The sequence below is a fragment of the Giraffa tippelskirchi genome, chromosome 2 (genome assembly GCF_054371585.1).
Source record: "Giraffa tippelskirchi isolate mGirTip1 chromosome 2, T2T-mGirTip1v1.2.pri, whole genome shotgun sequence".
Taxonomy (NCBI): domain Eukaryota; kingdom Metazoa; phylum Chordata; class Mammalia; order Artiodactyla; family Giraffidae; genus Giraffa; species Giraffa tippelskirchi.
The window spans coordinates 47,477,872-47,622,018 of record NC_137276.1 but is presented as its reverse complement, the minus strand read 5'-3'; the positions used below and the strand labels follow the sequence as shown (position 1 = coordinate 47,622,018).

Below are 144,147 nucleotides of genomic sequence, written 5' to 3'. Positions count from 1 at the left end.
GGAAATCCAGTGGTGTCCAACTCTGAAGCTCTAAAAATCAAAGAAGCCTATAATGTAACTTTCAACCTTAGGCCAAAGGCCTGAGACAGAGGAATGAGAGAGAGGGGTACTGGTGTAAATTCTGGAGTCTAAAGGTCCCACATCAGGGACTCTTGTGTCCTTCTATGTCCAAGGGCAAGAGAAAATGGATGTCTGAATTCAAGAAGAGAGGGAGGGAATTTGCCCTTTCTCAGCCTTTTTGTTCTATTCGGCCCTCAAAGGATTGGATGACACCTGCCCACATTGGTGAGGGTGGATCTTCTATATTTTTATTTTATTGGAGTATAATTGTTTTACAATGCTGTGTTAGTTTCTTCTGTACAACAAAATGAATCAGCTTTACATATACATATATCCCCTCTTTTTTGGATTTGCTTTCCACTTAGGTCACCACAGAGCACTGGGTAGAGTTCCTTGTGCTATACAGTCAGTTCTCATTAAGTGAAAAGTGAAAGTGGAACTCTCTCAGTTGTGTCCGACTGACTCTTTGTGATCCCATGGACTATACAGTCCATGGAATTCTCCAGGCCAGAATATTGGAGTGGAGAGCCGTTCCTTCTCTAGGGGATCTTCCCAACCCAGGGACTGAACCCAGGTCTCCCACATTGCCCGTGGATTCTTGACCCCCTGAGCCACAAGGTAAGCCCAAGAATACTGGAGTGGGTAGCCTATCCCTTCTCCAGGGGATCTTCTCAACCCAGGAATCGAACCGGGATCTCCTGCTTTGCAGGTGGCTTCTTTACCAACTGTGCTATCAGGGAAGCCCCACCTCCCCCCCACCCCAGTTCTCATTAGTTATCTGTTTTATACATAGTAGTGTATATATACAGGGCTTCCCAGGTGGCACAGTGGTAAAGAACCCCCCTGCTAATGCAGGAGATGCAAGAGATATGGGTTTGATCCCTGGGTCAGGAAGATCCTCCAGAGAAAGAAACAGCAACCCACTCCAGTATTCTGCCTGGAAAATCCCATGGACAGAGGAGCCTGGCGGGCTATAGTCTGTGGGGTCGTAAAGAGTCAGACACGACTGAGTAACTGAGCATACCCACACACACAGTGTATGTATGTGAGGGTGGCTCTTCTTTACTCAGTCTAGTGATCACTGTCACACACTCACCCAGCTGTCTGGGCATCCATTAGTTCAGTCAAGTGGACACATAAAGTTAAGCACATCTGGGTAGCTAGAACTCTTCTTAAACAGAGCAGCTGAGTCACCTCATTCTTTAGCACAGTGTCCAGCAAACAGGCTCCAGACTGTTCTCTCTGAGGCAGAGGAGTGTCTCACTGAAGTCCCGGAAGCTAGGACTAGGATTGTGGAAGGCAGGACAAAACAGGGGTGAGGGCAGATGGGTAGATGAGGCTCTAGGCCTGGCTCCTCTCAACCTCAAAAGGAACTGGAGCAGTTCAATATGTACCTGTTTTTCTAAACTATCTTGGTGGACGTGGGTAAGTTTCCTCATATAAACATGGGTTTAATAGCACCTACCTCATATAATAAAATGAGGTAATGCATGTGATGCGCTTAGCACAGTGAGGGGATCATGGCACTTGTCAGAAAAATGTTAACTGCTATTGTGTTTGGATTCTACTTTAGACTTGGTTAGAAGATTGGCTTCTATGTACTTGAAAAACGGGTTTGGGACTCCTCGATGTTGTCCTCATTAAAAAAGTGTTTTGATAAATCATACAAATAGTACGTGAATTCATTTGTGTAAAATTTTTTAAAGAAGTAACAGTGACCATACAGCAGTCTCCCCTCATATTTTATTCTCTAAAATGAGAAAAAAAAAATCTCTGTAAGAAAATGTCATGAATTAACTCAGTTCAAATTTTTAATGTAAAACAGATTAAGGCAGTGATAGTCCTAGAGCGGAAAACTATCTGTAGAGAGAATTTTATTTCCTGGTTAGATGTGCTCTACTCTTTTGCAGAATTCTTCCTTCTCAGATCTCTTCTCTTTTTTTGCAATTCCATTTACCAATTCTCTCCCTATGCCAGGACATCTTTTCCCTCTCCACAAGTATTTTCATTAACTTAGTTTTTTCATTCTTTGATACAACATGTTATATCAGGCTATGATATAAATATTATGGATGGAGTCTTTCAACTTCACCCCACATTTCATTGCTCTGAGAATTTTCATTCTATTTTACAACAGTTGTTCCTTTTCCATTTTGTATTAACATATAGTGGTAAAGATTATTCTTTAGAGGCAATATATGACTACCCCACTCTAAATTCTCCAAGTAATCCAGGACAATTAATGACAATTTACTGAGAAAGGGATATTAGTAACTTTCCTCCCCAGTTTAAACAATATTAAGCATGTTAATGCTATAAAAGTTGTTTAACATGGACTTCCTTGGTGGTCCAGTGGTTCAGAATCCATCTGCCATTGCAGGGGACACCAGTTTGATCCCTGGTCCAGGAAGATTTCACATGCCACGGGGCAACTAAGCCCACGTGCCACAACTACTGAGCCCAAGTGCTGCAACTATTGAAGCCCGTGCTCCTAGAGCTGCAACTGTTGTAAAACTTAAAAGTAAAAAGAAGTCAGCTGCTTGGCAAACAGTGAAGAGAAAACATATTTGTCCAGGAGGAAAAGCCCAAGACTTTTATTTGTGAGAGAACTCCATCCATTGCTGGAGTTCTGCAACAAGAGAAGCTGCTGCAATGAGAAGCCCATATGCCGCATCTAGAGAATTGCCCCCGCTCACCACAACTAGAGAAAGCTGGCATGCAGCAGTGAAGACCCAGCACAGCCAAAATTAACTAAATGAATAAATAAAAAAATTTTAAATAGTTGTTAAACAAGTCTACCTGATACTACCCTTTAACAAACAAACTCATTTTCAGGTGCCCTGAATCATGGCAGGATGTGCTTTTCTGCAAAGTCTAACAGGATCTAATTATGAGCAGTAAATGCAAACCCAACTGCATAATCAATTTAAAACTGCAAGGACTCCAAAAATCAGCCTGGCCTGGAAGACCTTTATGTATATAAATATATATTTCTGCCTTCTGAAAGGCAGAAAGGGGGTTAACTTCTGACTTCCCAGGGGAGTTTGGTGGTTGGGCTTACCTTGGGCAAAATGGGATAAAGTGTGTATTCCTAATTCCTTTCTGTACTTCTTTCTCCTTTTCAGAAACTTTCCTCCAGAACATCCTTCTCTTATCTTCCTTCCTCTTTTCCTTCTTTTTCCCCTTCCCTCCCCTGCACTTAAGACTGCACAAGAGACTTTGCTTAACCCTCAGGATGATAAATACTCCTTAGCCTTTAAAAACCCATGCCTTCAACCTAAAAAAAGAAGGAATAAATCTTGAGGACATTATGCTAGGTGAAATAAGCCAGTCACTAGAAGACAAGTATTATGTGATTCCACTTATATGAGGTATCAAATTCATAGAAAGTAGAATAGTGGTTTCCAGGGTATAGGGAGCAAAAAATAATAAAAGAAAAGAAAATATAAAGTAAAATAGATTGTCAGAAATCCTAAACGACATCCCAATTGTAAATATTTAAATCCAAAAAAAAGTCCACATTTCAATTAAGGAAATAACTTTTAGGCCCTTTTTACATATATAGAAACTAAGATTTAAAGAGAAAAAGTTATTTTGTGAGGTCACATAACCTGTAAGTAACAGAGCAAATATTCCATGTTGTTAGCCATGGCACTTTAGTCCCTTCCACTGCACTAGAATACACTTTTTCTAAATGTATAATATATGCTCTCTCAACAAATAATGCCCCTCTCTTGAGAACAGTTGATCTTTCAGTGTGGGATGTGGTATTCACTCTGCCAACCCTTCTATTAGAGAGACAGCAGATGGGTGACTCAACTTGGAGCCAGTCCCTTTTGCACACTGTCTCTGGCTTTTATTTGTGAGAGAACTCTATCCATTGCTGTCCTAAAAAAAAAGAGACGTACTCTATCATTAGATGATCAGGAAATGCTAGAGATGAGAAGAGATTGAAAATGAGAGAGCAATCTACCTTGTAAAACTTAAAATAAAAAGAAGTCATCTGCTTGGCGAACAGTGAAGAGAAAACATATTTGTCCAGGAGAAAATGTGCAAGACTTTGGGCAGAGGCCCTCTGTTTGCTAGGAGACAACTGTGCTGTTTTGATGCTTGCCTGTTGGGAAATCAGTTCAGTTCAGTTCAGACGCTCAGTCGTGTCAGACTCTTTGCGACCCCATGGACTGTAACACTCCAGGCCTCCTTGTCCATCACCAACTCCCAGAGTTTACTCAAACTTATGTCCATTGAGTTGGTGATGCCATTCAACCATCTCATCCTCTGTCGTCCCCTTCTCCTCCTGCCTTCAATATTTCCCAGCATCAGGGTCTTTTCCAATGAGTCAGTTCTTCGGCTCAGGTGGCCAAAGTATTGGAGTTTCAATATCCAATGAATATTCAGGACTGATTTCCTTTAGGATGGACTGGTTGGATCTCCTTGCAGTCCAAGGGACTCTCAAGAGTCTTCTCCAACAACACAGTTCAGAAGCATCAATTCTTCGGTGCTCAGCTTTCTTTTGGAGAAGGCAATGGCAACCCACCACAGTACTCTTGCCTGGAAACTCCCATGGACGGAGGAGCCTGGTAGGCTGCAGTCCATGGGGTCGCTAAGAGTCGGACACGACTGAGCGACTTCACTTTCACTTTTCACTTTCATGCATTGGAGAAGGAAATGGCAACCCACTCCAGTGTTCTTGCCTGGAGAATCCCAGGGACGGGGGAGCCTGGTGGGCTGCCGTCTATGGGGTCACACAGAGTCGGACACAACTGAAGTGACTTAGCAGCAGCAGCAGCAGCTTTCTTTATGGTCCAACTATCACATCCATACATGACTACTAGAAAACCGTAGGGAAATGGGAGAGGGCAGTTGTATAGAAATGGGAAAATGTCTGGCTTTTGACAAAAACATCCCATAAAGGTGCACTTACATAAGCGCCTGCTATTTGGTTAATTTCTTAAGTCTCCCCATCCCACCACTCTAGTAGGGGATGGGAAAAAACTGAGTCACCTCTGAACATTAACATCCCACCCACCCCCCAAAAAAATAAATGTTTGGCATCTGGATTGAAGTTTCTTTTGCCTTTGCAGGAAAAAGGAGGTGGAATTAGTGAGGATGTAGGTGTTGTAGTTACATAGCTGCTGCAGCCTTCATACCTTAAAAAAAAAATCACCTTATTCTGCTGGTGTTAAAAAGTCTCAGAAAACTGACAGATTTAAGAACATTAAGCCTCTTGGAATAGTTTTCAGATATTTCTAACATAGAATGCTGGGGAAGGGAGAGGGAAAGAGAGAGAGTGTGGGAGAGAGAGACAGAGGAACCACAAGACAGAAAATTCATTATCAGAGGCAGGGAAACTGCAAAGTCATCCCTGAATGTCATTTAATACTAGATTCCACAATCCCCTGGATTACTGTGTGGTTTAGCATTTGGGCAGCCATAACACAGCTGCCCTGAGTTTAGAGTCTAAAGGAGTAAAATTTAATGACAATTACATTACATAGAATTATGAACACATGAATTTACCCAGTGGCATGCTAAGTGAGCTGTTCACCCTGGGTATGACTATATGGGGCTCACTGTAGAGAATTTAAGAATAATATAAAACTGCCAGTAGTAAAATTCTCCTACCCACAAAAATCTTTTATTGATATAAATTCTAGACTATTGCTGCAGCTCCTTTTGAGTTTTTAAAAGTGTCTTTACTGTGATATAATCCACCTACTATAAAATTCACCTCTTTATACAATTCGATAATTTTTAGTATATTCACAGAATTGTGCAGCCATCCCCACAATCTGAGTTAGGAACGTTTTCATCACCTGTTGGGTTTCAGTAATACATATATAAGCTTCTAATTAGCACATCGTTATTACTAATCCTTAATAGCTGCGCATTCTACATAGAGGTTAATCTGGAGAATTTCCAAATGTACTGTTGATTTCTGATCCAGTAGAATTTAGCTCCATCCATTCACTTGGAAAATAAGTTCATAACAATCAAGAATTTTTAGGTCTCTGGGCAGTTTTTGCCTCCAATCCTTGTAATTTATATATTCTTAACATTTGAACTGCAGATTCAAAATAAGCAACGATAGATGTAAGTATTTTTGTTGTTGTTGTCTTTTTTTCCGGTATGAAAATTTTAGATAAGGTTAATCAGATATGAAAATACTTGCAAACAGTGAGAGCCAGACTTGAATATCTGATGAAATGCTACGCCTTGAAATTGCTCCGTGAAGAGCTGTGCATAGAAATTGAGGGGTAGGCTATACAACAACAAAATGTAAGGAAATGGTACATTCACATTAAAAAAAATAAAAAGAATAAAAGCTCAAAGATGCCAAAAGGAACAATGAAACATTCTGGTCTTACATTGCTAAAAGAAATCAAAAGTCAATGTTTGAATTCCAAGCCCTGGACACGCATTTTAAAGCAACGAATAAAAATAAATGCCAATATTTACTATTATTCGTTCATTTTTTCAGATTGTTTTATGAGATACAAAACGTTGGAAGTGTTTACTAAATTACCGAGAAAGTAATCTCTGATAAAGAAAACATTTTAATAGAAAATTTTTGATTGTGGGGACATTTGAAAGCCTCTAGAATCATTCGTGAAGACAAAGACATGAAGCATATTGCAACTTCTGGAATTTCTTGTTAAATCTCATTTTTATAACTCTGCCAAATTTATCCTCATGTTTACAGCTTTCCCTAACTCTTTGTATGTCTGTTTTTTTGTGTGAAAGAAACTTATCCAAGTGAAAATTATTAAAACATGTTGTTTGCTCTAAAGATAGATCAACAAATCTATTGAATGTGAAGATATGAAGAACGTCTGCTTTGATGAAGTCACTGACAAATTTCTCTAAGTCAACACCCCCAAAACAGAAAATGTAATGTTATTTATTTCCATCACAGACAAATATGTACATGTTTTTCTTTTCTTTCAAGAAATACATGAATGTAATTTTAAAACAATGCTTATTTTTCCTTTATTTTACTGAACTATTTTAATTTTAGTTTTTACCAGCATGCTTTTATAAAACAAAAATTTCTCCATCTCTATTTCTTTTCTGGCCACTATTATTACTTATTCCCTTTTATAATCTTACTAGGGCTTCCCAGGTAACACTAGTGGTAAAGAACCCACCTGCCAAAGCAGGAGATGTAAGAGACTCAGGAGGGTTCGATCTCTGGGTTGGTAAGATCCCCTGGAATAGAACATTGCAACCCACTTCAGTATTCTTGCCTGAAATCCCATGGACAGAGAAGCCTGGCAGGTTACTGTCCATGGGGCCACAAAGAGTGTGACATGACTAAGGGACTGAACACACACACAACATAATATTGCTGAAGCTAATTTTTTCTTGTAGACTAGAACGTGTTTAAAAGCAACAACAATAAAATAATCTGCTCTGTCAGGTAAGCAAGCTATTTGATCACTATGTTGATCATCGTTGAAAATTACTTTTACGTTTGGTTTTTTTCAAACCTATGTTATCATAAATAAAGATAAACTAAGCTGGGAAATTCCTGGCAGTCCAGTGGTTTGGACTCTGTATTTTCACTGCCCTGGTGGGGTGGGCATGGGAGTGGTGTGGAGATAACACTAATGACTTCCTGAAAGGACATCTGGTACTCACATGTGTGAGAGGCTAAGACAGTTTCTCCTGTGCTTGAATCAATCATTCCAACTCAGTGGGGTAGGTCTTACTGTTTTCAATTTACAGATGAGGTTTAGAGAGGTTTAGCAAAGTAAACAAGGTTACATAGTAACATGTGCTTTCTAGGGGATTTGAATCCAGGTCTACTTGGATGAGAGGCCTTGTATTGTTGGTGTTTACAGCCTACCTGGGAATTCAGAACCCATAATTGAAGATTAAAAAGATAAAATAATATAAATAATACATGCCAAGTGCCTGACCAACAACTTTACTGAGTCAAAAAATGGAGCCATTAAAAAAAAAAAGGAACCATCACTAGGAGCTCTCGCAGTTGAGAAGGTTTTGTGGGGAGAAGATGGAGCAGGGCCTGGAGGGAGTATTTATAAACAGAACTATAAAAGAAAGATGAATCTTCCCAAATATACACATACAAAATATACATTTTCACGGAAAAGATAGCTATGGATAAACACATGCATATTCTTCTGCACCTTTTTAAAAATTTAATGTCAGCACATAAAGGTCTGCCTTAATTTTCTTTAATATTTATTCATTTATTTTTGGCTATGTCCAGTCTTAGTTGCAGCACATGGGATCTTGCCTTGTGGCACATGGGCTTAGTGGCCCCTTGACATGTAGAATCTTAGTTTCCCAACCAGCGGTCGAACCTGTGTCTCCTGCAGTGGAAGGTGGATTCTTAACCCCTGGACCACCAGGGAAGTCCTGAATTTTTTATTTTTAAAAATAGTGACAAAAATTTCCTTCATAGAGGTTGGCATTAATAGTTTTTAACTTACCTAGAACCAAATTATTTTCTTGTAGAAACAAAAGATTGATCCAGACTTTCCTGTGGTTCAGTGACAAAGAATCCACCTGTCAATGCAGAAGACACGGGTTCGATCCCTGGTCCTGGTACATCCCACATGCCACAGAGCAACTAAGCCTGTGTGCCACAACTGTTGAGCCTGCACTCTAGAGCATGGGAGCCACAAGTACTGAAGTCCACGCACCCTAAAGCCTGTGCTGGGAAACAAGAGAAGCCACCAGAGTTAGAAGCCCGAGCACCCCCTCTCCACTTCCAGAGAAAAGCTCTCACACGCAGAAACGAAGACTCAGAATAGTTGGGGGCCGGGGGGGGAGGGGCAGGGGTGTGGAGGTGGGGGTGGGAAAGATTGATCCATTAATGTTTGTACTGTCTTCTGGGTCCGCTAAAGCAGCCTACCATGAAAGTGCAGTCAATTCATTTCAGTCCATATTTCTGGAGCCTGTGCTACATGCAAAGCATAACTTAAAATAATGAGCAAAAAAAAAAGACTGAGGGGGAGAAATGGGAACATATTGTAAATACTAAGAGAAGGAAAAAAAATCCTTCTTCACCAAAACACCCACTTTCACACAGGTGGAAAGTACAGAGAAATCTTGAAAGAAGAGCCCTTTTGTGTTTTTTTCTAAGGCCCTGCTCACAGCCTTGAGAAGTCTAGGACAGGCAAGGTGGGGGGCTTGGCTGTCCCAGTCTTCAGACAGGCAGGAAACTCTGGCAACAGAGGTCAGGCTTGAGTAAGTACACTGAGAAAGTGGATATCATCAAGGCGATCAGCTAAGGAAAAGTCTGGGTGGTGGTAGTGGAGAGAAGGGAGAAGCTTTAGAAGGGGATTCAGTGGGGAGGAGGGATTGGGCCTCTTGGGAGGCAGAGAGGACAGAGAGGACAGAGGTTATAAAAGAAAAGGTAAGGGAAAGCGTTTGTTGAAAATAGGTTTATCATAATCCCTTTCCTGCCATTATCTCTTGAGTTTTTTCTATTTAAAGCCGCTTCAATACCAGCCTAGACTCAAGACCACTGTTTTCCTTCCATTGAGACACAAGCCAAAGCATCTGGTGGCCTCGTCTTCCTCTTCTTGCTTCTTTCCTTCTTTGTACCAAATGGTTGGTGTAAACCCAGGCAGATGGTTACCTCCTTTGTAAATGGGATCTTATCCTTGAACTCCTTACTCACTGCAACAGACAGGATACGTAATGTAGGGTGAATCAATTATCTGAATGCAGGCAGGAGTTGCTTTGCTGAAAAAGCTCTGAGCTCTTTCTACTTCCAATTCCTTCACCAGGTCCTCCAGAAAAGATCCCCTCATATATCAACCTCAGGAAGAAAATACAGAGATGCTGCTGCTGCTGCTAAGTCGCTTCAGTCATGTCCGACTCTGTGTGACCCCATAGACGGCAGCCCACCAGGCTCCGCTGTCCCTGGGATTCTCCAGGCAAGAACACTGGAGTGGGTTGCCATTTCCTTCTCCAATGCATGAAAGTGAAAAGTGAAAGTGAAGTCGCTCAGTCGTGTCCGACTCTTAGCGACCCCATGGACTGCAGTCTACCAGGCTCCTCCGTCCATGGGATTTTCCAGGCAAGAGTACTGGAGTGGGGTGCCATTGCCTTCTCCGATAGAGATGTTAGTGGGAACTAAAAATCCAATAACTTTATAAAGTCATAGACTGGAAGTTCGGCAAGAATGTTAAAGGGTCACTTGGTCCCATCATTCAAAAAATATGGGAATTCCCAGACCAGTGCTCTCTAATGACAAGAAACTCTAGTAAGTTTGGGAACAGACAGCTCCTGGGATAGTTTCATCATTAACACTTCTCTTTACAGTAAGTCTAAACTTGATTTCCTTGTACTATTCACCTTGTAATATCTATTGTCATGAAATAAATTTAACTTCTCACTCCTTTGAATGCTTATAGTACTTATTGTCTATGTCATTTCTGTAGCACTTATTATAATTTATATTGAGATATTTAATATGACAATTTATCAGGGAACACCTATTGCCGCTCTATAATGTAGCAGGCATTTGCATACATCCTGTTATTATTTCAATGACTAAAACAGGTTCATATCCTTGAATCTGGAAGTATGTAAGACCATAAACAGATAATAATAATTGTTAAGTGCTATCTCTACTAGAGGTTTGAAGAAAATACTATGGAACAACAAAGAGGGAATAATAGAATAGATGGATGGGGTACCATGAAAAAACACCTACTTCATCATTAAATAAATATTTGATCTAGGTTTTGAAGGTTGAATTTGGCAGGTGAAGGAATGGGGAAATGATTTTAGGAGATGTTGGTTCCAGAGATTTCTTTTGGGCTTATAGAAAGGCAAATGAGAGTTTGGAGACCTGCAATTCCTTGGTCCTTGTGGTGGACAGACTTTAAAGATGGCCTGCACTGATCCTTGTCTTCTGGTATTGATACAATTGTGTAATCCCTTCCATTTGGGTGGGGCCTGTATTTTGCTTCTAACCAACAGAACATTGCAAAGGTGACAGCCTGTCACTTCTGCAATTTTACTACACAAGGAATAATGCCCATCTCAATAGCACTGATGAAACAAAAGCCATGTTGGGGAGGCCTACATGGTAAAGAACTACGGGAGGCCTTTGGCCAGCAACTAGCCAAAACTGAAGATGGCATCTTCTCATAGCAAGAAACTGAAGATCTCAGTCCAACTGGCCACACAGAACTGATCTCTGCTAACAATTACCTGAGTTTGAAACAGGTCCTGGCCCAGTCAGACCCTAAGGTGAGATGAACGACTGGCCAACACTTTGATCTTGGCCTTGTGGGGCCCTCAAATAAGGAGTCATGACCCACAAAAGCTGTGAGATAATAAATGTGTGTTATTTTAAGTTGCTAAATTTCTCATAATACTGTTATGTGCTGCATAACAGTATTGCTATAGATAAGTGATACCCCGATGCATTTTCTCTTCCTGTTCCTTTTCTTCTTCTTCATTATCTTTCTTTGTTTTAAAGCATCTCCTTCTTCCCTCTTTCTTTCTTTCAAAGAGAGGAACTAAGCTGACTTTTCTGCCAGTCAGTCCAGAATGTTCTCTCTCCTGTTTATTTATTTGGTTACACTGGGTCTTCGTTACTGTGTGTGGGTTTTCTCAAGTTGTGATGAGTAGGGGCTACTCTTTGTTGTGGTTCACAGGCTTCTCGTACAGTGGCTTCTCTTGTTGCAGAGCACAGGTTCTAGGTGCATGGGTTTCAGTAGTTGCAGCACGTTGGTTTAGTTGCTCAGCAGCATGTGCAGTCTTTCTTTCTGGACCAGGGATCGAACTTGTGTCCTCTGCATTGGCAAGCAGATTCTTATCCATCTGGAACTCCTCTCTCTTCTTTATATATAGCAAGTAATATCTTTAGCATTCGTCTTTATCTAGGAGTGAGTGAAAAATGATTCCATTGGGTTTGTGGAGTCAGAAAGACTTGGGTTTGAATCCTGATCCATCCACATAACACCTATATGAACTGAGGCAAGTTATTCAACCTCTCTGTGCTTCACTTAAAGTAAAATGGGCATAAAATTATTGAACCAGGGTGGAAGATTTAAGTTTTAGGCATTTCCTTGTAGTCAAGCTGCTTCTTCTATGGGCATCTCTAAATACTATGCACTCAATTGAGCAGCAGAAGCACCAGTAGCTAACAGTTCTTCTTAGCAACGCCAAGTAGCATTAACTAGTGTCAAATATAAAACGGGTCCTGATTGTACAGGAGTCCTTCACTCTTATATCATCTGGGAAAAATACCATTAGATATCAAATTTAAATTCCTGGTTAGTTCTTATAAGAAAATGTACTTATTCATCTGGGGATGAGAAAGACTTTGCATATTTCATTTAATCTATTGAAATAATGGGAGATTTCAATTTTGCTTTTATTTTACCTTTACAACGATTTAAACAGAGACGACCCCATTTTAAAAGGCTCTGATGGAACGCACACCATTCACTTGAAGAGTATTCCTAGTGTCTATTTTGGGCAAAATGCATTTTACAAAATTCACCTGTCCTAGAAATGAGAAAATATTTTATAGAGGAAAGTAGTCAAGTAAATTAGGGAAAAAGAAACCATTTCTTATATTGTTTAAAAAGAGAAGAGAAGGCAGAAGAGAAGTGGCTGTATTCCTACTCCCAACAGACACAGGAAATGAAAGGACATTTTAAAAACCAGGTGTCCAGAATGTCCCGGTCTCTACCACAGGGCTTGGCAGTGTCTGTATTTATAGATTCTGCCTAGTGGAGAGAAACTGAGGAATAAAAGGAAGAAAATAAGGCAGAAATGAGAGGACAGGAAGGAAAAGAACTGGGAGGAGCACACCACTTTTTTTGAGAAACTTCACCCTCCTTTTTTAACTCAATCATTCTCAAGGGCTACAGAAAATAATCCAAGGCCTTCAAGAAACAAGACGAAGCTGGGCATTTCTCAAATAGAAGTCTTAGTCTCACCAGGGTCTTAGTTTCATCAACATTATCTTGAGAAGACAGGCTCGGTGGAAGTAAATGTAGGGAGAAACATTAAGTGCTAGCTACTTCTATATGGGAAGTAGAAAAGGAAGAGGAACAGAGAAGTTTATCCTGCAGGAGAGGCTATAACAGTGTTTGAGAAAGGACGCAAAAGCTAAAGTAGAGACAGCAGAAACTTTCTTCTGGTCATTCATTCCTTTGGACTGTAATGTTGGAACAGGACTGTGGAGACCTTTTCGTTGTTGGGTTACAGGGAAGTAGATAGAAGAGGAGTCTGGGAGAAGATACATGAAAGCTGGGGCAGTAGCCATTTGCCATCTGGTTCAGAGGAACTTCAATGATTTCACATCTTGAATGCCCATCCTGGTGCTTCCTGGCCTGAGCATCAGCCCTGCCAGGGTCCCTGCCCAGGAGCCCCTCAGGTTCTTAACTATATTTTCCTGGGATCAGTGAAGCTAATAGCTCAGCCATTGGGCCAAACGCCCCTATTCCATTTCCTTTTCTAGTTTTCAGCTCCCTGGAATGAAGTACTGAAGTGCTATCATTACTTTTCCTTCCAAACAACAATACCACCACCACATAGGTTTTAAAGGAAATTCACTCTATGATAAATCTTCATCCACAGTTTGCTTATCCCATATAAACATTTCACAAGGACCATCCCAAAGTTACAAACTCCAGAAGCAAAGATATACCATATATAAGAAAGAAAGGGACTTCCCTGGTGGTCAGGGACTAAGACATCGTGCTTTCAATTGCAGGAAGCTCAGATCCCATTCCTGGTCAGGGATCTAGATCTCACCAGCAGCAACTAAAAGATCCCGCATCCTGCAACTAAGACCCAACTTAGCCAACTAAATATATGTTTTTAAAAGTATTGCATTCAAAAAAAAAAAAAAAGGAGTGTTGGTGCACAGATACAGCATAGAACTCATCCAGCTCCATGGAATAGAATTCCTCCACCACCTCTCAAAGGTTCCCCACAGTCCTCCATTTGAAGCCCTCTGTCAGTACGTATGGGCTTCCCTGGTGGCTCAGATAGTAAAGAAACTGCCTGCAATGCGGGAGACTTGGGTTCAATTCCTGGGTCAGGAAGATCCCCTGGAGAAAGGAATGGCTCCTCACTCCAGTATTCTGGCCTGGAGAATTCCATGGACAGAGGAACCTGGTGGGATACAGTTCATAGGGTTGGTCGCAAAGAGTCGGACACGACTGAGTGACTAACACACATATCACTATGTATAATTTGCATGTCCTGATTCCAGTATTGCCACGGGACTTGGGGCCCTCCTGCAGTTACCTTTAGTGCCCAGAAGAGAGCTGCATCCAATGGGGACTTGTCACATGCAATGAGCCCTGCTACCTCTGCTTTCTCCAGACCTCCCAAAAGGAACCATCCACCTCCCGGATCTTACAGCCCTTTAGTGGCATCGTGTTCCCTGCAGCCCTCAGTGTTCTGTGTGCGGCCCCCAGAGAGCATAACATATCCCTGCCTATCTTATCCAGAGCGCTCAGATATGGTCTCAGCTCCCAGCTCTAGGAACACTCTGCAAGACCAATCTCTCCTTATTGTCCAAAACCCTCTCTCCCTTGGCATAGTCTACCTTCTTCCTTCTCTTTCTTGGTTTGGTTCTTTTAAATCCCTTTGCTCCTCCCTCATTCCTGGGGTTTAAATTGTTCTTATTGCTTGGATTATCAGAAGGGGCCAGGGATTTTCAGATCCTAAAGGTAGGACAGGTGGCGCTAGTGTTAAAGAACCTGCTTGCCAATGCAGGAGACATAAGAGACACAGGTTCCATCCCTGGGTCAGGAAGATCTCCTAGAGGAGGGCATGGCAACCCACTCCAGTATTCTTGCCCAGAGAATTTCATGGACAGAGGAGCCTGGCAGACTATAGTCCATGGGGTTGCAAAGAGTCAGACATGGCTGAAGAGACTGAGCACACAAAGGTAGGACAAGCAACAAGGAAGAGGCACTTTCTGTGCTCTGGACAACTGATGGAGTACCTAAAAAAAAAAGCCAGCCTTTCACGCTGCTAAAATTAGCCTCCTGTCAACATAGCTCCAATAGGCTGAAAGGATGCCTGTCTCCTTCTTGGTCTTGAGTTGCATTACCAAGGCTCCTGTCTGTTTTCACAGCCTTAGTACATACCACGAATCATAAAAGAAATGTGAGGAAAAAAACTTGCCCACCCATGCCCTACATCACTGTGTCTCTAGAATTTTAAAGAAACTATTTTCAGTTTTTATTTACAGAACTTCACTCCCTCTCTCCTCCTCTCCTCTCTGCCAGTTTTCCCCAGCAAACCCTGGGCATGAGCCCATGGGGAGAGTAGAGACTTGGCTCAATGAAAAAAGTGAGTAGAAACATCATGTGTTACTTTAAATCCCAACTTCCCAGTGATGACTAAGGCTTTGGTACTAGATTAAAAGCTTGTCTGCTTCTCTCTTTAAATTATGACATATTTTAAGCATACAGAAATGCCAAGTTATATAAAAGATCCCCAGTTCAATTCCCACTACTCAGATATAATGAATCTTTATGTTCTGTGGTGTTTAATATTACAGATAAAGACATTTCATTCCCCTAGTTCTTTCTAGAGAGGTAGCTCCTCTTTTGAAGTTTTGGTGATCTTGGTGTATGCTTTTATAATTTTATCACATGTTTCTGAACACATAGCTATGTATAATATTGGTTATATAATGTTAGATATACAATACATATGTATATGGATGTTAAAATATTAGCCATATTGGTTAATGATTTAATCATTATAACCACATAAACATTATTCATAGCACAGCCACACACATAGATTTTTCTCATCTTGTATCATATTTACTTGTCTTAGAATTTATCATGCATCTACTAACTCCAAAATGACTTCTCTGTTATTGGTTTGGCCTGGTGATCATTGGCTATTGGTTCATATTTAAAAGCAGGCACTGAAAGGCTAGCTTCAGTCTCTGAGTGTATCAACAGAGTTTGCTGACCCATGGGTATTACTTTAAGGTTATCTATTTAAATTACAATCGTCAGTGTTTTCTCTCAATTATTCTGAGTTGGGGTGACGCTATCAACCAGATGTTGGTGTCTACCCCACCCCTAAGTTTATACGTTGAAACCCTAATGTAGGTAGGTCCTTTGGAAGGTAATTCATTCATGGATATGGAGACCCTATAATAGGATTAATGTCCTTGTAAGAAGGGCAAGAGGGTTAGTCCTCTCTTGACTCTCTACCATGTGTAGATACAACAAGGACACATTCATCTGTAAACCAGGAAGTGGGTTCTCACTAGTCAGTCACCAGATCTTCTGAGCACCTTGATCTTGATCTTAGCCTCCAGAATTGTGGAAAATAAATGACTGCTACATAAGCTACCTAGTCTATGATTATTCATGTTACAGCATCCCAAACTGAATAAGAGTGGGAGGAGAAGTGTAAAGGAGTTATAAGCAACTCATCAGGAAAAGGAGCTGCAGGTTTTCATATTTAATAACAGACATCAACTTAACCCTCTGTTTTCAACCCAGTTTCCTGTTAAGTTTAGGGCCTGGAATCCAGTGCCCATTCATGACAACCTTTCCTCAGAATAAATTTCAAGCCATCTTTCAGAGAGTGGAGGCATGGGAGGGACAGACCAGCCCGTACGAGCCTCACAGGAAATTTGATGAGGAGTGTATACAGCTTCCTAGTCAGATGTTGAATATATCCTCTTGTTTTTAGTGCCATACCCCTTCCCCCATGTTCACAGTTACTCCAATTCCTGAATCTCTGTAGAATTATATTTTCTTATCAACATTTTTACTGTGAGATTAAAAAACAATTTTTTGATTAATACAAAAAGTTGACAAATAACGTGATACATGTCTGTTCCAATATTACCCCCCCTACTCCCAGTTTCTTGTTTGTTTTTTTAATTTTATTTATTGGGTATTTGTCATGCAAAAAAATTTTTTTGTTTTTTAAAATGAAGTAAAAAATGATGGCTTCTGTGTTTGTGTTATAAAACTCTTTCCCACTTCAGGAGTTAAGAAATACTGTCATTGGAATTCCCTGGCTGTCCAATAGTTAGGACTCTGACCTCTTATTGCTGAGAGCCAGTGGGGGAACTAAGATCCTACAAGCTGCACAGTGCAGCCATACGCATATACATATAGGGGCTTCCCAGGTGGCGCAATGGTAAAGAATCCGCAGAGATTCAGGTATGATCCTTGGGTCGGGAAGATCCCCTTGAGGAAGATACAGCCACCTGCTCCAGTATTCTTGTCTGAAAAATTCCATGGATAGAGGAGCCAAGCAGGCTTCTGTCAATGGGGTCTCAAAGGGTCAGATACGACTGAGCACACACACACAAACACACACACATACACACAACAACAGTTCTGTCTTTTCTTCCAGAACTTTATAATCTTTCACCGTCTTTAATTTTGAGAGAAGATTAGCAATTATTTTAAGATCTCAGGTAGCGGCACGTATCCCACACAATTCTTTCTTCCCAGATGGTTATTTAGTTGTTTCAGCACAATCCTGTGAATTGTTTATTCTTTTGATGATGATTAGAAATACCACTTGTCCTTTAAATCTTTAATTGACTTAATATCCTTTCTAGGAGGCTTCTATTCTTTTCATAGATTTTTTTTTTGGTGTGTAAATTCATGCTCCATTATCACACCATTTCAATTATTATTGTAGCTTATTAATAGGTTTAACTATCTGAGGTTGCTAATTTGGGGTTTAATAATAGGTTTTGCTTTCCTCCTACAGCAATCTGGAGAATGCTCAGTAAATGCTCGGGTCAAAAGCCTTGCAGTAACCCTTTCTCTTTTTCTTACAGGCTACATCCAGTCTATCAGTAAAATCCAATCTATTCTAGTTTCAAACTATATCCTGCATCTGACCAATGCACTACGATTCTTTCCCAGATGAAGCTGCCATCATTTCTCTCATTTGAGTTATTGGAGCAGACTCTGGAATGGTGTCCACTTTTCTGTGCTTGGTGTCCCTACAGTTATCTCCATACAGAAGCCTGTGTTTTAAGTAAGTCAGATGTTAGCCTCCTGCTCAAAAACCTCCAGTAGCATTTGATCTTGCTGGGATAAAGACAAATACTCACAAAGCCCTAACCTCATCACCTCCCACTCCTTCCTTCACTCAGCTGCAGCCCCAAGGGCCTCTTTGCTATTCTTGAAACACGTAAACAAAAAACACTTAGCATAATTTACTCCAGGTCTTAAAAACTGCTGATCTGCCACCCATAACTTACTTCCCTCAGACGCCTATTTCAGTAGGCAGCAAAGAGGAAAGAAAGGGACAAAGAAACGCAAATATGCTCATGTCATAATTTTTGAATAGATAGCAGTAAGACTCTACCTAAAGAAACAGAGGAGAAAGTCTATTTTATAATAAAGGTAACAACTAAAATAAAAACATGAACTTTTTTTCCCAAACTGTCAGATGAAAAACATGTACCAATACAGAACAAGCATAGAGTATATAGTGAAAACCTATTGTAAAAAAACTAAAATTAGGAAGGAAATCCTTACAAAAACTATGAAACTGAGACTCATGTAACTATTGTATCCATAGGTGGAAATATGTTAAGAACTACCTATTAAATAAAAGACTCCTACTGAATTATAAAACAAAGAACTTTATGCACTTCTCTATGTATATTCTGTACAAAGAGAAAGTACTATGTTAAAATTATTCAGTAACTTTGTGAATAAAAGGATGAGCAAAAATATCCTAGGAAAATACAAATAAAAGGAAGTGAAAATGAAAGTTGCTGAGTCGTCTCCAACTCTTTGTGACCCTATGGACTATACAGTGGTGTGAAAGTTGCCCAGTCGTGTCTGACTCTTTGCGACCCCATGGACTGTACAGTCCATGGAATTCTCCAGCCCAGAATACTAGAATGGGTAGCCTTTCCCTTCTCCAGGGGATTTTCCCAACCCAGGGACTGAACCCAGGTCTCCCACATTGCAGGCGGATTCTTTACCAGCTGAGCTACAAGGGAAGCCCAAAAGGAAGTAGGGTTTATGATATTAATATCATATGAGATTAAATTCTGGAAAACAATTACAAAGATGACACTTTATAAACTGTCCAATATACAATGAAGTTCTTACAGACAGTTATGCCCAACTCATATGTACAATTTGACCAAAATGGTTGGAAATCACAGGTGAGGATGGGGGTGTGGTAGCAGTGACAGAGAATCTGGAGGCCCCTGCATTGCTTCCTATGGCCTGTTGTTCAGTCACTAAGTCGTGTTCGACTCTGTGACCCCATGGAGTACAGCACGCCAGACTTCCCTGTCCTTCACTATCTCCCAGAGTTTGCTCAAACTCATGTTCAGTGAGTTAGGGATGTTATCTAACCATCTCCTCCTTGAATCATCATTTGAGTACCACGTTCACTTTTTAGGATGTATCCAGATACTGCCTGTAGAGTTATTTACCTTATGCTTTTCTTTGAAGTGACATATTCTTTAACTGAAATAAGTTTATGTAATATAAAAACTGGTAAATGTGAATGTCATATCTAAGAAAGGAAGCTATTTCTCAGGTCTGAGAATGTAGTTCTATGTTACCAAATTATTCAAATAAAGCCAAAAATCTACCTTATTCTATAAAATCTTCTGATTTTTTTGATATTAGCTTAAAGGGGCAAACAACGCTTGCCTGTGGCACTTTGGGCCATGCGTCTACCAGTTCTTTGTGTTCAGTAGGTGTTGGGGACACACAAAAGGTAATCTCTCTCTCCCTCTTCTCCCTTCATTCTCAGCCACTAATAACACCACCTGTGACTATAAACCCCTTATCTGAACTGTAAACACCTTAAGAACAAGGATTATGTCCTAATTGCATCCCTCTCTCCCTCTCCTGCCCCCACCAGAGTTTCTGGTACTTAACAGGGCTCCATTCATTCATTTTTTGGTTCAACAAATGTTAGGTAGCAGGGAAACAGAAAAGATTTCATAGCTTAACTGAAAAGGCTTATAAGTATAATTAGGATTCAGAAAATAAGCAGAGTTCTGTGGGCTGCAAAGATGGGACACCTAATCCTAACAGAGAGAGTAGGTATGGTTTCCAAAGGAGGCATTAACTCTCTGAATTGATTGTTTGATTCTTGGAGAAGATGTATATATATATTAAAAAAAAAAAAAGCGTGGGGAGGCATTCCAAGAAGAGAAAGCAGAGTGGTATGAGATCTAAATTAGACTGGGATTGCTGATTCCTAGAGCATGCGTTGGGAAAGATTAATGATGGTGCTGGAGGATAGTCAGCCTTGGTCACAAACAACTGTATTGAATCTGTAACTTCATACGACAACTAGCACTCTGCACAACTTGATGACTATTCACTTTTTTTCTCAATGGGTTTTTTTCGCTGCATTCTATAATTTCTTCTTATTTTCTGACTGGGAACATCTCATTTATCCTTCATGTACCAGTTCAAATACGAGTTTTTTGGAAAAATGATCTCAACCTCTCTGTAACCCCTTTTATTGTGGTTGTGGTTCAGTTACTCGGTCATGTCCCTAAGAATGGAATTTGAATTGATTGAACCACTGTACTTTGCACATACTTTTATTTTAGCTGTAATTATTTTGTTTATGTGAAAGTGAAAGTGTTAGTCACTCAGTCGTATCTGACTCTGCGACCCTATGAACCGTAGCCTGCCAGGTTTCTCTGTTCATGAAATTCTCCAGGCAAAAATACTGGAGTGGATTGCCATTTCCTTCTCCAGGGGATCTTCCCAATCCAGGGTTTGAACCAGGGTATCCCGCATTGCAGGCAGATTCTTTTCCGTCTGAACCATTGTAGTTATTAATTCTCAAACTAGGCTGGAATTGTTTTGAGGTCAAGGGCTGTTTTTTAGTACATCTTTGTCTCCAAAACATCTGTTAAGATATTTCGTATTTGTTCCTCGAATGACTATCTCCATATTAGTGTTTTGGAAGTGCAAAAGGAATGGGAGATTGTCATCAACTTTTCAGAGGAAATAACATTTGTGGACGTTGAACAGAAGCAATATACACAAAAAAGAGTGAAGGAGGGCATATATGCAAATGGAATAGCACAAGTAAAGATGTGACTTTTTAAAGAATATAATTTATTTATTTTTATTGTGTATTTTTGGCTGTGCTGGGTCTTTGTTGCTGCGAGCAGTCTCTCTCTAGTTGCAGTGCTCAGGCTTCTGTTTTCAGTGGCTTCTCTTGTGGCGGAGCATGGGGCTCTAGGGTGCTTGGGCTTCACTAGTTGTGGCTCACAGGCTTCAGAGTGGGGTCTCAGTAGTTGTGATGCATGGGCGTAGCTGCCCCTCGGCATATGGAATCTTCCCAGAGGGATAGAACCTGTGTTCCTTGCATTGGCAGGTGGATTCTCAGCTACTGGACCACCAGGGAGCCCCAAAATATGATTTCTTATTAAATCATTTGGATTAAAATGACTGCCCAAGTGATTAGTGGGGATAAAGAAAATTTGATAATATTTGCATAGGAGGAAGATTGTAATAAAATTCCATTTCACACTGAGCTCTCTTCTATTACTTTACCCTTGTTCAAACATTTTTGAGGCGGTGGAGCTATTTGTTCTTATGTGTGTGTGTGCTAGTGCAGTTGAACAGAGTACTATGACAGGTCTTCTAGTTCTGTGTTGTTGTTTAGTCACTAAGTCATGTCCCACTCTTTTGTGACCCCATGGATGGTAACCTGCCAGTCTCCTCCACCCATGGGATGTCCCAGGCAAGAATAGTGGAGAGAGCTGCCATTTCCTTCTCTATGGATCTTCCTAAACCAAGGATCAAACCCTTGTCTCCTACATCGGCAGGTGGATCCTTACCACCGAGCCACTTGAAGCCTGGCTTGGAGAATTTTGAGGATGACTTTGCTAGCATGTGAGATGAGTGCAATTGTGTGGTAGTTTGAGCATTCTTTGGCATTGCCTTTCTTTGGCATTGGAATGAAAACTGACGTTTTCCATACTAGACCATTCAGGAATGACCTAAATCAAATTCATTACAATTATACAGTGGAAGTAACAAATAGATTCAAGGTATTAGATCTGATAGAGTGTCTGAAGAGCTATAGACAGAGGTTCTGCTGGTACATCTTCCACAAAGGCAGGATTATTTCTTTTGCAATTGTATACTTTTTATTTTGATTTGTATCTGTAAAGTGACTTTTTGACTTGGAGCTGATACATGCAAAATATAAATATTTATGAGAAAGAGAAGACAAGGAAAAAATAAAAAAAGAAAGACAAAACAAAAAATATATAAATATTTACCACATATATAAATACACAGAGAGAAAGAACTGACTCTTCATTTCACCTTCCCAGAGAATTATGAGTATATTGAATCTTTCTTACCAAGAAGAAAAGGGCTTTCCTGGTGGTTCAGACAGTAAAGAATCTTCCTGAAATGCAGGAGACCCAGTTTGATCCTTGGGTCAAACCAGGAAGATCCCCTGGAGAAGGGAATGGCTACCCACTCCAGTATTCTTGCCTGGAGAATTCCATGGACAGAGGAACCTTGCAAGCTACATACAGTCCACAGGGTCGAAAAGAGTCGGATACGACTGAGTGACTAAGATGGAAAAATAAATCTTATTTCTCTTTGGAAATTAGGAGATTAAGCCTAGAGAAATGTACTTCACTTAGGAAGTATATTATTTTAAAAGTTTCCTATCATTTAAGATGTGTTTGAAGGCAATAGAAGATTAGAAATATTATTTGATATTACACATGGACTTTTACAAAGCTCTTCCCCTGCAAGTGTGCATTTTTCTGTGCTTACTGATAAAGAACAGTCTCAGATCCACTTGCTTTGATCTGCTCATTAATTTGGAGTTTGATTCTGCCCTTAGGGTTTACATTCTCTTCTTCTTAGGACAGTAATAAAAACTTAACTGGATGAAACGGCTTCTTTGAAATCCAGTGGTACTCCCCATTAGTCAACAGTACTGTAGTTCTTCTCAGTTCAGTTCACTTCAGTCGCTCAGTTGTGTCTGAATCTTTGCGACCCCATGAATCGCAGCACGCCAGGCCTCCCTTTCTATCACCAACTCCTGGAGTTTACTCAAACTCATGCTCATTGAGTCGGTAATGCCATCCAACCATCTCATCCTCTGTCGTCCCCTTCTCCTCCCGCCTACAATCTTTCCCAGCATCAGAGTCTTTTCCAATGAGTCAGTTCTTCACCTCAGGTGGCCAAAGTATTGGAATTTAAGCTTCAGCATCACTCCTTCCAATGAATATTCAGGACTGATTTTCTTTAGGATGAACTGGTTGGATCTCCCTGCTGTCCAAAGGACTCTCAAGAGTTTTCTCCAACACCACAGTTCAGAAGCATCAATTCTTCGGCGCTCAGCTTTCATTATAGTCCAACTCTCACATCCACGCATGACTACTGGAAAAACCATAGCTTTGACTAGATGGACCTTTGTTGGCAAAGTAATGTCTCTGTTTTTAATAAGCTGTCTGAGTTGGTCAGACTTCCTTGGCGGCTCAGATGTAAAGCGTCTGCCTACAATGCGGGAGACACGGGTTCAATCCCTAGGTCAGGAGGATCTCCTGAAGAAGGAAATGGCAGCCCATTCCAGTATTCTTGCCTGGAAAATCCCATGGACGGAGGAGCCTGATTGGCTACAGTCCATGGGGTCGAAAAGAGTCGGACACGACTGAGCGACTTCACTTTCACTTTCTTTCTAGGTTGGTAATAACTTTTCTTCCAAAGAGCAGGCGTCTTTTAATTTCATGGCTGCAGTCACCATCTGCAGTGATTTTGGAGCCCCCCAAAATGAAGTTTGTCATTATTTCCACTGTTTCCCCATCTATTTGCCATGAAGTGATGGGACCAGATGCCATGATCTTAGTTTTCTGAATGTTGAGTTTTAAACCAACTTTTTCACTCTCCTCTTTCACTTTCATCAAGAGGCTCTTTAGTTCTTCGTAGTTCTTCTAATCTAGATTAAATGTTAATAAACTTGCAAAATGAGAATGCTCCACTCTACCTAGTACCTTGCCATAGAAATGTGTGGCCAGGACTCCCCCTGGTGGTCATGGTAAAAAGTACATGGGAGTCTTCAGAACTTTGCATTTCTCACCAGGATTTTTCATTCTTTGGAGTAGACATTAATAGAAAAGGCTAAAGGACAAAAGACTTCCCTGTTGGCTCAGTCAGTGAAGAATCCACCTGCCAATGTAGGAGACAAGCGTTCTATCCCTGGGTCAGGAAGATCCCCTGGAGAAGGAAATGGCAACTCACTCCAGTATCTTTGCCTGGGAAATCCTATTAGTAAGAGGAGCCTGGTGGGCTACAGTCCATGGAGTTGCAAGAGTCAGGTACAGCTTAGTGACTAAACCACCAAAGGACAAAAAGGGAAGGAGAATAATGTAGCAATGTTTGGGTTACTTCTCTCAGCTTAAATTTCCAATCTCATTACTTTGTGTGATGTGTTTATTGCTTCTGTTTTTTTCCAGCTTCTTGTTCAGGATACTGACCAAATAAAGCGTGTAACAATACAAACCTCCTTACACTCAAAACTAAATATATGGTTGGTTGCCTATAGTTCTAACCAAACAATAGTTTTTTTTTTTTTTTTTATTAAGAAAAGGTTTCTTTGAATTGAAATGGTCATGGCAGATGCAATAGTAGTGATTCCTACAGCATTTTGATACACTGTTAAACAGCTGAAATTCAATAAAGGACAATAATAATTGAGTACACCTACCTGGGGCTGAGCACAGTGTGAAGTGCTTCACATGCATTTCATCTTCATGACAGCTCTGTGAGACAGCCCTATTATTGCTGTTTTACAGGGGCTCAACTAGGTTAAGTGATCTGATCAAGTTCACACAGTGGAATACACAGAATCTCTAGCTCTTAGTCACTTCAGTTGTGTCCAACTCTTTGTGACCCTGTGGACTGCAGCCCACCAGGCTCCTCTGTCCAAGGTATTCTCCAGGCAAGAATACTGGAGTGGGTCACTGTGCCCTTCTCCAGGGGATCTTCCTGACCCATGTATCCAATCCATGTCTCTTACATCTACCTGCAATGGCAGGCAGGTTCTTTACCACTAGCGCCACATGGGAAGTCCTTTCACTTCACTATCTTTTTGCTTTGTTAGGGACTCTCTAGCATGCTCATGGATGGGCAGTGAGTAACTAGGATGATTTTGGTATAAATACCCACTTAACCTTCTTCAAAATTATTTTGTAGTGTTGTAATTTCACTACACTGCCATACCCCAGTAGTTTGGGGGTACTGGGCAGATTTATGTAATGATTAAAATTTGAAACATTTTTTTCCCAGGACTGAAAAAAAAAAAAGCGAGTCATGTAGCATTACCAATGTCTTGGCAAACCAGACACCAAAAGCACAAGAGAATCACAGAACTGTAAACTGAACTTGTAAGTCACTAGAATTCTGGGGATATAAAGGTTCTTACAAACAGCTGAGAAAAGAAGAGAAACTAAAAACAAAGAAGGAAATGAAAGATATACCCATTTGAATGCAGAGTTCCAAAGAAGAGCAAGCAGAGATAAGAAAGCCTTCCTCAGTGATCAATGCAAAGAAATAGAGGAAAATAACAGAATGGGAAAGACTAGAAATCTCTTCAAGAAAATTAGAGATACCAAGGGAACAAACACTTCATGCAAAGATGGGCACAATAAAGGACAGAAATGGAATGGACCTAACAGAGGCAGCAGATATTAAGAAGAGGTGACCAGAATACACAGAAGAATTATACAAAAAAGATCTTCATGACCCAGATAACCACAATGGTGTGATCACTTGCCTAGAGCCAGACATCCTGGAGTCCAAAGTCAAGTGGGCCTTAGGAAGCATTACTACAAACAAAGCTAATGGAGATGATGGAATTCCAGTTGAGCTATTTCAAGTCCTAAAAAATGATGCTGTGAAAGTGCTGCACTCAATATGCCAGCAAATTTGGAAAACTCAGCAGTGGCCACAGGACTGGAAAAGGTCAGTTTTCATTCCAACCCCAAAGAAAGGCAATGTCAAAGAATGTTCAAACTACCACACAATTGAACTCATCTCACACGCTTGTGAAGTAATGCTCAAAATTCTCCAAGCCAGGCTTCAACAGTACATGAACCGTGAACTTCCAGATATTCAATCCGGATTTAGAAAAGGCAGAGGAACCAGAGATCAAATTGCCAACGTCCGTTGGATCATTGAAAAAGCAAGAGAGTTCCAGAAAAACATCTACTTCTTCTTTATTGACTATGCCAAAGCCTTTGACTGTGTGGATCACAATAAACTGTGGAAAATTCTGAAAGAGATGGGAATACCAGATCACCTGACCTGCCTCCTGAGAAATCTGTATGCAGGTCAAGAAGCAACAGAACTACACATGGAACAACAGACTGGTTCCAAATAGGGAAAGGAGTAATTCAAGGCTATATATTGTCACCCTGCTTATTTAACTTGCAGAGTACCATCACGCAAAATGCTGGGCTGGATGAAGTAGAAGCTGGAATCAGGATTGCCGGGAGACATATCAATAGCCGGGAGAAATATCAATAACCTCAGATATGCAGATGACACCACCCTTATGGCAGAAAGTGAAGAACTAAAGAGCCTCCTGATGAAAGTGAAAGAGGAGAGTGCAAAAGTTGGCTTAAAGCTCAACATTCAGAAAACTAAGATCAAAGCATCTGGTCCCATCACTTCATGACAAATAGATGGGGTAACAATGGAAACAGTGACAGACTTTATTTTCTTGGGCTCCAAAATCACTACAGATGGTGACTGCAGCCATGAAGTTAAAAGACACTTGTTCCTTGGAAGAAAAGCTATGACCAACCTAGATAGCATATTAAAAAGCAGAGACATTACTTTGCCAACAAAGGTCCAACTAGTCAAAAGTATGGTTTTTCCAGTATCCATGTATGGATGTGAGAGTTGGACTATAAAGAAAGCTGAGCGTGGAAGAATTGATGCTTTTGAACTGTGGTATTGGAGAAGACTCTTGAGAGTCCCTTGGATTGCAAGGAGATCCAACCAGTCAACCCTAAAGGAAATCAGTCCTGAATATTCATTGGAAGGACTGATGCTAAAGCTGAAACTCCAATACTTTGGCCACCTGATACGAAGAACTGACTCATTGGAAAAGACTGTGATGCTGGGAAAGATTGAAGGCAGGAGGAGAAGGGGATGACAGAGGATGAGATGGTTGGATGGCATCACCAAATCGATGGACATGAGGTTGAGTAAACTCCGGGAGTTAGTGATGGACAAGGGAAGCCTGGCGTGCTGCAGTCCATGGGGTCACAAAGAGTTGGACATGACTGAGCAACTGAACTGAAAGGTTCTTCAGGATCAGGGACTCACCTCAAGTGAATACGCTGGGTGGCACTGTTAAATTAAGACATGTAATTCATGATATTATATTCCCATTACAAGAGAGTCTACAGCAGGTGGCTTTCAGGGTCAGGATAGAAACAGTAACCAACAATGAAAAGTCAATATTGTTTTAGCTTCTGTGCTAGAAGCAGCTTCCCAGTGGGTCCTGAGAAATAGTATTAAATGAGAAAGGGATGAGGTTGCTTTATATGATGATCAAAATGCTCTTCACCTGAAGGATTGCAGAGGTGAAGAGATAAAGGTTCATGTGATGACTGCCAGGCAGATTTTCAGTTGGAAAGATAAAGGCTGACCAATTCTAAAGGTATAAAATCATAATATTAAAGGGAACATATAATATCTTATTGTCTAGAATGAGGAGAGGAAATAAGTATCAAGAAAGTTTATGGTAAAAGAGTGCTGTGCAGAGATGGAATACATAAGTGGAACTCTACTTTTCATAGTTGGGAGATTTTGAAATAAATTTAACACATTTAGTTAGCTAAGTTTAATGGTTGATACAGACATAAGAGACACCATCTCTCATGTCTATCTTATACATGGAGTGAGACGAGCTGCTGCCTAACCCAATAATGAAAATGTTGACAGGCAGTATTAACAGCAGAAAACCAATTTATCCTAGTAATGAACATGTAGAGGCAGTGGGCAATGTTCAAAGTTATTTTAAATTGGAAATAAAGCTGAGAATCTATAAAACTCTATATGCTTACAAATGAAAAAATATTTTGAAATAGAACTTGAAGAACCAAGTGTTGACAGAAATTGACTTTTGTTCATCTGTAAGGGACAAGTTGGAAGAACATGAAAGATATAGACTGTCCTCAAAGACACAGGTATTACTGCAAGTGAAGAACATCCAGTTTCTACACGGCCTAGCTGACAACATTCTCAGCCTGGCACTGTTCAGTCCCATGTTTGAGGTTGAACTGCCTTTAATGTTGTTCAGAGACCTTAGGACAAACATCATACCAATACTCTTAATTTATAATCTGAATGATATTTACCCATTTGCTGATTAAAATTTGATTCCTAGTCTTTGGCCTTGAGCATGATTACTGATAACTTCAGCTCATACATGCAATTCTTTTGTTTATGAAATACTGCTTAAGTTCATAAAAAAATACTTCCCTCAGAAAATGCAGATGTGCAGTTAACAATCATCCTATGCAAATCTCAGTGTTATTTAACCCTTTAAAGTCATAAGTTGTGAAGGCATTAGGATGGATTGATGTTATTCTTTTTTATTTTTTGGCGGTGCTGGGTATCCATTGCTGTGTGGGCTTTCCTCTAGTTGTGGTGAGCAAGGGCTTCTCATTGTTGCACTGTGAGGGCTTCTCATTGTGGTAGCTTGTCTTGTTGTGGAGCATGGGCTCTAGGGCATGCTGGCTTCAGTAGTTTTGGTTTATGGTCTCACTAGTCCTGGTTCCCGGGCTCTAGAGCAAAGGCTCAGTAGTTGTGGCTCCTGGGCTTAGTTGCTCTGAGGCATGTGGGATCTTCCTGAACCAGGGATCGAGCCCGTGTCTCCTGCATTGGCAGGTGGATTCTTTACCACTGAGCCAGTAGGGAAGCCTGGATTGACATTATTCTTAATCTCAATCATGATAGTAAGTTGAGTGGAAGTAAAATCCACTTTTCTTACATTAATAACTTTGCATGAAGGTTCATACATTGTCTTAAGTCACATATGAAAAATTTCAAATATACAAACTAAATATCAAGATCAATGAACCTATTGTTTTAACATCTTTATAAAATAATAACTAAGTCCCAGAACTTTGGAAAAACTCTTGGTTTAGTGGTTCCCAGATTTTTAGATTTCATGGAGCAGTTAAAGAGGGAGCTAATATGGGGCTGTCAACATTTTATTTTGCCAAGAATATTGAAACCAACTAATACTACTAACAATAGTATTTCATAAAACAATACTTCAATACCACAAAAGTAGGGATTAATCATGTAATAAAAATGAAGTTCGACTTGATCGTCTATCAACCTTATTTTTTAGCCCCTTTAGGGATGCTGAAATTTTAGTTGTGGTCTAGAATTAGGGAACACATGCCTAACATGCCATTTTTTCCAACTGTTCTAATTAAAAGGCTAAGAGGTGGCTTTGCCTGACATCAGTTGGTGTTAAAATTGGGGAGGAAAAGCACAGCTCCTGACAACTAGTAGAGTAAAATACCCTGACAGATACCCAAGCATTAAACATGTTGCCAATTAGGAGGAACCTTAACCAATTTAAAAAGTTATGTATTTATTTGGCGGCCAGGTCCTAGTTGCAGCATGCAGGTTCTTTAGTTGTGGCATGTGGGATCTTTTACTAATAGTTGCTGTGTGTGAATTCTTCGGTGAAGCATGTGGGATCTAGTTCCTTGGCCAGGGATTGAACCCAGGCCCCCTGCACTGGAAGTGTGGAGTCTTAGCCACTGGACCACCAGGGCAGTCCTACCAATGTTCATCTTAAAATCTTTGATAGCTAATATAAAATCAAATAAATCCACCTACTTGGTAGAAAGAATTGGTGTACTGACTGTACCTGTTATAATGTCAAGGAAAATAACCCCAAATCATAAATTATCATAATAATATAACCTATGTCATAGATGATATAATCCAAACTGTGAGCTTTTAATTCTCTAAAGTGTTTTGTTCTCAATTACATGGTCTATAATAAATGCTTAATAAATATCTACATGAATAGGTGTATATCACTCTAAATAGCTGCAAAACAATTTCTTTATAACATTAGAAACTTCCTAACCTGGCAGATTCTTACTGCAGAAATCCCTAAAACATACATGATATAAAGAAAAAAAGATGGTGATGGTATGGGGGAGTCCCACTTGCTTGATCTCTAATCAAAGGAAAAAGCAATTAGAAGTTTTAAGGTGTTTAAGTGAGAACAGTAACTGTACACAACACCTACTTTACTTTGTAGGTTAGTAACATGAAAAGGTTTTAAAATCCTAAAGGAATTCTAGTTCAAAAGCATGTAATAGAATTTTACACGACCCTGGAACTACATTTATCTAATTAAATGCTACAGTAGATCTGCCTTTCACAATAAGGTGATCATTTCCAATTGTACCATAAACATACTCACCCACCTATACCACTGACAAAGTTTTGAGAATTGGCACTAGTTTTTTTTTTCTCCCACTAGCTATAAAAATGCATAGCTCATAATTTATCATTTTAAATTCAAAATTAAGACTACAGAAGAATTCACTAGTGGTCCAGTGGTTAGGACTCACAACTTCCACAGCAGGGGACACGGGTTCAATCCTTTGTCGGGGAACTAAGATCCCACATGCATGGCCAAAAAAGAAAATACAGCTTAGTCTGTTTAGAGGATGTCCTTCCATCAGTAAATCTGGGAGTTCATAGATGTATTTTTCTTTAAAGCAATTCACCGTTAAAAGCATGATGCTATTGCTGACTTAGTCACACTTACTAAAAAAAGGGGAGAAGAGGCATGCAAAGATTCACCCTAAGAATTTTACAGGTAGAATCAGAGTTTGTAGTACTATCACCAAAAGCTCTGCCTCTCTGTACACTGGTGCCAATCAAACCCAAGAGACGGTTTTGGATGTAGTAGAAAGGATGGCTGGAGAAGGAAATGGCAACCCGCTCCAGTATTCTTGCCTGGAGAATCCCAGGGACGAAGGAGCCTGGTGGGCTGCCGTCTATGGGGTCGCACCGAGTCGGACACAACTGAAGCGACTTAGCAGCAGCAGCAGCAGCAGAAAGGATGGCTTTATTGCTTTACCAGGCAAAGGGAGACAAACCTGGCTTTAGCCTTGAAACACTGTCTCAACTGGAGAGCTTGATGAGGGTTTTTCTAACAGTAGATCAAAGGTGGTCTCTGATAAGATAAGGGGCTCCTAATCTTGATGACTATGCCAAAGCCTTTGTGTGGATAATATAAACTGGAAAATTCTTCAAGAGATGGGAATACCAGACCACCTGACCTGCCTCTTGAGAAATCTGTAAGCAGGTCAGGAAGCAACAGTTAGAACTGGACATGGAACAATAGACTGGTTCCAAATAGGAAAAGGAGTACATCTAGGCTGTATATTGTCACTGTGCTTATTTAACTTGCAGAGTACGTCATGCAAAATGCTGGGCTGGATGAAGTACAAGCTGGAATCAGGACTGCCAGGAGAAATATCAATAACCTCAGATAGGCAGATGACACCACCCTTATGGCAGAAAGTGAAGAACTAAAGAGCCTCCTGATGAAAGTGAAAGAGGAGAGTGCAAAAGTTGGCTTAAAGCTCAACATTCAGAAAACTAAGATCATGGCATCTGGTCCCATCACTTCATGGCAGAAAGACAGGGAAACAATGGAAACAGTGGCAGACTTTATTTTTTGGGGCTCCAAAATCACTGCAGATGGTGACTGCAGCCATGAAATAAAAAGACGCTTACTCCTTGGAAGGAAAGTTATGACCAACCTAGATAGCATATTAAAAAGCAGAGACATTACTTTGCCAACAAAGGTCCGTCTAGTCAAGGCTATGGTCTTTCCAGTTATCATGTATGAGATGTGAGAATTGGACTATAGAGAAAGCTGAGCGTGGAAGAATTGATGCTTTTGAACTGTGGTGTTGGAGAAGACTCTTGAGAGTCCCTTGGACAGGAAGAAGATCCAACCAGTTCATCCTAAAGGAAATCAGTCCTGCATGTTCATTGGAAGGACTGATGTTGAAGCTTAAACTCTAATACTTTGGCCACCTGATGTGAAGAACTGACTCATCTGAAAAGACCCTGATGCTGGGAAAGATTGAAGGCAGGAGGAGAAGGGGACGACAGAGTATGAGATGGTTGGATGGCATCACTGACTCAATGGACATGAGTTTGAGTCAACTCCGGGAGTTGGTGAAGGACAGGGAGGCCTCGTGTGCTGCAGTCCATGGGGTCGCAGAGTCGGACATGACTGAGCAACTGAACTGAACTGAACTGAATCTTGATGAGCTTCTTTGCTCCCTTCAATCTTGCTTCAGGTGATTTCCTGGCTGCTCTTCTCTTGATTTGCAACTGTTCAAATCTACCCTTTGGAACTCATGGAAGGTCATAATGGCTGGAGTCTTGCCTACAAGAAATGGTGGACAGAACGGCCTGGGAGAAAGCCCCACAGGGTCCCACTCAGTTTCAGTAACTTTAGATTTTGTGAAGATGTGACTTGAAGACAAGTTCAACTAAGTCACGTGCACTACTTAAAAAATGGTACACACAATTTTGGGATCAACTTTATCTACCGTAATATACAAACCCATATGTTAAAAAAAATACCAATGACCATATTTAATACAAGAACATTGATGTTTGGTTAAGGTAATTCTGGATTCTACCAAGTAGAAACAACTGATTACTACTGAGAATTCAAGCATCTGCAAAGAAATGAGTTTACCTGTTACCTTTGTCAATTTCCAACTATATATATATAGTCTGCCTATATATATATATATATGTAAACTATTCCTGTCTTCATTATTTTGTTGGTCCTAATTATCTTCAGTTTTCATATTCTTTTCTAAATCAGCAATGAAATGCAAAGCTACTGGTCTGTCTTTGAAGAATATTACATAAACAAAAACTTTTCTTCAAATTTTTGCTTTTAAGATTATATAATTTAAAAGAGGATATAATTCTTATTTTTCTCCCCAAAATAGTTTCTTTTGTAACCATTTGCCTGGTGATTGAGAATGCAGAAATAAAAATCTTCCCATGCCTTTGATCTACCCTCATTATCACTATTTCTGCCAAGGATGTGTGTTTAGCGTTCAAGAGACTTGGCATTATGTGCTCCAACTCCTTCAGTGTCCCAGTTCAAGTGCTTGCCACTCCTTGGTGAGAATTCTGGAACATAACATTTTAAGACATCCTTCATGACAACTTAAGATGTCTTTATTACTTTGATCTAAATTTCCACTATTGGTTTCCTTAATAGATTGATTAAATATCCAGGAAGATGAATACAAAGAAGTTACTGTCCCTTTATTACTGACCTGGCCCACTTATAATTAAGCAGAATTAACATTCAAAGTTCACTTTGATTGAAATCACAGAAACTGTCTTTTCTTAGTTATCAGTACTATGACTAAGAAGAAAACCAAGGTCATAATAGGTTTTTCCTAGATTGTTATTAGGAGATTAATGTAGCTTAATCACACCCATTTTACTTTCTAGGCTAAGTATCATTAAATGGTGATAAATTCTTCTTTGAAACTTATACGTACAATCTGCACATACATGATTTTGAGAATAATTTAATATGTTAACTTTGACATACAACTATATTCTAACATCAGTTTTAAATGTAAAGAAACAGATCCTTACAAGACCAAAATAACCCACAGGCCATGAGATTGGTTTTTTGTTTTTCCTTTTTTGTTTCAACAGATTGCACCACAATGGTTCCACATGTAAGGCAAATGCCGTGAATATGAAAGCTATAGTTTACCACACATCTAGAACCCAGGAGAGGTGAATTAGACGGGAGTGGTAGTCATTCTAATTAAACAATCAGGAAATGTCATGACAAGTTGGTTTGCAGCATCAAAAGTGTCCATTTAAGTGTCTTTTTTCTTAATGATCAGAGGTCCCACGTTGTCTCCAGTTTCTTCATTGTGTTTTGTGTGAGATCCATCACAAAGTGGGAACTAGGAAGAGAAAGAACGTGAAATGTCTAACTGCAAAATCAGTATTATGTTTGGCAGAGTAGGGTGACACTTAATTCACATATACAACACGATAACTCGGTAGATTTTTCTTGGCTACCTTAGAGATGGTTTTCTGAATGAGCATATGTAAAGTGCACACACTAAGGAGGAAGAAGAAATTGACTTGTGGATAAAACACAGATCATTAACTGCATTTCCATTTGTGATATCTGCTTATGGATGTGAAAAATCTTTTTTATGTTTATGTACTAGTCATATTTCCTTTCTAGTGAATTGTATCCCTGACCTATCTACTGGAAAGAGTCTAAGTTCATAATATGTTCAAAATCAATCTGTTCATTATCCTTTTGCTAATCAACTTTATAGCAATTTTTCACCCCAACCCTTTTTATTTTGCTTATTTGTTCATATCCTTAATTTCTGTACTTTCATACAAATAAGCCAGTATTTCCCTTGTTAACATTCGTCATGGAGACTTCTTTCTCCTGGAGATGTGATAAATTTCCATTCGTTTTCAAGATCTCACATTTTAGATAAAACAGACATTTTGGTGTCCAGTGGGAGGAAAAGGGACAAAACTAAATATCTAACATGGTGTTTCCCAAAGTGAGCTCTGTAAACTAAGAAGTCCTGCAAAATACTCTGATTTGGTTTCATTTCGTATACAAAAAACATATACAGTTCTCTTGATTCACAACATAAATTATTATTTTAAAGAGGATCTACTATTAAAAACACACACACATGGGGTGGGAGATGGGAGGGGTGGCTCAGGAGGGAAGGGACATATGTATACCTGTGGCTGATTCATGTTGACGTGTGGCAGAACCAACACAATATTGTAAAGCAATTATTCTCCAATAAAAACATACACAGATACACACACAATTTTAACCTCAAATTTCCCGGGCTGACTGGATTTACAAACACTTCTCCTTTGATGTCCATTATCATCATGTTCTGTGGAGTGCAATGCGCAAAATGCTGTTCTAAGAACAGCACTAAGAACCTGTTGCTTCAGTATTATTAGAAGTGGTTGCCTCCCAAATTGTTATACCTTTATTCAAAATTTCATCAAAATTAAGTCTACATATAAAGTGCTTGGAGAAGGCAATGGCACCCCACTCCAGTACTCTTGCCTGGAAAATCCCATGGACGGAGGAGCCTGGTAGGCTACAGTCCATGGGGTCGCTAAGAGTCGGACACGACTGAGCAACTTCACTTTCACTTTTCCCTTTCATGCACTGGAGAAAGAAATGGCAACCCACTCCAGTATTCTTGCCTGGAGAATCCTAGGGACGGCAGAGCCTGGTGAGCTGCCGTCTATGGGGTCGCACAGAGTCGGACACGACTGAAGCGACTTAGCATAGCATAGCATAAAGTGCTTATTTATAGGTCCCACATTATCATATTCATCAGCCTAACAAGAGATAATGACTGTGTTAAAAATTGCTTCAATATTAGGTAGGGCTGGTTTTTCTTCACATTTCTTCTTTGTTAAAACTTTCCGATTTATCCTTTACCTATTTATTCTTCCAAATAAACTTGAGAGTTTTCGGCCAAGCCCTATTTTATTTCTCTCCTGTTCTTCATCCTCAGGTCTCACGCATTTTTCTGAAAGAACATTTCTGCTTTATATGTTTTACAGGTATTAAGTATATATTTTCATATCTGACTATTCTTGATATATATCACATATATAAATATATATTTGTGTGTGTGTGCCTGTATATCACTTGTTTTTTGCAAGTATATCCGTTTTATCGTTAAATGATAAAAATAAGAACTCAACAATGTTTTCAGGTGTCTCCTCAGGATCTTACAATTATCAGTAAATTATTTTCTTTCCTTCTATATTTTACCTTTTATTTTTACTTCATGTCAAATGATGATACCTAGCATCTTTGTTGTATTCTTTTTGTCTGGAACATACCTTCACTCTAGAATCTAGCTTCACTGTTTGGTATAAGGTACACTCTTCCACTGAAGGAGCCTATTTAGAAGATTAAAGTACTAGAAGTCTTGGTCTGAAGAGTAAAATCACCTTATTACTCCATCAAGGAAGTATAATTTTCAGTACCTGAAACTAGACAATGATGGTATATAATCTTTAACTTTGATGAAATGTGTCTAAGACTAAAATAATATTTAGTTGATGTTAAAGAAATTCAATCTTAATTTTACTATCTGTATATAATTCTGAGAGGCAGTAAATTAGTTAAAAACTACCTTGAAAAAAACTCAAGGTATCATCATATTGTAAATTTCTAGATGTAAAGTCTATCCCGGGGTAGCAATACAAATGTGATATATAGGAAATTTACATTGTTTCTGTCAATAAGATGTGGCACAGTATATTCATATTAAAAACAAGTCCTTGCAGCAAGAACATGAACTCAAGCTTTCAGGGTTTTCTTGCATGGATGACAAAACAGGCCATACAAAAATCAAATGGTGATGTATTCCACAGCAAAGAACAGCATTTCAAAGTGACATATAGTTAATATACAAACACAGGTGATTTTACAGTGAGAAAAAAGGTTTGCATTGAGAAAACCACCTTCCATTTTTATAAATTGGGATCGACATATACACACTTCTATATATAAAATAGATTAACTACTCTGTAATGATTAATTCGGGAAAAGAAACTAGAGTGGATATATGTATATGTATAACTGATTCACTTTGCTGTACACCTGAAACTAACACTGTAAATCAATTATACTACCCCTCTCCTCCAAAGGGCTTCCCTTGTGGCTCAGCTGGTAAAGAATCCATCTGAAACGCAGGAGACCTGGGTTCAATCCCTAGGTTGGGAAGATCCCATGGAGAAGGGAATAGCTACTCACTGCAGTATTCTGGCCTGGAGAATTCCATGGACCGTATAGTCCATGGGGTCACAGAGTCAGACACGACTGAGTGACTTTCACTTACGTTTTTCCTCCAAAAGGAGTGACTAAGTAGACCCTGGCTATTTCTTAACTAACTTTTATGCTTTTTAAAGTATATAAAGCTTTGCATGCCTTTAAAATGTAAACTCAGGATTCAAAATCATTCTGTTCAGAGGCACGTATATCTTTTAATAGTACTTCCTATATTACCTAACATTAGTCAGAATAATTTCGCTAACTTCATTTGAAGATTAGGCATTTTATATTTATCCATTAGAGATTTCTTATTTTAAGATGATGAAAAGACTTGACTTTTTTTTCCAACAAACAACAAAGAGCCAAAATGAGTTATTTTAAGAAAGGATTAGCAATTTCATAAGAATATGCTATATGTATTAATGAAATATATTTATTAAAATTAACTCATATTTCTGAATACAGTATAAACTAATGAATGGTAATTATTGGTACAAAAATTCAAGTGGCAAATTATCTGACAATATTTGTGTTTTTCAGAAAGTGTCTTGCTTCATTTTTGACCTTTCTGTGCAGGAGAAAGAAAACATGTGGTGGATATATACTTTTGAGCATAATCTAGGAAGTACAGCAGTTTTTGTATTAAATAATAATATAATGAAAACATGAATTTTATTAGCCCTCTTGCATTTAAAATTTTAAATGTGTTAACAATGTCAAGCAAAGAGCTGAAATTAAAAAAAAAACACAAAGGGTATATTTAATTCAGTTCATGTAGTATCAATACTTAAAAGAATCAGAAAATTAATGAGGAGAAAACGTTTAGCTCACAGATGATTTTAAATTTGTTCTAAGATGTCACCGTCTGTTTATTAACAAATCCTAGAGAAAATTTTGAGAATTAAATTGGCTGAATTCTCTCTATGTCCAGAAAATATCCTATCATTTGTTAACCCAATTAGAAAATTACAAATCCCAAACAGCTTTATGACTAGAGAAGACAGGGTGTGGAGAAGAGATGGGAATAAATGTTTAGGGGAAAAAACCCTAGAGATCCTTGTTCTCTTCTTGGAAATCTAGCAAACTCGGCAGGATGTTCATAAGAAAACACAGAATGTGTTTCTTTTTAATGGTTGGTTCCCACATCCCAAATTAAGCTGTTTCTGTTTTTAGGGAGATTCAACATGGAGATAAATAAATATTCCTTCTTGAATTATCTATTCTACTTGCAAAAATTAAAAAAAAAATTGGATCTTCCTTCTCTAAACTTTGTAATTTTAATTAGAGTTTGGATTATAATTTCCAAGGAGGCTGCCTGGGGCCATTTGGCTCATTACCATAACTTGTTCTGAGGAATGAGCTTGCTTTGGTTGAGAAAGAAAATAAAAGCAATGAGATCTTTGAGACTACAAGAGAGAATATGACATTTTATACCATTCTTATGTACTTAACTTTAGCTAAGCATAAGATAGTAGATGTAATAGGAAAATACATAAGAAAAAATTAAGACTTTACAAGACTGTCTTCATATGGATTGGGCAAGCAATGTAACCAATGTTTAAAATATTGTGTCTGTGAAGAAAGGCAGTCAGTGCAACACACCTCTAACCATTAATGGGATGGAGACTTTCCATAATCACACCTCAGCCCCCCAAAACAAAAACAAACCCACCACTAACAAAAAACCCCAACTCAAATTCTGAAGTTGTAAAGGAAAGAAAATGATTCTCCAGTTACATTTCATTTCAATTTCAGTTGAGCTCCTGATATGAACTGGCTCATCTTTCCTCTTATTTCTTAGTCTGCTTTCTCCTTCGGTCCTTGTTCACACTTTCTCCTGCCTACCCAATGGCCAGCACACAACTCAGTAAACGATGTAACCTATTTGAGGTGCGAAGGGGGTGGAAATCTAGTGAGACTGCTGAACACTGTTCCCTCTGATATCAAGGTTCCCTTGCCTTGTTTTGAAAGACTATTTCTTGTTAAGGCCAAGTCTCAAATCATTGCTTGTACTCGTTTCCTTCCACTCTCTCAACACACCACTGTCCCAGATGGGATTTCTCCCTGTAGTTGTTTTAATCATTTCCTTCGTATTGGCTCCTTTTTCTCTCACCTTACTTAGGGATAGCCCTTTTGTGAAATACTATGAAACAGACCAGTTTCTGAAGAGCAGAGGCCACACCAGTGGGGTGGGGTGTGGGTGGGAAGAAAGGAGGAATGAGGCATGTTAAAAGCATGTAATTTCTGAACATGACTAAGATTCATTAGGTCTGAGAAAACTGCTCAAAATGTTAGAAACACACAACAGGTTACTAGTGACTGTACCTTAAGAATGAATTAGAAGGGAGATGGACAAATTAAGAGTATGGGATAAACAGATACAAACTACCACACATAAAAAATAGATAAGCAATATGGATTTACTATATAGCACAGAAAATTATATCCAATATCTTGTAATAACCTGTAACGGAATACAATCAGCAAAAAAAAAACCCCAAACTGAATCACTACACTGTACACCTGAAACTTATGCAATATTTTTTTTTTAACTTTTTATTTTGTATTGGGGTATAGCTGATTAACAAGCAATGTTGTGATAGTTTCAGGTGAACAGCAAAGGGACCCGGCCAAACATATACATTGAAACTTACGCAATACTGTAAATTGACTATACTTTGATAAAAAAAGAATGAATTAAAATTGAGTTAGTTTATATCACATGCAACTTTTTTTTTTGGATAGGTGTTTAAATTTTGTTATAAATATTATAAAAACAACTGGTTTATATGAAGAAAAACTACTGAATATAACTCAATATAGCCATCTAATCAAAGTTACTGGTTATAAGCCTTCTGTGCATAGACATGTAAATATATGACTTGGCACCTGTGTGATAACCTTAAGAACCTCAGGAATGTGTGGAGTTTCCAAAATTTTCTGGAGAACAAGCACAACCACTAATTTGAAAAGCATTCAAAGTGATCTCTGAATCCACTCATGTGGGAATAAAAAGTGTCCAAGCTTCAGTAAAAATTTAGAACTGACAAATCATAGATGCAAAGAGGATTAATGACATAAGAGACTAGCTTAAAAAGAAAGAAGAAATTAGGAAAATTGAAACATTTAAACCATTAGCTTGTGTCCATTTGTGATTCTTCCTGAAATACTTGAGATCTTAGTTTGTAAAAGTCCATATTTGAAAAAAAAGTCCATATTTGCTTTATTGACCCTTCGTTGCTGTTGTTCAGTTGCTTAGTCATGCCCGACTCTTTGTGACCCCATGGCCTGCAGCATGCCAGGCTCCTCTGTCCTTCACCATCTCCTGGAGTTTGCCCACATTCATGCCCATTGAGTTGGTAATGCTATCTAACCATCTCATCCTATGCCACACCTTTCTCCTTTTGCCTTCAGTCTTTCCCAGTGTCCTAGGGTTAATTACAATGAGTTGCGTCTTTGCATAAAGTGGCCAAAGTATTGGAGCTTCAGTTTCAGCATCTGTCTTTCAAATCAATCTTCAGGGTTGATTTCCTTTAGGATCAACTGGCTTGATCTCCTTGCAGTCCAACCAACCAACCAAAGCAAACACTCTTCACTTGGCTTCACTCAAGCAGTCATCGTATTTCTTTTTCTTTCCATTCAGTGTCATATTTACACATTCATACTGCAACCAACTTGGACACAGCTCCTATTCTAATTATTTTGTCCAAATGACGCTAAAAGGTCAATTGCTTAATTGCTTAACCCCACAGTCTTAGTATAATAGTCTGTTCACCTCCTTGTCTTTTGCACACGCTGATGTTCATAACAAAATCTTCTTTGAAATTTTTCCCTTTTTCACTCTGAAGCCATGATATTCTCAGTTTACATTTAACTCTGGTGTCCATTTCATCTCCTTTTTTTGGTTCTTTTTCCTTTTTAGAACACACAGAAAATTCTCCAAAGATTTCTTTCTTAGCCCTTCCTTGATTTTCATCTGTACCAAGGATTTGCTGCATTCCTACCCTTGACACACAGTTCTGCTGATTGCTATCTACAACCCCGATGTCTCAACTTTAGTTCCACACTTCAGACTGTCTGCTGTACATTCCCATTCAAATGTCACTCTTTGAAATTGCACTCTCCATTGGTGTCCTGAAAAATCAACCATTCACTCCGAATTCCTTATGTCCACTGATGGCACCATCTCGTCTAACCCTACAACCCTATCTTAAGCAAGACACTTCAGTGAGCTTCAGTTTTCCTCCCTCAATCTTCCATACAAATCATTAACAGCTAATCCTTCCTTCAAAATGTTTCATATATCTGTTCATTTTTCTTCATTCCCACAGTGAGCACTCTGGTTTAAGTATAACTTTATGTCTGAACTCCCTGACAGGGAGCTCCCCTATGTTGGGAGGCAAACTCCTTGCGAAGGTGAAACAGGAGGGAAGGGGGCAAGGCACAGTCTTTAAAAGAATGACGTAGCCCAAGGACATGACATAAACTGATTAGAACCAAACAGGTCCAAGATGGCGAACAAGTCGACTTCCACTAGAACTTGAGCTTCCATATAAGATCATTATAATACTGGGTTCCAGTCCCCACCACATGGGTTCAAGTCCCAGCCACGTGGGCAACAGTCCCAAGCAGGGTTCTTGTTGGGTTCGAGACCCAGCACATGGGTTCAAGTCCCAGTTTGAGGTGAACTGTTTCCTTAGTAGTTAAGATTTTTGATTCGGACTTATTCTTCCGAGGAAGCAGGTGCAAGGACCAGACTAGAGTCTTCATTGATTCATCTTCCCAGGGGCAATTGAACTCCTATGGATATCACTATGTCTTTCCAGAAAATTCGAGCCCACAGTTTAACAAGCTCTTTCTTTTATTTAAAGCACTCATAGTGCACCAACTATACACATCTATGACACCTGCTGTTTCACTATTTAAGTGTTCTCGCACATGTATCTAGTAATAGAAGCTAAATGAACTATTTAAGATAACTGACTAAAGAACCAATACAACTCTGGACTTAGAAATTCCTTAATTTCTAAAGATATTACTTTTTATATCTTGGTGAGCAACTAGAGAATGAAACCTATTATAGGTGTTAATTAAAAAAAACAAACAAACAGACCTAGTCTATAGAATATTATTGAGGATTATTTTCTAGCAACCTCAGTAGTACGTATAAACAATCCCACATTCCAAATGAACAGTGCTCTTCTGAAGGAACAATTTGTTGTAATGGGACTATTAATTTTTGGTTCATATTCCATATGTTCATCAAGCAGTTTTCAAACAGAATGACATAATCTAAGTGGTCTGTCACCACTGGATTATACATCAACTGCAGCCAGAGAAGGGGGTAAGTAGAATATGCTTTCTAGTACCTGGTATGTGACTTCTTTCTTATCTGTGACATGTAATTTGTGATAATGGCTTTCCACTGTGGGACAAGGTCCCTGATACAACATGCTTTCAGAAATAGATACATCATTTTTATTGTCTATGTTCTTAGGCCTCATAGTGTCAAATCTATTTTATTTAAATGCTAAATAGTAGCAGTACACATAGTATGTCATCGTATTTCTCTAAATATACCAGAAATTCTAAAGTCATTCAATGTATGAAGCTTTTCAAGATGACTTTGGAAGAACATTTTACCATCTTTAGATCACTAGCTGTCATCACTATCTAGAAGCTGCAGGTATCACAGAGATACTTCCAAATGGAACTTGATAAAATGCAATTCTCACAAAAGAAAAAAAGATACCAAAAAATCTTGTGTTAGATATTTAAATATAGGAGTTGCAGCTTAAAGAAAGCTTAGGATACAGGGTCAGTATATATGTACTAGGTAAGAAATCTTCAGGGGCAATTTTCTAATAGTTTCTCTTGATATTTCTTTCTTTTTTTAAACTAGCATTTAACTTTTATTTATTTAAAAATAAAACTTTTTATTTTCTATTGAGGTATAAAGTAAAGTAAAATGAGTCACTCAGTTGTGTCTGACTCTTTGCGACCCCATGGACTGTATAGTCCATGGAATTCTCCAGGCCAGAACACTGGAGTGGGTAGTAGTCTTTCCCTTCTCCAGGGGATCTTCCCAACCCAAGGATTGAACTCAGGTCTCCTGCATTGTAGGTAGATTCTTTACCAGCTGAGCCACAAGAGAAGCTCAAGAATATTGGAATGGGTAGTCTATCCCTTCTCCAGGGGATCTTCCTGACCCAGGAATCGAATCCAGGTCTTCTGCATTGCAGGAGGATTCTTTACCAACAGAGCTAATAGCTGATTAACAAACAACGTTGTGATAGTTTCAGGTGAATCTCTAGATATTTCCAAAACTTGTTCTAGAATCCAGGAGCTTGAAATCCCAAGAGGAAAAAAAAAAAGACCTCTTCTGTTTCTCTTTGTATTTATTTATTATTTTATTTAATTTTTTGTTTCTCTTTTTATTTAGGTTGCATACTCTCTCTTCCTGGGATAGTGAACACTAAGACACACTAGGGGTGGGGAGGAAATTCTAAACGTAAGCAAAGGAATTTTTCCCTCTTCTTTGGCAAAGAATATGGTTACATTCACCTAACTCAACGAGGGTGTGATGTAACTTTACTGCATGGTGGTTATACACTTTAGTAAATATATTCCTCAAGAGTATACAGAAAATAGAAAAAACAGAGATTCCATTAAAACGAGAAAGAAAAGAAGAAGGGATGGTAGTGGAGGTGGTGTAGTTGCTAAGTCATGTCTGATTCTTGCAACCCCATGAACTGCAGCCCACCAGACTCCTCCATCCATGGGACTTTCCAGGCAAGAATACTGGAATGGGTTGCCATTTCCTTCTCCAAGGGATCATCCCGATTCAAGGACTCCAGGTCTCCTGCATTGCAGGTGGATTCTTTACCAATTGAGATATCAAGGAAGCCCAAAGAACAGATATCTTAACAATTCTTAATGATGCCAGCTTGACAGAATAGTTTAAAAAGAAATGTTACATTAAAAATGACATTGACATAAAGGACTTGTTTCTCTTACCTTTTTGGACCTCCAACAACGGCAGTACACAGCTTTATCTCCCAAATCCTCCATGTCAAAAGCATGTACTACCTTGGGGTTGTCTTTCTGGATGTGAGGGTTTACCATAGATTTGTTGCGATGATCTTTAACATAAAATCTTTTGTAAGCTAGATAACCAATTGCAGCTGTTCCAGCAGCAATGGTAACAGCTGCGATCCATTCAACTAGAGTAGGGAAGGAAAACAGAAATAATTATCAAAACCAAAATGCGTACTAATAATCTAACATGAACGTTCAGGAAATCTAAGTTTTGAGTATTAAGCATCCCAACAGTTAAAGGCTTTTAATGTTAAGAAAATGATCAGAGCACATTGGTGTAGTAGTCCCTTGTTAAAACTTTCCCCAGCCCTTACTGAGGCAACTGTATATTTTCTATTGAGTGATGTTAGCTAAATTAAGATAGAAGAGAGAAACTTAAAAATTATTTCATGGTTGGAGAAGGAAAAACAAGGCTTAGCAATCATTTAAAAGTGTTCATAGATTTAAAGTAACCTGTGAGCCTGCACATACCTATTGTTTAAAAAAAAAAAAAAACCGCAAAAAAAACTCTGATACATAACGAAATTCAGATTACAAATAAGGCCATAAAAATTCAGATTACAAACAAGACCCCATTATCCCTCTTACTGCCAGGAAGTGATTATGTTAACAAAATGACTCATCACAGTTCATTTAAATAGGTCCTTTAGTCATTTAAAAATGAATAACCTCAAAGAGAAATGGTGTCCAAAGAAAAAGCAAGAAAGGACAAATAAAATTAAACCAACCCTTAATATTAAACATTCAAAGGAATATATCCAGCAGTACTCTGGTCTTCAAGTCATGTAAATTTTTTTTTGTTTGGTTTTTAATTTCATAGTGTCTCATTAAAATAAAAACCAGAATATACTAATTTCATAGAAAACATAATTAATATAATTACAGTTAGATTCTCCTTTAGTAAATTCTAAATTTCCATGATCCACTAGTGGATGATCTGAATTCTCTACAAATTCATTTTAAATTTAATGACTGTTTGTATGGCTGAGTCTCTTCACTGTTCACCCGAAACTATCGCCAACATCGTTAATAGACTAAACTCTAATACAAAATGTTTTCAGTGTTAAAAAAATTAACTAAAAAAAAATTAATGACATTTTCCTGCCCAATTATTTGCTTTACTAATAGGCCATCTATTTATTCTTTTTTAAAGTAGCTTTTCAAGGATCCCTTGGAAATCCAAGCACTTAACTACCCCAGTTCCAGAGAATTGTGGAGAGAAGAGAGTGCTGCATAGTCTGGTTAGCCTCAGAGGAGAGTTGTCTAGTCCCAGCATGGAGTGGACTGCAGGAAGAAGTTGAACAGGGGTCAGGATAAACACACTGGACTGCGTCCCAGCATTTCCTGAGTCAGATCTTCTCAGTGTTTGAAATAAGTTCCCAGACTATCAAATAAAGCCCTAGAGAGATAAGTACAAAAAACACATTCCAAAGCCAAATAAAAACATAAAATGAATAATTAACTGTACGGCTTACTTGCACTACTGAGTCAAATTTCTTCTTGTACTAATGTGAGTAATCACTGACTCTAATTGTACCTTACATAAAATTGGAGCTCATTCTTACAAAACTCTAATGGAAGGAAATAACCATTCTCACACTTAGTTCCTTTTACCTTGGTCTTCTAGCTTGTTAAATAACTTAGTTTTTACCAAGTGTTTCTAATTAGCATGTTCCTTGGCTCCTGTTTTCAACCACAGTATTTTTCTCTGCAAAAAAAATTTAGTTTGTTTTTCTGGCAATATAACCCTTCTATTCCTCCCTGCTATAATCCCCTAAAACAAACATTAACTTTATACCCTTCCCATGTGCTGCATGACTGTGAAAAGTTAATAAGTCATTTGACAGCTTCAAACCTTTGGCCTCACTGAAAGATATTTTCAGCTACACACCTTGTATAGATTTGTATTGAATGCTGTTTTATTAATCAAACATTTTAAAAAATTTTGTTTCTTTATTACAAATGTTATTTTTTTCCCTCAGTGATAAAGGATATATATTTTTTGGTTTTGGTGCCACTGTGCATCTGATGGGAACTTAGTTCCCTGACCAGGGATTGAACCCAGGCCCATGGCAATAAAGGCATGGAATCCTAACCACTGGACTGCCGGGGAGTTCCCTGCCTTGAATTTTACTGCTGCTTTATAGTATCATTCTGTGGCAACTCCAAGCAGGGCTGACACTAGCTCTGGTTTCTAGTTTGATTCAAGATCTTCCTTTCTGATGGATTTTTTCAAGCATGGAATTCCCTTGAAAAAATGTCAGGAGGTATGGGAATCCACTTCTTAGCTAAGGGAAAGCCACTCTGAATAGCTAATTACCCATCACAAAATGGGCTAAAACAGAGCTTCGAAGGTATATATTCAATTATGTCTTCTGAATGCTGAATCCTTAGGGCAAACTTAAAAGCGGGAAACAGCCAAAAGACTGAAATAAAATAACTCTCTAAATGCTGTTGATCTCAGTTACTCCTTACTTTTGAGGTGAAATTTGAAGTATTGCTAACATATTTGTTTTAATGGTGCCTACATATTATATAAAGGTCTGAGATTGAAAAACAACTACAATTGGCTAGGATTAATTTGTCTCAAAACATGTACTCTGTTACCCTAACCCAAGAAGGGTCACTTATGACAGTATATATAAATTTCATGGCACCATATGTGTGCTAGGCAAATGGCTTTGCATTTGCTCCAATGAGTTTGATAGAATCATGGAGTCAGATAAGGTCTTAAGAAAACAACTTCCATCCCTCCCTCCTTCCCAAATTCTAATTCTCTAACCTCATTAGAGGCAAATGTAAAAGTTCCCAGAATAAGAAAAATGTTGCTGTTTTATCATTTCATTACTGCAGCCTGAATCAGTCTTTCTGGCAAAAAGCTATGGATGCCACTGGCAACTCTAGGGAAAAGAGAGAAAAGGGAACTATATGGAGATAAGACAGAATAATGACAGATTCAAAAGTCAACAATTACAATGGACAAAGACAGTGAACAGATAAAAGCAATAAGTAAAACCCAAGTAACTTTTAGTTCTTGATAGTGTATATGTCCATGAAGAACAGACACAATCTCAGGGTAAACAAGGGATTTTGTCAAGGCCTAATTTCTAAAGATATTTCAGTTGGCACTTTTCAGACATTCTTTCAAAACTGGGGTCCAGAAATATCCTGAGCTTTATTTCTGCCTCTTCTAGTTATCCTTACTTCCCTGTTTTGCACGCCTCTCTCAATGTACAGTAGTCCTATAGTTAGATCAAATGCTTACTTTGCTTAACAATGCTTTCTTCTATACAATTATCACATATGCCAATATAGAAAATACAAAAAATACATTTCTAAATAATCCTTCCCTTTCTTACTCTTCCCTTGGCTTACATTCTTTGTATATAATCTTTGGTTTTCTTAGTATTAAAGAGAAAACATCAACTTGTTCCCAAATCCCACACCCTCATTTATAACTCATTTCTTAACTTTTCTTTACTGTGGGAATCATTTGCTTTAGCCCAAGACAGAAATCTCACCCTGCTTCTTTTCCTTTAGCCCCTTTTCGGCCCCAAACTGTCCTCTCCTAACCAGTGTCAACTGTCATGGAATCAGAATGTACCCTCCACCCCAGGAGAGGGGGAGGGGAGCTGTGCTTAAATATCTGCCTTTCTTGGGTCTCCCTCAGATCCGTAGGCTATGCCTGGTAATGTTTTTCTTTCCAGGCCCAGTGTACAGGCAGTGTCCAATGCTAGTTCAATAAAAAGATATAATAGACTCCTAATTTGAATTTGCTACTCCATCTGTCCATCCTACTATCACACTGCTTTCACAAAAATGACTTTTCTTTGGCCTCATCTTATCCTTCAGTATCAAAGTGTGGAATTCAAATACTTCCTGAGATTAAAAATAAAACTTCATTATGGAATGCTTCAGACCAACACAGAAAATAGTGTAATGAATTTCCACTTATCCTCACTCAGCTCCAACAAATATCAATTCTCTGCCAATCTTGTTTCATCGATAGCTCCCAAGTCCCTTCATTATTTATTGCTTATAACCTATAGGAGCTTCATTATTTATTGCTTATAACCTATAGGAGCTATCTCCTTTATTTGCAGTATGATCTGCACATTCCTTCTCAGATAAAAAACAAATCCTTGAATAGTTACTTTAAATGACTCGATAAATTTATTGAACCCAAGCCGTATTTTTATATGTTGAGATTAAATGGATTGGAAAATTATAGTTAGTTTCAATAAAAGAGACAACAATGTAAGTCAGAGAATTAGTTTTGGTTACATGCATTGTAGTGCTTGGTGGCTTCCTTGATGGTTCAGTCGGTAAAAAATCCCCCTGCAACATAGGAGACCAGGGTTGGAAAGCTCCCCTGGAGGAGGAAATGGCAACCACTCCAGTATTCTTGCCTAGAAAATCCCATGGACAGAGGAGTCTGGTGGGCTACAGTCCATGGGGTCGCAAAAAGTCAGACACTACTTGGCAACTAAACCACCACCTCCACTGTAGTGCTCAGGGTTTGGGTTACATAATAAAGCACAAGGCAGATAGCCTAACACCTATTTTATATCTTGAGAGTAAAGTAGAAGGAAAGGGATTAAGGATGAGAGCAGATTCAATGAGTTTTAGAGATACAGAGGAGCAAGAAGTTTAGTAAACTTCCTGTAAGTCATCTATTGGGTATGAGGAAGAGTCATTAGAGAATGGGCACTCTGTCTGTAGCAGTGAAAGCTGCTTAATGTTTCTTATAGTTTCTAAAACTGTAATAAATATTTGGTGTTCTATAAAAAGGGGCTTTTCAGGTGGCACTAGTGATAAAGAATCTGCCTGCTAATGCACGAGATGCCAGAGACTTGGGTTCAATCCCTGGGTCAGGAAGATCTCCTCTTGTAGGAAATGGCAACCCACCCCAGTATTCTTGCCTGGAAAATTTCATGGACCGAGGAGTCTATCAAGCTATAGTCCATGGGGTCACAAAGAATTGGACATGACCGAGCACACATACAAACACACAGACATTATATAAAAAGTAAGTTTGGTATAAGAATGTCAATTATACATCAGTAAGGAAAAAAAGTGGGTACCAAAAGCCATCCCTCTGACTGGGATTGTAGGATTACAATTCCAATTACTCATCCTCATTGCCTCTCCCAGATTCGTGTCCTGACTTGATCTGCATTCATTTTATTTCTAGCCCAACCATTATTTTTTAAACTTTATTTTATCATTCTTATTGTAATTTATTTACTTAATTTTTGGGTGAGGCGAGTGGCATATAGGATCTTAGTTCCCCGACCAAGGACGGATCCCAGGACCCCTGAATTGGAAGTGAGTGAGTGACAGTCGCTCAGTCCGACTCTTTGCAACCCCATGGACCTGGAAGAGCCTGCCAGGCTCTTCTGTCCATGGAATTCTCCAGGCAAGAATACTGGAGTGGGTTGCCATTTTCTTCTCTAGGGGATCTTCCCGACCCAGGGATCAAACACCGGTCTCCTGCATTGCAGGCAGATTCTTTAACATCTGAGCCACCCCGGAAGCTTACTATTAAGAGACACTTCTAAGTATAAAGATAGGTCAACTTAAAAAGTATCAGCAGATACATGCTTGACTTTATCTTATACCTATAGACAATACATTAGAATATGTAATGAATCCACACACCTTTTCCAAAGGAATACCTGAGATAGAAGTAGCAGTAAAGTTGTAAATGACAATCATCAATCAGATGAAATAATTGAGATGAAGCTTTTCTCTAAGAGATTTGCTACTCCATCTGTCCGGAGTCCTAACCACCAGACCCTCAAGGAAGTCTCCTACCCATTATTTTTTTCCTTGAATATAAACAAGAATTCTGCATGCATATACACACCCTTTTATTTTTTACTTAACATTTATTTATATCGTGCTTTGTTGTTATGGTGGGTTTAGTTGCTAAGTCGTGTCTGACTCTTTTATGACCCCATGGACAGTAGCCCACCAGGCTCCTCTGTCCAGTGCCAAATACCATCCTATTCCCTTTATAACAATATAATATACACACAAACTATAAAACATATATATAATTCACTTACTTAACTGAGAAAAGACATGATCATCCTCCCCCAAATCAAAAGATTTAAGCTGATTTTCAATCTATAGCAATGAACAGGTTGGTTTAAAAACAGAGTAGAAGAATTTGAGATCTAAATGGATATTCTGTCCCTTGCCACACCACAGTATTTGTGGAAGAAGGCACCCATAGAGGTGATTTACAAAGGCTTTGGACCTCTCCCCATAGTCCTCACAACAATCCTTATGCTTTTAGGTGAAATAAAAAGTTTCAAAACTTCAAAATAAGTTTTGCAAATAACCAGCTCTTATATACTGCATTAGTAACTTAAAAATGTCATGCGTTATCACTCTCAGTTAGGTAACTTTTGGCTAGAAGTGAATTCTCCAATTTATAGAATCTATTACAAAATTAGGGCACAAGTTACAGGGATCTGTTACAGAACCTGGCACTAAATGAATCAATAAGGCTATTTTAAATTACCTTCTGGACAATCTCTTTACCTAACTACTTTTAAAGGCAACCAAACCTTGAGGCGTGGCGTTTTATATCTGGGCAAAGGTCACTTCTATCACGCAGCGGGTATACATTATTATTAACAATTATACTACCACTAAGAGTTGCTGTAAAGTGAAGCTCCATATTAACTGACTTCTAGAAAGTCTCTTAATTTTAATTGGACCTTCTGTGAAGTAACATTTCAGAAAGCTAGGTACCAGCACTAGGGAAGCAAAGCTGAGAAACGTGAAGGCTCAACGAGCTGTTTTCAATTCTCTCTCCTGGACTACCGCCACCGAGCGCCAGATGCCAGAGGCATAATTAAAAAAAAAAACAAAACAAAAAAACCAAAACACCCCAAAACTGGTAAAACTGAAGACTTCGGATTGGGTTTCTTCCTTTTAAAAAAAATGTGCAAAACTAAGATGTGATTAGTCATGCCTCGCTTGAAGGCTTCAGGAAATCCACGTTTTCACTCCACGGTGATTTAAACCTTGAGAAGGGGCAAGGGTGGCTTTTTTTTTTTTTTGCTTTTGTTTTCACCTTTCCTTTTTTCCTAAGCCCTGTGACCTAACAGAGGAGTTTCAGGGGAGAACAAGAAAAGCTAGCAGCGTAGCGGGATCATTAGGATTTAGGGTTTGGCTAGCTAGGGGAAACGAGGTCTAGACCTGGGTAGACACCTGCATGGCCCCCACGCCACTTATGCCCCGCCATCGTAGCCTGATCTCGCCCCCTTGCCCCATGAGGCCCGGGGAGCCTGCAGGCCCGCGGAGCTTTTGCCCTTCTGTATCTCAAGGTTATAGGACTGGCGGGAACGCACGGCAGCAGTATCAGTCCAAGGAGGTGCAGAGTAAGCTGCAACCACTGCGCAGGCCGCCAGCCGCACCCACGCCCATGCCCCACTTCACCTCGTACGCTGGAAGTCATACTCATGGCGCCGTCGCTTGCAAGGGTGTGCACAGGACACTGAGCACAAACCAGCTCGTGCGGACAGTAGGAGTCAAGGTGCGACAGGCGTACGTCCTAAGGGCACTGACTCCAGGCAGCTACCGCGCAGGCGCCGCGCCTGGCCGTCAGCACGTGTGTATTAAGCACCCGGGCTGATACTGAGCATGCGCGGAGCTGAGTCCCGGACCTTTAGGAAGTGTTGAGTATGGATTTTGACAGCCACAAGACGAGGGAGGAGGAAGAGACCGAGAGAGGTAGCAACTGAGTTTGCGCAATCCTGAGGGGCTTGGTCCTGGAGCCCAGCCGACCCACCTTTGGAATAGAGAGTCCGGGCCGGGTTTTATGTCTCTCCCAGGTGTGCGGATTTATGGGGGCAGATTGTACGTGCTGATATAACACTTGCCATAGTCGGATATCTAAGATTTCACTCCCAAATTTCTTGCTTAGTCTGGTACCTGTAAGGCCAGGTCCAGTTTTCATTTGAAATGCCAAACACAGGAACCAACTGTGGCGTCCCATCCCAGAATCTCCCCCTCGCTCCCAGTGTGCAACCCCCCCTCCCCTTTTTTCCCCTGATTTCGACACAATTCTCCATCTATTGAGCATCTTGGAACTTGCGCTAAGGGTCCAGTGGGAGAGAGAAAAAAATCTGGCTCATTTCTTTTAAAAAACGTGCTCACTTAAAAAAAAAATTAAGATTATTTCCTATCTTCTACAGTCTGAAATTAGTGTCGGTTTCAAAATTTTTTGAATAAGTTGTTTATAACTTGTTATAAGTTGTTTAGAAGCACTAATTTGGTGAGGAGGATAGGATTAGGGTGTTTCGAAGGCTGCCTGGTTTTACTCCTATTGTATCTTTCCGGAGCGGGAGTTGGAGGGAGGTGATTGCGGTAAAAGGTGGTCTCCCAAGCCACCCAGGGCAACGCTTCTGCCTCCCAACTCTTAACGAGTGACTGACTGCCGCTTACAACTGCGAGAATCAGACGTCTTTAAGCCGGGGACGCGCTGAAGCGCGTACTGAATGAATGAAGGAATAGCCCGGGCTGCACCAAGAGGCCCATCGCGCAGGGTGAGAAGAGCTCCGCTCGTGCTCGCCCCTTCCAGGTCCTTCCGCTCGCCGGGGCAGCGCCGAGCGCGCGCCCCGCCGCGGGGGTCCCGTCGGGCGGCCTCTGGGCATGCTCAGTAGCGGCGGCTGCCGCGGGTCGCGCAGTAGGAAGCTCGCGGCGGAGGCGGCCGTGCAGGCGGCGCTGACGCGCGCGCGGCAGCTAAGGGGACTGGAGGACGGCGGGAGGGGGCGGGGGCGCGGGAGGTGGGGCTGTCGTCGCCGTCAAGGCCCCGGGGAGCGCGGGGCGCCGTCGCCGCCGCTGCTCTTGTGCTTGGATCTGTCTCCAGGGCTGCGCCGGGAACGGCAGCCGCGGCGGCAGAGCAGCGGGAGCCGAGAACCGCCCCTCGCGGAGAGTTGGGCAGGGGAGCGCCCGCGCCTCCGCGGCGTCATGGGCCCCCTCCCCGGGCCACAGCGGGCACCAGCCGCAGGAACCCCCGGGCCTCCTCGCGGCCGAGCCTGAGCGACCCTCGGGTTCTCCAGCGCCCTCTCCCTCCGCCCTATTTTTTTCCCTGCTCTCGTCGCCGCTGCCGCCTCAGCTCTCCGTTATGGCAACGGAGCCGCCATCCCCTCTCCGGCTTGAGGCGCCCGGCCCCCCAGAAATGCGGACCCCACCGGCGAGCGAGACCGCCCCCGAGGGCACCCCGAAGCCGGCGGGCGGCAGGCTCCGCTTCCTCAACGGCTGCGTGCCCCTCTCGCATCAGGTGGCCGGGCACATGTACGGGAAGGACAAAGTGGGTAAGTGGGGGTGGCGCGGGGCTCGCCGCTCCCCTTCCGCCTTCGCGAGACCCCGGCCGGCGGAGGCACCGAGGGGCTCACTAACCGGGCTGGACGCTTGTGCTGGTGTGCACGCCGCACCCTGGGTCTCTTTCGCTTTCCCCCAGAGCCTCGCGACGCGTGCAGCAGGGGCTCGAAAAGTGGGGCGATTTCTGGGATGTGGGGTGTCAGGCCCGCAGTGGGAGGTGGCGAGAGAGGAGTGTCTGGTCTCCCCAGGGAGGGTGGATATTGATTGGAGACGGCGTTCGTTGTTAGTGAAAATAAGGAACTTCGTTTTTACTGGATGGGGAAGTAAATTCTCCCCTGAGCACAAGGTCTGTTTATTATAGGCGGGTAGCTAGTATTGCAAAAGAAAAGGAATGAAACGCAGATGATGCTAATCTAAGTGCTTCTCTTTTCGGTGCAGCTGTATAGCTGGAGGGGAAGAAAAAACAGTTTTGTTTTTTAATGTTTGTTTGTTTGGATTCTGTTTTGTTTTTGGAAAGCTTGTCCTGGTTTATCTCTCTCCCCCGCCCTTTGGAGAGGTTTTTCTGATAGCTCCTGGATTTCTATGGGAGGCGTGGTTTCAGTAATGCTGAAACTCGGATTCACAGTCGAAAATACACCCTGCTGTTGTACTAGGATGGTACACAGATAAAGATTCTTGATCATCTTTTTTAAGACTATATCTTTAGCCTGTGTAATACATTTTTTGAGTCACAGCGTTTAAAGCACACTCCAGTGCCTTTTTATTCTCTTGGTGATGTAAAAGTTCAGTTCAGGAACTGGAATTCACCTAGCTTACTCACACTGGTTCCTAGGCCATGATTACTTGGGAAATCAGATGAGTATGTGAGTAATGCGGATCTTTGACCTGGAAACCATTGAGGACGATTTGGTTTGTGCTGGTAAGATGATTCTGGTTTAGGCTAGTAAGATAATACATTTTAAGGTGAGATAACAGGCCAAGGCTGGTTAAGTGACAAACCTAAGGTCATACAGCTACTGTGTGGAGAATCTGGAAGCCTCGTGGCACTTTTTCCCCACCATGTTCTCAGGTGGCCCAGTGATAAAGAATCCGCCTGCCACTGCAGGAGACTGTGGAGATGGGTTCCATCCCTGGGTGGGGAAGATCCCCTTGAGGAGGAAATGACAACTCACTCCAGTATTGCCTGGGAAATTCCATGGACAGAGGAGCCTGGCAGGCTGGCTACAGGCCATGGGGTCTCAAAGAGTTGAACAAGACTGAGTGAACACATTGTGCTTGCAAAACCACTCACACAAGGATTTTTGAGAATGGATGAGACAATGTATGTATGTCAATTGTCAGAGAAAAACATTTCCGAATACTTTTATCTACTTTTCTCTTTTTCAAAGTTAGGGGTTAATGATGTGTCAGTTGTATTCCTTTCTTCCCTTTAAATTGTTAAATTATTACTTCCTTAGAGACTGAATCTTTTTATCCCAGTAGCCTCCTGCGTGGCCTGAGGCTCAGGTTAACTCCGGAAATGTGGAAATGTTGAAAGAGTGAAAATTATCAGTTCTTTTGATACACCCAGGTTAGGAAACAAATAATTGTTCTCAAGTGCTTAGCTTAGATGTAAGGAAACATTATCAACGTGCTTAGAATAGAGATGTTCTCCTGTTATGTCCCCTCTGTTAACGGAAGTTTGAGAGTAATTATGGAATACTTTTTAATAGATTTATACTGCATACCTATTGATTTATATTAATGAATTGTAAGGATGATATTCCTAATAATATTCTAGAGGCATGAAAAAAATAATTGTTTCCCTAAGGGCCCCTAAGATGGACTTATATACAAAGGAGAATGAACAAAATACCTGAAATTAAGCCACAAACACTCCTTATCAAAGTATGTAATAGTGAACCTGTTCAGAGTTATCTCTGACTAATAACAAATATACCTTAAAGCTACATTGCAAACAGTGACTGAAAGAGTTTGTCATCCAAATGAACTAATCAAAGGAGTAGTATAGATTCTAGAAGCTGGAGTCCTTAGCTTTATTTATTATTACATTTAACTTAAAATGTTATTAGTGAAAGGACACGTGAATGATGATAATCTACTTTATTCATAGCATGGATAACAAGATGGTCAGTAATTCAAAGTTCGAGTTTATTATGTCTCTGTACTATCATAAATCACTTAGAGTTGTAAAGTACATCTTGTAGTTCATACTTTACTTTGGCTATCAACTGTAATTCTCAGAATAAACTTTCCTAAAGACATTGTGGATTTTTAAAAAAAATTATTATCATTTAGTAAGCAGGGTTTTTCAATTTAGGATTAATGTCTTACCTATTTCCGAAAGGGAGTTGTTGGCTTTATTAAATTAAAATTTAAAAACATAGAACTAATAGCACCAAGTACTTGAACAGAAAAATAGATCTTGTTGCATCGTTATAACTGCTTAAGAAGGGATGCTATATTTCTGATATCAAGAGCTATATTTTTTGTTCTTCAGTGAAATCATTTCATCAAAGTATATTTATGTCTTATTTTTAAGAATACAAAATATTTACATTTTCAAGTTGTAAGTTGTACATGATCTTTCACGAAAAAAAGTTCAAATATTACATGAGTGCCTTTCCCCCTATTTTCCCTCTCCCAGGGCAATCACTGGTAACTTTCTGGTGTGTCCTTTCAGGCCTTTGTTTCTGGTCACATATGTAAACACATTGACACACTTCCAATTTTTCGTATGAATATATATGCAACTTCTTGCTTTCATTTTGTATTGTGTTATATAGTATGTCATATTTTCCTCCCTATAATATACTTCATCTAAAAAACTGTAGTATTCTATAGTGTGAATGTGTCATAACTAGTCTTCTGGTGATGAAATTTTAGATTTTCACTATTTTTTTTTTTTGCTGTTACAAATAATGTATTAAACATTCTTGTACATTATAGTATACCTTGCACATTATACAACCTTTTTTGGGCCATGCTGCAGGCCTTGCAGAATCTCAGTTCCCTTGACCAGGGATTGAACCTGGGCTTCAGCAGTGAAGGCCTGGAATCCTTACCACCAGGGAACTCCTGGGTCTTGTTTTATACAACTTTTTCTATAGTTATGTTTCACAAAAATGTAATTGCTATCAATTTGAAATCCCAAATCTTGCCAAAATGTAAAATCCTTTTTTGTTTTGATACTTAACATGTACCATTAATTTCCTTCAAACATCCTTGAGGTTTTAAACAAGCTGAACTCAGGTATTTGTATCTTAATCCAATTTAGGATATAAAAATGAGATGGTCTATAGGGAAAAGAAGGATTTAAACTGATATTGTTCTGGGGGGAAGACCCACAACTATTTTGGCTTACAGTACTATTTTTTTTAAGATATCCTCTGAAACTAATTGACTTAAAATAATTTCAAACTTACAGAAAAGTTACAAGAACAATATAGGGAATTTAACATTTTTCTGAATTTATCTCTCTGTATATACACTTCCTTTTTTGGGGGGCTTCCCTGGTGGCTCTGTGGTAAAGAATCCACCTGCCAATGTAGGAGACGTGGATTTGATCCCTGGGTTGGGAAGATCCCTTGGAGAAGGAAATGACAACACACTGCAGAATTATTGTGTCTGAAATCCCATGGACAGAGGAGCCTGGTGGGCTACAGTCCATGGGATCACGAAAGAGTCAGATATGACTTAGTGACTGAACAACAACATTTTTTCTTAACTATTTGAGAGTTGGTTGCATACATCATGCGCCTTTCTTTACACAGTAATACCTCAGTGTGTGAATCTTAAGAATGTACGTTAGTGTGTATTTCTGTAACCACAGCACGTTTATCAAATATGGAAAATTTAACAGTTTGAAATGGTGACAGAGCCGTGGAGCACAGGCCTTAGCACCTGACTGTCACTGAGCTCCATTACCGCCTCACACCAGACACCCCACCCCCAACAGTGGGCCCCTCCCACAAGCAACCAACTGTCAGTGAGCAACCGGTAGTGGTCCTGCTCTGCCATTGGTCAGTGTTGTAGTGGTCCCCTCCCATGAGCAACCAACTGTCAGTGAATTACTGTTAAGTGGGGGATTCAGCCAACAGTTGGGGGAGTGGTGGTCCTGAGGTGGAGAGTGAGGTAAGAGGCAGACCCCAGCCTTTGCCCGGGGCGGGGGAGGGCCCTCCAGCTCACCCAACCTTGGGCTGCTGGATGATCTGGGGGGCCCAGGAAACAGACTGGGGGCTGTGTTCTGCAGAGTTCCAGAGCCCTGGCCAGGGCCACCTGCTGGCCTGGCCCAGGCCTGGGGACTGCAGTGAACCTCTCCTCTACCTCTGCCAACTAATGGCAGTGGTGGTCTGCATGGGGCGCAATGGGTGGGCGCTGGCCCTTGCCATTTGGGTGGCCTGAGGAGCCTGAGGGCCAGGTGGGCCCAGAGCACTAGGCTCCCTCACTGATGACAGTTGGGCAGAGTCTGGGGACCTGGCCCTGAGGGAGCCACCAGCTGAGATCTGCCTCCTCTTAACCAGGACCTGGATCTCAAAGGGTGAAAGTTGTGCCTTGGGATCTGGTTCTTTCTTGTCAGAACAGAGAATAACACATTAACACATAATTTGTTTGGTGGAGGTTTACAGGAACATCGTTACCTGACCATGACCTGACCTCGAGAACAAAGGATCTGACGGTGCAACAACTAACCACACCCCTCGCTCACCTTTCCTTTAACAGTGCTTTGCTGATAGCTCTTGGGAAGTTGGGGGTTTTTAAGGCATGAACCACTGATCTTGCATGGCCCTGCAGTAAACCTTTCTCTGTTCCAAGCTCATTTTGGTATCATTTGGCCTCACTGTGTGTTGGGCACACTAACTTATGTTTCGGTAACAATACAGTACTTCCATCTATAGTCCATATTCTAATTTTGTCCACTGTTCCAATAATGTCTTTTATATTTGGTTTTTTCAGGCTAGGATCTAGTCTAGAATCATTTGTTTCATTTAGTTCTCTTGTCTCTTGGAATTCTATAATTTGTAACAGTTTCTCAGCTTTTTAAAAAATGATAAGACTTTGAAGAGTACAGGCTAGTTACTTAATAAAGTATTATTTAATTTGGATTTATGATGGGTTCTTACGATGAGATTCAGGTGATACTTTTTTGGCTAGAATGTTATACAAATGATATATAATATATCCTTTTTAGGGTATCACATCTAGAGGTCCACACTGTCTATCTGCCTGTTATTAGTGATGTTAACTTGATCATCTGGTCCAAGTGTGGTTTGGCTTCTCTAGTATATAGTTAATATTTTCTCCCTGTGTTATTAAGCTGTCTGTGGAGAGATACTTACAAGTTCATGCAAATATTGGGATCCTCATACTTGACTCCTAGATTACACATCTAATGATGATTCTGCCTGAAGCAGCCTTTACTCTGATAGTTGAAAAATTGTGATTTTCTTTTTTCATTCTACCACTCTATCTTAACAGTCAGCATTCTATAGTCAGTCAGGTTGCAAAGAGTCAGACACTACCGAGTGACTGAGCACTGAATCTAAGAAATAGCTCTAGCAGATTGCGGGGGATTGGCGGGGGGCCCTCCACTCACAGATATAGAGAACAAACTAATGATTCTTAGAGGGGATGGGCACTGGGGAAGAGTGAAATAGGTGAAGGGGATTAATAAAATTAGTTACAATGATGTAATATACAACATAGGGAATATAGTTGATATTTTATTTATTGGAGCATAGTTGACTTTGTAAGAAAAGAAAAAATAAGAAATAGCTGTCTGTTATTCCTATGTATGTGTGTTCTTTTTTATGATCAATTTGGAGTCATGGATTTTTATTTTATAGGGTCATAATCTATTATAGAACTTGTTTATTTTGCTGTTCAAATTGTCCCAGATTTGACCACTTCCTTCCTTTCTGTCACAAGCTATTTTTTTTTCAATAATTTTTTTGGGGGAGTGCACACCACATGACCTGTGGGGTCTTAGTTTGCCAAACCAGGGATTGAAGACCTGCACTGGAAGCATGGGGTCTTAACCAATGGACTGCCAGGGAAGTCCCCACAGCTCTGGAACATGCCATTTCTCTAAGGAGCCCTGGTTCATTTTTAGTGGGAAATGGTTTTTAGAAATCAAGATCTGGGTGCAGGTTTGCTTGTTACCACTGGGGTGTCACTGCTTCCAGGTATTTTCAATGGACATTACTAAAAAGTGTGTATAAATATTAATATTTTAGAAATCATAATTGCATATTGATACTTCTAGTTTCATTCCAACTCCGTGGAGTTCTTTTCCTTTTCCTGAATCTAAATTTGTATTTTCCATTTACCTCAGTGAGAACCTGGCTCCCAGCAATAGTAAATTTTTTTTAATCCTATGATCTTCAGAATTTCTATACTCATACTACTGTAGAAAACAAACCTAAAATAAAGAATTCAAGATTAGATTCCCTTTCATTGAGGGTATGTGGTTGGAAACTTTTCAAAAGCTATTTGGATTAGGATTTTTTGTGTGTGTGGTTATTTTTACTTCCCTCTTCTCAATGGTAATATTATTCATTTGAAATATGTTTGTTTCTGTCTAAATTCATTTTGCTTCCTTCAGTGATCAGTTTTTGAATGCTTATAAAATTAATATGCTTCCAAAAGCAAAACTTTGCAGAAAAGGTATATTAGAAGTGTCATTCTCTATCACTCTATCCCATTTCTCAGCATCCTTTGTAGGTAACCAGTTTCATTGTTTCTGATTTATTTTCTGAATTTATTGTTGCAGAATTAAGCAGATCTCTATTTTCTTCTTTTCCTTTCTTCCGACAAAAAGTAGTATACTGTATATACTCTTTTGTACTTTGTTTTTTAAACTTAGCAGTATTTCCTAGAAATTAGTATTAGCAGTTCATAGAGTGCTTCCTTATTGGCTTTTTACAGCTTATTAGTACTCCGTTGTGAATATATACCTCAGTTCTTTCATTTCATATAGGACTTGTTTTACTGGTTTGTTTATCCTAGCAGTAATACCTCACTGCCTTAATTTAAGCTGCTGTATAATAAATCTTGATGTATGGTAGAATAAACATCTCACTTTTGATTGTCTTGACTATTTCTGGCCATTTGCATTCAGTGTAAAAGTCTTACACTAGATTTTAACTAAATAATTGATGCTACTGTATATCATACTTCCTTTTTTAAGAATTTAAAAGATTTTTGTGTTGGGAAATTTCAAATTTAAAAGTTGCAAATATAGAACAACAAACTAATATATATTACCATTCATCTGGATTTGCCAATTAATATTCTGCCACGATTGCTTCATCATGTATGATAATGATTTTGTGGAACCATTGAAAACCAAGTTGCCGGCATCATGACCTCTTGTCTATCTCCTAAAAATAAGAACATTTTCTTACCTAACCATGGTAAAATTATCAAATCCAGAATATTTATCATTTGGCTTTTGCCACTGTTCCTATAATGTTTCTTTATAGCAGTTTTCCCCCATCTAAGGTTATATACATTGCATTTAGTTGTTATCACCCTCTAGTTGCCTGTCATATGGAGCAGTTCTTAAAATTTTTTCTTTATCTTTCTTAACTGTGAAATATTTGAAGACTATAGGCATATGACTTTTAGAATATTCGTCAAGATTCTCTGATTATTTCCTTATGATTAGAATAAGATGAATGCATTTTTTATAAGAATACCAAATGAATTATGTTGTTTTCTTGAAGCATCATATCGTACAGCACAGGATGTCAATTGCATTACTGGTGATATAACTTTAATCAGCTGATTAATGATGTCTGCCAGATTTTCCACAGTTAAGTTTAATTTTTCCTATTGTAGGTAAATAATTTGAGAGGAATATTTTGAGACTGTTAAACATTCTGCATATCATTGGCATTTTCACCAAATGTTACAAGCACTCATTAATGATATTTGACCAACTCAACTTATTACCATGTTAGCTGGAAAATGATGTTCTAATCTCTTATTCCTGTTATATTTGTTAGTTGGCATTCTTCTTTAAGGAATATAGATTTTCCTTCTCTCTCTCTTTAATGAGTAGGATGGACTGCTGGGTTTTTCAACTTCAATGGATGGATCTTAGCCTTTATTGTTGCTGCTTAATTTTGATGCTCAGTTGTCCCAGATTTTGGCAGTGGGAGCTTCTTCAAGCTGGCTCCTGTGTCTTTTTAACGTCCCCATACTTTAAAGCATTTTCTCACTTTGTGGCATGAAAAGATGTCCCACGTTCATCTTACACCTTTAGGGTCCCAGCGTTAGAATAAGACACTATTTTCTCAAGAACCTAGTTCATTTGGGGGGTTGTTGTTGTTCAGTTGCCCAGTCATGTCTGACTCTTTGCAACTCCATGGACTGCAGTGTGCCAGGCCTTCTTGTCCCTCACCATCTTCTGGAGTTTGCCCAGTTGGATTCATGTTTATTGCATCAGTAATGCCGTCCAGCCATCTCATCCTCTGACAGCATCTTTTCCTTTTGCCCTCGATCTTTTCCAGCATCAGGGACTTTTTCAGTGAGTCGTCTGTTCGCATCGGGTGACCAAAATACTGGAGCTTCAGCATCATGGCAGAGTAATGTCTCTGTTCTTCAACACACTGTCTTGGTTTGTCATCACCTTCCTGCCAGGAAGCAATTGTCCTCTGATTTCATGGCCTGTAGTCACTGTCCACAGTGATTTTGGAGTCCAAAAAGAGGAATCTGTCACTGCTTCCATGTTTTCCCCTTCTATTCCCATGCAGTAATGGGACCAGATGCCATGATCTTAGATTTTTTTAATATTTAGTCTTAAGCCAGCTCTCTACCCTTTTTCACCAACACAAGAGAATACTTTACACATGGGCATCACCAAATGGTCAATACCAAAATCAAATTGATTACATTCTTTGTAGCCAAAGATGGAGAAGCTGTGTATACAGTCAGCAAAAGCAAGACCTGGAGCTGACTGTGGCTAAGATGATAAGCTTCTCATAGCAAAATTCAGGCTTAAACTAAAGAAAACCGGGAAAAACACTAGGCCAGCCAGGTATAATTTAAATCAAATCCCATATGAATTCACAGTAGATGTAATGAATAGATTCAAGGGACTTGATCTAGATAGCAGTATGCCTGAAGAACTATGGACAGAGGTCTGTAATATTGTGTAGGAGGTGGTGAACAAAACCATCCCAAAGAAAAAGAAAAGCAAGAAGGTGAAGTGGTTATCTGAGGAAGCTTTATGAATAGTGGAAGAATGAAGAGAAGCAAAAAGCAAGGAAGGGAGGGAAAGGTACATCCTTTGGGGGTAAATGGTATTTAAAAACCAACATCTGGGCAACAGGTATACTCATTGCTCCTTGATTGTTACTGTTGTTGGTCCTTTCAGCAGAATAAATTAAGAAATAATTTCTTATTGGTAAAAATTAAAGTTAATATTCATATCTGTAATTAAAATCTAATATCACAGAGTTCTTCTTTCTTCTCCCTGTTCTATATTCATATCTCCCTTTTTTCTCAGAAAACTGTCTTCCCAAACATCAATATGTTTACTCATCTTGGAATATTTAAATCAACTGTGTGTTCCTGGATTAAGGTCCACATGGTTGTGATAAATTGTTGTTCAGTTGCTCAGTCATGTCTGAGTCTTTGCAACCCCTTGGACTGCAGCATGCCAGACTTCTCTGTCCTTCAAACTCATGTCCATTGAGTTGGTGATGCCATCCAAGGATTTCGTCCTCTGTCATCCCCTTCTCCTTCTGCCTTCTGTCTTTCCCAGCCTCAGGGTCTTTTCCAATGAGTTGGCTCTTTGCATCAGGTAGCCAGAGTATTGGAGCCTCACCTTCAGCATCAGTCCTTCCAAAGAATATTTAGGATTGATTTCCTTTAGGATTAACTGATTTGATCTCCTTGCAGTCCAAGGGACTCTCAGAGCCTTCTCCAACACCATAGTTCAAAAGCATCAATTCTTCAGCACTCAGGCTGCCGTCTGTGGGGTCGCACAGAGTCGGACACGACTAAAGTGACTTAGCAGCAGCAGCAGCAGCCCTCTTTTATGGTCCAACTCTGACATATGTACGTGACTACTGGAAAAACCATATCTTTAATGATAGGTACCTTTATCGGCAAAGTAATGTCTGCTTTTTAATAAGCTATCTAGGTTTGTCATAGTTTTTCTTCCAAGGAGCAAGCATCTTTTAATTTCATGGCTACAGTCACTGTCCACAGTGATTTTGGAGCCCAGGAAAATAAAGTCTGTCACTGTTTCCATTGTTTTCCCATCTATATGCCATGAAGTGATGAGAGCAGATGCCATGATCTTAGTTTTTTGAATGTTAAGTTTCAAGCCAGCTTTTTCACTCTCCTCTTTCACCTACATCAGGAGGTTCTGTAGTTGCTCTTCATTTTCTGCCATTAAAATGGTATTATCTGCATATCTGAGGTTATTGATATTTCTTCCAGCAGTCTTGATTCTAGCTTGTGATTCATCCAGCCTGACATTTCACATGATGTACTCTGCATACAAGTTAAATAAACAGTGTGACAATATACGCCTTTATGCACTCCTTTCCCAATTTTAAACCAGTGTGTTGTCCATGGTTGGTTCTAACTGTTGCTTCTTGACCTTCATACAGATTTCTCAGGAGGCAGGTAAGGTGGTCTGGTACTCTCATCTCTTTAAGAATTGTCTGCAGTTTGTTGTGACCCATACAGTCAAAGACTTTAGCATAGTCAATGAAGCAGATGTTTTTCTGGAATTCTCTTGCTCTTTCTGTGATCCAGCAGACGTTGGCAATTTGATCTCTGGTTCCTCTGCCTTTTCTAAATCCAGCTTGTACATCTGGAAGTTCTCAGTTCATTTACTGTTGAAGCCTATTTTGGAGGATTTTGAGTATAATAACCTTGCTAGCATGTGAAATGAGTACAATTGTAGGGTAGTTTGAACATTCTTTGGCATTGCCCTTCTTTGGGATTAGAATGAAAACTGACCTTTTCCAGTCCAGTGGCCACTGCTGAGTTTTCCAAGTTTGTTGGCATATTTGGATTTGGTTTCTTAGTGTTTTTATTAAAGATTTCTTTGACTGTGTTCATTTGAGATAATTGCCTATAGTTTTAAGTCTTCGTTGAGGTTTTTAAAAATGAATATGCTGGCTTCATAAAGTGAGCGGGGAAATGTTCCCTACTTTTCTTGGTAAAACTGGTATCTTTCTGTAAATGTTGGATAGAATATACTAATGAGCACATTTTGGCTTCAATTGTCTCAGTATATTTAAAAATATGAAATCAATGTTTTTGGTACACATAAAAAGTTAGTGCTAAGTTGTGTCCGACTCGTGTGATCCCATGAGCCCTAGTCCAACAGGTTCCTCTGTCCATGGGATCCTCCAGGCAAGAATACTGGAATCGGTTGCGTTTTCCCTCTCCAGGGGAGCTTCCTGACCCAGGAACTGAACCCAGGTCTCCTGCATTGCGGGCAGATGCTTTACTGACTGAGCTGCGCAGGAAGCCTTTGGTATACATCAGTTCAGTTCAGTCAGTCAGTCATGTCCGACTCTTTTCGACCCCATGGACTGCAACACACCAGGCCTCCCTGTCCATCACCAACTCCAGGAGTTTACTCAAACTCATGTCCATTGAGTCAGTGATGCCATCCAACCATCTCATCTTCTGTTGTCCAATTCTCTTCCCACCTTCAATCTTTCCCAGCATCAAGATCTTTTCTTTTTTTTTTTTTTTTCCACTTTAAAAAAAAATAAATTATTTATTTTAGTTGGGGGCTAATTACTTTACAATATTGTAGTGGTTTTTGCCATACATTGACATGAATCAGCCATGGGTTTACATGTGTTCCCCATCCTGAACCCCCCTCCCACCTCCCTCCCCTTCCTATCCCTCTGGGTCATCCCATTGCCCCAGCCCTGAGCATTTGTCTCATGCATCGAACCTGGAATGGTGTTCTGTTTCACATATGATAATATACATGTTTCAATGCTATTCTCTCAGAACGTCCCACCCTCACCTTCTCCCTCAGAGTCCATAAGACAGTTCTATGCATCTGTGTCTCTTACTGTCTCGCATATAGGGTTATTGTTACCATCTTTCAAATTCCATATGTATGCATTAGTATACTGTATTGGTGTTTTTCTTTCTGGCTTACTTCACTCTGTATAATGGGCTCCAGTTTCATCCATCTCAATAGAACTGATTCAAATGTATTCTTTTTAATGGCTGAGTAATATTCCATTGTGTATATGTACCACAGCTTCCTTATCCATTCATCTGCTGATGGACATCTAGGTTGCTTCCATGTCCTGGCTATTGTAAACAGTGCTGCAATGAACATTGGGGTACACGTGTCTCTTTCAATTCTGGTTTCCTCGGTGTGTATGCCCAGCAGTGGGATTGCTGGGTCATATGGCAGTTCTATTCCCAGTTTTTTAAGGAATCTCCACACTGTTCTCCATAGTGGCTGTACTAGTTTGCATTCCCACCAACAGTGTAAGAGGGTTCCCTTTTCTCCACACCCTCTCCAGCATTTATTGCTTGTAGACTTCTGGATAGCAGCCATTCTGACTGGTGTGAGATGGTACCTCATTGTGGTTTTGATTTGCATTTCTCTAATAATGAGTGATGTTGAGCATCTTTTCATGTGTTTGTTAGCCATCTGTATGTCTTCTTTGGAGAAATGTCTGTTTAGTTCTTTGACCCATTTTTTGATTGGGTCGTTTATTTTTCTGGAATTGAGCTGCAGGAGTTGCTTGTATATTTTTGAGATTAATTGTTTGTCTGTTGCTTCGTTTGCTATTATTTTCTCCCATTCTGGAGGCTGTCTTTTCACCTTACTTATAGTTTCCTTTGTTGTGCAAAAGCTTTTAATTTTAATTAGGTCCCGTTTGTTTATTTTTGCTTTTATTTCCAATATTCTGGGAGGTGGATCATGGAGGATCCTGCTGTGATTTATGTCGGAGAGTGTTTTGCCTATGTTTTCCTCTAGGAATTTTATAGTTTCTGGTCTTACGTTTAGATCTTTAATCCATTTTGAGTTTATTTTTGTGTATGGTGTTAGGAAGTGTTCTAGTTTCATTCTTTTACAAGTGGTTGACCAGTTTTCCCAGCACCACTTGTTAAAGAGATTGTCTTTTCTCCATTGTATATTCTTGCCTCCTTTGTCGAAGATAAGGTGTCCATAGGTGCGTGGATTTATCTCTGGGCTTTCTATTTTGTTCCATTGATCTATATTTCTATCTTTGTGCCAGTACCATACTGTCTTGATGACTGTAGCTTTGTAGTAGAGCCTGAAGTCAGGCAGGTTGATTCCTCCAGTTCCATTCTTCTTTCTCAAGATTGCTTTGGCTATTCAAGGTTTTTTATATTTCCATACAAATTGTGAAATGATTTGTCTTAGTTCTGTGAAAAATACCGTTGGTAGCTTGATAGGGATTGCATTGAATCTATAGATTGCTTTGGGTAGTATACTCATTTTCACTATATTAATTCTTCCAATCCATGAACACGGTATATTTCTCCATCTGTTTGTGTCCTCTTTGATTTCTTTCATCAGTGTTTTATAGTTTTCTATATATATAAGTCTTTTGTTTCTTTAGGTAGATATATTCCTAAGTATTTTATTCTTTTTGTTGCAATGGTGAATGGTATTGTTTCCTTAATTTCTCTTTCTGTTTTCTCATTATTGGTGTATAGGAATGCAAGGGATTTCTGTGTGTTAATTTTATATCCTGCAACTTTACTATATTCATTGATTAGCTCTAGTAATCTTCTGGTAGAATCTTTAGGGTTTTCTATGTAGAGGATCATGTCATCTGCAAACAGTGAGAGTTTTACTTCTTCTTTTCCTATCTGTATTCCTTTTATTTCTTTTTCAGCTCTGATTGCTGTGGCCAAAACTTCCAAAACTATGTTGAATAGTAGTGGTGAAAGTGGGCACCCTTGCCTTGTTCCTGACTTTAGGGGAAATGCTTTCAATTTTTCACCACCGAGGATAATGTTTGCTGTGGGTCTGTCAAATATAGCTTTTATTATGTTGAGGTATGTTCTTTCTATTCCTGCTTTCTGGAGGGTTTTTATCATAAATGGATGTTGAATTTTGTCAAAGGCTTTTTCTGCATCTATTGAGATAATCATATGGTTTTTATCTTTCAATTTGTTAATGTGGTGTATTACATTGATTGATTTGCAGATGTTGAAGAAACCTTGCATTCCTGGGATAAAGCCCACTTGGTCATGATGTGTGATCTTTTTAATATGTTGTTAGATTCTGTTTGCTAGAATTTTATTAAGGATTTTTACATCTATGTTCATCAGTGATATAAGCCTGTAGTTTTCTTTTTTTGTGGCATCTTTGTCTGGTTTTGGAATTAGGGTGATGGTGGCCTCAGAATGAGTTTGGAAGTTGACCATCTTCTACAATTTTCTGGAAGAGTTTGAGTAGGATAGGTGTTGCTGCTGCTGCTGCTAAGTCGCTTCAGTCGTGTCCGACTCTGTGCGACCCCATAGACGGCAGCCCACCAGGCTCCGCTGTCCCTGGGATTCTCCAGGCAAGAATACTGGAGTGGGTTGCCATTTCCTTCTCCAGTGCATGAAAGGGAAAAGTGAAAGTGAAGTCGCTCAGTCGTGTCCAACTCCTAGCAACCCCATGGGTCTGCAGCCTACCAGGCTCCTCCACCCATGGGATTTTCCAGGCAAGAGTACTGGAGTGGGGTGCCATTGCCTTCTCCGAGGATAGGTGTTAGCTCTTCTCTAAATTTTTGGTAGAATTCAGCTGTGAAGCCGTCTGGTCCTGGGGTTTTGTTTGCTGGAAGATTTCTGATTACAGTTTCGATTTCCGTGCTTGTGATGGGTCTGTTAAGATCTTCTATTTCTTCCTGGTTCAGTTTTGGAAAGTTATACTTTTCTAAGAATTTCTCCATTTCTTCCAAGTTGTCCATTTTATTGGCATATAGCTGTTGGTATCGAGATCTTTTCTTTTTTTTTTTTTTTTATAAATTTATTCAAGATCTTTTCAAATGAGTCAGTTCTTTGCATTAGGTGGACAAAGTACTGGTATACATAGGACAACTTAAATTTTCTATTCTCTGTCTAAAGATGTTTGTACACTTTATCTAAGTTTTTTTTTTTTTAATAAGTTTAATTTATTTTTGGCTATGCTGGGTCTTCATTGCTGCATAGGCTTTTCTCTAGTTGCAGTGAGCTGGCACTACTCTTTGTTGTGGTGTGTGGGCTTCTTACTGTGGTGGCTTCTTTTGTTGCAGAGAATGGACTCTAAGGTGCATGGGCTTCAGTGCTTGTAGCACGTTGGCCCAGTAGTTGCAATTCCTGGGCTCTAGAGTGCAGGCTCAGTAGTTGTGGCACATGGGCTTAGTTGCTCTGTGTCATGTGGGACCTTTCTGGACCAAGGATCGAACCTATGTCTCCTGCATTGACAGGTGAATTTTTTACCACTGAGCCACCGGGGAAACCCATAAGTTGTTGAATTTATTAGTGTGAAATTCATAATTCTTTTATGCTTTTAATGTTTGTAGCATTTGTAGTGACTTCTCATCTTTCATTTATTTCTAATAATGATTATTTGTTTTCCTTGATCTGTCTAGCTAGAGGTTTATCAGTTTTATTGATCTCAGACAACCATTTAGTTTCACTGATTCTTTTCTGTTGTCTATTTTTATTGCACTGATTTTTTTTTTGCTCCTGTCTTTCTTTAATCTTTTTTTTTCTGTATCTTAAGTTGGAACTTCTTTCTTTTGCAATATAAGCATTTAAAACTATGCATTTTTCTCTAAGCACTAAATGGTACTTTTAGGTGCATTTCACAATTTTGATATGTTGGTTTCATTATCACCTAGTTAAAATATTTCCTAATTTCCCTTGTGAATTTTGATCCATGGATTAGTTAGAAGTGTGTTTAAAGTGAAGTCGCTTAGTTGTGTCTGACTCTTTGTGACCCCATGGACTGTAACCCACCAGACTTCTCTGACCATGGGATTTTCCAGGCAAGAATATTGGAGTGGGTTGCCATTTCCTTCTCCAGGAGAAGTGTGTTTACTTTCTGTCTATTTGGTATTTTCCCAGATGTCTTATTATTACTTCCATTGTGGTCAGAGAATATTCTCTGTGTGATTTATTTTCTGTAGTACAGCAGATGGTCAGTTTTGATAAAAGTTCCATTTATACATGAAAAAATATATATATTCTGTTGGATGTAGTATTCTATAAGTGTCAGTGTAGTCAAGTTGTTTGATACTGTTGTTCAAGTTTTATATATCAATACTAATGTTCTGAATACTTTTTTTTATGAATGATTGAGATAGTAATTGTGAGTCTGTCTTTTCAGTTTTTGTTTCATGTATTTTGAAACTTTGCTACCATTGTGTCTTAATGAATTGACCTTATCATTATGGCATGTCGTTTACATACAATATTTCTTTTCTTGAAGTCTATATGACATTAGCATAACTTGATATATAAGAATATTAGTATATCAACTTTCTTATGAGTAGTATATCTTTTTTTAATCCCCCATCCTTTTAACCATTTTTGTTTTTGTGTTTCAATTTTGTATTAAAATGTCTTAGGAATTTTTTTTTTTCCATACTATTTATCATTCTCTGGGCTTCCTGGCTCTATAGTTTGTTTTTATTAGTTTTAGAACATTTTGGACATTGTCATTTTGGTCATTAAAAAAATCTTTTTAATAACTTGGTTACATAATTGAGATTATACAGAGTATGTAATTATTTAGTGTATATGTTTTCCTGTGTCAAGTATGTTTTCTATTAATGAAAGCAAAATATGTTTATTATTGAAATTTCTGGGAAAAGTTACCAAAAAAAAAAAAAAAGTTAAAAATTACCTACACTATTCCATCCACAGATAGAAATTTTAACATGTAGTTATTTTTTTGTGTGTTTCAATTTGGGTAATTTCTGTTGCACGCATGTGTGTGTGCTAAGTCGCTTCACTGTGGCCTGCCAGGCTCCTCTGTCCCTATGGATTCCTTGTCCCCACATTTACTGATTTCTTCCTCTGTTGTTTTATGTCTACTGGTAAACCAATAGAAAGCAGTTTTTAATCTCTCTTACCATGTTTTTTATTTCTTACATTCCATTAACTCAAAATTTATCTGTGCTGAAATTACGCATCTTTTCATGCATGTCTTACCTTTCCTGTTACAGTTTTTAATACATTAATTATGGTTATTTTAAGTTTGATAATTATAACATCAGTGTAATCTCTGAAACTGTTCTGTATGTTGTATTATCTCTTGGCAGTGTTTTTTCCCTTAGTTTTTTATATGACTTGTGCTTTTTTAATTAAAATCTGGATATCATATGTAGGACTGAAGTAACTGAGGCAAAAACAGTATTTATGCCTGAAATGAATATACCTCTTCTGCTAGGCTGTTAATGTTGGTGATTGAACCAGTCTAGTCAGGAGTAGAGCCAAGTTTGAATTCTGTTGTTGTAGTTACCTTCTGTTGTGGATTGACTGTTGTGCTCTCCAAAATTAATATATTGAATCACTAACTCCCAGTATGATTGTATTTGGAGACAGGGCCTTTAAGATTAATGAGGAGAGGCCTCAACACATCTTCAGTTAGTTCCGTTGCTCAGTCATGTCCGACTCTTTGCTACTCTATGGACTGCAGCACTCCAGGCTTCCCTGTCCATCACCAACTCCCAGAGCTTGCTCAAACTCATGTCCATTGAGTCAGTGATGCCATCCAACCATCTCATCCTCTGTCGTCCCCGTCTCCTCCTGCTTTCAATCTTTCCCAGCATCAGGATCTTTTCCAGTGAGTCAGTTTTTTGCATCAGGTGGCCAAAGTATTGGAGTTTCAACCTGTCTTGGCTGTCTCTTTTTAAGTTTTGTCTCCTCCCCCCTCCTCTCCCCTATGCAAATTAGGGCTAGCTAGGAAGGGGGCGTGTTTGTTTCACCTGAGGAATTGGTACTGGGATTTTCTTTTGTTCTATTTTTAAGGGCTTTTCCCTTTGTCTTTTCACTTCAGTTCAGTCGCTCAGTCGTGTCTGACTCTTTGCGACCCCATGAACTGCAGCACGCCAGGCCTCTCTGTCCATCACCAACTCCCAGAGTCTACCCAAACCCATGTTCATCGAGTCGGTGATGCCATCCAACCATCTCATCCTCTGTCGTCCCCTTCTCCTCCCGCCCCCAATCCTACCCAGCATTAAGGTCTTTTCCAATGAGTCAACCCTTCGCATGAGGTGGCCAAAGTATTGGAGTTTCAGCTTCAACATCAGACCTTCCAATGAACACCCAGGATTGATCTCTTTTAGGATGGATTGATTGGATCTCCTTGCAGTCCAAGGGACTCTCAAGAATCTTCTCCAACACCACAGTTCAAAAGCATCAATTCTGCGGGACTCAGCTTTCTTCACCGTCCAACTCTCACATCCATACATGACCACTGGAAAAACCATAGCCTTGACTAGACGGACTTTGTTGGCAAAGTAATGTCTCTGCTTTTAAATATGCTATCTAGGTTGGCCATAACCTTCCTTCCAAGGAGTAAGCGTCTTTTAATTTCATGGCTGCAATCACTATCAGCAGTGATTTTGGAGCCCCCAAAAATAAAGTCTGACACGGTTTCCACTGTTTCCCCATCTATTTCCCATGGAGTGATGGGACCAGATGCCATGATCTTAGTTTTCTGAACGTTGAGCTTTAAGCCAACTTTTTCACTCTCCTCCTTCACCTTCATCAAGAGGCTCTTTAGTTCTTCTTCACTCTCTGCCATAAGGGTGGTGTCATCTGCATATCTGAGGTTATTGATATTTCTTCCGGCAATCTTGATTCCAGCTTGTGTTTCTTCCAGCCCAGCATTTCTCATGATGTACTCTGCATATAAGTTAAATAAGCAGGGTGACAATATACAGCCTTGACGGACTCCTTTTCCTATTTGGAACCAGTCTGTTGTTCCATGTCCGGTTCTAACTGTTGCTTCCTGACCTGCATCCAGGTTTCTCAAGAGACAGGTCAGATGGTCTGGTATTCCCATCTCTTTCAGAATTTTCCACAGTTTATTGTGATCCACACAGTCAAAGGCTTTGGCACAGTCAATAAAGCAGAAATAGATGTTTTTCTGGAACTCTCTTGCTTCTTCGATGATCCAGCGGATATTGGCTGGATCTTTGTCTTTTAGCCATTCCTTTTTCTTATTATAGGACTTCCCTGGTGGCTTAGAGGTTAAAGCGTCTGCCTCCAATGCGGGAGACCTGGGTTCGATCCCTGGGTCGGGAAGATCCTCTGGAGAAGGAAATGGCAAACCACTCCAGTATTCTTGCCTGGAGAATCCCATGGATGGAGGAGCCTGGTAGGCTACGGTCCACGGGGTCGCAAAGAGTCGGACACGACTGAGCGACTTCCCTTCCTTCCTTCCCTTTTCTTATTATAACTAAGCAAGATCATAAGGTGGGGCTTGATCCGATAGGATTAGTGTCCTTATAAAAAATAGACATGAGAGCGTATACTCTGTTTCCCCACCATGTGAAGACACAGTGAGAAGGTGGCTGTACACAGGCCTCTTGCCAAGGTACCTGGCACCATGATCTGGGCCTTCTAGCTCTATAACTGTGAGAAAATAGACTTGCGTTGTTTAAGCATCCAGTCTTTGGTATTTCAGAAGTACAAGCAGACTAATATACCTTTAGTGTATCATGGGCTTGAAACTCCTCTGTTGTAATCTTATGTTTAGAGTGAGAGTGATTTGCTGGAGGATTTTTCTCAATATTCCTTTCCAGCCCTCTGCTTTAGGTCTTCTTTGCACCCATGCTTCAGAAGTGTTTTTTCTCTTTGTTCATGCCCCTCCTCCATATGTAGACTACTGTTGCTTATTGCTGACAGATGGTGTCAGAAACTGAGAGCTGCCCCAGGGTGTGGATTTAAGGGCTCAGTAATTTCATGTGCTAATGAGGGCGGTGAGTATTCTTGTTAGGTCTGGGAAGGGTGGGGATTTCCCAGGATTTGGGCCACTGCCCACCTTCTGACCTTTTATGATCTATCTTGTAACTGTCTCAGCTTAAGTGGGGGTGATTTTTAGTACTGGTTGTGGTTGTATGTGTTCAGTTGTGTCCGACTCTTTCAACCCCATGGCCTGTAGCACACCAGGCTCCTCTGTCCATGGAATTTTGCAGGCAAGAATATTGGAGTGGGTTACCATTCTCTTTTCCAGGGGATCTTCCCGACCCAGGGATCGAACAAACTCATGTCTCTTATGTCTCCTGCATTGACAGGCAGGTTCATTACCAACTGTACCACCTATTACAATGAAGGTATAATGAACTAAAGGTCAGTGATTGGACTGTTCTCAGAGCCACATTAGTTTTAGCTGGTTCCAGCCAGTCTGGATCCCAAGGGTTGCACCCCTTCATTTATCTAGCATGTGTGACCTACCCTTTTCCCTCCTGTCTCTTGCTCCTTTTTTGTGTGTGTGTGTGTGGGAGACAAACTCTTTAGCAAGTGAGTTTCTTTTTCTTCCCCCAGCAATAGACCACCTCTGGAGTCAGGACTCATTATGATTTTATGTTCCCTCTTTGCCTGCAGGATTAAAGGATTTTTTTCTCTTAGTATTTTGCCCATCTTTGTGCTTTGGGGGCAACATGATTTACTGCCCTTACCCTAGAAGCTTAAGAATTTTGTTCACAGGGGAAAAGGTTCTGGGAGGAACTGTTTTTTCCTGTAGTTGTGTTACCTGAAAAATTAGTTTTCTCTTGGTGGGTGTTGAGCCAAAAGACATAACCAAGTCAAAGATCAGGAGAAGAAGGATTTATTACCTGCAGTAAGTAAGGAGCTCTTTCCCATAGTGGTGTCTCCCTAAATGGTAAAATTGGGGAAACTTTAAGTTAAGGATGTATGGAATATTCATGGAGGGGCTTGAGCAGAGAATTCAGTTTAGAATTGGGGCAGAGATTGATAGAGTCCAAGTTTTAGTTGATTGAAATTATAGAGGATTCGAAGAGGAAACCTCATCATTCCATCCTTCATTTAAGTAGGGGTGTAGTTCCTGAACAACTATGATTTGTATCAGATTGTTATATATATAGCTTGAGGAAGAACTAGGCCTTTATCACTGAACTATTGTTTCTTGGGGCTTCCCTGGTGGTTGAGAAGGTAAAGAATCCATCTGCAATGCGGAAGATCTGGGTTCGATCCCAGGGTTGGGAAGAACCCTGGAGGAGGAAATGGCAACCCACTCCAGTATTCTTGCCTGGAGAATCCCCATGGACAGAGGAGCCTGGCAGGCTACTGTCCATAGGGTTGCAAAGAGTGGAACACTAGTAAGCGGCTAAGCACAGCACAGCACATTGTTTCTTGACTGCTTTTCCTTTGTTCCTGCAGTCCTTCACTTCTCGTATTGTTCAGTTGCTAAGTTGTGACTCTTTGTGACCCCATGAACTGCAGCATTCCAGGCTTCCCTGTCCTTCACTATCTCCCAGAATTTACTCAAACTCTTGTCCGTTAAGCCGGTGATGCCATCCAACTTCCCTTAAGATTAATTACTGGGTCCTGTTCAAGGGCAAGCATTGTGGCCAGGCTTAGATCCCCAAACGACTTAGACCTAAAATGGTTTCTCTTATGTCAAGAAAGCTGTGCCTAGTTCTTTTTCTCCAGGGACTCCCTGCCCTATCTGCATACAGGAATGGTATCTGCTTCCTCAAGGACTGTACTTTTGAGGATTGCTTTTTATCTTTTTATTGAGTTTTTTTTTTTTTTTTCTTTTACTCCAGTCTTTCTCTTGGACACAGAGGGGTTTCTGAAAAAGATGTTGCAAGTGTTTTGTAACTTTTCGAAGTCAGTATTCTCTCCCTAACCTGTATTTTGTTATTGTTAACTGTTTGTTAAAATATTAGCTGAATTATTCTTACTTTCTTGTAAGGTAGTCTCATCTTCCTGCCGTGTGCTACCGTAAGCGAGGGAGTGCTCCCATCAGGCATATCATAGTGGTTAGATTTTATGTTTGTAGTTTACAGTCTCAGTGCTCTAATGGTTTCAAGAAAAGTTATAATTTTGTAGATTATCTAACTTTTCCTTAATTTTAGATGGGAGTGGTGTTCTTTCAGCTTTTTGTATCCTGTGTAGAAGTGGAAGTCCAGAATTATTTTTCTGACCCATTCTCTTTTCTCCTTATGATACTCCAACTATGTATTTGTTAGAAGGCTTGATACTATCCTACAGGCTTCTAGTGCTTTATTCCATTTTTCTTTTTAGATACTTGTTCTCTCACTGCACTAATTTAGATATTTTCTATAGACCTCCCTTAAAGTTTATTATCAGTCCCTTTGATTGCCTGTTCTTAATCATCTGCTGATAATTGTATTTCAGATACTGTGTCTTTTTACTTCTAGAATTTCTTTTGGTTCTTTTTTAGACTTTGCATTTCTCCTGAAGTATCTATTCAGTGTTTATATCCATTTTTCCTATAGTTTCTATTGCATCATACTTAATAATTGTTGTAACATCCTTGTTTGCTAGTTATAAGTACTTGTTCATCTATGTGTCATCATCTGTTGACTGTGTTTTCTTTTGGTTATACTTCACACTTCCTTCTTTTGGTATGTCTCAATTTTTAAATTGAATTTTGGATATCTTATTTAAAAAACAGTGGGAAGAAAGAAAAGAACCCTGGGAAGTGAAATATACTATTTTTTGTTTTGTTTTGTTGCACATAGAGTATAAGCCCTTCCCTCTGTTTAGAGTGAGGTACTGATAAATCATATTCCCTCTAGAATTTAGTTGAACTGGTGCTGGGCTGCAGTCTTAGATTCAGTTCATGTGGTGTTGGCTCAGCCTTCCAAAATGTTTTTTTTCTTATCATGACTGTTTTTCAGCTGTGAGGGATTTGGCTGCCGTGTAAGATACTATTGGTTTACTTTTAGATCCTATAATTCATTCACTGGGAGAATGTCTGGTATTACTATCTCCTTCTCCATGGCTGCTTTCTCTGAAAACCTGGAGTGGTATTTTTCAGAGTGAATAGTGTGGGAGAATTGCTGGATCAAGCAATCTGTTTCTGTGTTAGGACTATTGTCTCTAATCCATCCTGCTACCCCACACTGTTGTCTGCAGTCTGATTTCTGCTTGCCTGCTAAAATGTTTGTCTAATGGCAGATTCACCTGTATCTAGATGAGGTGTCTGCCTCAAGGTGGGGAACCTTCATAGTTTTCTCTTCACTTATAAATGCTCCCTGACCCCTCCAAATTCAGCTCATCAATCCTTTTTTCTAAGTAAAGTATTTTTAAGGTTTATTTATTTATTAATTTTTGGCTGTCCTGGGTCTACATTGCTGCACACGCTTTTGTCTAGTTGCAGAGAGGGGGCTAATCTGTAGTTTTGGTGCATAAGCTTCTCATTATGATGGCTTCTCTTGAGGAGCACAGGCTCTAGGGCTCGTGGGCTTCAGTAGTTGTGGCATAAAGGCTCAGTATCAGCTCCTGGGCTCTAGAACACAGGCTCAGTAGTTGTGGCGCAGGGGCCTAGTTGCCCTGCGGCATGTGGGATCTTCCTGGATCAGGGATCGAACCTGTGTTTCTTACATTGGCAGGCTGATTGTTTACCACTGAGCCATCAGGAAGCTCCAAGTCTTTTTTTATGTCTACCTTTATTCGTTAGCCCATTGGAAATGTTTGTTACCATGGTCGTGAAGGCTTTCTCAGCCTTTGGGAACAGTATTTCTCTTCAGTAACTTTTAGCTATATTAGACTGTTCTTTGAAGTCCCAAAATCTTTTCATTGCTTACCAACCAATCTTACCCATATGAATTAATGTTTACCTTCCTTATATTCTATAAGTAGCACTTAAACAAACTCAATTACTGTATCTTTTAGGTTGATACTTTGTCTTTGTTGATTAAATTCTGCATTTTTGTCCTTAAAAATTCCTAACACTTGCCAAAGAAATAGAAACTTAAGTAGTGTATTTCATTAAAATTGGAAATAGATTTATTTGAGCTCTGTTGTGTTCTAACTGGCATGATTTTATGAAATCTCAATATATGAAAATTTAAGATTTTCATATATAAATGAAAAACAGTCTCCCCTTTGAGTGGGCATATCATAAGATGGTGCCCCTTCCTGTCCAGGCTTGGTGCCTGATTTCAATCCCTACATTTCGCATTGGCTCGGTGCCCTCACGCTGTAAGTACAGCTGTACACAGTGCATCTGACTCAGGAAAAAACTTTAGTTGCTTTCTTATAACAGATGAGAGAAACTTAAAAAATGGGAAATTCATATAGAACCATTGTCAACTTTTTTTTGTTTGCTTATAAAAGTGGGATCAGTTTATGTTACTGCTTTTAATTTGCTTCTTGAAAGTGAAGGTCACTCAGCCGTGTCTGACTCTTTGCAACCCCATGGACTATACAGTCCATGGAATAGTCCAGGCCAGAATACTGGGGTGGGTAGCCTTTCCCTTCTCCAGGGAATCTTCTCAACCCAGGGGTCAAACCCAGGTCTCCCGCATTGCAGGTGGATTCTTTACCAGCTGAGCCACAAGGGAAGCCCAAGAACATTGGAGTGGGTAGCCTATCCCTTTTCCAGCGGATCTTCCCGACTCAGGAATTGAACTGGGGTCTCCTGCATTGCAGGTGGATTCTTTACCCAACTGAGCTATCAGGGAGGCCCAATTTGCTTCTTATTTAACTATAAATTAACATCTCCTGGAAAGTCTATTATTGAAGAATTTCTATAAAAATTTAAATATGTTCTATTTATTAGAAAGTCTGAGGGGGCTATAAGGGGCATAACAGTTGGAGACAACAAAAGCAAGCTATTTAAAATTTGTGTTCCTGGTGCAGGCACTGAAATATGTTGTTTGAATGTTTCTGTTTCTGAAATAAGTAACAGGAAACTGTTAAATTTATGAAATTGGCTATTAAAGCATTTTAGAATATCTTATTTTTGTTCTGTAGGTATACTGCAACATCCAGATGGCACAGTTTTGAAACAATTGCAGCCACCTCCAAGGGGTCCAAGAGAGCTGGAATTTTATAATATGGTAAGTGAGGTAAGATTTGTTTTGTTGTATCCAAAATGCTTTTCATAGTTTTCTGCTGCTGACTCAGTAAGAAATACATTTGTTAGCATGTCTTATGGAGAAGCCTGGTAGGCTGCAGTCCATGGGGTTGCTAAGAGTCGGACATGACTGAGTGACTTCACTTTCATTTTTCACTTTCATGCATTGGAGAAGAAAATGGCAACCCGCTCCAGTGTTCTTGCCTAGAGAATCCCAGGGACGGCGGAGCCTGGTGGGCTGCCGTCTATGGGGTCGCACAGAGTCGGACACGACTGAAGCGACTTAGCAGCAGCAGCAGCAGCAGCAGCAGCAGCAGTATGCTGTGTATGTGACTGAAACAACAGCTCAAAAAAATACAATGTTTATCTTTATCAATATATTCTAGTATTTTGTATTCTATTTCATTTTTGAGCGATTATTTTGATATACTGAATTAATTTGGATTGATGGGTTTTGACCTACATTTTTGAAAAACACTTAGATGATAGACTGTATTTTTCAGAAATGCTGAGTTTAAATAAGTACTTTTTTTTTTTTACTACAGAATTTCTTAGAGCCTTGAACATGTTAGTGTGTACTATGAAACTCCAAAGGAGGGTAGAGGGGAAGGGTTGGGGGACAGTTAACATTTAATTAACCTTATTACTAGGAATAATTTTTAGAAGATTCACAATGTTTTATAACCATCACCTCTATCTAGTTACAAAACATTTTCACCACACACACCAAAAAAACCCTGTACCCATTAAGCCACGATGTCCTATTCCTCCCTCACCCCAATGTCTTCCACCCACCAACTTGCTTTCTATGGATTTAGCTATTCTTGTGTCTAGCTTCTTTTGTTGAGCATGTTTTTAAAGTCTGTGGCAGGCACTAGTACTTTGTTCCTTTTTGTGGCTGAGTAATACTCCCATTAAATTTACACACCACATTTTGTTTATTCATTCACTCATTGAAGGACATTTGGATTGTTTCCATCTTCTGGCTTTTGTAGATAAGGCTGTTATGAACATTTACGTATTGGTATTTGTTTGAATACCTGTTTCTAATTATTTTACATATTAGAATTGGATATGAAGTGGAATTACTGGGTCATATAGTAATTCTACATTTAATTAATTGAGAAACTGTCAAAAGTGTTTCCCAAAGTGGCTGCCCTATTTTACATTTTCACCACTAATATTTGAGGATTCCAGTTTCTCCATATCCTCATCAACACTTGTTAGTTTTGTTTTTGTTTTTAAATAGGCATTCAAGTGAGTGTGAAATGTTAATCTTATTGTAGTTTGCTTTGATTTTCTTATGTGACTTGTAAATATTTCCCCTATTCTCTGGGTTGTCTTCATTTTCTTGTTAGTGTCTTTTGAAGTGCAGACTTTTAGTGTCATATTTAATGTCATGAAGGTGTATGCTCATATTTTCTTCTAAGAATTTTATAACTTTACCTCTTAAATTTAGGTGCAAGTAAAAAGATAATGCAAAACAAAAAACAAGTACTTGATATTAATGCTTTACCAATTCATTTAACAACAACCTGTGAGTTAGGCACACTGTTCTTATCCTCATTTTATACTACAGTATGATTAGTCTAAATAATTTGACCAGGATCATTCAAATAGTTAATGATGGTCCCTGGGTTTGAACATAGGCAGTCTGGCTCTAGAATATGTCTTCAATTGCTGACACTTCCTCTTTTTCAAAGAAAATATTTTATATTTACTCTGTAAAAGTCTTGCACATACTTTGTTGGATTCATTCTAAGTTGGATTTATTCTTATTTTTTGTTTCTATCGTAAACAGTATTTTTTTGAGTTAAGTTTTCCAATGATTGCTAATACACAGGGATGAAATAGATATTTGCATGGTGTTCTTACATATAGTAATCTTGGTGAACTCTTAGTAACTTATAGTTATCTGAGACTTTCTAACAATTTTGGTTGCTTTCTGTATAGACGGTTACATCTTCTGTGACTGGAAGCTTTCTTTGTCTCTTTTGAATCTACATACTTCTGTTTGGGATTTCTATATAGTTCAGTGTGATGAACTGAAGCAATGTTGGGGGGATCGTCTCCTCATTTAGTAAAAGTGCTTCTAACATTTCCCTATTAAAGTATGACTTTCAAGCTAAGTTTTTGAGAGATACTTCTCCACAGATTAAGAAAAGTACTTTCTTTGTGAGTTAGGATTCTGTCAAGGAACAAGTGATGCACTCTGTCAGTTTAATGAAAGGACTGTTTACAATGTTGTAGTCAGAGTTTAAGTTCACCTGCAAGAGATAAGGCTATACCACCTGTAGGCTGGTCAGCATGGAGAGGGAGTGGTTGCTGGAACTCAGCAAGGTAACTTTGAGAGAAGACTTGGACTGATAAGGAGGGAACTAGAGAAGTAAATAAGTGACCTCAGGTCTTCACCAACCCCTCAGTCTCTTGTACCAGGAAGAGACAATGCAGGAGGGCAAAGATTTTCTGTATCTGTTGAAATGGTCATGAGTTTCCTCTTTTAATCTGTTAATGTGGTAAATACCCTTGTTGTTCATTTGCTAAGTTGTGTCTGACTCTTTTGACCCCATGAATTATATATAGCAAGCCAGGCTAGAGTTTGCTCAGACTCATGTCCATTGAATCAGTGATGCCATCCAACCATCTCATCCTTCGCCGCCCCCTTCTCCTCCTGCCCTCAGTCTTTCCCAGCATCAGGGTCTTTTCCAGTGAGTCAGCTCTTCATATCTAGTGGCCACAGGATTGGAGCTTTAGCTTCAGCATCAATCCTTCCAAAGAATATTCAGGGTTGATTTCCTTGCTGTCCAAGTGGACTCTCAAGGGTCTTCTCCAGCACTGCAGTTTGAAAGCATCACTTCTTTGGTGCTCAGCCTTCTTTATGGTCCAACTCTGACATTCATACATGACTACTGGAAAAACCATAGCTTTGACTTAGACGGACCTTTGTTGGCAAAGTGATGACTGTTTTTTAATACGCTGTCTAGCTTTATGATAGCTTTTCTTCCAAGGAGCAAACGTCTTGTAATTTTGTGGCTGCAGTAACTGTCCACAGTGATTTTTGAGCCCAGGAAAATAAAATCTGCCACTGTTTCCACTTTACCACTTTTTCCCCATCTATTTGCCATATAGTGATGGAAGCAAATGCCGCAATTTTAGTTTTTGAATGTTGAGTTTTAAGCCAGCTTTTTCACTCTCCTCCATGGAATTCTCCAGGCAAGAATACTGGAATGGGTAGCCATTCCCTTCTCCATGGGATCTTCCCAAGCCAGGGGTCGAACCCAGGTCTCCTGCATTGCAGGCAGATTCCTTACCATCTGAGCCACTGGGGAAGCCACTGGTAAATGCCATATTACCTTTGGTTTTTGAAATAAAATGTACTTGGACATGTCGTTTTTGTTTTTTAATAATATGCATTACTGGATTTTGTTTGCTAGTGTTATATATATAAGATTTTTTCCAGCTATGCTCATGAATGAGATTATTATTTTCTTCACATATTGTCCTTGTCTGGTTTTGATACCAAGTTTCTTTTAGCTTCATAAAATAAGTTTTGAGGGGCATTCCTTTTTCTTTTTGTGGAAGAATTTGTATCAGATAAGTATTTGATTCCTTAGACTTGATAAAACTTACCTATAAATTCATCAGAGCAGCCTGTTGACTTGTCTCTTTTTCTTCCGTAAGTCCTTTCCATCTTTCCTTTCTCTCATTTGTTCCTGGGAAGGGATATATTTTTTAACTAATGATTCGTTTCTTAAATGTTTTGATTTTCTTTGTTAATGTGGTATTAAAATATAGATTATAGTTTTATGTAATTATCCACCTGATAAAGTTCTTCATAGTATTTTTTAAAATGCTATGCTAGTTTAATTATCACTCCCTTTTTATTCCTGATATTGTTTATTTGCTGTTTTTTTCTGTGTTAGCTTGGCCCACAGCATTCTTTACTCTCCCTCTTTCACTATCTCTGTCCTCTAGGACTGGTCCTAAGTTCAGAGATCCTTTGGTTCAGGTCTTCAGAGTGGACCTCTGCGCCCAAATGTCACTGCTCAGCTTAGCACTTTGGGTTTCCTCTTTATTTTAGATCTCTGTGAATTTCCTTTTTTTAATCATGGGAGCTCAGCTATACATGTAAGAAATATTATATTTTATCCTACATTTCTAGGTACAGAGTTGTTTAGGTTATCTTGTTTGGCATATTGTAGTAAAGATCAGTCTTACTACTTTAAAAAAAAATATTTAACATAAGAGAAAGTTTACCTTTCTATTCTTCTAGTTCTTTTATCTTTTCACTTATATCGTGGACTTCTTCAGGTAAGCACATAGAGATATATTTGGCTCCTCCATCTTGTTAGGTCATCATGAACACTGTGTCTTCAATGTCTTTGTGCCAGGAACAAAGGGATAATAAGGTACACCCTGCTTTTAATTACTTTGGCCAGGAAGTGACTGATATCATTTCTGCTCACATTTCAATAGGGGAAGCTAGAAAATACAGTGTATCACGTTTGGTGAGTTTCTGCCATACTTGAGTTTATTCAATAGAATTATGTCATATATAACTACTTGATGTGAATGTGGTTTGACATATATAATTGGAATTCTGATACTGAGATTTCATAAGCGTTTTACATGAGTAAACTTAAATGGTTTTGAGTACTTAGGTAGACCATATTTGGCAAGAGTTAATGGGTAAGATGTCTTGCTAGTTATTATTATTATTAAACCTTTTACTTTGTATTGGAATATAGTCAATTAACAGTGCTGTGATAGTTTCAGGTGGACGGCAAAGGGACTCAGCATACATATACATGTATCCATTCTCCCCAAACTACCTTCCTATCCAGGCTGCCACATAACATTGAGCAGACTTCTCTGTGCTATACAGTAGGTCCTTGTTGATTTTCCATTGTAGATATAACAGTGTATACCTGTTATCCCAAACTCCCTAACTATTCCTTTCACCCACCCTTTCCCTGGCAACCACAAGTTCATTCCCTTAGTCTGTGAGTCTGAAACAAAATATTTTCTTTCTGCTTTTCTAGAAAAAAAATTAAAAATCTAGTTCCAGGATATCTGGATATTTCTGTTGTTTTCTATAATTATTACTGGTTATAAATCAAATAATTAAATGAACAATACTTAGACTTACATTGAGTTAAATGATACTTTTTTTTTTTAAGGTAAAATCACAGTTTCCTTACAGATATAAAATAAATACACGTTAAAGATTTTGAAAGTGATGTGAAAATATTGGCTCTCTGTGCGTTGATGCCGAATAGAAATATGGAAATAGTTATGGAGGAGAGAGAAAAAGTGGCTTTATTTCTTTGCCAGGCAAAGAGGGAACCCAGCAGGCTATCTCCTCAAGAACTGTGCCCCCATCCCTGGGCAATAGGGAAAGGTCTTAACAGACATGGGGTGGGGTAGGTGATAAGAATCAAAGCAGTGACTGGCTTGCATTCTTCTGATGGGTTAGTGGTGAGGTAAGTAGGAGTCAGGGTCATCAGCTTTCATGTTCAAACTTGTTTGGGGTCAAAACAGCTCAAAGATAGTATTGTGTGTATCCCTTGATAGGGAAACAGGGCCTTCCGTGAAGGGTGCTCTTGACTGTTTCTCCCTGGTCTCACTTCACCTCTCTTTCCTATTTAGTAACTGCTTGCATCTGCCCATTGGAACTCAGGGAAAGTCATGGAGGCTGAATGAAGCCTTTTTCACATAATCAAAGAAATGGGGAATCCGGAAAGGCTTTGTGCTCAGGAGCCCCGCAGGGCCCTACTTAGTATCAGAACTAAGCAGACATTAAAAACAGTTCAAAAGAAAAGTCAAAGAAGCACAAATCTATATGGCATAAAGTGAAGGTGAAATGAGTGTACATAGTTCAGTCGCTCAGTTGTGTCCGACTCTTTGCGACCCCATCAATCGCAGCACGCCAGGCCTCCCTGTCCATCACCAACTCCCAGAGTTTACCCAAACTCAAGTCCATCGAGTCAGTGATGCCACCCAGCCATCTTATCCTCTGTCGTCCCCTTCTCCTCCTGCCCCCAATCCTACCCAGCATTAGGGTCTTTTCCAATGAGTCAACTCTTCGCATGAGGTGGCCAAAGTATTGGAGTTTCAGCTTCAACATCAGTCCTTCCAGTGAACACCCAGGACTGATCTCTTTTAGGATGGACTGCTTGGATCTCCTTGCAGTCCAAGGGACTCTCAAGAGTCTTCTCCAACACCACAGTTCAAAAGCATCAATTCTTCTGCGCTCAGCTTTCTTCACAGTCCACCTCTCACATCCATACATGACTACTAAAAACCATAGCCTTGAATAGACGGACCTTTGTTGGTAAAGTAATGTCTCTGCTTTTTAATATGCTGTCTATGTTGGTCATAACTTTCCTTCCAAGGAGTAAGTAAGCGTCTTTTAATTTCATGGCTGCAATTACCATCTGCAGTGATTTTGGAGCCCAAAAAATAAAGTCTGCCACTGTTTCCACTGTTTCCCCATCTATTTCCCATGAAGTGATGGGACCAGATGCCATGATCTTAGTTTTCTGAATGCTGAGCTTTAAGCCAACTTTTTCACTCTCCTCTTTCACTTTCATCAAGAGGTTTTTTAGTTCCTCTTCACTTTCTGCCATAAGGGTGGTATCATCTGCATATCTGAGGTTATTGATATTTCTCCCGGCAATCTTGATTCCAGCTTGTGCTTCATCCAGCCCAGCGTTTCTCATGATGTACTCTGTAAATACAAATAAGCAGGGTGACAATATTCAGCCTTGCTGCTGCTGCTGCTGCTGTTAAGTCGCTTCATTTGTGTCCAACTCTTCCCAACCCCATGGACTGCAGCTTATCAGGCTCCTCCATCCATGGGACTTTGCAGGCAAGAGTACTGGAGTGGGTTGCCATTGCCTTCTCCAATACAGCCTTGACGTACTCCTTTTCCTATTTGGAACCAGTCTGTTGTTCCATGTCCGGTTCTAACTGTTGCTTCCTGACCTGCATACAGGTTTCTCAAGAGACAGGTCAGATGGTCTGGTATTCCCATCTCTTTCAGAATTTTCCACAGTTTATTGTGATCCACACAGTCAAAGGCTTTGGCATAATCAATAAAGCAGAAGTAGATGTTTTTCTGGAACTCTCTTGCTTTTTCAGTGATCCAGTGGATGTTGGCAATTTGATCTCTGGTTCCTCTGCCTTTTCTAAAACCAGCTTGAACATCTGCAAGTTCACGGTTCATGTATTGCTGAAGCCTGGCGTGGAGAATTTTGAGCATTACTTTACTAGCGTGTGAGATGAGTGCAATTGTGCGGTAATTTGAGCATTCTTTGGCATTGCCTTTCTTAGGGATTGGAATGAAAACTGACCTTTTCCAGTCCTGTGGCCACTGCTGAGTTTTCCAAATTTTCTGGGATATTGAGTGTAGCAGTTTCACAGCATCATCTTTCAGAATTTGAAATAGCTCAACTGGAATTCCATCCCCTCCACTAGCTTTGTTCGTAGTGATGCTTTTTAAGGCCGACTTGACTTCACATTCCAGGATGTCTGGCTCTAGGTGAGTGATCATACCGTCGTGATTATCTGTGTCGTGAAGATCTTTTTTGTACAGTTCTTCTGTGTATTCTTGCCACCTCTTCTTAATATCTTCTGCTTCTGTTAGGGCCATACCATTTCTGTCCTTTATCAAGCCCATCTTTGCTTGAAATGTTCCCTTGGTATCTCTAATTTTCTTGAAGAGATCTCTAGTCTTTCCCATTCTGTTGTTTTCCTTTATTTCTTTGCACTGATCACTGAGGAAGGCTTTCTTATCTTTCCTTGCTTTTCTTTGGAACTCTACATTCAAATGGGAATATCTTTCCTTTTCTCCTTTACTTTTCGCTTCTCTTCTTTTCACAGCTATTTCTAAGGCCTCCTCAGACAGCCATTTTACTCTTTTGCGTTTCTTTTCCATGGGGATGGTCTTGATCCCTTACTCCTGTACAATGTCACAAATCTCCGTCCATAGTTCGTCTGGCGCTCTTGTCTATCAGATCTAGTCCCTTAAATCTATTTCTCACTTCCACTGTATAATCATAAGGGATTTGATTTAGGTCATACCTGAATGGTCTAGTGGTTTTCCTAACCTTCTTCAATTTAAGTCTGAATTTGGCAATAAGGAGTTCATGATCTGAGCCACAGTCAGCTCCCGGTCTTGTTTTTGCTGACTGTATAGAGCTTCTCCATCTTTGGCTGCAAAGAATAGAATCAGTCTGATTTCGGCGTTGACCATCTGGTGATGTCCATATGTAGAGTCTTCTCTTGTGTTGTTGGAAGAGGGTGTTTGCTATGACCAGTGTGTTCTCTTGACAAAACTCTATTAGCCTTTTCCCTGCGTCATTCTGTACTCCAAGGCCAAATTTGCCTGTTACTCCAGGTGTTTCTTGACTTCCTACTTTTGCATTCCAGTCCCCTATAATGAAAAGGACATCTTTTTTGAATGTTAGTTCTAGAAGGTCTTGTAGGTCGTTCAACTTCAGCTTCTTCAGTGTTACTGGTTGGAGCATAGGCTTGGATTACCGTGTTATTGATGGTTTGCCTTGGAAACAGAGATCATTCTCTCGTTTTTGACATTGCATTCAAGTACTGCATTTCAGACTCTTTTGTGTACTACGTTGGCTACTCCATTTCTTCTATGGATTTCTTGCCCACAGTAGTAGACATAATGGTCATCTGAGTTAAATTTACCCATTCCAGTCCATTTTAGCTCGCTGATTCCGAGAATGTCGATGTTCACTCTTGCCATCTCCTGTTTGACCACTTCCAATTTGCCTTGATTCATGGACCTAACATTCCAGGTTCCTATGCAATATTGCTCTTTACAGCATTGGACCTTGCTTCTATCACCAGTCACACCCACAACTGGATGTTGTTTTTGCTTTGGCTCCATCCCTTCATTCTTTCTGGAGTTATTTCTCCACTGATCTCCAGTAGCATACTGGGCACCTACCGACCTGGGGAGTTCCTCTTTCAGTGTCCTATCTTTTTGCCTTTTCATACTGTTCATGGGGTTCTCAAGGCAAGAATACTGAAGTGGTTTGCCATTCCCTTCTCTAGTGGACCACAGTCTGTCAGACCTCTCCACCATGACCCATCCGTCTTAGGTGGCCCCACACAGCATGGCTTAGTTTCATTGAGTTAGACAAGGCTGTGGTCCATGTGATCAGATTGGCTAGTTTTCTATGATTATGGTTTCAGTGTGTCTGCCCTCTGATGCCCTCTCGCAACACCTACCATCTTACTTGGATTTCTCTTACCTTGGACGTGGGATATCTCTTCACGGCTGCTCCAGCAAAGCACAGCCGCTGTTCCTTACCTTGGATGAGGGGTATGTCCTCATGGCTGCCCCTTCTGGCTTGGAACGTGGAGTAGCTCCTCTCTGCCCTCCTGCACCCGCGCAGCTGCCGCTCCTTGGACGTGGGGTTGCTCCTCTTGGCTGCCGCCCCTGACCTTGGACGTGGGGTAGCTCCTCTCTGCTGCTCCTGCACCGTCGCAGCCTGGTGCTCTCAGCTGCCGCCCCTGACCTTGGGCGTGGGGTAGTTCCTCTTGGCTGTGCTTGTGCACCGTCCGTCTGTCGCAGCCTTGGACAGAGTGTACATAAGAACACTGTAAACTCTCTCTTTCCAGGGAGGTTGGAGGGCAGTCAGTAATCCTCCTCTGTTGCTGTTTAGTGGTCAGTTGTGTCCCACTCTTTGTGACCCCATGGGCTGCAAACTGCCAGGCTTCTATGTCTATGGAATTTCCCAGACATAAGTATTGGAGTGGGTTGCCGTTTCCTTCTCCATAGGATTTCCCTGACCCAGGGATTGAACCCATGTCTCCTGCAAGTCTCCTGCATTGCAGATGGATTCTTTACCATTGAGACTCCAGGGAGGCACAGATCCCCCTCTGGCCAGAATTTATTCTTTGTCTATGGACAAGAATTCTTTTACATTTGCTAAGAGTTATCTACAACTTACTTTGTTGTAAAATAGTTCAAGGACAGTGAAAGCCTAGAATTAGATAACCAAGAATATGCTCTAAATAATACAGAGTTTCTCATTGGAGACACATAGAGTTTTTGTTTTTTGGCTTATTCCAGATTTAAACTCATTAAATTCCAGTTAAAACTCATACTAGATAAATTATGATTCAGTGTATTGTGTTATTTGAGAAATGTGTGAAGCAGTTAGAAAGCATTACAAGGAACTAACTTGCAAATGTTCTGTTTCTCTTTGTTTCAGGTTTTTGCTGCTGATTGTACTGATGATGTTCTTTTAGAGCTACGAAAATATTTGCCAAAATATTATGGCATCTGGTCACCTCCTACTGCACCAAATGGTAATCTTTTCTTTAAAATCCATCTTTTAGTCTTAATTCATGAGAATTGTTTTTTAAAAGATTTAAGTAAGTTTAAGGCCTAGTATTATAAAAACAGAATATATGTGTTTTTCTTACTACTCTTTCTCTTATTCATTAAGAAAACTTATTAATACTTTTGCTTTTCATAACCAGTTTCTTAAATAGCATATATAAATTAATGACCAATTTCTTAGACAGTTGAATGAACAGATATATATATACACACACTAGTACTTAATACTCTTCATTATCAGATGTTCTTTTTCCAAACATTTTGAGCAATTTCTTTTCCCATTTTGAAAAAAGAAAAATCAAGAAATATTTTCTTTGTGTAACTTCCTTCCTATCTTATATCTTGTTCCTTCATTCCCTACTTGCACGCTTTAAAAAATATTGGTAATTTTCATATAGAGGACAAATTTTTTTATGTAAGGGTGCAGAATTTCTCTCTTAATATTAGTTAATACTTGAAGCAGTATTTGCCACATTAAGGCCTTTGACAGAACAGACAAAAGTCAGTTAAACTGGTAACATGACTGCTAACCATTGAAGAAGATTCATGAATGAGGGAAGAGTTTCAGACTTGACTGAGTTTAAGAAAAACCCATAGTCTTGCTAAAATGCGAATTAATAGGCTCAACTCCCAGACATTTTGGTAATGTGTATCTGTGTTGGAGTTCATGATATGCTTGTTAAATAAAAGTGTGTGTTGTTTTTTTTTTTAATGGAGATAGTGCTTGAACCACATTTTGAGAACAGTAAGAGATGGGGACTCCAGTTTGAGCTTGTTCTTTGCCTCACTTCTTTGTCACTACTTGTGCTAGGTTTCATTAATAAGGAATGATGGTATCTCTTGTGAGTATCCTCAGATCATAGTAAATTAATGGCTCCCCAGGGTATGTAGGATTCTTCCGCGCTTCATTTGGGGAGACAGGGGACTTGAGGTTCGCTCCGCTCTGCTTTTCCTTTCTTTCCCTCCTTCCTCTCCTCCCCCATCTCTTCTCACTTTCCTCTTCTTTCCTTTCCCTCTTCTCTTTTCCCTCCTTTTTTCTTTCCTTGCCTTTCTTCCCTATTCCCTCCCCTCCTTTTCCCTTATCTATCTAATCTATATCTAGATAGTTAAATATTAAGTTTAAAAAATTATTTAGAAGGAGTAGAGAGAATTCCCTGGTGGTCCAGTGGTTAGGACTCCACGCTTCCACTGCAAGGGACACAGTTTCAATCCCTGGTCAGAGAACTAAGATGCTGCATGTCACGAGGCACAGCCAAAAAAAAAAAAAATAGAATGGGTCAAATAACTGAGCCAACAGCATCATTATTTTGAAAAGTAGAGTTTACAGGAAGAATTTGGGTAAGCGAAGAAATGTTTTTTAATTGAAACATTTTATAGTCTAGAATACATAATTCAAAATAATTTAAAAATCAAAGACTTGCTAGCAATCAACACCTTTTTGGTTTTCAATGCCAAATAATCCTGAGGGATATCTATGCTAACGTAGAAAGATCAGTAACTTTGAAGTCAGAAGGCTTGGCACGTGGAGTTGTGAAAATGTATGTTATTTTATGTGAAAATGCTTTGTGAACTCTGAAACTCTTATTTGAGTGTAAATGGAGATGTTGGTACTACTGAGCTGAAGAGATGAGGTGAGGAAAATGAGAAAAAAGTCGAGAAAATATAAACAGAAGTACACATGTAAATAGATGTGGTCATGTAATACCAACAATTGCCTTAGGAAATTCCCTATTCCTTTGTAATCTTTTGAAAAATATTTTAATTTATTTTTTAAAATTAAAAATATATTTTTTCTTTTTAGCCACTCTGTGCAACTTCCTGGGACTTCCTTTGACCGGGGATTGAACTTGGGCCAGAGCAGTGAAAGCACTGAGTCCTAACCACTGGACAGTCAGGGAACCCCCTTCCTTTCCAGTTTTTAGCTCTGGAAGGAGAACTGCACCATAGAGATTGTTAAGCTTTGATTTTGCTAGAGAATTCAAGGAGTCCTCTTTCTGATTTTATCATTTTGATTGTAAATGAAACAAATATAAGATGGGAAACTTTTTGACATCTTTTGCCCACAGGATCATGAAAATAAATATTTTCTGAAATTTTAGCACAACACTGATTTGCATTACTATACTTTACATAGTATTAAATTGAAATAATTTACTTCTCGACTCTTTTTCCCCTCTTTCTACTTGAGCATCTTTATTTATTTATTTATTTATGGCTGTGCTAGGTCTTTGGTTATGCATGTGGGCTTTCTCTAATCGTGGTGAGTAGGGGCCACTTTTCGTTGCGGTAACTGAGCTTCTCATTGCAGTGGCTTTTCTTGTTTTGGAGCAAAAGCTCTAGGCACATGGGGCTTCAGTAGTTGCAGCATGTGTGCGTGCTTACTTGCTTAGAGGCATGTGGAATGTTCCCAGATCAGGGATCAAACCTGTGTCCCCTGCCTTGGCAGGAAGATTTCCTATCCCTTGCTCCACGGGGGAAGTCTCAGGGTAGAGTGTTATACAACTTTGTAAAATTCTTAGAATCCAAAGTTGTAAAACATAGAAAGTACTGCCAGTTTGCACAGCAAGTTTTTGTCACTTAAGGGAAGCATAAGGATGTCCTGACCAACAGTTTTTTACCTTTTAAATTTTTTATGGCAGTTTTATTGACATTTAATATATGTACCATAAATCTCACTCATTTAAAGTGTATAGTATAGTAGTTTTTAAATTATAATCATAGAGTTATACAACATCACATTAGCAAACCTTAGAATATGACTAGTTTTTTTTTTTTTAAGGTAAAGCATTTGTTACAATTATATTTGAAGATTTGGAACTAGTTATACATGTTAAATCTCATTTTACTTGTGTATAAGCACACAGATACCTAATACATATACCATCAAAATTTATTTGGAGGAATAGAAAAGTGTATCTTCAAGTAGGTTTGAGCAAATTGAGAGATCTCAAATGTAATCTCCAGTCTCATTGATTGATGGGTTTATGGATCTCACTACTAGTCAGGTTTTAAGAAGCATGGATTGAAATAAGCTGTTCCCTTTCTCTTCCTTCACCCCACAACTGGAGACTCAAGGTCTCTTCTATTTATGATTCCTTATACTTCAAGCTTCTGTTGCTCTCAGAAATAGCTGATGATTGATGTGAAAGGCAGAAGAAAGGCATCCTCTGTTTTTCCATTTGGCCTCATAAATGGGCAGGGTTTCACCACCAGGCCTTTTTTACATTTTGGGAGGTTTAGAAATGAAGATGGTAGCCAATACCTAGATAGGGTGGGAAGGAATGTGATGAAACTTGGAACCTATGTTGTAATGATATATATAATCAATATTCATTAAGAGGATCTGAATCAATCTTCAACTCTCTAAATGTCCTCACCTTTGTCTTTCCTTTAAAGGAATAGTTATCTCATCTTTACTGTTTAGTTATTTGCAGATCTTTCAGTTTCCCATAATATTTCAAATGTTTTTATTTTTTCTCCTTTGTTACTGGGGAATTTTCTGCCTTTTTTTTTTTTTTTTTTCTTAGTATCAGGACTGTATTCCAGCAGTAGAATTTTTTTATGTGTAATGTATTAGAAAACAGTGTAAGTATTTAATTTATATTTAAGATAATTATATTTAATTATATATATTTGAATAGAAAATATATTTAAAATAGAGAAGCTTTTTGTTCATAGTAACCTTGTGTAATCTTAAACATACTATTGTCAACAGCATGAAATATATAAATATTTTGAGCATGTTAACCTTGTCGTTGGTACAGCCACTGAGAAATCTTAACATAATAGACTGCTTATAAAAGCATGAAGTGGTATATTTTGGACTACCTGGTAGATATTTTTATGATTTTTACCTCAAAAAATTAAAGAACTATAGAAGTTCCATAAATTAATAGATAACAGATTTCTCTCTTGCAATTATAGAGAACTATACTTCTAGTCAGTGTGAGTTCTTATAATGAGATCCATATATTTATGAAAAGTAGATGTCCTGTTATTTATTACACAAATATTAAGACTAAGCTTAATGGAATATCTCTTAGATTTGAGGTTCACAAATGTCAGTCTTTAGACCTTTGACAGACTGACTGGCTTCATCAGAATCTGTTGTACTAAATAGAGCTTTTAAGAATTCAAAAAAGTAAATATAGTTATTTTGCTACCTATATGATTTATACACACATTAATTCATATGTATATATGAAAAAAATCAACTTTTCTTTATTTTTTAATATTTAAAAATATTAAATGTTTTTTACCTTTTACTTTCCTTACAAGTTACATCATAGTAAATAGTCATAATTATTTTCCAAACACCATATCAATATAGTTTAATTTATTTCCTTGACTTTGGTCAAAGTGAACCTAAATTATTCCAGATAGAACACTATCTTGTTCTTAGTCCATCAAATTTTTGGAACATATTCTCTATATACCTAAAAATTGAAAACTATTGTACCATTCTATATCCAGAGGGGCTTTAGCTGAGTGTCCTTTGTTATCCAGTCTGTAGCATTGCCTTATAAATGAGGCTCTCCTGTAGTTAAAATGCCTTTGATCATTTAAGTTATTGTCTTGAGATTGACTTACTTTGAATTAAGCTCTCTTGCATTTTTTTCAGAGAGAATCAGTATTCAGATTTATTTTCTAGTGATGATGATCTGAAAAAAAAATCAATTTAAATCTCAGTTCTCAGATCATGTCTCATTTCCCTATTTTATTCAGAAGCAGCTGTGGCAAACTGCTAGATATATAACAGTGTTTGTTTTTTTTAAACTATGCATCTCTAAAGCAGGTTTTGATGTTGATTTTTTTTTTTTTAAATAACTTAGAGGGAAAGAAACAAGAATCTTAAAATTTTAACTTTTCACTTAGAGAATTAAAAGAATACACTAAACCAACTCTCAGTAGGCCTTAATTTAAGGATTATGAACTTAAGGCTAATAATCAATAATTTAACCATTTATATATATATATATGTTTTATATGATTTGGTAATTCAAATCAGAGAAAGCATATCAAGAATCTGAAAGTAAGATAAAAACACATTTGCCTAGTCAAGTATTAGTCACTCAGTCATGTCCAACTCTTTGCGACCCCATGGGCTGTAGCCTGCCAGATTCCTCTGTCCATTGAATTCTCCAGGCAAGAATGTTGGAGTGGGTTGCCATTTCCTTCTCCTGGCGGTCTTCCCCACCCAGAGATTGAACCCAGGTCTCCTCCATTGCAGGCAGATTGTTTACCATCTGAACCACCAGGGAAGTCCTTGCCTAGTCAAAATAAATGTCAGATAAAACTGATGATACTTAGGCCTGTTTACTGAAGGAATGGCTCAACTTATCACAGGATGAAGAAGGCCAAATCCAAAATCCCTCTGGGCAGAAAGAGAATGAGAAGGGCAAACACTGATTCACTCAAGCAGACATTTATTATAGTCCTACTGTAAGGAGAGTTTGCATTTGAATTTTTCTCTTTCCCAAGAGAAGGATAAAATAGGGATTTGCAAAGTCTTTAGCTTCTCTTGTTTCTGTTGTATGGCAAAAAACAGTTTTTGTTTTTAATCACTACCAAATTGGCAGGTAGAAAATAATAACCCTACACTGAACTGTAGATGCTGTGATATTTAGCTACATTTGCACACTATCTTTATCTTTCTGTGTATAGCCTGACCTCACTAAGGCCTTCAGGGTTTCTTGAGTTATGGAAATTAATAATGATAAACTTGTGAATGTTAATGATTTACTGTATTAGGATCTAATTAGTCTCTTCTGATATTTGAAACATAAGCCTTGTTACTGAAATTTTTATACAATTTTAGGGAGAGGCTGGATCTCTTTCTCTTTCCTCAGACAGCTGAAAATGGGAAGAGAGAGTGTGAAAGGGACTCCTGTGCTTCTGCCTTCCCCATCTTATCATACTTTCCTGTGGTTATCTTTTAAAGTACAGAAATGGGTGGATTCCAGTTTCTTGAGCAGGATATTCTTACTTGTCTCATTATCTCTCACCATCAACAGGCTCATGTCTGTGTCCAGACCTTTTATCTTGTTGAAAATGTCCCTTTGTTAGAACCTTTCTTTTAAATGTGGCATGTTCCTTTTTGTTTCTGTGAGTGCTAGTCTCAGGCTACTGTTCATTTTTTGTCTCTTAACTTCACCTAGTTCTACACAATCCTCCCTCTCTCCATTTTCCTTTGACTAAGGGATAAGATTTTAAAAAATAAATTCATTTATTTAAAAAAATCAAGCCTTGTTACTTTGATAAAAAGTAAAATATTTTCTGTTTGTAAGGAAAGGTTTTTACAAGAAGTGCTTCTTATAACATGACTGAAATTTGTGATCTCATTCAGAATTTTGTTTGGGAAGATTTATTCACCTAGGAAAGGGGAAAGACTTCCTTACTTTCCCTCAGTTTCAACCTAAACTATAAGGTCAGCTGCAGTGTGTGATAACTGAGATGTTTATAATTTTTTACTTGAATCTCCCTTTATAATAGTTTTCTGAGGGAAGGTGTATACAGGATGCCAAAGTTATTTACAAATGAACTTTTGAGGACTTTTTGTGTTCTAAAAAGCAGGGAGTTTCTTTTTCCTTTAGGACTTAGTAAGCCTAGAATGTATATTTGGCATTAACATCATTTGGATTGATTTACCTTTCTTAACCTATACCTGTTGTATCCTCTGTGGAAAGGATTTATTCCTTTTACTATTCTTAAATGAAGAATTTAAAAAATTGTTAAGATACTAAGATGCCTGCTGAGGTACATAGGATGTAAATCATGTTCAAAAGGAGAATGTATTCAAGGACGGTTTTTAAAAATAATCGCATTGCCTTTTTAATGTTCTTAGAAGCCTTATATCTAATTCATACCTTTTATTTATGGTTGAATATTTTATTCCACTTCTTGCAAGAGTTTCTCTGTGATATTTATACCAGTTATAAATTTATTAGTCTTTTTTTTTTTTCCTCCAGGTGAAGTAATAATAATTGTTGACTCTGGATTTGTTTTAACTTTTTTCTCAGTTTTAAGATTTCCTCATTTTTGTTTTCCCTTAAGTAGTAATATGTTTTCCTATTACTAATTAGGGTTTTTCTTTAATAACAGATTTATACCTAAAACTGGAAGATGTGACCCATAAATTTAATAAGCCCTGTATAATGGATGTAAAGATAGGGCGGAAAAGCTATGATCCTTTTGCTTCATCTGAGAAGATTCAGCAACAGGTCAGCAAGTACCCATTAATGGAAGAGATTGGGTTCTTGGTGCTTGGCATGAGGGTAAGAGTGATTTTTAGTGTAATACATACATTTCTCATTACATGTTTTCTTGAAGGTTACAGATGTCACATATATTTTAGAATTAGGTTATCCATAACTCCTCAGTGCAGGCAGAGATTTTTATCTCTTTTGTTCACTGGTATATGGGCAGTGTCTAGATTTATTCTGGGATGCAGTACATGATTAATAAACAAATGAGTGGCTGAACCTCAAAGCTCTGACTCTAGTAATTTTGTTTTAAAGAAGTTTTAAGTTTACTGCAAAAGAAATAATATGATAAATGAATGTGATATTATTTGTGATTTTTTTTTTCCCATGAGAAAAGTGCCAGTAATTTTTCTGTATGTTTAAAACAAAAAAGGGAAATAAATTAGGTTACTGGTTTAAGAATGTGATTTAAAGCCATTGTTTTCTTTGCTTATTTTTCCCTGGACTGGCAGTTTGAGTTGGGCTCAGATAGTCAGTTCTGATCTCATCCAGAGTCCTTCTTGTGAGTATACTCATCTGATGGCTCCTCTGGGTCTAGTTGGTCCTAGTGACCTCACTCTTATGTCTTACAAGTTGATACTAACTGTTGGCTGGGCTTTTCCCCATAAGGTTCCTTCCAGAAGGCTGACTGGAGCTTCTTCATGTACTATATACATTTTAGGAAGGCAAGAGTGAAAGCAACAAGGTCTGTTGAAATCTAGGTTAGGAAGTCACCTTCTGTCACTTTTATGGAGTTATATATGTCAAAGTATATCACAGGGCCAGTCCATAATGATAGGGAGGAGAAGACTCCACTTCTGATTGCGGAAAAAGGGAAGTCACAACATGAATGGCAGTGTGCACAAGGATGTTGAGGCCCTCTTTGCAAACAGTATACCACAGTTAGGTAATGTGGAATAAAATTCTATAAACAAGTGATGCCTATTTAAACCTTCACTGTTTTCAAATCATTCATCCTTCCACTTTCCTTCTTTTAGGAGATAATTTTGGCTTCTGCTTCAGAAAAAAACAAGCCATTATACAGGGTTTCCTTTAATTTCCTGCTAACAGACGTACACATCTAACCTGAATATGCTTTCATTTCCTCGTTATTTCTCCCTACATTGAAGAATTTTCCATCCTCCTGTCAGAGGCAGCCCTTCCCTTTGCCCTCTGGATTGTATTTCTCTTCCGCCTCTTCTGATCCTAATATTGTTGATTCTCTCTTGTTATTTTATTTTATCTTTTTTTGTTAATCTTCAACTTTGGTCTCTCTTTAGTTGTTTTTCCTTTTTGTTTCAAATAATGTTCAAATCACTCTCAATTGAAAAAGAAAAAAATCAAAACCCACTTTTATCCTGCTCTGTTCTCCAGCAGTGAATTTAAATTGCTTTCCTTTTGTACCCAAACTTGTTATATTTGTTACTGTTACCTTACTTCCCATGCTGTATTCTGGAACCCATTTTAATCTGGCTTTAGCTTCATCATGCCACCAGACTGGTGCCTCATGAAGGTCCCTAATGACATCTCTGTGTCACTAAATTCAGATGGCATTTTTCATTTTTCATCTTACTTCACTTTTAAAAGCAGTCTTCAACATGACTGTGTCCTCCTTGAAACATTCCTTTTTGTGTCCATAACACTGCAGTCTCTCCTGTTTTTTTCCTAAGAGCACTTTGCAGTCTTTTTTTGCCAGCTCATTTCTTTGTTCTTTAAATATTGAAGTATTCCATTTAGTTCCATTTACTGCCTGCCTCTCTTTTCTGTTTCTTCTCAAGCAGTGTCCTTTATTCTCATTGATTCAGTTTCACTTACATTGATAACTCCTGAACATACATATCTAGTCTCTGGTTTTTCTTTAATCTCCTAATCTATATAACTAACAGCCTATTCAACATTTTACTTGGATAACTTAAAGACATCTAGGACTAACATGTAAAAAACTGACTTACATCCCTCTTGCAAAATAACAACCAAAGCAGTAACAGCAAATCTCTGTTATTCTCTGTCTCAGTGAATGACATTATCATATATCCAGTTTTATGAATGAGAAGAGAAACCTTTTAGTACTATCATCTCTCAAAGCCATCCATCAATTTTGTTGATCTTAATTTTCAAGCACCTGAGTCCCATTTTCAAAATTACTTCTCTCTAGACAAGTATCTTAACTCTCAGTTTTGTTCTCTTCTGGTCTGTTCTCCAAACATTTTAAAATGTATATCTAATTTTGACATTCCCCAGCTTAAAAATTCTTTGGTTGGTTTCCATTGCCTTTATATGTGTGTGTGTGTGTGTGTGTGTGTGTGTGTGTATAGAAGTTCCTCTGTTTCTATTTTTTAATAACATTTTTATTGAGATACGATTTACCCACCATTCAATTCACTCATTTAAAGTAGCAGTTCATTGGTTTAGTATACTCATAGAGTTGGACAGCCATCAATGTATTCAACTGTAGAACATTTTCATCACCTGAAAAGAAAAGCTATACATATTAGCAGTCACTTATTTCCTTCCAACTCATTAGCCATAGACAGCTCTAGTCTACTTTCTGACTGTATAGCTTTGCTGCTTTTGGACCTTTCATATAAATGGAATCATGTAATACAATAGGTAGTCTTTTGTGACTGGATTCTTTCATAATGTTTTCACAGTTCGACCATGTTGTTAGCATAAATCAGTATTTTATTTTTATTGTTTTTGTATGGATATACCACATTTTGTTTATCCATTGGTTCATTGATCAACTTTGGGTTGTTTCCACTTTGGGGCTGTTATTAGTAATGCTGTTATGAACATTCATGTACAAGTTGTTAATGTGCATATGTTTTTTAAGGTATGATGTTCCTGAATTTGAGATTAGTGGATGCTATGATTAAATTTAAATTTTAAAGAAACTGCCAAAGTGTTTTCCAAAGTTCTTGCACCATTTTACATTTCTACCAGTGATGTATAGGAGTTTCAGTTTCTCTGCATTGTTACCCAAAACCCAAACCTTGTTATTCTGTCTCTCTTCTTTTTTTATAAGGCATTCTAGTGTGTGTGAAGTGGTATCTCATTCTGGTTTTTATTTGCATTTCCCTAATGGCTCATGGAATTGAGCCTCTTTTCATGTGCTTATTAACCCATGTTCATGTCTTCTTTGGAGAAATGTCTATTCTGGTCCTTTGTCCACTTTTAATTTGGGTTATTTTTTTCTGTGGGTTGTTTTTTCACTTTTTTGATAATACCTTTGGAGTAGAAATATTTTTAATTTTGAAGTCTAATTTAATTTTGCGTTTTGTTACTTGTGCTCTTGGTTTCATGGCTAAGAAGCCATTAGCAAACCTAAAGTCGTGAAAATTTACTCCTATATTTCTTCTACAGTTTTAACTGTTACATTGAGATATATATATATTTTAAGTTAGTTTTTTGGGTGTGGTTTGAGGAAGGGGAGAAATAGAGGAAGACAACAGATTGGGGAACACTAGAGATCTCTTCAAGAAAATTAGAGATACCAAAGGAACATTTCATGCAAAGATGGGCTTGATAAAGGACAGAAATGGTATGGCCCTAACTGAAGCAGAAGATATTAAGAAGAGGTGGCAAGAATACACAGAAGAACTGTACAAAAAAGATCTTCACGACACAGATAATCACGATGGTGTGATCACTCACCTAGAGCCAGACATCCTGGAATGTGAAGTCAAGTGGGCCTTAGAAAGCATCACTACGAACAAAGCTAGTGGAGGTGATGGAATTCCAATTGAGCTATTTCAAATCCTCAAAGGTGATGCTGTGAAAGTGCTGCACTCAATATGCCAGCAAATCTGGAAAACTCAGCAGTGGCCACAGGACTGGAAAAGGTCAGTTTTCATTCCAATCCCAAAGAAAGGCAATGCCAAAGAATGCTCAAACTACCGCACAATTGCACTCATCTCACATGCTAGTAAAGTAACGCTCAAAATTCTCCAAGCCAGGCTTCAGCAATATGTGAACCATGAACTTCCAGATGTTCAAGCTGGTTTTCGAAAAGGCAGAGGAACCAGAGATCAAATTGCCAATATCTGCTGGATCATCAAAAAAGCAAGAGAGTTCCAGAAAAACATCTATTTCTGCTTTATTGACTATGCCAAAGCCTTTGACTGTGTGGATCACAATAAACTGTGGAAAATTCTGAAAGCGATGGGAATACCAGACCATCTGACCTGTCTCAGAAAGCAATAGTTAGAACTGGACATGGAACAACAGACTGGTTCCAAATAGGAAAAGGAGTACGTCAAGGCTGTATATTGTCACCCTGCTTATTTAACGTATATGCAGAGTACATCATGAGAAATGCTGGGCTGGAAGAAACACAAGCTGGAATCAAGATTGCCAGGAGAAATATCAATAACCTCAGATATGCGGATGACACCACCCTTATGGCAGAAATTGAAGACGAACTAAAGAGCCTCCTGATGAAGGTGAAAGAGGAGAGTGAAAAGTTGGCTTAAAGCTCAACGTTCAGAAAACTAAGATCATGGCATCTGGTCCCATCACTTCATGGCAAATAGATGGGGAAACAGTGTCAGACTTTGTTTTTTTGGGCTCCAAAATCACTGCTGATGGTGATTGCAGCCATGAAATTAAAAGATGCTTACTCCTTGGAAGGAAGGTTATGGCCAACCTAGATAGCATATTTAAAAGCAGAGACATTACTTTGCCAACAAAAGTCCGTCTAGTCAAGGCTATGGTTTTTCTAGTAGTCATGTATGGATGTGAGAGTTGGATGGTGAAGAAAGCTGAGCACCGCAGAATTGATGCTTTTGAACTGTGGTGTTGGAGAAGACTCTTGAGAGTCCCTTGGACTGCAAGGAGATCCAATCAATCCATCCTAAAGGAGATCAGTCCTGGGTGTTCATTGGAAGGTCTGATGTTGAAGCTGAAACTCCAATACTTTGGCCACATCATGCGAAAAGTTGACTCATTGGAAAAGACCCTAATGCTGGGAAGGATTGGGGGCAGGAGGAGAAGGGGACGACAGAGGATGAGATGGTTGGATGGCATCACTGACTCGATGAACATGGGTTTGGGTAGACTCCGGGAGTTGGTGATGGACAGAGAGGCCTGGCGTGCTGCAATTCATGGGGTCTCAAAGAGTCGGACACGACTGAGATTCTGAACTGAACTGAACTGACTGAGGACGGGGTCGACCTTTCTCTTTTGTGTATGGATGTCCAGTTGTCCCAGCACCATTTGTTGAGAAGACCATTTTTTCCCTCATTGAATGCTCCGGACATACTTGTTGAAATAAGTTGACCATAAATGAGAGTTTATTTCTGGACTCTCAATTCTCCTGTTGATTCATATTGTCTATCTTTATGCCAGAACCTGAGTCTTTTTTTTTTTTTCCTTCTTCAGCTTTATTGAGGTATCATTTATACAAGATATTTATAGTATACATTGTGGTGATTTGAAATACATACACATTGTAGAAGGATTCACTCATTTAGTTTATTAACACATCTTTCACCTCACATATCTTTTATTTGTGTTTATGAGAAAATTTAAGTTCTATCCTCTTAGCAAATATCAGTTATGTAGTAGTGTTATTGATGTGTCACCATGTTTTACATTAGATTCTCAGACTTTAATCTTATAATTGAAAGATGAATACAAACCTCTTTCTATTTCCCCTCCCAGTCCTTGGTAAACTTTACCACTTTCTACCCTCTTGTTTCTATGAGATGTGCAGTATTTGTCTTTGTCTTAGTTCACTTAGCATAATGCCTTTAAGGATCATCTATGTTACTCCAGATAGCAGATTTCCTTCTTCTTAATGACTGAATAATCTATTGTTTATGTACAGGCATACCTTGGAGATACTGTGAGTTTAGCAATAAAGCAGATATTACAAGAAAACAAGTCATAAGAATTTTTAGTTTCTCAGTGTATATGAAAATTTTGTTTACGCTGTACTGTAATCTGTTAAGTATGCAATAGCATTATGTCTAAAAAAAATGGATGTGACTTAATTTAAAAACACTTTATTGCTAAAGAAATGCCAAAACAATTATGATAGTAACATCAAAGATCACTGATCCCAGCTAACATAACAATACAGTAATAATGAAAAAGTTTGAAATATTGTAAGAATTACCAGATGTGACATAGAGATATGAACTGAGGCAAATGCTGTTGGAAAAATGGCTCTGATAGACTTGTTCAATGTAGGGTTGCCATAAACTTTCATTTCGAAGGTTTCTATACTGTGAAGGTTTACACAGTATCTATGAAGTGCAATAAAATGAGGTATGCCTGTACATACCTCATCTTTATCCTTTCATTCACTGATGTACAGTTAAATTGTTTTATATGTTGGCTATTGTGAATCATGCTGCAGTGAACAGATAGTGCATGTAGTGCCAGGATATTGTGTTTTCTTTTTCTTGGGTATATAATGGTAGTTCTTTTTTTAAGTTTTTGAGGAACTTTCATACTGTTTTTCATAGTGGCTGTACCAGTTTACATTCCTACTAGTAGTACTCAAGGTTTCCCTTTCCTTCATATTCTCAACAACACTTGTTAGTTTTTCCTATCAAATTGTCTGACTTCTTTATATGTTTTGAATATTAACCCTTTACCAGATAAATTGATTTGCAGCAGCTATTTTCTCAGAATCACACTGTCTTTTTTTGGGGGGGCTATACCACATGGCTTGCTAGATCTTAGTTCTCTGATTAGGGATTGAACTCTGGCCCATGTTAGTGAAAGCACTGAGTGCTAACCACCGAACCACCAGGGAATTCCCAAGAACCACACTGTCTTGACTAATGTAGCTTTGGAATAACTTTTGAAACAAGGAATTGTTAGACTTCCAACTTTGTTCTTCTTTTCCAAGATTCTTTGGACTACCTATGGTCCCTTCAATTTCCTTGTGAATTTTAGGATCAGTCTGTCAGTTTCTGCAAGCAAGTGTCCACCTGGGATTTTGGTAGGAATTATGTTGAATCTGTAGATTAATTTGAGTTCTCCTAATTTTATTCTCATGGCTTTCCTTTGTATAGTATTTAGCAGTTTATAGTTACATATAGTTTGCTTATCTGAGAAAGGATATGATTGCAGTGTGAAATAATGAATGAGAATGATAATGTAAATATAGACTGGATTATATAATTCTAGAATATTAAAATTGGGAGACATACCTTGAATTTTAATAGGAGTTCTATTAGGATTTTTTTTTCAGATAGGTATTTCTTTAGTGTCTGGTAAATTTATTAAACTTTTCAATCACAGTGGGTTTATAGATTAATACTAAAGATAGAGTTGGATAATTTTAGAATCAGTGTTCCAAATTGTAAAAATTTTCCTCCAAGACAGTCATGCCTAATTTAAATTAAAAAATAACACCCCCCCCCAAAACCAACCCTTACTGAGTATACTGAAGTTTACCAAATATACCAGTTTTAAATTGTTTTTCTGTTATGTTTAACCAGTAAGTAGGAAGAGGTTTGGTGGGCAGAAGAAAATGCCAGGTTATGAATTCCTTATATTTAATTAATTATATGCCAGCAAAGGTCTGTATAGTCAAAGCTATAGTTTTTCCAGTAGTCATGTATGGATGTGAAAGTTGGACCATAAAGAAAACTGAGTGCTGAAAAATTGATGCTTTTGAACAGTGGTGTTGGAGAAGACTCTTGAGAGTCCCTTGGACTGCAAGGAGATCCAACCAGTCTATCCTAAAGGAAATCAGTCCCACATGTTCATTGGAAGGAAGGTCTGATGCTGAAGCTCCAATACTTTGGCCACCTGATGCGAAGAACTGACTCACTGGAAGAGACCCTGATGCTGGGAAAGATTGAAGGCAGGAGGAGAAGGGGACGACAGAGGATGAGATAGTTGGATGGCATCACTGACTTGATGGATATGAGTTTGAGCAAGCTCTGGGAGTTGGTGATGGACAGGGAAGCCTGGTGTGCTGTAGTCCATGGGGTTGGAAACAGTCGGACACAACTTGAGTGACTGAACAGAACTGAATTATATATAATTATTTCTTATAGAAATATAAGGAATTTATACATATAAATATATTTATAGGTATTTATTATATTTAAAGGAATTTATTGCATGTAAATACATAAATTCTTTATATAAATACAAGAAATTAATTAATTAAATCTTTTGGTTGCACTGTGCAGCATGTGGGATCTTAGTTCCCTGACCAGGAATCAAACCCATGCCCTCTGCATTGGCAGCATAGAATCTTAAGCACTGGACTGCCAGGGAAGTCCCAGGAATTCCTTGTTTTTAAATGACTGTCAACAATTACACTGTTATTTCCTTGATCCCAAGATGGTATAGATTTTTTTTTTTTTTAAGATAATTGATTTTTTTTTATTTTTATTTTTTATTTATTTATTTATTTATTTATAAATTTATTTATTTTAGTTGGGGGCTAATTACTTTACAATATTGTAATAGTTTTTGCCATACATTGACATGAATCAGCCATGGGTTTACATGTGTTCCCCTTCCTGGACCCCCCACCCACCTCCCTCCCCATCCCATCCTTCTGGATCATCCCATTGCCCTGGCCCTGAGCCCTTGTCACATGCATCGAACATGGAATGGTGTTCTCTTTCACATATGATAATATACATGTTTCAATGCTATTCTCCCAGAACGTCCCACCCTCACCTTCTCCCTCAGAGTCCATAAAATTGTTCCATGCATCTGTGTCTAGATTTTAAGACTCACTTTGATTTAATAACAAAAGATTTATTAAGATAATTTGTAACCAAAGAGAAAATAGGAGCTATAAGTGCAAAGCAGTCAAGAGAGGAGGAGTATAGAGGGACTTTGGAAAAGATAGTATTTTGAACTGGCAACAGGGAAAATAGGTAGAAAACCAAGAAGCAGAGCATTTTTTGAAATAGTTCATGAAAGATGGCTGTAAGTTTATGTAAGGAGCATATTATATATAGGCAGGTGGAGTGTATTTTAGCTTAAAGTATCAGACTTGAGAGAAGTAAATATATCAGCAGCTTGCTTTGGGACTTTCTGCCTTTTTCAAGTAGCGTCCTTAGTGGTTAACTATTATGTGAATGAATGGTTGTTTAATTTTGCAGTTTTATATTGACTTTTTAAACATGTGCTGTATAATATTTATTGGCCTTCCCTGTTGGCTCAGGCAGTAAAGAATCTGCCTGCAATGCAGGAGATGTGGGTTCAGTTTCTGGGTTGGGAAGATCCCCTGAAGAAGAGAATGGCTAACCACTCAGTATTCTTGCCTGGAGAATTCTGTGGACAGAGGAACCTGTTGGGCTGCAGGTGTTGGGGTCGCAAAGAGTCAGACGTGACTGAGAGACTAACACTTAAAATATTAACCACAAGTAATTGAAATACAATTTGTAGAAATTCACCTGAAATTTCTTTAAAACATATGATTCAAGATTTTAGTTGATATACTTGTCATTTTCTCCCCCTCCTCATGTCTTCCAGGTTACCTTTCCTTTAAAAAAAAAAGTATCTTTTTTGTTATCTGTTTAGATATTTTCAAGGTGGTACTGTTAACTTTTGATTTACCAATGTCTTTGTAACTGACCAAGTCTGGGTAGTGGGTTGAGATTGGAGAAATTCTCAGATCTCTTTACGTTCTAGCTTTAACTAGTAAAGTAGAAGTAAACAGACATGCCTGAAATGAATACAACATTGTAAATCAACTATACTTCAATAAAAAATAAATGAGTAAATAAAATTAAGTAAATAGAGAAAGAGAAAATATGAATAAAGGAGGCCCACTGAAACTAGTTAGCTTTAATCTGTAGGTGAAATCTAGATTTTTCATATGTGAAATTTAATTTAGCTCAGAAAATACATCCCTGGATAGTAGAATGGTGAAGTTTTGAGAATCCTTTTTTGGGGATTCTAAAAACATCTCCTAGTTGGTAGTTTACATGACTGGGTATTTGAAAATTCTTCTCATTTATTTTTTGTATTTAATTTTATCACATTGATTTTCTCAATTTCATCTTTTTATTGCAAGATAAGTGACACATGACATTGTGTATGCTTGAGCTGTACAGCATGTTGATTTGATAAATTTATATATTGCCATCTTATTGCCATATAGTATTAGCTAACACCTCTGCCACTTTGAAAATCCTCTTTTACACGTATTTCTGGGCATAGAGAACATGAGTACTTTTTAAAAAACACATTCTGGATATGATTAACTGTCCTTATAAAAATGATTTTTCCTATAGTCAAATGTAATTTTGGTATATATAAAGTGTTTTTCTTCTATTCATAGTAACACTTTGTTCAAGATAAATTGTCTTTCTTTAAACAGACGGCTCGGCGCAGAAGCGTGGCCGAGAGGAGCTAGGCTGGGCTGGGGGCTGGGAGCCGTGGGCGGCGGCCGAGAGGGACTAGGCCGGGCCGGGGGCTGGGGGCTGGTGGCGGCGGCCGAGAGGGGCTAGGCCTGGAGAGGGGCTAGGCCAGGCCGGGGGCCGGTGGCGGCGGCCGAGAGGGGTTAGGCCGGGCCGGGGGCCGGGGGCGGCGGCCGAGAGGGGCTAGGCCGGGCTGGGGGCCGGGGGCCGGGGGCGGCGGCCGACAGGGCCTAGGCTGGGCCTGGGGGCCGGAGGTGGTGGCTGACAGGGGCTAGGCCTGGCGGGGGCCGGGGGCCGGGGGCGGCGGCCGAGAGGGGCTAGGCAGGGCTGGGGGCCGGGGGGGCGACGGCTGACAGGGCCTGGGCCGGGGGCCGGGGGTGGCTGCCAAGAGGGGCTAGGCCGGGCCCGGGGCTGGGGGCTGGCGGCCGAGAGGGGCTAGGCCGGGCTGGAGGCTGGGGGCCGGCGGCGGCGTTGAGAGGAATTACCCAAGGCCCAAGGTAAGAGAAACCCAAGTAAGACGGTAAGTGTTGCAAGAGGGCATCAGAGGGCAGACACACTGAAACTAAAATTACAGAAAACTAGCTACTATGATCACACGGACCACAGCCTTGTCTATCTCAATGAAACTAAGCCATGCCGTGTGGGGCCACCCAAGACGGATGAGTCATGGTGGAGAGGTCTGACAGAACGTGGTCCACTGGAGAAGGGCATGGCAAACCACTTCAGTATTCTTGCCTTGAGAACCCCATGAACAGTATGAAAAGGCAAAAAGATAGGACACTGAAAGATGAACGCCCCAGATCAGTAGGTGCCCAATATGCTACTGGAGATCAATGGAGAAATAACTCCCGAAAGAATGATGGGATGGAGCCAAAGCAAAAACGATACCCAACTGTGGATGTGACTGGTGATAGACGCAAAGTCCGATGCTGTAAAGAGCAATATTGCATAGGAACCTGGAATGTTAGGTCCATGAATCAAGGCAAATTGGAAGTGGTCAAACAGGAGATGGCAAGAGTGAACGTCGACATTCTAGGAATCGGCGAACTAAGATGGACTGGAATGGGTGAATTTAACTCAGATGACCATTATATCTACTACTGTGGGCAAGAATCCCTTAGAAGAAATGGAGTAGCCATCATGGTCAACAAAAGAGTCCAAAATGCAGTACTTGGATGCAATCTCAAAAACAAGAGAATGATCTCTGTTCGTTTCCAAGGCAAACCATTCAATATCACAGTAATCCAAGTCTATGCCCCGACCAGTAATGCCGAAGAAGCAGAAGTTGAGCGGTTCTATGAAGACCTACAAGACCTTCTAGAACTAACACTCAAAAAAGATGTCCTTTTCATTATAGGGGACTGGAATGCAAAAGTAGGAAGTCAAGAAAAACCTGGTGTAATAAGCAAGTTTGGCCTTGGAGTACAGAATGAAGCAGGGCAAAGGCTAATAGAGTTTTGCCACGAGAACGCACTGGCAATAGCAAACACCCTATTCCAACAACACAAGAGAAGACTCTACACGTGGACATCACCAGATGGTTAACACTGAAATCAGATTGATTATATTCTTTGTAGCCATAGATGGAGAAGCTCTATACAGTCAGCAAAAACAAGACCGGGAGCAGACTGTGGCTCAGATCATGAACTGCTTATTGGCAAATTCAGACTTAAATTGACGAAAGTAGGGAAAACCACTAGACCATTCAGGTATGACCTAGATCAAATCCCTTATGAGTATACAGTGGAAGTGACAAATAGATTTAAGGGACTAGACCTGATAGACAGAGTGCCTGATGAACTATGGACAGAGGTTTGTGACATTGTACAGGAGACAGGGATCAAGAAAATCCCCATGGAAAAGAAATGCAAAAAAGCAAAATGGCTGTCTGAGGAGGCCTTATAGATAGCTGGGAAGAGAAGAGAAGCGAAAAGCAAAGGAGAAAAGGAAAGATACTCCTATCTCAATGCAGAGTTCCAAAGAATAGCAAGGAGAGATAAGAAAGCCTTCCTCAGCAATCAGTGCAAAGAAATAGAGGAAAACAACCAATTGGGAAAGACTAGAGATCTCTTCAAGAAAATTAGAGATACCAAAGGAACATTTCATGCAAAGATAGGCTCGATAAAGGACAGAAATGGTATGGACCTAACAGAAGCAGAAGATATTAAGAAGAGGTGAACTGTACAAAAAAGATCTTCACGACCCATATAATCATGATGGTGTGATCACTCACCTAGAGCCAGACGTCCTGGAATGTGAAGTCAAGTGGGCCTTAGAAAGCATCACTACGAACAAAGCTAGTGGAGGTGATGGAATTCCAGTTGAGCTATTTCAAATCCTCAAAGGTGATGCTGTGAAAGTGCTGCACTCGATATGCCAGCAAATTTGGAAAACTCGGCAGTGGCCACAGGACTGGAAAAGGTCAGTTTTCATTCCAATCCCAAAGAAAGGCAATGCCAAAGAACGCTCAAACTACCGCACAATTGCACTCATCTCACATGCTAGTAAAGTAATGCTCAAAATTTTCCAAGCCAGGCTTCAGCAATACGTGAACCGTGAACTTCCAGATGTTCAAGCTGGTTTTCGAAAAGGCAGAGGAACCAGAGATCAAATTGCCAATATCCACTGGATCATCGAAAAAGCAAGAGAGTTCCAGAAAAACATCTATTTCTGCTTTATTGACTATGCCAAAGCCTTTGACTGTGTGGATCACAATAAACTGTGGAAAATTCTGAAAGAGATGGGAATACCAGACCATCTGACCTGTCTCTTGAGAAACCTGTATGCAGGTCAGGAAGCAACAGTTAGAACTGGACATGGAACAACAGACTGTTTCCAAATAGGAAAAGGAGTCCGTCAAGGCTGTATATTGTCACCCTGCTTATTTAACTTATATGCAGAGTACATCATGAGAAACGCTGGGCTGGAAGAAACACAAGCTGGAATCAAAATTGCCAGGAGAAATATCAATAACCTCAGGTATACGGATGACACCACCCTTATGGCAGAGAGTGAAGAAGAACTAAAGAGCCTCTTGATGAAGGTGAAGGAGGAGAGTGAAAAAGTTGGCTTAAAGCTCAACGTTCAGAAAACTAAGATCATGGCATCTGGTCCCATCACTCCATGGGAAATAGATGGGGAAACAGTGGAAACAGTGTCAGACTTTATTTTTTTGGGCTCCAGAATCACTGCTGATGGTGACTGCAGCCATGAAATTAAAAGACGCTTACTCCTTGGAAGGAAGGTTATGGCCAACCTAGATAGCATATTTAAAAGCAGAGACATTACTTTGCCAACACAAGTCCGTCTAGTCAAGGCTATGGTTTTTCCAGTGGTCATGTATGGATGTGAGAGTTGGACGGTGAAGAAAGCTGAGTCCCGCAGAATTGATGCTTTTGAACTGTGGTGTTGGAGAAGATTCTTGAGAGTCCCTTGGACTGCAAGGAGATCCAATCAATCCATCCTAAAAGAGATCAATCCTGGGTGTTCATTGGAAGGTCTGATGTTGAAGCTGAAACTTCAATACTTTGGCCACCTCATGCGAAGGGTTGACTCATTGGAAAAGACCCTGATGCTGGGAAGGATTGGGGGCAAGAGGAGTAAGGGACGACAGAGGATGAGATGGTTGGATGGCATCACTGACTCGATGGACATGGGTTTGGGTGGACTCCGGGAGTTGGTGATGGACAGGGAGGCCTGGCATGCTGCAATTCATGAGGTCACAAAGTGTCGGACACGACTGAGCGACTGAACTGAACTGAACTGAAATAGGCTGCTAAGTGTATGTATTAAAAAGAACAGAGTTCTGTTTGGATTTTTTGAATAAAATGGCACATTTGAGACAAAGAGTAATTAGCCATATCATACTGAAAGTTATACCCGTTTCTAAAGCAATGTATTCTTAATGCTTCTTAAAAATATTTAATTAAAAATTGATGAAATACATCACTGTATGGTTCAGATGCCAAAAAGTATAGAAACATATACTGGGAGAAGTCACCCTTCCCATACAGGATATTATATTAATAGTGATATGTTTTTTTTTGCATTCTTTTTTTTTAAATTTATTTATTTTAGTTGGGGGTTAGTTACTTTACAATATTGTAGTGCTTTTTGCCATATATTGACATGAATCAGCTATGGGTTTACATGTGTTCCCCATCCTGAACCCCCCTCCCACCTCCCTCCCCATCCCATCCCTCTGGGTCATCCCATTGCCCCAGCCCTGAGCACTTGTTTCATGCATCGAACCTGGAATGGTGTTGTTTCACATATGATAATATACATGTTTCAATGCTATTCTCTCAGAATGTCCCACCCTCACCTTCTCCCTCAGAGTCCATAGGACTGTTCTATGCATCTGTGTCTCTTATTGTGTCTCACATATAGGGTTATCGTTACCATCTTTCAAATTCCATATATATGCATTAGTATACTGTATTGGTGTTTTTCTTTCTGGCTTACTTCACTCTGTATAATGGGCTCCAGTTTCATCTATCTCAGTAGAACCGATTCAAATGTATTCTTTTTAATGGCTGAGTAATATTCCATTGTGTATATGTACCACAGCTTCCTTATCCATTCATCTGCTTATGGACATCTAGGTTGCTTCCATGTCCTGGCTATTATAAACAGTGCTGCGATGAACATTGGGGTACACGTGTCTCTTTCAATTCTGGTTTCCTCGGTGTGTATGCCCAGCAATGGGATTGCTGGGTCATATGGCAGTTCTATTCCCAGTTTTATAAGGAATCTCCACACTGTTCTCCATAGTGGCTGTACTAGTTTGCATTCCCACCAACAGTGTAAGAGGGTTCCCTTTTCTCCACACCCTCTGCAGCATTTATTGCTTGTAGACTTTTGGAAAGCAGCCATTCTGACTGGCGTGAGATGGTACCTCATTGTGGTTTTGATTTGCATTTCTCTAATAATGAGTGATGTTGAGCATCTTTTCATGTGTTTGTTAGCCATCTGTATGTCTTCTTTGGAGAAATGTCTGTTTAGTTCTTTGGCCCATTTTTTGATTGGGTCGTTTATTTTTCTGGAATTGAGCTGCAGGAGTTGCTTGTATATTTTTGAGATTAATTGTTTGTCTGTTGCTTCGTTTGCTATTATTTTCTCCCATTCTGGAGGCTGTCTTTTCACCTTACTTATAGTTTCCTTTGTTGTGCAAAAGCTTTTAATTTTAATTAGGTCCCGAATGTTTATTTTTGCTTTTATTTCCAATATTCTGGGAGGTGGATCATGGAGGATCCTGCTGTGATTTATGTCGGAGAGTGTTTTGCCTATGTTTTCCTCTAGGAGTTTTATAGTTTCTGGTCTTACGTTTAGATCTTTAATCCATTTTGAGTTTATTTTTGTGTATGGTGTTAGGAAGTGTTCTAGTTTCATTCTTTTACAAGTGGTTGACCTGTTTTCCCAGCACCACTTGTTAAAGAGATTGTCTTTTCTCCATTGTATATTCTTGCCTCCTTTGTCGAAGATAAGGTGTCCATAGGTGCGTGGATTTATCTCTGGGCTTTCTATTTTGTTCCATTGATCTATATTTCTTCTTTGTGCCAGTACCATACTGTCTTGATGACTGTGGCTTTGTAGTAGAGCCTGAAGTCAGGCAGGTTGATTCCTCCAGTTCCATTCTTCTTTCTCAAGATTGCTTTGGCTATTCAAGGTTTTTTATATTTCCATACAAATTGTGAAATGATTTGTTCTAGTTCTGTGAAAAATACCGTTGGTAGCTTGATAGGGATTGCATTGAATCTATAGATTGCTTTGGGTAGTATACTCATTTTCACTATATTAATTCTTCCAATCCATGAACACGGTATATTTCTCCATCTGTTTGTGTCCTCTTTGATTTCTTTCATCAGTGTTTTATAGTTTTCTATATATAAGTCTTTTGTTTCTTTAGGTAGATATATTCCTAAGTATTTTATTCTTTTTGTTGCAGTGGTGAATGGTATTGTTTCCTTAATTTCTCTTTCTATTTTCTCATTGTTAGTGTATAGGAATGCAAGGGATTTCTGTGTGTTAATTTTATATCCTGCAACTTTACTATATTCATTGATTAGCTCTAGTAATTTTCTGGTAGAATCTTCAGGGTTTTCTATGTAGAGGATCATGTCATCTGCAAACAGTGAGAGTTTTACTTCTTCTTTTCCTATCTGTATTCCTTTTATTTCTTTTTCTGCTCTGATTGCTGTCACCAAAACTTCCAAAAGTATGTTGAATAGTAGTGGTGAAAGTGGGCACCCTTACCTTGTTCCTGACTTTACGGGAAACGCTTTCAATTTTTCACCATTGAGGATAATGTTTGCTGTGGGTTTGTCATATATAGCTTTTATTATGTTGAGGTATGTTCCTTCTATTCCTGCTTTCTGGAGAGTTTTTATCATAAATGGATGTTGAATTTTGTCAAAGGCTTTTTCTGCATCTACTGAGATAATCATATGGTTTTTATCTTTCAATTTGTTAATGTGGTGTATTACATTGATTGATTTGTGGATATTAAAGAAACCTTGCATTCCTGGGATACAGCCCACTTGGTCATGATGTGTGATCTTTTTAATATGTTGTTAGATTCTGTTTGCTAGAATTTTATTAAGGATTTTTGCATCTTTGTTCATTAGTGATGATCGGCCTGTAGTTTTCTTTTTTTGTGGCATCTTTGTCTGGTTTTGGAATTAGTGTGATGGTGGCCTCATAGAATGAGTTTGGAAGTTTACCATCTTCTGCAATTTTCTGGAAGAGTTTGAGTAGGATAGGTGTTAGCTCTTCTCTAAATTTTTGGTAGAATTCAGCTGTGAAGCCATCTGGTCCTGGGCTTTTGTTTGCTGGAAGATTTCTGATTACAGTTTCAATTTCCGTGCTTGTGATGGGTCTGTTAAGATCTTCTATTTCTTCCTGGTTCTGTTTTGGAAAGTTATACTTTTCTAAGAATTTGTCCATTTCTTCCAAGTTGTCCATTTTATTGGCATATAGCTGTTGGTAGTAGTCTCTTAGGATCCTTTGTATTTCTGTGGAGTCTGTTGTGATCTCTCCATTTTCATTTCTGATTTTGTTGATCTGATTTTTCTCCCTTTGTTTCTTGATGAGTCTGGCTAATGGTTTGTCAATTTTGTTTATCTTCTCAAAAAGCCAGCTTTTAGTTTTGTTGATTTTTGCTATGGTCTCTTTTGTTTCTTTTGCATTTATTTCTGCCCTAATTTTTAAGATTTCTTTCCTTCTACTAACCCTGGGGTTCTTCATTTCTTCCTTCCCTAGTTGCTTTAGGTGTAGAGTTAGGTTATTTATTTGATTTTTTTCTTGTTTCTTGAGGTACGCCTGTATTACTATGAACCTTCCCCTTAGTACTGCTTTTACAGTGTCCCATAGGTTTTGGGTTGTTGTGTTTTCATTTTCATTCATTTCTATGCATATTTTGATTTCTTTTTTGATTTCTTCTGTGATTTGTTGGTTATTCAGAAGCGTGTTGTTTAGCCTCCGTATGTTGCAATTTTTGATAGTTTTTTTTCCTGTAATTGAGGTCTAATCTTACTGCATTGTGGTCAGAGAAGATGATTGGGATGATTTCAATTTTTTTGAATTTACCAAGGCTTGATTTATGGCCCATGATGTGATCTATCCTGGAGAAGGTTCCGTGTGCGCTTGAGAAAAAGGTGAAATTGATTGTTTTGAGGTGAAATGTCCTGTAAACACCAATTAAATCTAGCTGATCTATTGTACCATTTAAAGTTTGTGTTTCCTTGTTAATTTTCTGTTTAGTTGATCTATCCATATGTGTGAGTGGGGTATTAAAGTCTCCCGCTATTATTGTGTTATTGTTAATTTCCCCTTTCATACTTGTTAGCATTTGCCTTACATATTGTGGTGCTCCTATGTTGGGTGCATATATATTTATAATTGTTATATCTTCTTCATGAATTGATCCTTTGATCAGTATGTAGTGTCCTTCTTTGTCTCTTTTCACAGCCTTTATTTTAAAGTCTATTTTATCTGAAATGAGTATTGCGACTCCTGCTTTCTTTTGGTCTCCGTTTGTGTGAAATATGTTTTTCCATCCCTTCACTTTCAGTCTGTATGTGTCCCTTGTTTTGAGGTGGGTCTCTTGTAGACAGTATATATAGGGTCTTGTTTTTGTATCCATTTAGCCAGTCTTTGTCTTTTGGTTGGGGCATTCAACCCATTTACATTTAAGGTAATTATTGATAAGTATGTTCCCGTTGCCATTTACTTTGTTGTTTTGAGTTTGTGTTTAAACACCCTTTCTGTGTTTTCTGTCTAGAGAAGATCCTTTAGCATTTGTTGGAGGGCTGGTTTGGTGGTGCTGAATTCTCTGAGCTTTTGCTTGTCTGTAAAGCTTTTGAATCCTCCTTCATGTCTGAATGAGATCCTTGCTGGGTACAGTAATCTGGGTTGTAGGTTATTCTCTTTCATTACTTTAAGTATGTCCTGCCATTCCCTTCTAGCCTGAAGAGTTTCTATTGAAAGATCAGCTGTTATCCTTATGGGAATCCCCTTGTGTGTTATTTGTTGTTTTTCCTTTGCTGCTTTTAATATTTGTTCTTTGTGTTTGATCTTTGTTAATTTGATTAATATGTTTCTTGGGGTGTTTTGCCTTGGGTTTATCCTGTTTGGGACTCTCTGGGTTTCTTGGACTTGTGTGACTATTTCCTTCCCCATTTTAGGGAAATTTTCAACTATTATCTCCTCAAGTATTTTTTCATGGCCTTACCTTTTATCTTCTTCTGGGACTCCTATGATTCCAATGTTGGGGCATTTCATATTGTCCCAGAGGTCCCTGAGGTTTTCCTCATTTATTTTGATTCTTTTTTCCTCTCTGCTTCATTTATTTCCACCGTTCTATCTTCTGCCTCCATTATTCTACCTTTGATTCCCTCCAGAGTGTTTTTGATCTCATTTCATTATTCATTATATATTGACTCTTTTTCATTTCTTCTAGGTCCTTGTTAAACATTTCTTGCATCTTCTGAATCTTTGTCTCCAGGCTATTTATCTGTAACTCCATTTTGTTTTCAAGATTTTGGATCATTTTTATTATCATTATTCTAAATTCTTTTTCAAATAGGTTCCCTATCTCCTCCTCTTTTTTTTGGTTTGGTCGGCATATATCGTTTTCCTCGACTTGCTGAGTATTTCTCTGCCTTTTCATCTTGTTTAGATTGCTGTGTTTGGGGTGGCCTTTCTGTATTTTGGTAGTTTGACGTTCCTCTTTATTGTGGAGGCTGCTCGCTGTGGGTGGGGTTGGACGGGTGGCTTGTCAAGGTTTCCTGGTTGGGGAAGCTTGTGTTGGTGTTCTGGTGGGTGGAGCTGGATTTCTTCTGTCTGGAGTGCAATGTAGTGTCCAGTAGTGAGTTTTGAGATGTCTGTGGGTTTGTTGTGACTCTGGGCAGCCTGTATATTGATGCTCAGGGCTATGTTCCTGCGTTGCTGGAGACTGCGTGGTATGTCTTGCTCTGGAACTTATTGGCTCTTGGGTGGAGCCTGTTTCAGTGTATGTATGGAGGCTTTTGGATGATCTCTTATTAATTAATGTTTCCTGGAGTCAGGAGTTCTCTGGTGTTCTCAGGTTTTGGGCTTAAGCCTCCTGCCTCTGGTTTTCAGTCTTTTTCTTGCAGTAGCCTCAAGACTTCTCCATCCATACAGCACTGATAATAAAACTTCTAGGCTGATGGTGAAAAGACTCTCCACAGTGAGGGATACCCAGAGAGGTTCCCTCAGTTACATGGAGAGGTGAAGAGGGAGGAGGGAGATAGAGGTGACCAGGAGGAGAAGAGGGGGGCTCAAACGTGGAGAGAGCAGTCCAGCCAGTGAGCACTTCCGTATGTGCTCTCCACAGTCTGGAACCCTCAGAGAGGTTCGCGGAGTTACATAGAGAGGAGGGAGGAAGGAGATAGAGGTGAGCATGAGTAGAAAGGGGGGAATCAAGAGGAGAGAGAGAGATCTGGGCAGTACTCTGTTCCCTAAGTCTTCTCCCGTGCCCAGAACACCCACAGAGATTCACAGAATTGGGTTGAGAAGAGAAGGAGGAGGGGGGGAGATAGAGGTGCCCTGGGGGAGAAGCAAGAGAGTCAGTAGGGGGGGAGAGTAATCAAGCCAGTAATCATACTCCTGAGTAAAAATGGGTACTAAAGTTTGGGTTCTTAAATGTACAAAATTGATATCAAATATATATAAAACAAAGATTAAAAATCTAGAGTAAAGGTTAGACTCTTAAAAAAATACACTATTAAAAATAAAACAAAATCACAAAAAGTATAAGATATTTGTGTGCAGTTTGCTTTAAAAATAGGGTCTTTTTTTTTTTTGCAAGGTAATAGTGGGTTATAAAAATGAAAATTAAAGGTGTAATAGAGGACTTAAAGAAAAAAAATTAAAAAAAAATGATAATAGTAAAAATTTATCCAGGACTTTCTCTGGAGCTGTTGCGAGCAGTGTGGGGTCAGTTCAGTTTCAGATAGATCCTTATTCCTGCGTATTCTTTTCACGATCTATAGGCTCCTTTCTGTGTAGTCGGTGTTAACTACAGGGATTTTAATCTGTTGACCTGTCACTTCCAAAGCGGTTTCCTCTGTTTATTTGTGGCTTCTGTTTGCAGGTCTCTTCAGTGTGTGATTTTCGCCCTGACACAAGGGGGTGGAGGTGCTCTCTTTAGGTTCACTTGTTCAGTCGTGCTGTGGGGAGGGAGGAACACTGCAAACCAATATCACTAGTGTGTGTGTGGAGAACTTGCAGTGTCCCAGCCACACTGGGTTTGCCCCCGCTCACGGCGTGTGTGCTTTCCCCGTCTGCCCTGCTCAGGCTTCAGGTTACTCTGCTGGGGAGTGGGCCCTGAGATGCGTGCACTTCCCAGGTCTAAGCCGCTCAGGTTCAGGTTCTCGGGTAGGCCACAAAGGTGCAGAGTCGTTTGGGCTCGCGGTTTGTGCCGATCCCTGGTCGGGGCGGCTCAGGCAGCCAGATGTTTGGCGAATGCACTCTCCCCTGTTGGGGCGGTGCGACTTGTCACCTCCCTGTTCCCAGCCTTGGTTTCTGGGCGCGCCCGGCTCTGGTGTCCCTTGTGTCAGTTCTGGTTAGCTGGTCTCTGTCTGAGACCCTCCCAGCGGATTTCAGCCTTCCGGAATCTCAAGAAGTCTTTGCTCTCTGGGGCCAAGTTTGCCCCTTTCTGGCTCTGGCTGGCCCTGCCTGCCTACTGCGTCTGGCAGGGGAATGGAACAGTCCACAGCTGGCTAGCTCTTCTCTGGTATTGCTCAGTCTTTTGTTCTGTGAGCGGGCCAGCAGTGCCTTAGGTTTGGGCTTTTCTCAGGATAGTTCTCTCTCTCTCTGGCTATCCCACAGTTTAGGTTGCTATCTCACATTAGCTCCCTCAGATTGTTCTCAGGGCATTCAGCCTGGTCCTTACCCTAAGCAGTGCTGCTGGCTCCTCTCCGTTCAGCCCCCACTTGCTGGTGGCGTATGTGAGCATCTGGGGTACTTTGTGGGGAGTTGCCTTTAGGCATGTAATCTGTGGGTTTTATTTATTTATTTTTCCTCCTGGTTATGTTGCCCTCCGAGATTTGAAAACTTCCCCCAGACCCGCCAGTGAGAGGGTTTCCTGGTGTTTGTTTTGGAAACGTCTCCTCTTTTACGACTCCCTCCCTGGGATGGGTCTCCATCCCTAACTCTTTTGTCTCTCCTTTTATCTTTTATATTTTGTCCTACCTCCTTCCGAAGACAATGGGCTGTTTTTCTGGATGCCTGATGTCTTCTTCCAGCGTTCAGAAGTTGTTTTGTGAAGTTTTCTCAGCGTTCAGATGTTCTTTCGATGAATTTGTGGGGGAGAGAGTGGTCTCCCCGTCCTATTCCTCCGCCATCTTAGCCCCGGACCTAATAGTGATCTTTTTTTTCCTCACCAATGTATCCTTCCAGAGATAATTGTTCCAATATTGCAAAACCATCTGCTTTGAACACTGTTCTGTATCTTGCTTTTTTTCTATTTAACGTATCATGGAGATTTTTCCATAGTGGCATAACCAGCTCTCTTTAATGGATCCAGTCTTTTGCTATTACGAATAATGTTAGAAATGAATGACTGGAGACCTTCCTCTTTTCACCAGTGTGCTAGGGTATCTATGGAATAAGTACCTAGAGGGGAATTGAGTGTGTATGCATTTATAATTGTGGTAGATATTAGCAATCTGCTTGATACAGAGCAGTGATTTTGAACCAGTTCGGTTCAGTCGCTCAGTCGTGTCTGACTCTTTGTGATCCCATGGACTGCAGCATGGGACTATTGCAGCATTCTAACTATTGCTTCTTGACCTGCATACAGATTTCTCAGGAGGCAGGTCAGGTGGTCTGGTATTCCCATCTCTTTAAGAATTTTCCACAGTTTGTTGTGATTCACACAGTCAAAAGCTTTGGCAAAGTCAATAAAGCAGAAGTAGATGATTTTGAACCAGGGGCAGTTTAATTTCCCAGGGAGTCATTTGGCAGTGTCTGGAGATACTTTTGGTTGCCACACTTTTGGGATAGTCTGTGTTCCTGGTATGTTTGAGACCTGATTTCAGTGAACTCTTCAGGTCCATTGTTCATTTTCCCATGAGTAAACATGCTCTTTGTTCATCAGATAAATTTCAAATACCTTTTTTTTTCTGTTGGTCTTTTGATTTCTGAATGGCAAAAACACTATCAACATTTTAAAAAGCGTATTGTATGTGCTAGATTGAGTTTTAGTTGGAAATGCCTTCCCTAGTTACCAGTTATTCAAGGATTCTGCCATCTTGAGGTGGGGAGGCATTTTATTTTGTTCATTTTGATCTTTGATGTATTTGGATTGTTATTAATGTTTTAGTATAAGTTATAAATACAACTTATTTTTTTCCAGATCACCATTTAATGATACTAACACCATTTAATAATCATCCATCTTCTTCTACTGGTTTAAAATACCATGGTCACACAGGCTTCTCATATGTTTTTGATTCTATAATAGGTTTTAATAGAATTATTATCCTGAAGGGATATCTCTACTCCTGTGTTCATTGCAGCATTGTACACAATAGCCAAGAGGTGGAAACAACCTATCTGGGAACAACCTAAGTGTTCGTGTACAGATTTATGGACATAGAAGGTGTGGTTCTTTACACAGTAGAATATTATTCAGCCATTATAAAGAAGGAAATCCTGCCATTTGCAACAACATGGATGAAACCATGCAATGACTGCAATAAACCAAAGAAAGACAGATACCGTGTGGTGGCACTTACATATGTAGTCAAAAACAGAAACCCAAAAGACAAAGCTGATTTCATAAAAACAGAAAATGGAATGAGGCTTTCCCGGGACTTGGGGAAGGGAGAAATGGGGAGATCAGAAGATACAAACTTTCAGTTATAAGATAAGTTCTTAGAAACTAATGTATAGCATAGTGACTACAAGTGTACTAAATCGCTTCAGTTTTGTCCGACTCTTTGCGGCCCCATGGACTATAGCATGCCAGGCTCCTCTGTCCCTAGGATTCTCCAGGCAAAAATATTGGAGTGGGTTGCCATCTCTTCCTCCAGGGGATCTTTCTGACCCAGCGATTGTAGCTGCGTCTCTTATGTCTCCTGCATTGGCAGGTGGGTTCTTTACCAGTAGTGTCACCAGTTAATAATACAATATTCTTGAAATTGGCTGAGAGTAGATCTTACATACATACACACTAAAAATGAGTTAACTGTATGAAGTGGTGCATGTGTTTATTTTCTTGATCTTAGTAATCATTCTACTGTGTTTAGTTTTAATTCAGTTGCTTAGTTGTGTCCAACTCTTTGAGACCCCTGGACTGTAGCACACCAGGCCTCCCTGTCCAACCCACTCCAATATTCTTGCCTGGGAAATCCCATGGACAAAGGAGCCTGGCAGGCTACAGTCCATGGGGGTCTCAAAGAGTGGGACATAACTGAGCGATTAACGCTTTCACTTTTCCATATAATCTCTTTTACATTTTATAAGTACTTTGCACATGAGGTTCATGCCTTCTGTTTTATTCCTTTGTTTTATCTCTTTACTTGATTTATAAATGGAGTCTTACATTTTCTAGTCAGTTGTTTGAATATATGAAAGCTTGTTTTCTATTTATTAATTTGTACTGTCACCATTTCAGGTTTTTATTGTTTGTGTTACTTTTTAAATTGATTTTTTCCAATTACATAACCATTATATACAAAGGGTAATATTTTTTTCCTCCTTTTCAAATTATGCCTCTTATTTCTTTGTAATCTATTTGGATTTGCTAGAAGCTCTGGAACAATATTAGGTAATAATAATGATAAAAAGTATTGTGGTAGAGTAGTTTTTATGGAAGTTTCTTCTATTTTAAGACAGATGCTTCCTTACTTCTTTTTTAAACCTGAGACTAACTTTTGGTGGATTGAAATGGATAATTTTTTTCATATTGGAAATACTTATCTATCTTTTTAGAGAGTTTTCGTCGGTAGTGGATATAAATATGCTAAATGCCGTTTCAGCATCATTGATATGACACTATGATTCTTTTTTCATCTTAAATCCATTAGAATGAATTGTATGAGTAGATCTTCCCATCTTTAGCCATCCTTTCATTGCTGGGATAAAACTCCCCAGGGTTAAGGAGTATTAGTTTTTAATATTCAGTATTTTTTCTGACAGGTTTATCATGTTCATTCTGATAGCTATGAGACAAAAAACCAGCACTATGGAAGAAGCTTAACAAAAGAAACTCTAAAGGATGGTAAGGATTGAAAAACCATACTTCAGTGTTTTTTATTAGTATAGAATTAATCAGAATAATTCTAAAGTGATTTCAGTTTTAGTTCTTCTTTGGTGTAGTGATTCAATTCTCAATACTGTCTTAACATATATACTTCTAAAGTATGTATGGCCAAGATATTATAAAAGCAATGATAACAGACTTCCAGATATAATGTTCTATTAAAGTTTATTATTAACTGTATCCAGGATGAGGAAGAAGTTGAGTCATGTAAATAGTTGAAAAAATGTTTATGCTTACAAAATACTCATTTACGATGTGCTCTTAACAGTTGATATTTGCCTTGGTATACTTAACCAATAGCAAGATAACATTCAGATTGGCTCTATATTAAAATATTTCTCAGGCTAATATAAATATATTTTTTTAGCAGTTTCTGTCCCAAAGTAGGGGAACAGCAAAAATCAAATTCCATAAATTCCCAAATATGATAAAATATGCATAAATAATTTTAAAAGAGGCCTAATATGAAACATTAAGTCTCAATATTGAATAACATATTTAACTTGGACTACTGCTAGTCCCCAAAGTGAGCTCACCTTTTGTGAAAAGGCTGGTTTAATTAGTATTGTTGAGAGCATAAAAAATTAAGTACAGTTATGATTTGGTATTTTGATAATGGGCTGTTGATATAATTGAAAATGGTTATGCTTTGACTCTAGGTTCCAGATTAGTTCATAATTCTAACAAACGTACAGTCTTACTATAAAATTTCTCATAATAGCAAATGAAGCAAATCTTGAAATCCTATTCCTTAAGAGAATATATAGAGAGGGCACTAAACTAGTAGTCTACCTGTAGTAAATTTTTTGTCTAAATAAGGTATTTTGCTTTATGTAAGTGTCATTTGTATGTTTTCTAATAAGAACATCTTCACCAGAAATTAAGTCGAGCTCCAAGAATCTGTGTTTAACTGGAATTCTTATCTGTTCACTTAATTGCAAGGGCTGATGGGAGAAAGTTTAAGAATTGTATCTAAGATGAAATTACTTCCCCAGTGATAGTTATTTCATAATTTCATTATAATCCTAGTATTTTCCTTTTTATAGGAGTCTCCCGTTTTTTTCATAATGGAATCTGCTTAAGAAGAGATGCTATTGCTGCCAGTATTCAGAAGATTGAGAAAATTCTCCAGTGGTTTGAAAGCCAGAAGCAGCTTAACTTCTATGCAAGTTCACTACTGTTTGTTTATGAAGGTTCATCTCAGCCAACTACTACAAAATTGAATGACAGGACTTTGGCAGAAAAGTTTTTGTCCAAAGGACAGCTCTCAGACACAGATGTACTGGAGTACAATAATAACTTTCATGTGTTAAATTCTACAGCAAATGGAAAAATAGAAGCTTCAGTGGGTAAAAGCTTGTCCAAAATGTATGCTTGTCACAGAAAAATGTATTCAAAAAAGCATCACAGTCAGACTTCATTGAAAGTTGAAAATATAGAGCAAGACAATGGGTGGAAAAGCATGTCACAGGAGCGTTTAAACGGAAATGTACTTTCCCAACTGGAAAAAGTTTTCTACCATCTTCCTACTGGTTGTCAAGAGACTGCAGAAGTAGAAGTGCGAATGATAGACTTTGCTCATGTGTTCCCTAGCAACACAGTAGATGAGGGATATGTTTATGGGCTGAAGCATTTAATTACTGTACTGCAGAGCATATTAGACAATTGACTCTTTTGCTGCAGTCTTTTAAAGGGGTGGGGCAATCATAACAAAGAGCAGCAGTTAATAACTCTGCACTTGTAATGCTGTGTAAACAATTTGTATTGTGAGTCTACATTTTGTCTTTATACTTTTGGTAGAAGGGTTAACTTTTTTATAATCTTACTCAGGAAAACTAATTATTTGTTCATTAGAAAACTATAAAGAGTAAAGAAACTTAAGAATGTTATGCAGGGAATGTGGTGGTACGTGGCTTAAATGTCTGTTGGCTCAAACAAAATGCAAACCATTATTCAATCATAATGAGTATAGTTTGTTTTCTGTAGCCATTTATCATGAAACCTCTGTCTACTCGGCCATAGTGAGCCATATCTATAACTCATTACATTATTAGAACACTTTAAAAAATGTAGAAAGCATAGGCTGGTATCCTTAGTATTGCTATGTATGAAGTTATTAAAACTGGAGAAAATTCTACAGAAAAAAATTACTCTTTTAGGTTTTGTATTAAAACTTCAAACCAGCATATCAAAAGGTGCTTCTTATCTTAGTAAAATGATTTAGAATTATTGCATTCCAAAAGCAGATTTTATCCTTTCATTTTCACTTATATACATACTTCATGAAAAAGGTCATTGAAATGGATAAAAACAACAACGACAGAAGTCTTGAAATTAAGGGCACTTATTAGTCTTGCCAGGGTTAGGGAAAAGAGAAGATATTTGCAAGGAACAAAATATTTTTCTTTTAAAATGTTTAATTTATGGGAAAATTGGAATATGTATTTACTACATTGTGACAAGTATTTATAAACCATAAAATACCTTGCCTTTTACTCTGTAGCTTCAAAAAGATGGATGATTGAAGCTCTTTTTATTTCCCCTTTAAATAACTCATTTTGAGTTTTTTCTTTTATAATTCATGTATTTATATGTCCCCATTTAGTTAAGCAGTGGTATGACTATATGTTGCTAAAAAATGTTTCTCAGAATTCTAATAAACAGTGAAGGACAACATTCAGTTGTCAAAAATACCATGTGTAAATTAGTACGTCATACAGAGCTTGGTGCATATCTAAATTCATGTTTCTGTTTCCTTCTTACTCAAAACAGTTTTATATCATATTCAAGAAAGAGAGAGATTATAATTTAATTTCATGAAGGGGGCAGTGCTAATTTTCTTGGAAGAAGTAGATGTGTAAGTATTATCTCTGTTTCACATTCACCACCTTTAAAAAAAATAACTAGTTATTATTAGAAACATTTAAAACTTTGAAATTAAATTTGCAAAAATGTTAAATGTTTGTTTTCATTGAACTTTGATTCACTAACAAAATGTCTTAAATAGTTAACAGTCTTGTCATATTCTTGGAAGTTGTTTTTGAGTTGTGACCTGTTAGACTCTTCCCTTTCTTTCCCCCTCAGAATTAAAATACCCTTTTATAGTGTGAAGGAAAGTATCACAATTTTTATGTTTATCTCACCTTCCCAACCCTCTCTCCAAATGTACTTTTGCAATCATCTGAGCACAAAGAGAAGTACGAAAGTAATTCTATGCTTAGTAACTTTATTAAGCTTGTATACCTTTAAAATTCACATGCATTTATTATAGCAAAATTTGATTATTTTGCATTTTTTATTTAGAGTCAGTGTAAGTATTTTCCATAAGGACTTCATATTTTTGCCTATTGCCTAAATGGATATTGCTGTAGCTTTTTTTGTGGGGATGAAATTCAAGTCATAGTGAATAGAAATTTTTCAGTTTTGCTTTTTTTGTCCTACAATGTAGACTTTTGTTGTTGTTGTTACTTGGATAATGATTCAGCAAATCTTAAGCTCAGATAACTAAACACTATTTTGAATCTTAACCAGATACTTTTTAGTATGGAATAGTATCAACCTATGTACAATGAATTAATAAATTTAAGTATTATCATATTTTTTGTGCATTTTAGCTCAATAAAATGTGAATCTATTGTTCCAGATTTTCTTTAACCATATTTAGAAATAATAGATTTGTAAAATCAGTGTCTTACCTTTTTGATAGATAATGTTTTGTTTTCATAAAACGAGACATACTTTTATCTTTTGTTCTTCAGGGAAGGGATTCACATTTTATTCTGTTTACATTTTTTTAAATCACTGTTATTCACTGCCCATTTGATGTTACTTTATAAGTAAGGTTACATGTAAGAGAACAAGTATTGGCTTGTGTTTATCTACATGTGACTATTTTATTGTCTAGTCCAGTCATTTAACATTATGCTGAAATTTACCACTGTGGGAATGAATGATCACTAGTCACCATCACTAGGCAAACATATTTAAACATTTAAATGTTTAAGAAATAATAATAAGGATATAGTTTGGGTTAATAGGATTATCATAGTTTTTTCACCCTAGGAATCATAAATAATGATTTTTGTGTATTTCTTATGAAATACTCTCATGAAAAGGACTTTAATTATGGATAGTGAATAATACATTTCTCTAATAAAAATTTAAATTGTGTAATAGTTTTATAATAAAGTATTTAGAGTAATCAATATTTTAATATGAATGAAACTTGCATAGATTCAGATAAATTTAAAATTGATAACAAATGCTAAATATTTTATCTAAATAGTTTTTCAAGAAACGATTGTGAAAATGTGTGTATTAAATGACTCTAAACTGGAGCATGTGGTATTTTCAACTCCGTGTTCATTATTTGTTTAATGTGTCTGGAAATTGTACTTACTGTGCCTCTTTACACTACAGTTTGCTGTTGTGGGGCTTTAAATTGTGTTCAACTGAATAAGATCTTTTTTTGTGATTTTAATTGAGTATAATTTACTGTTTTATGATTTCCAAAATGATCTTCATATCTCTGTACCATATATATATATATATATATCAAATTTATAATGTAACTTAAGATAAAATTAATTTTCAGAGATATTTCAGTTGCAGTTTTCTTATTTCATGCAACTGAAAACACTTTTGTTTCTAGGATTTGGAATATTAAAGAACATGTAGGATGAAAAAAAATGGTAGAACAATGAAAGAATTTTATTTGCGAAATTACAGAATTTTTGTCCACTATTTTAAAGCATTGTCATCATTTTAGTACCATTTGCTCTTAGTAGTTTGGCATTTGATACTGTACAACTTGATTTGCTTTAAAAATTGTTTACAGTGCTTTGTAATAATCTTCCTTATCCAGTGCCTTTAACCTTGATTTGATATATTTGTAGCCTTGGTTATCCTTCCTTACATTCTGTAATGTCTTCATAGCCTGGACTTAAATTAAAAAAAAAAAGTCAGTTTGTTCAGGTGAAGAAGTAGGCAATTATCTGCCAATGCTTTGGGAAAATAAGTAGTGTTGTCTATGGAGACCAGGCATCTTAGTTCATTCAGAAATATAAATGGGACAAACATTTTTAACCCCTGAATATATAGTTGTGATCCAATCAGGCAAAGCCCTAACATTTCCAGCATTCTCTCTAGATTGACTGGGTTCAGGGCTAAATGAAAATAGAGATACAGAGAAATGCTTTTTTAAAGGTAATAGTTAACTAACATTCAACTTCGTGGAAAGATAAGTAATTGAGTTGAGATGAAGCAACTAACAATATGTTAGAGGTTAAAAATAATAGTTTGCAGCATTGTAACCTCTATTTGACATTTGAGTTCAGCTGTAATTATTGATAGCATTAAAAGGCCTTAATTTTTCTTGCTGGTAAAGGTACGTGTACTTAGACTGATTATTTAGAGTAATGTTTTAACATAGTATTACTGTGGAAAACATTCCATTACAAATTCATAAGCAAATTACTACACATTTTAAAAATTGTACTTTTCAATTGACTGCAAGTATTTTAGGCCTCTGTCTTCAAATCATAGGTATTTTAATTTGGCAATGAATATGAAATTACTTTTTGACTTAAATGATCATGTTACTAAAATGCTTATTAATATTTTAAGAAGGTTGGAATCTCCATGTTTTTGGATTTAATATTTAAATTCTTATTACTTATTTTGATAATATTTAGTAAGAGGAAATAGTACCCATGCAATTAAACAAATTAGAATATACTGTAAGGAATTTTTTTTTTAATGGTTGAAATTTGTCATCACTGGGGTTAAATTTTGGCCTGGTATTCACTTACAATATACATAAACACATTTAATTATGAAGTAAAATAGTCTTAAGTATGATGTATGATGCACCTATATATGAAAATGGAGTGCACAAAGACACTTTACTGTGGGAACTGAACTGGAAGATTTATGAAAGCATGTGAAATTGCACCTAAAATTGTGTTGTTAGTGATTATGCTAAATTTATTGTACTTGATGAATGAATGTATTTAGTCTAGTCAAAGTTACTTTGGTTTAAATGTCTAAACAGTGTCTTTTTTAAAAAAAATGTGTAATTTGTACTATTGATGAGGGGGGTATTCTTGGACTGCAGGGGTTGTTGTCAATGTGTGATTTGTGTTTTTATAGAGTCATCTAATGTGATATACCAATTTTTATATAAGTGATATTTAGGTAATCCTAATAACTGTATATTTGACCACCTATTAAAATGTTTTGCATTGGAGCTTTTTTCATTAATTGTAATATGCTCACAGACTCCTGGTAGTTTGAAAATAACTTACTCATTCAACAAATGTTTGAGTACATGTTATGTACCAAAAACTATAGGAATCATTGGAGAGTCAAAGATGATTAAGACAAAATATTAATAGATAGAAGCATATGAATTGGAAATGAAAAAGTGCGTAAACTACTTTGTATTAATATTTTTTTCTGTCATAGTCTGAAATCTTTGGAATCAGCCTAGTAGGAGAAATAGACTATAAGAGAAAAATATTGACTAAACTGTGAAAATATATACTATAATTTAAAACCAGAAATAGGTAAGATATTTTTACATGTATTTGAAACTTCATGAGTCACTTAGTCACCAAGTTTTTGTTTTTTTTCCATTCATTCATTAAAGAGAACACAATCCGACGTCTACCTACTCTGTATCAGGCACTGTATTTGGCCTTGGAGATTCTAAAAAGTTGAATAAAGGATCTAGTACTTGCCCTCAAGATATGCACTGTCTGATAGAAGAAAAACATGTAAATGTGGGGAAAATGTCATTGGGGCTATGATGCATACTTATCAATATCCAGCAGAGATGGAGAAGGGAATCAGTTCTGATGGCATGTAAGAGGGTGAACACTTCACAGCAGTTGTGAGTCAAAGCTCTCGAAGGTTGTGTGGCATTACTCATGCCTGCTGCTGTGCACTGTGGGGAGGAGCAGTGCTGTGTGAAGTACACTCCTTCGGTATCTTTGGGATTGGTTTCAGGAGCCCCCACGGATACCAAATCCACAGGTCAAGCCCCTCATATAAAATGGCTAGTACAGTCAGCAGTCCATATTCATGGGTTTCAAATCCACAGATATGGAGGGCCTGCATACATTTATCTAAAAACCATATGTAAGTGGACACACCCAATTGAAACTTACAGTCTTTTTAAGACAGGCTCTTTATGGAAGAAGAAAAAAGACTGCTTGCCTAACCACTGAAAACAATAGAGAATCCCACTGCCATAGTCTCCAAGTTATGGCTAAGTATAACTAAATAGAGCCTGAAATGAAATAATAAATGAAAATAATAGTAGTATAACTAAGAGTGAAAAGCAATCACTTGGAGATTTTCTAAAAAATGCAGATTCTTATTCAGCATGTTTGGATGGGGTTTGTGATATTCCTGATTCATGGATCACACTTTGAATAGCAAGGTTTTCAAAAATCTTTTTGTGGAAGGCAGAGTGTATAGTGGAACTTGATCCAAGGAATGGAGAGCCATTTCAAAGCTAGGAGAGTGCTGAGAAAGAAAAGGGTTTACAATGTGAGGAAATACAGTCAACAAGGGTTCAAGGTAATGGCCATTCTGTCAGGCCATTAAACTTTCCTTTTGCAGCAGATCTTAAGAATTCTGTAATCATAGACATTCATTTTCTATTATTTGCATGTGAATGTTGACTAATTTGCCAACTGAAGGAAACATTCTATATATGCTTTTTAATTTACTTGCCATCTAACAACATTCCAGAAGTGCTTTAGGCATAAACGACATGGTATCATTGGTTTAGATACTCTGAAATAAAGTCAGATCTGTGTGTTTCTAAGAGAAGTTAGTTAAAATTGTTATTTAAGTTAATATAATTTGACAAACTGCCTTGGGATGGGCACAAAAAAGTGATGAATGTGGAAGACCCATGTGGACATGTTAGCCTATGGGAGAGTAAAAGAGTATCACCTCACACATTTTGAAGAATATGAATTTAAGTTTACATGTATGGGCTTAACTTACAGATTATAGAGCTTGGATCCAGTTCAAAGAATATCTTTGTTGTTATAAATTTGTTTAGAAGCTATAATGTAACTTAGTTCTCATCCATCTTAACTTCCATTTTTCACTCTAGTATGGTTGACTCTAACCCACTGTGGTTTGAGCAAGCTCTGGGAGTTGGTGATGGACAGAGAAGCCTGGTGTGCTGCAGTCCAAGGGGTTGCAATGAGTCAGACACTACTGAGCGACTGAACTACACTGAACTGAATGAACCTATCTAGGTTATGCCAGAGGCAGAGAGGACAGTCTAAGTTGCAGTAGCCTGAATACCCTGTCAGCAATTATTGCTGCAAACACCCCAAAATGTAAGTGGCCTAAACAACCAATGATCTTTTATTATTTGTATGGATCTGCAAGTTAATTGAGTGGTTCTGCTAATCTTGGCTGGACTTGGGCATCTACGATCAGCTGGCAGGTTGGCTGAGTGGGGCCTAGTGAGGATGGGTTGTGAGCTAGTCCAGTCAGGCGAGTTCAGGCATTTTCTCTTAATAGTAGTTTTGGGTCCAAGAGAAGATTGCCAAATCCTGAGTCAGTGTGGGAGGACTCTACAGAAGTACATGCCAGGATGCCACAATGCAATCAACAGCATGCTCTAATCTCAGACCAGCTCACATGGGACCCCAGAAAATCAAGTCTTATCATGTCATTCATGGTCCATGATTTTTCATCAGGAAGAAGTATTAGATCAGGCTCAGTTCAGTTCAGTTCAGTCGTGCAGTTGTATCCGACTTTTTTCCACCCCATGGCCGGCAGCATGCCAGGCCTCCCTGTCCGTTGCCAACTCCCGGAGTTTACTCAAACTCATGTCCATTGAGTCAGTGATGCCATCCAACTGTCTCATCCTCTCTCGTCCCCTTCTCCAGCCTTCAGTTTTTCCCAGCATCAGGGTCTTTTCCAATGAGTCAGCTCTTCACATCAGGTGGCCAAAGTATTGGAGTTTCAACTTCAGTATCAGTCCTTCCAATGAATATTCAGGACCGATTTCCTTTAGGATGGGCTGGTTGAATTTCCTTGCAGTCCAGCGGACTCTCAAGGTTCACACAGTTCAAAAGCATCAATTCTTCAGCGCTTGGCTTTCTTTATAGTCCAGGTCTTACATCCATACATGAGTGCTGGAAAAACCATACCTTTGACTAGATGGACTTTTGTTGGCAAAGTACTGTCTCTGCTTTCTAATATGCTGTCTAGGTCACCATCTGCAGTGATTTTGGAGCCCCCCAAAATAAAGTCTGTCACTGTTTCCACTGTTTCCCCATCGATTTGCCATGACGTGTTGGGACTGGATGCCATGATCTTAGTTTTCTGAATGTTGAGTTTTAAGCGAACTTTTTCACTCCTTTCACTTTCATCAAGAGGCTCTTTAGTTCTTCACTTTCTGCCATAAGGGTGGTATCATCTGCATATCTAAGGTTATTGATATTTCTCCTGGCAATCTTGATTCCACCTGTGCTTCATTGAGCCCAGCGTTTCTCATGATGTACTCTGCATATAAGTTAAATAAGCAGGGTGACAATATACAGCCTTGACATACTCCTTTCCCTACTTGGAACCAGTCTGTTGTTCCATGTCTGGTTCTAACTGTTGCTTCTTGACCTGCATACAGATTTCTCAAGAGGCAGGTCTGAATTTTCCACAGTTTGTTTCAATCCACACAGTCAAAGGATTTGGCATAGTCAATAAAACAGAAGTAGATGTTTTTCTGGAACTCGCTTACTTTTTTGATGCTCCAACGGATGTTGGCAATTTGATCTCTGGTTCCTCTGCTTTTCTAAATCCAGGTTGAACATCTAGAAGTTCACAGTTCACGTACTGTTGAAGCCTGGCTTGGGGAATTTTGAGCATTACTTTACTAGCTTGTGAGATGAGTGCAGTTGTGCAGTAGTTTGGTCATTCTTTGGCATTGCCTTTTCTTTGAGATTGGAATGAAAACTGACCTTTTCCAGTCCTGTGGCCACTGCTGAGTTTTCCAAATTTGCTGACATATTGAGTGCAGCACTTTCAGAGCATCATCTTTTAGGATTTGAAATAGCTCAACTGGATTCCATCATCTCCACTAGCTTCATTCGTAGTGATGCTTCCTAAGGCCTACTTGACTTTGCATTCCAGGATGTCTGGCTCTAGGTGAGTGATCATACCACCGTGGTTATCTGGATCATGAAGATCTTTTTTGTATAGTTCTGTGTATTCTTGCCACCCTTTCGTAATATCTTCTGCTTCCATTAGGTCCATACCATTTCTGTCCTTTATTGTGCCCATCTTTGCATGAAATGTTCCCTTGGTATCTCTAATTTTCTTGAGAAGATCTCTAATCTTTCCTATGCTATTGTTTTCCTTTATTTCTTTGCATTGATCACTGAGGAAGGCTTTCTTATCTCTCCTTGCTATTTGGAACTGAACTCAGATGGGTATATCTTCCCTTTTCTCCTTTGCCTTTTGCTTGTCTTCTTTTCACAGCTATTTGTAAGGCCTCCACAAACAACCTTTTTGCCTTTTTGCCTTTCTTTTTCTTGGGGATGGTCTTGATCCCTGCCTCCTGTACAATGTCACGAACCTTCATCCATAATTCTTCAGGCACTCTTGTCTAGCAGATCTAATCCCTTGAAACTATTTGTCACTTTCACTGTATAATTGTAAGGGATTTGATTTAAGTCATACCTGAATGGTCTAGTGGTTTTCCTGACTTTCTTTAATTTATGTCTGAATTTGGCAATCAGGAGTTCATGATCTGAGCCACAGTCAGCTTCCAGTCTTGCTTTTGCTGACTGTATAGAGCTTTTCCATCTTTGGCTGCAAAGAATAGAATCAATCTGATTTCTGTATTGACCATCTGGTGATGTCCATGTGTAGAGTCTTCTCTTGTGTTGTTGGAAGAGGGTGTTTGCTATGACCAGTGCGTTCTCTTGGCAAAACTCTATTAGCCTTTTCCCTGCGTCATTCTGTACTCCAAGGCCAAATTTGCCTGTTGCTCCAGGTATTTCATGACTTCTTACTTTTGCATTCCAGTCCCCTTAATGAAAAGGACATCTTTTTGGGGTGTTAGTTCTAGAAGATCTTGTAGGTCTTCATAGAACCGTTCAACTTCAGCTTCTTAAGCGTTACTGGTTGGGGCATAGACTTGTATTACTGTTATATTTAATGGTTTGCCTTGGAAACGAACAGAGACCATCTGTCGTTTTTGAGATTGCATCCAAGTACTGCATTTCAGACTCTTTTGTTGACTATGGTGGCTACTCCATTTCTTCTATAGGATTCTTGCCCACAGTAGTAGAGATAATGGTCATTTGAGTTAAATTTACCCATTCCAGTCCATTTTAGTTCGCTGATTCTTAGAATGTCGACATTCACTCTTGCCATCTTCTGTTTGATCACTTCCAATTTTCCTTGCATGGACCTAGCATTCCAGGTTCCTATGCAATATTGCTCTTACAGCATCGGACTTTACTTCCATCACCAGTCACATCCACAACTGGATGCTGTTTTTGCTTTGGTTCCATCTCTTCATTCTTTCTGGAGTTATTTCCCCACTGATCTCCAGGAGCATACTGGGCACTTACTGACCTGGAGATATCATCTTTCAGTGTCCTATTTTTTTGCCTTTTCATACTGTTCATGGGGTTCTCAAGGCAAGAATACTGAAGTTGTTTGCCATTCCTTCTCCAGTGGACCACATTTTGTCAGAACTCTCTACCATGACCATCCATCTTGGGTGGCCCTACACAGCATGGCTCATAGTTTCATTGAGTTAGACAAGGCTGTGGTCCATGAGATCAGATTGGTTAGTTTTCTGTTATCATGGTTTTCAGTGTGTCTGCCCGCTGATGGAGAAAGGTAAGAGGCTTATGGAAGCTTCCTGATGGGGGAGACTGATTGAGGGGGAAATGGTCTTGTTCTGATGGGCGGGGCCATGCTCAGCAAATCTTTAATCCAATTTTCTATTGATAGGCAGAGCTGTGTTCCCTCTCTGTTATTTGACCTGAGGCCAAGCTATAGTGGAGATAAAGGTCCCATGCAGACAGTGTTGCACTCAGGGCCCCCTACCCTGCAGCAGGCCTCTGCCGACCCATGCTTCTGGCAGAGACTCCTGGGCACTCACGGGCAAGTCTGGGTCAGTCTCTTGTGGGGTGACTGCTCCTTTCTCCTGGGTCCTGGTGTGCACAAGGTGTGCCCTCCAAGAGTCTGTGTTCCAGTCCTGTGTAAGTTCTGGCGGCTCTATGGTGGGGTTAATTGCGACCTCCTCCAAAAGGGCTTATGCCATACCCAGGTCTAATGCATCCAGAGCCCCTGCCCCTGCAGCAGTCCACTGCTGACCCATATACCTCCTCAGGAGACACCCAAACACAGTTCTGACTCAGTCTCTGTGGGGTCTCTGGGTCCTGGTGTGCACAAGGTTTGTTTGAGCCCTCTGAGAGTCTCTGGCAGTATGGGGTTTGATTCTAAATGTGATTTCGCCCCTCCTACCATCTTGCTGGGGCTTCTCCTTTGCTGTTGGATGTGGGCTATCTCCTCAAAGTCGTTCCAGTGCCACGCAGCCGCTGCTCCCGCTGCAGTGCTGCGCAGGAAGTTTTAAATATGCAATACATCAAATATCCAATGGATATATTATTATTAGTTATAGACACCATGCTGTACATTATATCCCCATGAATGACTTACTTTATGGCTAGAAGTTTGTACTTTCTGACCCCATATAAAAGCTGACTTAAAACTCAACATTTAAGAAACGAAGATCATGGCATCCGGTTCCATCACTTCATGGCAAATGATGGGGAAAATGTGGAAACAGTAACAGTTTTCTTGGGCTCCAAAATCAGTGTGGCTGGTGACTGCAGCAATGAAATTAAGACACTTGTTCCTTGGAAGGAGAGCTGACAGACATAGACAGTGTTGTTAAAAAAGCAGAGACATCACTTTGCCAACAAAGGTCCATCTAGTCAAAGATATGGTGTTTCTAGTAGTCATGTATGGATGTGAGAGTTGGACCATAAAGAAGGCTGAGCGCTGATTAATTGATTCTTTCAAATTGTGGTGCTAGAGAAGACTCTTGAGAGTCCCTTGGACAGCAAGGAGATCAAATCAGTCAGTCCTAAAGGAAATCAACCCTGAATATGCATTGGAAGAACTGATGCAAAAGCTGAAGGTCCAATCCTTTGGCCACCTGATGCTGGGAATGATTGAAGGCAAAAGGAGAAGGGAGCGACAGAGGCTGAGATGGTTGGATGGCATCACTGACTCAATGGACATGAGTTTGAGCAAACTCCAGGAGATAGTGAAGGACAAGGAAGCCTGGCATTCTGCAGTTCATGAGGTTGGAAGAGTCAGAGATGACTTAGTGACTAAACAACAACCCATTTTGTACCCCTGACCCTCCACCAATCTGTTCTTTGTGTTTATGAGTTCTTTTTTTTTTTTTTTTTTAATTCCACATATAAGTAGGTTCCGAAGATCCTATTGAAGGATCACAACTGGAGCGACCTAGCACAGTAACATAAGTAGGATCAGGTGATGTTTATTTTCTCTGTTTTTTTTCCAGTCAGTATAATGCCTTCAGGGTCCACTATGGGCAACATGGAGATACTCTGAATAGTAAAGAAGACGTTGAAAAGGCCAAAACTAAATACTGGATTATTTCTATTTGAGAGTACTACCTAACACAGGAAAAGAGTTTAAGTATTTACATTGGTTCAGATTATATACATGAATTAAAAATTTTAACTTGTAGCTAACCAGAGAGCTTTTTTATGAATATGTAGACAAAGTATATGTAAATTTCAAGATGTGCCATGTATGGAAATGTTTATTTTAGCTTTTTTCCTTTTTTTTTTTTTTTTTACTATTTTATTGAAGTACAATTCAAGCTGGTTTAGAAAAAAATTATGATTTAAATTTGTGAGCCATCACCACAATCCAGTTTGGGAACTTTTTCATCAACCCCCAATTTGGGAACTTTTTCATCAACCCCCAAATTTCCTTTAAGCATATTGCACTTTTTTCACTGTTCTTAACAGGACCGAGAGAGGAAACACACACACACACACACACAAACACACACACACACGTCTCACTTTAAGGGAAAAGAAAAATCACACACACACACACACACACACACACACGCGTCTCACTTTAAGGGAAAAGAAAAATCACCCCCCCACACACACACACGCACACACGTCTCACTTTAAGGGAAAAGAAAAATCACACACACACACACACACACACACACACACACACACACACACACACACACGTCTCACTTTAAGGGAAAAGGAAAATCACCTAGTACCACCTAGTGGTTTTTGAGTAGATAGCAAGTTGATATCTGAATTCCTGAAATCCTCAGATTCGTGTTTCCTTGTTTTCTTCCGTGGGATCACTAAATCAGCTATAAATATTTACAGTTTATGAATGAAATTCAATTTGAAAGTATCTACAAAGTTATCTAAAACCATTACTAGATAAAATTTTAAAAGCTTAATTAAAATTAATGGCATTCTTCAATTGAAAGTTTACTTGAAGTCTCAATATGTTTAGCTGATAAGTGGTCACAACTGAAGCAGGAATGGGGACTACTTGTTCCCTACTTGATGAAACTAATTTTATAAATACAAGATTGGAGAAATACACAAAAAATAAAAAAGAGTGATTGGGAAATGAATAAATTCTTCCTTTTGGTCTTATTTCTCTCTCGAGTGTGTATTTATAGTTGAACACTTTTATTTTTAAAGGTGAATATCAAATTTTTAAAATATTGCAAAAATATCCACCAAAGTCCATGAAAGATAGTAATTTTCCATTACTTCCCCCCTCCTGGATTCTTCTCTATGCTGCTGCTGCTGCTGCTGCTGCTAAGTCGCTTCAGTCGTGTCCGACTCTGTGTGACCCCATAGACGGCAGCCCACCAGGCTACCCCGTCCCTGGGATTCTCCAGGCAAGAACACTGGAGTGGGTTGCCATTTCCTTCTCCAATGCACGAAAGTGAAAAGTGAAAGTGAAGTAGTTCAGTGGTGTCTGACTCTTAGCAACCCCATGGACTGCAGCCTATCAGGTTCCTCTGTCCATGGGATTTTTCAGGCAAGAGTACTGGAGTGGGGTGCCATCGCCTTCTCCATTCTTCTCTTTTGGTGGCAGTAAATACGTCATTCACAGGCTAGGACTGAAGGCGGTAGCTAACTCAAGGAGCACCTGACTCAGCCTCACAGCTTAACTTTCTTGCTGGAAACCCCACATGTTACCTGAGTTCATTGGAGCTCAGTGACCCAAAATTAATTAAATTGTGATCAACAATGTAATATTTATATGGTGAAATGCACATATTTTTCAGATAGCATTCCTAAAAAGCAGTACTTTATTCTAGAAATATGTTTCAGAGAAACCGTAATTTCAGTTATATAATTAGAGATGTCAAATCGAATAATAATAATTACCTAATATAGGTTCCAATCCTGCCTTAACTCGTACTATTTGTGTGATCTTGGGCAAGTCACTGGACCTCCTTTTGCTGAATCTCTCTCAACTAAAAGCAGGAGATAATAAACAATGCATGTATACCATATAGTAAGAACACAATGAATGTTAGATATTGTTGCTATTACTTTACTATTAGTATTATTTTCTTAGAGTGGTGTATGAAGGGTGGCTTAACCTGTGACTGTAGAAGAAATCTGATCACACCACTTTAATAGGTGTAAATACAAAATAAAAGTATGGAAATGGTAGGGCTCAGGTGCTGTCCTTGGTTCTGAAACCACCATCACTCCGGAGGGCAAGATTGTTGTGAAACCTTAGGATATTGGGGATTTCCAAGTGAAGGGAAATGTGTACACACACATACACACACACAGAGAGGAAGAGTGTGAGGAAGAGAGAGAGAGAAGCATAGCTCTGGAGAATTTGCCAGGATGATGAGTGGGAAAAAAAAAATGGTGCTTCGTATTTATAAATTTCATTGCTTGCTGTCATCAAGACAGAAATAAATCCCTTGCTTTTGGCAGAAAGCTATGGGCATGTATCTAGGGGGTAGTTTATATATTTCTTCCCTTGAACTATCATTGTTGTATTTCCTTGTTACACTAAGTAATTGTTTGAGATTAGTATCTAATCACTAAACCGTAAGTCCCCTGAGGGCAGAGACTGGGTCTTGTGCACTCTGATGAGAACAAAGAATAATACCTGTTTCTTAGTCAGCTCGAGCTGCCTTAACAAAATACCATAAACCAAGTGGCTTAAATAAAAATAATTTTTTTCCTCACAACTCTGGAGGCTAGAAATGTGAAATCATGGTGTCAGCACGGTTGACCCTCTTGCTGTGTCCTAATATTGTAGAAAGAGAGAATGAGAGAGAGAGAGTCCTCTGGTGGCTCTTCTTATAAGGATACAAATCCTATCACTGGGGCTCTAACCTTATGACCTCATCTAACCCTAATTACCTCCTAAAAGCTCCACCTCCAAACACCATCACACTGGGACTTAGGGCCTAAACATGGATTCTGGGGGGATGAAAACATTCAGTTCAGGGCAGCATGGAAAGCGGGAAGTGCACAGTGCATGTCACACTGAAGGCCCTCAAGAAATGGCAGTTACATACAAAGGGAGAACTGTAATCTGGGTCTCAGTGTTTCAGTTTCACTATATAGTTCTTTTCCATGTTACAGGTCACATATCATGAACCAGGTAGCAGCATATACAGCTTTGTCATTGTCTTTGTTTCCTTAGCTACTTGCACAAGCTCAGCATGGAAGGTGTTCAGACTGGCTCTGCTGGGAGAGGCAGTGAGACAGAGATGTGAAACACATCAGGACAGAGCCTGAGCACCAGAAAAGGTCCTAGCTACTGCTTTCAGTGGAACAGCTGTTGGTTGGAACCTATGTGGACTTCGTTCTAAAGGTAGTTTAACGTAGCATATAATCACAGGTAAAACTTGCAGAGCTGTTATTATGTGCCATCTGTTCTAAGCTCTTATATATGTTGACTCATTTTAGTAATTGCAAAAACTCTTAAGAGGTAAAAAAATTATTGTAATTTCACAAATGGGGAAACTGAGGTAAAAATATGTAAAGGACACAGTTCAGCTCATGACACCATCTTTGCCCAACTTTGGTATTTATAGCTCCTCTTACTCATTTTCCATTTTTGCCTATCTTGTACCTACACTTCCCTGCTAAACCTCTCCCAAGACTTCAGAAGTAAGCTTGGGGACTAGTGAAGAGTAATGCCTCTCTGCACAAACACATTTCAGACCCCGGGACATGGGAAAATGTATGTGTCATGTGAAAGAAGATTATTTTCACTGGCTACAGTTAGATTCATCCCTAGGGTATCATGAATTATTTATCTGGTACCAGCACTGACTCTGATAGGCAGCCAGTGGCACTCCAGGAAAGAGATAGTGTTGCCACTTCCTACATTATTCTCTCTTTTATGCACTTTTTGGGAACAAATGCAAATGTTAGATGGATTTTACTTGTGTATCTACATTTCTTTGAGTGCTATGGGGGACAGCAGAGAAGAGGTAGAATAAAATGTGATATTTCATCCCTGTTCAGTCAATGGGGTGAGGATCTTGGGTCTGCTGACCCTTGATATAAGTGCAATGACCTTCAACTCTAGTGCCAGCACCTTGCCTTGTATCACAACCCTCCATCTCTTGGCTTTTGCTTTTCTACTCATTTATTCTCATTTTCCTGCTTGCTTCTATCATGAATCAGTCATAGGTGACAATATGTCTCTTGATTCTTTCTGTGTGTGACAGAATCTTAAGATTTTGCTTTGAAGGTTGAAGACTAGAATGTTTCTGTATAAAGAAATCAGACTTTTATAAACTGATAAGCCTAGGCTATCTTGTTTCCTGGGAAATAAGTGGAAAGGGTCTGAGAGAGGAAATTGTGGCTTTTCATATTAATTGAGAGGAGTCAGTTATTCCAAAGAAAATATTCTGCTCTGTATTCAGTTAAACAATTTATTTGTCAAATACCCATTCATTTAACAGAGATACAAAAGAGGTGTTAAAAGTTCTTGTCATAGCATGCAAAGAGGTTTATACGATTTTTTTGCTGCTGCTGCTAAGTCACTTCAGTCGTGTCCGACTCTGTGCGACCCCATAGATGGCAGCCCACCAGGCTCCACCGTCCCTGGGATTCTCCACGCAAGAACACTGGAGTGGGTTGCCATTTCCTTCTCCAATGCATGAAAGTGAAAAGTGAAAGTGAAGTTGCTCTGTTGTGTCCGACTCTTCGCGACCCCATGGACTGCAGCCTACCAGGCTCCTCCGTCCATGGGATTTTCCAGGCAAGAGTACTGGAGTGAGTTGCCATTGCCTTCTCCAATACATTTTTCTTAGGGTGAAAGAATTGAAAAGATAAAAACATTAGTAAATCATGGAATATCATGAACAGAAATGCAAAATAGTCTGATTTTAAGTATACATAGTTGACTGCCATCAATCCTCAGGGTCTGAACTTCCTAATCAGTCCCACTTTATAAGACCACAGATAGCATTAATTTGAACACTCCATGAAAGGTACATGCTTAAAAATTAAATATTGGACTAAATAAAGATTTTCCTAGAGGAAAATTCCATATATATATTTTTTCTTTCCAAAGCTACTTTTGGCATGTTTTTGAAATCCAAATCTGAGCACCAAAGACTTTTTTACAACTAAATGAGAACATCAGAAGGGAGCTGGAACCTTCATAGAAGTCCAAGGGTAAAAAAAAAAAAAAATTCATTGAAGTGTATCAACTGTGACAGAGCATGCCAGCTCTCTGCTCAGTATCCATTCTCTGCTCCTTCAACATAAATGTAAAACCCCAGTTATCACCTTGGTATATGGAAGCCTTACTGTAAAGTATACATATCCCAGACCTTGAGAAAGCTCTGAGGTGTCATGTATAGTCATGTGAACAAATTCTGGTCTGTTGGTTGTGAGCTGTGGTCATGTGTGTATTTTTCAGGCCATGTATTTTTTAAAGGAAGGGATTTCCCATTCCCCTCCATTTCCTTCTTTTTCTGATGTCTGGAATGCAAATGTGGACTATGCATATGTGTGTAACAAACCAGCCTTGTATCTCATTGTTTTCATTTGCTTATCTCTGAATATTAATGAGGCTGAACATATTTTTCATATACTTATTAGTCATTTAAGCACAGCATCTAACTCAGTGAATTGGGAAAGGGTAACAAAGCACATCAAAAGAGATAAGAAGAAAAGAAGTAATAAACATTTCTATTTTTAACCTTAATTCCTAATGAGTGCTTGTAGAACAATCAATTTCCTTCTAAGTGCTGGCTTAGCTATGTCAAATAATTTTTTACATGAGTGGTGTTTTGTTCATGTTCAGTTCTAAGCAGATCTTTATTTTCTCTGTTTTTCTTTTTTTTTTTAACTCCACGAGTTGCCTGGTCTTATGTTATTTAATCCTCAAGCATTTGAAGGGTCTTAATAACTATATTTTTTGGCATTAATTTCAAATTTTATTGCACTATGGTTGAAGTAATCTGAGTTGTATATTGATCTTTTGGGATTTATTAAGATTATTTCAAAGACCTAAAATGGTTTACTTTTATAAATGTTTTATGTGTATCCAAAAAATATATATTCTTAATGGCTCTGTGTGTGTATATTCCAACATTTAATATATTTGATAAATCCAGTACAGTATTAATTGTTCACATCTTTGATATCATCACTTATTCTTGTCTGTTTGTTATATCACTTTCCGAGAGGACTATGTTGTAAATATATAACATAGTTTTAGAATTATAGTTGTTCTTCTTAGAATAATGCTTTTTGCAATTATTTTGATGATCACCTTATGATTATTCTGGTGTTTGCCAAACAATTATAGAAGTTGATTGTGTTTATTTCTTGGCTTGATTAGATCTTTTCAATGATTGTGGCATTGGAGGACATTCTTGAGAGGGAAATTTTATTTTAGTTATTATTTCTCTCTCTCTTGCTGTGCTCAGCTACTCTTCTTTAGTGGTTTTGCAACTGTAAGAAGAAGTGTGGAATTTTGACAAGAATGGATATTTTCAGGGAGTTTTACCCAGAATGACAACACTGCTAAAAGATTCAGCTGAAAATGTGGGGACTGTGCTGAATGAATGGTTACGCTTAGTACTGGCAGTGTTGTGTATCTCTGGGAGGGGAATGTGGAAGTGTATGTTGAATCCATGTTAGCAAAAATCTTTGAAATGAGGCTCTTCATTTTATCCTGCAGACTTTGTACAGTTCTGAAATACTGTTGGTTTGGCTTTGCTTCTGATTTCTTAATAATAGAACAGGGAAAACATTTACTTAATATTATTCTCAACATTGTCATGTAAACTACTTGTGACTGTTTGTGACATTATTTGAAGATCTGAAATGATAAACCCCCAATGTCTGAAAAATTATCTCATTATTACTCTCAAAACAATGTCTTCAGTGAATGTCTACAGCTATATAAGTGACGTACCTAAAGTCACTGGCTGACACAGTTTGACTTTTATCATGATTTAGTATTCTTCTGGATCAATGATTCCCTAATTTGACAGTGTTATCAGGAGATCAATTTGAATTATAGATGCTTAGAGTTCCAGAAATATAAAGCCAAACACATCATTCCTTTATTTTGTTTTATTATCATTTACTAGTTTGTATTGCACTATAATTATTTAAATCTTTGTGCTAAAAACTTATAGTTTTCCCCCAGTATTCATTGTTCTCGCCCCAATTTTTAAACTCCAATTTTTGGTTCAGTGCTTGGTTACTCAGAAAAAAGAACAGATTTCCCAGCCTCTTTTGTAGCTAGATATGGCCAAATGATTATGTTCCACTCAATGGGATGTATCTGGAAGTAATGTATAAAGTTGAGGGGGGGGAAATCTGCCTTCTTTTATACTTTCTTATATTTGTTAGGTAGATAAAGATGTAATAGCTGGAACTACAGCATTTATCTTGGACAATGAGGTGACCTTTAGGCTAGAAATCCTATAGAGAGCAATAACAAGATAATAAGTTTGATCTCTTATACTACAAGTGCTTTAAGAGCTCTGATATGGCTACCATTTGGCTTCTTGAATATGAGAGAGAAATAAACTTCCATTTTCGTTTAAACCACTATGATTTTTAGCTATTTGGCACTTACATTCTAATATAATCTTAGCTAACAGACTCTACAATGTTTTTGCATGTCAAGCATACACGTTCCATTCTTCAGGATATACTATCTCAGTTTTCCTATTTTTATACATGTGATTAGATGAGGCTGAGACTAGTACCCCAGTTACAAGGAAGGGCATGTGAGCCTTGCCTCACCAATCGTAGCATTCCATCTCGTGGGCCTCAGTGATTGGTTCACAGATAGTCACAGGATCCATCCCAGACTAATGAGGTGCAATCTGGGACTTTTGTTAGAACTAATAGGAAGGAGAAGCTCTTTTTCCACCACAGTTGATAAACTATGAGGACTTGAATCTGAGGCTCTTTTTAGCATAAACGAGAGCTTGTCTGAAGGAGAGGCCAACACAGGAAAAATATTGGCATGGAGTTCACACACACACATACACCCACCCACCCACACACAAAGACACCAAAAGATTGTAACATCATTTGAGCATTTTGATCTAGCCATCCCTGAAGCTAAATATTCCTGGCCTCTAATTACTTGAGTCAATAATTCTCAAGCCAATTGAACTTGTCATTTATGACTAAAAGTTCCTGATTATTACTTCTCCTCTTTACTTAGTTACAAAATGTTTTGCATGTGCCATTTTCTTATTTTAATTCTCAAAACATACATATCAATTAGGTAGGAAAACTAAGACTGGATTTTATTCTTTTTTTATTTTTGCACTTTTCATAGACAACAGTATCTTCAAGAGAGCTAGTACCTGACAATGGTATGACCAACCATTGCTGCTGCTGCTGCTGCTAAGTCGCTTCAGTCGTGTCCAACTCTGTGCGACCCCATAGACGGCAGCCCACCAGGCTCCGCCGTCCCTGGGATTCTCCAGGCAAGAACACTGGAGTGGGTTGCCATTCCCTTCTCCAATGCATGAAAGTGAAAAGTGAAAGTGAAGTCGCTCAGTCGTGTCCGACTCTTAGCGACCCCATGGACTGCAGCCTACCAGGCTCCTCTGTCCATGGGATTTTCCAGGCAAGAGTACTGGAGTGGGGTGACCAACCACTATCAGATATCTAATTTTATTTTGAAGGCCAGAACTCATAGAATGCTTATTACTATTTCCAAAGTAGTCACATTGGGGTCTTTAAGCATCTTTCAATAAATGTTACTGCTACTGCTCAGTATATTTTGAGAAATGGTCTTATAAATTGCCTTCAACATCTGTGGCATTTTTTTTTCTTTGTAACTCAATAGTAATAAGCCTTTATCATGTGAAAATGACTTGGCTTCTGCAAACAGCCAAACGAGTTGAAATTAAGTCTACTAAGTTTAGAGAGAAAGAGACTCAGGAGCAAAAGTGGAAGAAGGGATACTAGAAAGGAAATGAACTTTTAATACATTTCATTAAAACTCATTAAAATATATTTAGTAGGCATTATTAACTTCAGTTTACCTAGGAGAAGTTGTGTAAATGGCCTGAGGATTCATAGTCCTTGTAGCCAGGGCTAGGACCCAATCTCAGATCTGTCTCACTCCAAAGACTGACTTTTTCCACCATTTTGCCTCCTTAAGGCTGACTTTGTTTGATGAGATTGGGTACATTCAGGGTGGTATGGCCATAGACAAGGCTGATTTTATTTGGAATAAAAACTGCTGGTGGTGCTAATGGTAAAGAGCCCACCTGCCAGTGCAGGAAATGTAAGAGACTTGGGTTCAATCCCTGGATCAGGAAGATCCCCTGGAAGAGGACATGGCAACTCACTCCAGTA

General features: G+C 38.9%; 2 protein-coding genes and 1 long non-coding RNA gene across 21 annotated transcripts; 2 read left to right on the top strand and 1 right to left on the bottom strand.

Annotated features, from left to right (window-relative positions):
- Window positions 1-33,678: 33,678 nt before the first annotated feature.
- On the bottom strand, window positions 33,679-51,663 carry CISD1 (CDGSH iron sulfur domain 1). Of its 16 annotated transcripts, none has more exons than XM_081560105.1 (6): window positions 47,452-47,646; window positions 46,859-46,976; window positions 45,691-45,784; window positions 45,272-45,475; window positions 43,996-44,201; window positions 33,679-34,087 (listed from the first exon to the last, which is right to left on the bottom strand). In XM_081560105.1, the coding sequence occupies exons 4-6, from the start codon at window positions 45,309-45,311 to the stop codon at window positions 33,998-34,000; spliced, it is 336 nt and encodes a 111-aa protein (XP_081416231.1). In that variant the 5' UTR covers window positions 45,312-45,475; window positions 45,691-45,784; window positions 46,859-46,976; window positions 47,452-47,646; the 3' UTR covers window positions 33,679-33,997. The 16 variants fall into 16 exon arrangements, with proteins under 16 accessions (XP_081416231.1, XP_081416209.1, XP_081416249.1 ...); XM_081560083.1 differs by having other exon boundaries at window positions 47,598-47,646; XM_081560123.1 differs by having other exon boundaries at window positions 45,272-45,360; window positions 47,598-47,646.
- A 1,245-nt stretch (window positions 51,664-52,908) lies between these two features.
- IPMK (inositol polyphosphate multikinase) lies at window positions 52,909-123,909 on the top strand. 4 transcript variants are annotated; one of them, XM_081559976.1, is made up of 6 exons: window positions 52,909-53,411; window positions 78,355-78,440; window positions 88,705-88,801; window positions 95,937-96,055; window positions 121,093-121,174; window positions 122,263-123,909. In XM_081559976.1, exons 1-6 carry the CDS (start codon window positions 53,222-53,224, stop codon window positions 122,883-122,885), a joined length of 1,197 nt encoding a protein of 398 aa, XP_081416102.1. In that variant the 5' UTR covers window positions 52,909-53,221; the 3' UTR covers window positions 122,886-123,909. The 4 variants fall into 4 exon arrangements, with proteins under 4 accessions (XP_081416102.1, XP_081416081.1, XP_081416092.1 ...); XM_081559955.1 differs by having other exon boundaries at window positions 95,937-96,109; XM_081559966.1 differs by having other exon boundaries at window positions 78,355-78,449.
- A 3,772-nt stretch (window positions 123,910-127,681) lies between these two features.
- LOC145533159 (uncharacterized) lies at window positions 127,682-139,614 on the top strand. The gene is made up of 3 exons (XR_014073898.1): window positions 127,682-127,782; window positions 129,348-129,579; window positions 137,984-139,614. It is a non-coding gene; the product is annotated as an uncharacterized LOC145533159 (long non-coding RNA).
- The last annotated feature ends 4,533 nt before the right edge of the window (window positions 139,615-144,147 follow it).

Excerpts from the sequence above, each read along its gene's own strand:
- IPMK (XM_081559944.1), top strand. The coding sequence starts at position 53,222 with ATGGCAACGGAGCCGCCATCCCCTCTCCGGCTTGAGGCGCCCGGCCCC. Across the intron at positions 88,802-95,936 it reads ACCTCCTACTGCACCAAATG|ATTTATACCTAAAACTGGAA; the intron begins GTAATCTTTTCT and ends CTTTAATAACAG. Across the intron at positions 121,175-122,262 it reads AAAAGAAACTCTAAAGGATG|GAGTCTCCCGTTTTTTTCAT; the intron begins GTAAGGATTGAA and ends TCCTTTTTATAG.
- CISD1 (XM_081560001.1), bottom strand. Across the intron at positions 44,202-45,271 it reads CACAATTCTCTGGAACTGGG|TTGAATGGATCGCAGCTGTT; the intron begins GTAGTTAAGTGC and ends TCCCTACTCTAG. Across the intron at positions 36,102-43,995 it reads GTTGTTGGAGGTCCAAAAAG|GCTCCTTCAGTGGAAGAGTG; the intron begins GTAAGAGAAACA and ends TCTTCTAAATAG.